At 42.9% G+C, this 144179-nt stretch overlaps 1 protein-coding gene across 2 annotated transcripts; it reads left to right on the top strand.

Moving 5' to 3' along the window:
• The first annotated feature begins 67139 nt into the window (after positions 1 to 67139).
• SPPL3 (signal peptide peptidase like 3) lies at positions 67140 to 131207 on the top strand. Of its 2 annotated transcripts, XM_077461484.1 has the most exons (12): positions 67140 to 67432; positions 114410 to 114487; positions 115352 to 115440; positions 116410 to 116484; positions 119211 to 119330; positions 119425 to 119503; positions 121961 to 122073; positions 122344 to 122450; positions 127829 to 127992; positions 128164 to 128360; positions 128599 to 128708; positions 130148 to 131207. In XM_077461484.1, exons 1-12 carry the CDS (start codon positions 67410 to 67412, stop codon positions 130217 to 130219), a joined length of 1227 nt encoding a protein of 408 aa, XP_077317610.1. In that variant the 5' UTR covers positions 67140 to 67409; the 3' UTR covers positions 130220 to 131207. The 2 variants fall into 2 exon arrangements, with proteins under 2 accessions (XP_077317610.1, XP_077317611.1); XM_077461485.1 differs by lacking the exon at positions 116410 to 116484 and having other exon boundaries at positions 67141 to 67432.
• The last annotated feature ends 12972 nt before the right edge of the window (positions 131208 to 144179 follow it).

The following is a 144179-nucleotide window of genomic DNA, read 5'->3' as shown; positions in this document are numbered from 1 at the left end:
AAGTTGACATTTTTTAGCACGCTCAGTTTCTTTGAAAACTATTTTCGGCACACTGTGCTCAAAAGGTTGCCTACCCCTGGTCTACCTGATCGTGGTTTGGTATCAACAGAACCCCTCATTTTCCACTTCTTGATTAGAGTTTAAACACTGCTGATTGGCATTCTCAATTCCTTGATATCTTTCTATATCCCTTTCCTGTTTTATACAGTTCAACTACCTTTTCCCACAGATCCTTTGACAATTCTTTTACTTTCCCCATGACTCAGAATCCAGAAACGTCAGTGCAGCACTGGATGAAAGATGCAAGGGTCTGTTAGGAGTCCAGCAACTCATTGACCCTTTTATACACACACTAATTACATGCAAACAGATCACAGGTGAGGAAGGTTACCTTTAATGGCCATCCAAACCCTTTTGAGTCAACTTTTGTGCATATTATCAGGCCAAAATCACCAGGGTATGTAAACTTTTGATCAGGGTAATTTGGGTAGTTTCTTTTGTCATTATGATTTAAGAAGAGTAAACACAGTTGATTGGTAATAAATGGCTGCAGCCAAACACTAACCATGAGTGAAAGAAATGTTTTTGCGTTGTCATTCAGACATCCCAACCTGCAAAAACTCATGTCAGGGAAATGGCAAAATAATTTCAGGGAGGTGCGCCCGCAATTGATTTTTTTACAGTTTCATTTGTTTTTTAAAAAAATTCGCAATGCTTTTTGGGGGGAGGGGTTAAACAGAATCCTATCTTGAGGTAAAGGGTGTACATTTTTGATTTCACTCCTCTCTGCCTATGACAGTTTCGGAGGCCATGAAATGCACACATAGCCCAAATCCCCCCCCCCCATGACCCCATTTTGGAAAGTAGACACCCCAGGCTATTTGCTTAGAGGCATGTTGAATATTTTGCAGATCTCGCTTTTTGTCACAAAGTTTTGAAAATTTAAAAAAGAAAAAAAAAATACATTTTTCTTTTCTTTCTTCATATTCAAAAACAAATGAGAGCTGCAAAATACTCACCATGCCTCTTAGCAAATACTTTGGGGTATCTGCTTTCCAAAATGGGGTCATGGGGGGGGGGGGTGCTATCTGGACATTTCAGGGCCTCCGTAACTGTGATAGGTAGTGAGGAGTAAAATCACAATTTTACACCTTTTAGAAAGCCTGAATGCGGTACTTGGTTTTTCGGGGTCCTGTACGTGGCTAGGCTCTCAAAAAGTCTCACACATGTGGTATCACCATACTGAGGAGAAGCAGCAGAATGTATTTTGGGGTGTAATTTTACATATAACCATGCCATGTTTGAACAAAATATCATTTAGTGACAACTTTGTATAAAAAAAATAAAAACAAAATTGTAATTTTCCCGAAACTTGTGGCAAAATATAAAATATTCCATGGACACAACATACCTCTAAGCAAATAGCTTGGGGTGTCTACTTTCCAAAAGGGGGTCATTTGGTTGGGTTTTGAACTGTCCTGGCACAACATTAGGTGCTTATGTCACACATCACCCACTCTTCTAACCTGTGCTATCTTGACATTTCATGGCCTCCTAAACTGTGATAGGTAGTGAGGAAGTGAAATCACCATTTTACGCCCTAGAAAGCCTGAAGGTGATGATTGGTTTTCATGGGTCCTGTACACGGCTAGGCTCCCAAAAAATCTCACACATGTGGTATCCTCGTACCTAGGAGAAGCAGCAGAATGTATTTTGGGGTGAAATTCTACATGTGCCCATGGCATGTTTGAGGAATATATCATTATTGACAACTTTGTGTAAAAAAAAAAAAAAAAAAAGTTAGTCATTTTCCCAAAACTTGTAGCAAAATATAAAATATTCCATGGACTCAATATGCCTATTAGTAAATAGCTTGGGGTGTCTACTTTCTAAAAAGGTCATTTGGGTGGGTTTTGAACTGTCCTGGCATTTTTTGCACAACATTAGATGCTTATGTCACACATCACCCACTCTTCTAACCACTTGAAGACAAAGCCCTTTCTGACACTTTTTTTGTTTACATGAAAAACATTTTTTTTGCTAGAAAATTATTTTTGAACCCCCAAACATAAAGAAATAAAAAAGATGATCTTATGCCGAGTACATGGATACCAAAGACGACATGCGACGACACAACATTAAAATTGTGCACAAACCTGCAGTGGCAACAAACTACATACATTTTTAAAAGCCTTTCAAATTCTTTACAGGTTATCACTTTTACAGAGGAGGTCTACTGCTAAAATCATTGCCCTCGATCTGACGTTCGTGGTGATACCTCACATATATGGTGAAATTGCTGTCTACATACTACAAGAGACCGATGCTTGCGTTCGCCTTTGCGTGTGAGCACAGAGGGACAGAGGTGCTGCTTGTTATTATTATTTATTTTTGCTATTTTAATTTATTTTTAAACTGTTCCTTTCATTTTTTTTAATAGTTTTTATTGTTATCTCAGGGGATGTAAATATCCCCTATGATAGCAATAGGTAGTGACAGGTACTCTTTTTTTAAAAAAAAATTGGGGTCTATTAGACCCTAGATCTCTCCTTTGCCCTCAAAGCATCTGACCACACCAAGATCAGTGTGATAAAATGTTTTCATAATTTCCCAATGGAGCTGTTTATATCTGTCATGAAATGCTCGTAGCTTCCAGTTTCTTAGGCTATAGAGATAATTGGAGCCATTCTTGTCTATGATCAGCTCTGTGGTCAGCTGGAGGAACCACGGCTGCATTCTTGGGTTCCCTGGTGGGACAGGAGAGCCAAAGAAAACTATGGAAGAAGGTGGGAGGGGGGAACGTTCCCCCCCCACTTCTTGTAAAAGCAGTCAAGAGGCTAATTAGCTGCTAGGATTGCTTTTACATGAAAGCCGACCACTGGCTGAAGGAATGATACCAAGATGATACCTAAACCCGCAGGCATCATTCTGGTATAACCATTTAAAGTCCAGCAACATACAAGTACATTGCTTTTCCTTGTTGGGCATATATTGTAATGTTCTTTTTTTCATGCAGCCTGTGGGCTGAAGGATAAAAAGAGATTGATCATGGGTATGCCCACCATTAGAATACAGCCCTTCATCCACATACTTCTAATGATGGGCATACATGCACTATTTTTTTTTAACTTTGGTGGTGAAATCACCTCTTACAGTGCTGGAGTTGCTGATTTACATATAGTGAGAGCAAATGCTATTGCTGTCAAGATAAATAAATCAGTGCTGCAGCTGAATGGCTAAACAAATGGCGAATGAAACAATGGTAACAATAAAACATGAACTCAATAAAACAACTTATTTTTTATTGCAATCTGTGCCTAAAAAAATATATGCCAAAGCATGTGGGCAATCCGCCCCCAATTTTAGGAGCAAATCGCTCCTCCACCCCTGCCCCTATGCTTTGGCATATATATAGGCATATATTTTTAACTGTGGTGGTGAAGTCACCTCCTACAGCGCTGGAGTCATGGCTTTACGTATCGTGGGAGCAAACGATATTGCTGTCAGAATAAATAAACCTTGTGCTACAGAATGGTGTACCTGCTAAGCAAATGATGGTTAACAATAAACAATAACATTACAGTACAACAGTAAGACATACCATACCTGCAAAGCAAATACAATAAAACACAGTAAAAATAAAACATTACAGTTCCAAAATACAGTAACAATAGAGAGAGAACAATAGATATAGAACAACAGAGAGTGAACAATAGAGCAGACAATAGAGAGCAAACATAGGAAAAAGAACAATAGAGAGAGAAGAAAAATAAAATGACAACTCTTTGGCTTTTTTGTGTGTGTTTTTTTTTATTTTTTTTGCATTTTTTTGCATTTTTTAAACTGTAACTGTAAACATTCCAGATTAGGGTCTCTCAAAATGTGATGGACATCTCATCTTTTGAGACCCTGTGTAAGTGTGCCCTAGGACTGTGCAATGCTGTACCCTACAGTAATACTCCACTAGTGTGTGGTAGCTTTTGAAATAGTCACCAATGCAGAGACCAGGTTGGTCAGGACAGGAGGGACAATAAAAGCGGGTGTCATGCCTATATCCACCTTTTCTGCAGACACAACACCTTCTTTGGGGTTTTTTTTGGGGGTAGGGGTACCAGGGACGACATATGGAAAATGCCTCTCATGCAGCCGGCTCACTGCATTTTTGTTGGGAAGGTGGGCCACAGCACCGTCTGGAAACAAAAGGGCTGTGATGATCTCTTCCTGGAATTTCAGGCAGGATCCAGTTCATCCTTAACCTTTGTATAGCACAAAAGCATTCAGCAGAGCCAATTGGAATAAATATACAGACACTTTTTTTATACCAACATCTGGCCTTACGGGCAATTAGGTACGGCGCCAACAACTGGTCGTTGAGGTCCACCCCTCCCATGTTAAGGTTGTATTCGTGGACAGAGAGGGGTTTCTCCACAACACCAGTCACCATAGGAATTTGGACTGTTGTATCTGCGTGAAGGGAGGACAGAATGAAAACATTCCGTGTATTCCTCTCCTTCACTGCTAACAAATTATTACATTTCAAGCAGGCTCTCTCCTCCCGTCTAAGTTGAGATTCTACAAGCCGTTGGGAGAAGCTCTGGCTATTAGATCAATTCCACAATCAAAAAGGTGACTAGAAAGTGGCACTCTTATGTAATAATTGTCCACTTACAAGTGGTACCCCTTTTTGAATAAGGGTAACACCAAGTCCCACACAATCTTACCAGCTCTCCCTATGTAGTCTGGGCAGTTCTCCAGCTCCAGGTGACTATCTTTTCTCTTGTAAACCATAAAACTATGCATAGTCTTGTTGCCCTGTCATAGAGATTATACATCTTAAACCCATATCTGGCACACTTGCTGGGAAGATACTGTTTAATAGACAAGCGGCCAGAAAACTTAATCAGGGACTCATCAATGCAGACAACTTGATCGGGAGTAAACAAGGCTGCAAACTGCTGCTTGAAGTGGTTTATGAGGGAGCGAATTTTGTGGAGCCAATCGTATCCAGGGTCACCCCGAGGATGACAGAATTCATTGTCATTGAAATGCATAAACCAAAAGATCTGCTGGTATCATGCCCTGGTCATGGAGGCAGAGAACATGGGCATATGGTGAATTGAGTCAGGGAAGCAATATGACCACAACTCACTTTTTTTTAACTACGACCCTTAGGAGGGATAGGCCCAGGAAGGTCTTAAATTCGGAGACTGTAATAGGTCTCCAATCTCTGGCAAGGGGCAACTGGGGATTAGCAGCGATGAATTGACCAGCATACAAATTGCTTTGGTCCATAACAGATCTATAGAGTTCTTCCGTGAAAAACAGCGGCAAGGGGCGTAAAATCAACTGTTTCCACCTGAATTCCGGGTTGGCCAGTGAATGAGGGAAGTACCGGTGCTGCAGAAGTGGTGGGCTCCTAATTCAGATTCGCAAATGCAGCAGGAAGGGCACTATGGGCTTGACGAGCCTGTCTTTGTCTTCTTGGTGGCTGCAGCACACTAGTTGTGCTAGCCACCTCACCAGCTTGCACTGCACTTATGGGATTCGCCACGTCACCAAGTGTTATTACAGTGCTGGATGTATGACCAGGATGTACTAGGCCGCTGATGCTTGCCAGTTCACCAGAAGGATGAGTGGCACTAGTACTGGCTCTCTGCTCCATACGAGAGCCCTGCAGTTCTTGAAACTCAACAACAGCAGAACAGGGTTGGGTACGCCTGACGCTGGCAACGGCCACTACTCCGTCGTCAGAGCTATCTGTCAGGGTGCCGCTGCTGTCTACTGGTTTGTATTGTGAGCCAGAATAGGACAGATGGTTGACTTCCTCTTCACTCTCATATGTCAGGCTCAGAAACGTGTAGGCCTCTTCACTAGTGTACCTTTGTTCGGGCATTTTGGCCTCTAAATTTACTGGTACTCTATTGAGACCCACAGGAAAAAAGAGCACCTGACTGTCAGCGACTGCTTCAAACGCTACCAAAAAAACTGTTAGCGTTTGCAGGGATCAGGCCTGACTCTGCGAATGCTGCAGTTATGTGTTTAGCATTTTGTAAGTGACAGTGATTGATTGATACTGCATTTGGGTGGGCAGGGCTGGGTGGAGGGGCTAAACGCACGTGCTAGCAGGTATCTGGGTGGATCCTGCTAACACTGTTTTTGGGAACCCTAAACTACTGGGGATGCTAGTATAGATCTGATCAGAATAGATATTGATCCGTTCAGACACTATACTACTAAGGGAGGTGTATGATGCATGTGTGGGTGTTAGCGCTACTGGCACTAATCTAACACTACCTGGGGCGACGCAGACCCTGATTGACCCTAATTGACACTAAAACCGTAAACTGATATCACCCGCTGGGTGATCAGGCAGTTAAACCTTTTATTAGGTAATATACGGTGGTTGCCCTGACACTATAAAAAATAACTAGCTAACAAGCGTCACCCGTGATACTAATATGGTGATCACTGGTGACAGGAGGAGATCAAGGGATTAAACCTTTATTAGGGGGGTTAGGAGGGTCCCTAAACCTATCTGGGGCTACTACTAAGTATCCTAACACTAATTATTGTCACAAATGACACCAGTAAAGTGATCAAAGCAAAAATATGAACACTGCACTGGGTGACACAGTGACTGGGAGTAAAGGGGTTAACGGGGGGGGGGCGATCGGGGGGTTAAATATGTGCCTATGTGTACTGTGTCAGTGTAGAGTTGGTGCAACTCACGTTTGGATAGCCTCTTCTCTGTAATGGAAAATAATTCCAGAGAGGGAGATGACATCACTTACCCTGCCTGTGTAAGTGACAGTACATTAGACATATGCAGCTGAGTACATAAACAATAGAAACTTCAACATATGGACAGCTGACAAAAAACACTAAGACAACAATCCCAGAGGAAGTATTCAATAGGATAATCTAATACCACAACTGTAACATATATAATACTGCTCATAAGTCAGGCGTCAGGAAAGCAAACATCAAAACATTGGCAATGAAACAGGAAATGGCACACATGGCGAGGTCATGCATGCCAACAGGTGGAAGACCTTGAGTGATCAAGATGGTTCCACTTATCGAGTATCTTGAAATTGGGAAGAACAGGGAGGAAAGAGAAAGAAAGCGGAGCTAAGGGAGAGAGAACAAGATCAGGGAAGGGACACAAAGGAAAAAGAAATGGGAAAGAGCCCCGACAAGGAGAAAAAAAGGGGGGTAGGGGGGATGGGAAAGGTCACCCGGTCATCCCTCTCCCTGGCTCATTGGGCGGTGGAGAGCTTGAGGTAAGCATCGGTATACACAAAATAATTCCACAGCCTCTATGTTTCTGTACACAACTCTTCACTGTTACGCAGTGTGGCTGTGAGTTCTTCCATGTCTCGTATGTTGTTGACTTTAGGGAACCCCAGAGCTTTCATAGGGGGGTCAGAATCTCTCCAGTGAAGTAGAATTCAGGCCTTTGCAGCATTTAAGAGTTGCATTGTGAGAGAATATTTGTATTTTTTAATAGGTCATTCCATCAAATGCAATAGGCAGGTCACAGGGTAGGCATGCAGATTGACAGCAGTAAGTTATTTAATGATAGCGCTTACATCTTGCCAAAACTGTTGAATTTTAGGACATTCCCAAATAATGTGTATCATAGTCCCACTCACCACGCAACAGCGCCAACAGGAGTCTGGGACCTAGGGGAACATACAATAAAGTTGGATGGGGACCCTGTACCATCGTGTAATATACGATCTTATAACTAGTCTCCTGTAGCCCTGTGACAATGGATGACTTTTGAGTAAAATGGAGAATCTTAAGTCTTTGGGCAGGAGTAAAGCTCAGAGCCAGATCAGTTTCTCATTTAGTGAGTAATTTAGGGACATGTTCTAATCCAGGGTGAATCAGGGAGGAACATAGCAAGGAGAGGGAATGACGTATCGGTTCCCCTCTGAGGCATAGGGATTCAAAACAAGTGAGCGGGCGAGAGATACCTGGGGTACAGGAACAACATCAGAGAAAAAAGCGCAGTTAAAGGCCACCCCAAAAATCCAGAGGAGGGTCAATAAGATGGGCTAGGTCGGAGGAAATTAAAGTCCCTGTTGAGGAAGTCCGTTGAGTGATTATAGCCCTGAGCTTTAAGACAATTAAACTGCCCACCCTGAAGACTAGGAATGAATTTGGGATTACCTGGGATGGGGATCACGGCAAGGGAAGTGGAGAAATTGAAGAGTTTTGAAACATTTCCTGAGCGACCTGTAAAGTACTGCCAAAGGTAGAATGCACACACAGCTCTCTGGGTATGGGGGAAGATATCCAAGGCCAACTCAAAGCAGTACCCTGAGAGTGTTCCAATTCCATGGAGACCCAAAGCTTGGCCTCCCCATGGCAATGTCAATCAACAATCCTGTTGAGATGTGCAGTCTTATAATATGTCCAAATATCCGGAAGAGCAAGGCCCCCAGATCCCTTCAGTAGCGATAGTGTCTGCAGTGTCTGACGTGACAAGACAAATTTCCGGAACTGTGAGCCAATAGTGCGGCTTGCAGTAGAAAGATGATCCGAGGTGGCACTGTCATTTTGAGGGCTATAGCTGAACCATGTTAGGGTTAAAGAATGCCAGTGCAACAGGTCCTCCTTCACTTTGAGAAGAAGTGGCTCAAAATTGGATTCATATAGTATGGACGGGTCAGAAGTCATATTGGTGCCTAAGTATTTATTCGCCGTAGATACCCACTGGAAGGGAAAAAAGGCTGGAGACTCCGGATCATGCCAGGGTCCGCAGAGATGTAAGGGTAGAAAATTTCCCAAAGTTGATTTTGAATTGGGATAAAGTCCCATACACCTGTAGAGCCTTTAGGAGGTTTGGTAGAGAGGTGAGTGGGTTCATAAGAAAAAAGATCAGGTCATCAGAGAACGCTGCCACCTTATGGTCCCCTGAGGATTTACGATAACGGATGATATTGGGATCATCACAGACCGTGCAGAGGAAGAGTTCAAATGTCAGTATAAATATCGGGGGAGAGAGGGAGCAGCCCTGCCGTGTCCTGTTCGCTACGTCAAAGAAATCACACCTGGTCTCATTGACTTTTACAGCTGCAGATTGTCGTGAGTAGAGAGCAGGAATCCAGCTAAGCATGGAGGTCCCAATGCCAATATATTCCATAGTCGCTCGTATGAAGGACCAGTGGACCCTGTCGAATGCTTTGCCTGAATCTGTTGAGAGCAGAATAAGTGGTTTCTTGGAAGTCCTGGCCGCATGAATCAGATTAACGACACAAATGGTATTGTCACGAGGCTCTCGGAGTGGGACAAACCCCGCCTGGTCTTTGTGTATCAGCTCTGGAGATGGTGCAGTAATCTATTGGCCGGAATCTTTGCAAAGAGTTTCAGATTGCTATTTAAAAGTGCAATGGGACGGTAACTGCCACACTGGGCTGGATCTTTGACTTCCTTGGGGATTCCTTGGGGATCAGGGAAATAAATGCTCTAAGAGCGTCTACCGGCATAGACTTCCTCTCCACCAGGGAGTTGAGGGCTGTTAACAAGCGTGGCGTGAGTAAAGTACAGAACGTACATCTTGTAGTAGATGGCAGTCAGACTGTCAGGCTCTGGTGCTTTTTTTGGTTTGGACTGAGGGAGAGCGTTACATAGCTCTTCCTCTGTGATAGGAGACTATATATATATTTTTTTTTGACAATAATTTTATATCGTTTATCGTAAAGCCATTACAAAGACAATCTTAAGTCTATTCACATAGAATTAGAGACTTGAAATGCGGGCACAGCCGCAAATGCATCTAAAGTAACATAACAGTCAAATGGTGCATTAAACATAATAAAATTAACCCGTACTTTGAATCCTTCTTATCTTTCAACAAATGATCGCTCATAAATGTGTAGAAAGTCAATGGGAATCTTTAGCTCTCTAATGGGTGGGAGTATATCTAGTATTCAAACCCATTTTTGCCTAAGAAATTTTGAGTTTTAATTAAATTGGCGCCAAATAAATCAAACTGTGGAATTGTGGGGAGAGGGGGAGTATCCGTTTAAAGGGGAGGACAAATTTTCATTTCCTCTGCTAACTAAGGGGAGACCTTTAATGTGTATGTCATAATCCCCGGAGACAAAGTAACAACTGAAAAGCTTGAGTACAAGAAAAGACGATTGGAGTAGCATGCCCTTGTCTAGGCCTCAGGCGTTGACAGGAGACTATAATTGTTCATGTACGGAGGAGGAAAGAAAAGGCATGCCAGAAGATGCAATGTAAGTCCGAATGTTTGCGGAAAGGCCTAAAGAGGTTTCTGGAGAAGGCATTGGGTCTAGGTTATATAAACCATGGTAGAAGGAGTGAAATTCAGAAGCCATAGCATCCGATGTAGATGAGGGATATAAGTCTGGGTACGAGGTCCACGAAGCGCCCTGGCAAGGAGGGTGCCGGTTTGTTTGGAAATTCGTACATGGTACGATGGGACCATGCCAATTTCTGTTTTGTTTTATGAAAAAGGAGGGATATGAGTTCTTCACGGGTCTTAAGTAGCTCACACTGTACAGAAACGGGCAATACTGGCTTTGTGAGCACTTTCAAGGCGACAAAGATAGGCAAGCAGGATGTCAAACTGCATAGTCCTTTCCCGCTTCAAACGTGCTCCTATATTGATCAAAATGCCCCTAATAACTGGCTTGTGGGCTTTCCAGACCACAAATGGGTTATCCACTGAATCCTTGCTTAGGGAAAAATATTCAGAGAGGGCAGCTTCCAATGTTTGATGGACTTCGGGGGATTGGAGAAGAGCCTATGAAAATCCATTTAAATATAGTGTGGGGGGGGGGGTCCCCTTAGTCTGCCTTTAAAGTGGCACATTTGTATCGTGTATAGAACTTGCTGCAGCAAAACTGTCATTTATAAAGACAAAAAATTACATTTAAAGGGTAAGTTCACCTTTGTAGCCTTTTTTTTTCTAAATTCCAGCTCCCCTATGCACCAATATAGCATTCGTGTACTTTTTTCCATTAAATCTACAGTCACTCACTTTTCTTTCCCTAATCCACGTTTCCAGAAGTAATGTCTTTCTTCCTTACAGACTGTAGGCCCTGACACAGGAAGAAGTTGACCAGCTGACCTCATTCACACACACCCTGCATCATCCATCCATCCATTCCCAGGTGCAAGTTTTTTTAAATGAAATGCAATCAATCAGTGATCGCCCTTCTCACTAATTATACAACCAGGTTGCATGGTGTATGGCCATCTTTATACAAGTAAATAGAAGGGAGTGGACAGAAACACTTTAGCGAAGGGGGAGGCATTTTAGAGCATTTTCACTCATCACACATAGGGCTGAATGGGCTGCCCTACACACTGCAATCGCCCCAAAGAAGATTCAGAACTTATTTTTTTGAGTGGAGCTTGGTGCGTTTTTTAGTGCAATTTTTGGTGCAGCGCATTTCTGAAATGCAAGGAAACGCACAGATGTGAATGGAGCCTCATTGTTCTTGTGATAATGCACCAATTTTACTCTCAGGCCCCATTCACATCTAGCATAGTGGAAGCGCACAGTTTTGTGCCTTATTTTTCCTGTGACACGCATAGGGCAGCCCGTTGATTTCTATTGGCTACACTACATGTGGTTAATGGGACATTTTGGCATTTTGTGTGTTGTGTGTTTTTTACTGTGCGTTTTGCAGCATTTGCCCCTCGTTTTTTCACATGGCAAAATGTGTGTTTGCTTCTGTGTTTGGTGTGCCATTAGCAATGAATGCCTCTGAAAGTGCAACTAGTAATTTTAGGTGTATAAACATGGCCATACACTATGCAATCTGATTGTATATTGTGTATTTAGTGAGAAGGGTGATCACTGATTGATTAGGATATGAAAAGTAAGTGATTGTAGATTAAATGTAAAGCTTTGATATTTTTGCAAAAAAGGTACATGAATGCTATATTGGTGCATAGGGGAGCTTGAATATATAAAAAAAGTGTACAAAGGTGCACTTACCTTTAAATTGATTTTTCCTGCAAGCTTTCTTTATTTTGTAAAAAACAAAGGCTTAGGGAGCCAGTCTGTATGATGAGGTCACAATTTAGTGCACTTGGAACAAGATTAGAGATTTTGTGGATATATTCTGGTGTCTGTGGTGGATTTTGGATGGAAATAACACATTTTTGTACCACAGTGAGCAAGCCTTATGTGAAGAAGCCAAATTTTAGATAAAGCCTGGTGTCTCTTTTGCAGACTTTGGATAGAAGTAACAGTTGCAGAAAAATTGGCTTGATAGCTGCTAATCCAGGACTGATTCATTTTGGCAAGTGTCAGCCCGTCAACGGAGTCTGTGAACAGACGTGCTTTTATATCTGTCACAAAAACTGGATTCTGGAAAACTCCTCTATAAGGTGTCCTCAAGTTTTTTTCATCCTGTGCTTCGTCTGTGAGGGCAAGATGAGTTCCGAGACTTTTCCCCTTGTAACGGTGGTCAAGGAGGGTTGTCAGCCAAAAATGATCCTTCTCACTAATGCCACAAAGGGGTGGAGCTGACAGATCTTGCATCATTACCACCAGCTGTATGGAGACATAGTGGCAAAACAAGCTCCAGCACTGAGCCCTGTCCTGCATCCTTCCTAATTGCAAGCAGAGTTAGCCAGTGTGCTGTGAACTAAATATATCATCCCTGACCATGCTTGCTGGAACACATGTCTGCAGTAATGTGGACCTTGCGGCTGATTGCCTTGCCCAATGATGCAAAACATTGCCTTCCATGTGATATTACAGAGCTGGAACGGCCTTACGTGAAAAGAAATAGCGACTGGGAACCTGCCATTGTGGTGCAGCACATTCTGCAAATTCATGGAAGGGGGCAGAATCCACCAGATGGAAAGGCAGGAGTTGTAAAGCCAGCAATTTGGAATTTAGCAAGCTGGAATTTAGACGCTAAGCATGTGGGTGGAAGGAAGTGTATTTTTTTTTTCTTGCTGCAACAGCTGGGGCAGAGAAATGTACCTGCTATACTCTACAGCTGCTGGTGTGCTGCTGGCAGACGTGTGGCAAAGACCTGTGCCACCCTTTGTTATACCATCATCCCTGTCAGTGGAGGCTGCTGAGAGGTGATGAAATATAGCAGGGGTAGACATGAAAGGTAAAAAGTGATGAGCACAAGAATTGTCTCTTGTGTGTGGCTTTCAGGTGCTCTTGCCAATGGGCTGAGTGGTGAGAGGTTAAACTGGAATCAGACTTTATTGAAAAGAATACAAGTCTTATATATAGTAAAAGAGAAGGTGCATACCTACGGCTCATATTACTCTGAAAATACACCTGTGACCAGAAACCTAATTAACATGAGCTAATTAACTAATCCCTTTAGACAGCCTAGATGACTCAGAGACATGACCTTTAGGCCAGACTTGCCATCTTGTAGCTCAGAAAACACAATCAACATTATCACAAATCAACACAGAACTCTTTCACACAATAGCAATAGAGTTAATTAACCACTACAATACAGGGCACTTTCGCCCCCTTCCTTCCCAGACCAATTTTCAGCTTTCATCTGTCAGGGAACTCACCATACGTATGCCCGTCCCCGTATAGCGACAGTTTCCCTTCGTTCCAGGCGGCATGCGCGGTGTCCCCGTCAGAGGCGTACGAATTCCAGGACGAACGGACGTATGCTAATCCGAACACGTGGACGTACGCCAATCCAAACACGTGGACGTACGCCAATCCGAACACGCGAAGACACCCGCGCAAACTGAACGGATGTACGTATTCACGCACGGACGGCCACTTCCACCAATCCTGGCTCACTCCCCTCTATATAAACAGGATCCTGGCCTGACATCAGTGCTGGATCGTCTTCAGCTACTCCTGTAGACCTGATCGTTGCTCCTGTGACCTTGCTCCTGTGACCTTGCTCCTGTGACCTTGCTCCTGTGACCTTGCTCCTGTGACCTTGCTCCCGTGATCCTTGTTCCTGTGACCCGTTCCTGACACCCGCTCTTTGGATACCCTGTGCTACTATCTCCTGGACTACCTTTGACCCCGGCTTGGACTTCGACTTTGGCTTGTCTCCTGAATCTGTACCTCGTTTGCTTGCACGTTGCCAGACCCTTGCTTGTTCCTGATTACGCACCTGCCTCCTGTTATTGTACCGCATTGCCTGCCAGTTGCCGACCTTGCCTGTTACAGACACGCAGTGCTTCCTGCACACCTGCTGATCTTCCGGTGCCTACCTACAACATCTCTTCTACCGTGAGGACCCAGCATCTCCAAGGTCTGCTACCTCCACCTTCAGGCACCTGCACCCTTTCGTGTCCTCACGCGCCCTGTCCCCATCCTCAGGGGCGTGGAGACCGGAACCGTGCGAGAGGCCACCCTCAGCAGTCTGACTCCACTGTAAGGTACGTGACAGTACGATCCAGCCAGAAACATGGAGTCAGACAGGGGGGCCTCACCTTTGGAAGCTCTGTGCCAACAAATCTCTGCCCTTACCCAAGCAGTTCAAGGCCTGCAGGATGGTTACCATCAACTCGAGCAGAGGGTGGAGACATTAACTCCAAACACTACTGCCTCTCAAGGGGCTACAGCATCTCGGTCCGCCAGTCCGGCAACCCCAGCATCCATGCCTGCAATAGTGGTGCCATCCCCGGAGCCTCGAGTTCCTACTCCAGAGCGATTTTCCGGAGATCGCAGCAAATTCCGTGCTTTTCGTAATGCATGCCAACTATACTTCCTGCTACAGCCTCGCACCTTCTCCTTGGAAAGCACAAAAGTAGGGTTCATCGTCTCCTTGCTTCTGGGGGAACCTCAGACCTGGGCCCATCGCCTCTTGGAACAGGCCAGCCCTTTACTTGATACCATGGACTCTTTTCTGGATGAGATGGCTAAATTATACGACGATCCTCAGCGTGCCACAACTGCTGAGGCCAGTCTCCATGCCCTGCGTCAGGGTCGCAGACCTGTAGAGGATTATGTGACGGACTTTAGGCGGTGGAGTTCTGACACTCAATGGAACGACGCCGCCCTACGTTACCAATTCCGCATCGGATTGTCTGAATCATTAAAAGACGAGTTGGCCCGTATCGAAGTTCCCAGTTCCTTGGAAGACCTCATACAGGTATCGATCCAAATTGACCGCCGTCTTAGGGAACGGAGGTCTGAAAGAGTTGGCCAGTTTCGCCCCACTTGGATGTTACCCAAGGCTCCGAATTATCCTCCTGCTTCCACACCTGCTCCCATTTCCGAAGCTCCAGAGCCAATGCAATTAGGGCTACTTCGCTCACCATTGTCTCCTGAAGAGAAGCTACGCCGGCGCCAGAATAACCTTTGCCTTTACTGCGGGGAAACTGGTCACTATGCGAATACATGTCCAAATAAGATTCGTAAGTTCAAAGACTCACCTCTTGTATCCAATGCATTACCTCTGACAAAATCAATTCATATAGCTGCTCCCTTTTCCTTACAGCTTCCAGGAGGAACACTCCAGGTCCAGGCTATAATTGATTCGGGCGCCTGTAGTTGCTTTATTGACCATACTCTCATTCTACAACACAACATTCCATTGGTACCCAAGCAACGCCAACTTTCTATAAGGTTAGCAGATGGATCCAACATCAGATCAGGTCCTATTACCCATGAGACTCAGCCACTACTTGCCAACATTCTATCCGATCACCAAGAATTAATCTGCCTGGATGTCATTTCTTCACCACTCTTCCCAATTATTTTAGGAATGCCATGGCTACAAGCCCATAATCCCCAAATAAACTGGATAACCGGTGAGGTCGTGTTTCGATCCACTTACTGCCTCCAAAATTGTGTCAGGACCTCAAACCACCTGGTTCCGGTCATTGCCTGTTCGGGTTCTACATCTGAGCTCCAGAGGTTGGTCCCAGTCACATACCACAGATTCCTGGACGTGTTTGACAAAAGAAAGGCAGACACACTCCCTCCTCATCGGGTCTACGATTGCCCAATCGAGTTACTACCTGGAGCCGAAATTCCATTCGGGAGGATATTCCCTCTATCGGAACCTGAACTCATGGTCCTCAAAGAATACATCAATGAGAACCTCAAGAAAGGATTTATTCGACATTCCTCTTCCCCAGCCGGTGCTGGAATATTTTTCGTTGAAAAGAAAGATCATTCGCTCCGCCCATGTGTGGATTACAGGGATTTAAATAAAGTGACGATTAAAAATCGCTACCCCCTTCCATTGATTCCAGAATTATTCCAGAGACTTCGATCAGCCAAAGTATTTACGAAACTGGATTTACGAGGGGCCTATAATCTAATCCGAATCCGTAAGGGGGACGAATGGAAAACGGCCTTTCGGACACGTTTTGGCCACTTTGAGTACCTGGTCATGCCATTCGGACTCTGCAACGCACCAGCTACTTTTCAACATTTTGTAAATGACATTTTCAGGGACTTTTTGGATTTGTTTGTAATTGTTTATTTAGATGACATTTTGGTATTCTCAGACTCTCTAGAAACCCATCGTGACCATGTGAAACAAGTTCTCCTGAGGTTAAGACAACATGGGCTCTACGCCAAGGCCGAGAAGTGCGAATTCGAGCGACGGACCATTCACTTTCTGGGTCTGGTAATATCAACGGAGGGAATAGAGATGGATCCTCAAAAGGTTTCAGCCATTTTATCCTGGCCACCTCCAACTGATAAGAAAGGGGTACAGCGCTTCATTGGATTCTCTAATTTTTATAGAAAGTTCATTAAAAACTTTTCCAGCGTTATATCTCCCATCACGCAACTCACCAGCAAACAAAACCGCTTCCGATGGTCCATCGAGGCCCAAGCTGCGTTCGACAAACTAAAAGGGCTATTCACGTCGGCCCCAATACTCAAACACCCTGATCCTGCTCTACCTTACACTCTGGAAGTGGACGCTTCAGAGAACGCTGTAGGCGCCATTCTGTCCCAACGCCAAGGACCTAAATCATTAATGCATCCTGTAGCATTCTTTTCCAAAAAACTAAATACGTCAGAAAAGAATTACAATGTGGGAGATCGGGAGCTCCTGGCAATCAAACTGGCTTTAGAAGAATGGCGGTACCTACTTGAGGGGGCAACACATCCAGTATTAATTTTTACAGATCATAAAAATTTGGAATATCTCAGAACAGCTAAGCGTCTCAGGCCCCGGCAGGCAAGATGGGCTCTCTTCTTCTCCCGTTTTAATTTTCACATAACCTACAGACCAGGATCCAAGAACAGTAAACCCGACGCATTATCCCGTATGTTTTCTGAAACCGAAGCCTCATCCCCTCCAGACACCATTTTGCAAGCCGGGAACTTTCTATTAACACAAACCAGTTTTCTGTCACAGGTTCGGCAGTCGTCTCAAGGTGCATCAGTCCCTCCAGATATTAACCTCCAAGAAAAAGATGGTCTTCTCTGGCGAGGAAGTAAACTATTCATTCCTCAAAATCTTCGCACTTCCGTTCTACAGGCTTGTCATGACTATCCCCTGGCGGGTCACTTTGGGGGTCACAAGACGATAAGTTTAGTTCAAAGGCATTTCTGGTGGCCAAACCTTGCGAAAGATTGTAGGAACTATGTTAGCTCTTGTTCAACCTGCCTCCGGAATAAAAACAGCAAGAATAAAGCTTGGGGATTGTTGAGGCCATTACCTATCCCTGAAAAACCATGGGATAAGATCGCAATGGACTTTATTGTTGAGCTTCCCCCCTCTGAAGGATTCTCCTCTATCTTCGTGGTGGTGGATCGCTTTTCCAAAATGGCACATTTCATCCCCATGAAGGGAACTCCATCTGCAACCGAGATAGCCAGAGTATTCATTAAAGAAATTGTCAGACTCCATGGAATTCCCGGTGATATTGTCTCTGATCGTGGAGTCCAATTCACGTCAAAATTTTGGAAATCATTATGTGAAGCTCTGGGTATCAAGTTAAATTTCTCTTCAGCCTACCATCCCCAAACAAACGGGCAGACTGTACGCACTAATCAAACGTTAGAACAATATTTACGTTGTTTCACTTCTTTTTCTCAGGAGGATTGGGCTTCGTTACTACCCTTGGCAGAATTTGCATTTAACAACTCTACTCATTCCGCCACAAACCAGTCACCATTTTACTCCAACTATGGGTTCCATCCCTCCTTCCTGCCAACATCCTTACCGGATTCTCCTGTACCAGCCGTCCAGGATAGGCTGAATTTCTTTGTTATCAACAATCAGGCACTTAAAGAAACCCTCTCTAAGGCTCAGGAGGACGATAAAAAAAATTTTGACAGGAAGAGAAGGGGGGAATTGGATTTAAAAATCGGTGATCGTGTGTGGCTGTCAACTGCAAACCTAAAACTGGCGTGTCCCTCTAAAAAATTGGGACCCAGATATTTGGGACCTTTTCCAATTAAGAAGAAAATTAATTCAGTAGCCTATGAACTTGAACTCCCCGGCTCATTTAAAATCCATCCTGTATTTCACACTTCTCTACTTAAGCCTGATGTACCTAATTCCTTTCCAGGTCGGGAGTTAAGCCCTCCAGAAGCTATATTGGTAGACGGGGAGGAGGAGTTTGAAATCGAAGCCATTCTGGATTACAGGAAGCGTCAAGGACAAAACCAATACTTGATTAAGTGGAAAGGCTTTGGCCCTGAAGAAAATTCCTGGGAACCCGAAGCAAATCTTCATGCCCAGAGGCTTATACGGGCTTTTCATCACTCTCAAAGGTCGGTTCTAAGGGGCACCCGGAGGCTGCCCTTAAGGGGGGGGCACTGTCAGGGAACTCACCATACGTATGCCCGTCCCCGTATAGCGACAGTTTCCCTTCGTTCCAGGCGGCATGCGCGGTGTCCCCGTCAGAGGCGTACGAATTCCAGGACGAACGGACGTATGCTAATCCGAACACGTGGACGTACGCCAATCCGAACACGTGGACGTACGCCAATCCGAACACGCGAAGACACCCGCGCAAACTGAACGGATGTACGTATTCACGCACGGACGGCCACTTCCACCAATCCTGGCTCACTCCCCTCTATATAAACAGGATCCTGGCCTGACATCAGTGCTGGATCGTCTTCAGCTACTCCTGTAGACCTGATCGTTGCTCCTGTGACCTTGCTCCTGTGACCTTGCTCCTGTGACCTTGCTCCTGTGACCTTGCTCCCGTGATCCTTGTTCCTGTGACCCATTCCTGACACCCGCTCTTTGGATACCCTGTGCTACTATCTCCTGGACTACCTTTGACCCCGGCTTGGACTTCGACTTTGGCTTGTCTCCTGAATCTGTACCTCGTTTGCTTGCACGTTGCCAGACCCTTGCTTGTTCCTGATTACGCACCTGCCTCCTGTTATTGTACCGCATTGCCTGCCAGTTGCCGACCTTGCCTGTTACAGACACGCAGTGCTTCCTGCACACCTGCTGATCTTCCGGTGCCTACCTACAACATCTCTTCTACCGTGAGGACCCAGCATCTCCAAGGTCTGCTACCTCCACCTTCAGGCACCTGCACCCTTTCGTGTCCTCACGCGCCCTGTCCCCATCCTCAGGGGCGTGGAGACCGGAACCGTGCGAGAGGCCACCCTCAGCAGTCTGACTCCACTGTAAGGTACGTGACATCATCGCTCTCGCACTTTCAATGACAATTGCGCGGCCATGCTACACTGTACCCAAAATAATTTTTTATCATTTTGTTTGCACAAATAGAGCTTTATTTTGGTGGTATTTATTCACGACTCCATTTTTTATTTTTGCTATATAAGCGCAAAAAAAGCGGAAATTTGGAAAAAAAAACAATATTTTCTTTTTTCTATTTTAAAAGAAATCCAATAAAATCCAATTTTGTCATAAATTTAAGCCAAAATGTATTCTGCTACATGTTTTTGGTAAAAAAATTTTTCGTTAAGTGTATAATAATTGGTTTGTGTGATCACGGACATATGTACACAAATGATCATGTACAGATGTGTGCAGGTGATCACGTACATATGTGTGCAGATAATCATTGGAACATGTGATTTTAGTGGGACATTGTGGGGGACATGTGTTTTTATTATTTGGGGACATGTGTTTTTATTATTTGGGGACGTGTGTTTTGGGGACATGTGTGGTGACGTGTATTGTGGTGACATGTGTGTTTACACTGTGTGTTTACACTAGACTAGTGATCAGTGAGTAAAAAGCTGTAAAAACAGCTCATACTCACTGTTCACCAGCCAGCTGCAGCGTTCTGCTCACCTCTCCTCAGCGACAATTTCCGTGTGAGGAGAGGAGAGCCGATTGCCTAGCAACCGGCTGTTTGTTTACATCACATGACGGCCGTGATTGGACACAGCCGTCATGTGATCAGGAGATGCGCCGATCCGAGATGCGCCGTGTCTGGGTGACATGAGCGCATCGTGATCGCGCCACTGAGCGGGCACGCGCGCGCGCGATCCCCCTCCTTCTGAAGGACGTTCCTGAAGTCCAGTCAGAATGAGGCGGCTCCCACCCGGCCATTTATATACATTGGTCGGGTGGGAAGTGGTTAAGACAAACAACAATGGGGATCTAATGACTCTTAGATCCCATACTAGACTTATTTACAATAAACCCATTCTAGCAGACAACAGACAGACAGGTGGCTGGAGTTGATGACATCAGCACCTTCTATGAGCCTCAACATTATGAAGCTATATGGCATATACAGGGTTCCCAGAGTCTGTGTGTTTTGGGGGGACATGGACTTGAATCCAAAGTAACATTACTTAAAGGTCCCCAGGCATACACCTCACAAAGAGTATGTCAGGAGTAGCTGTAGACAAGGAGGCAGAATAAGTCACTCTGGCGGCTGCAGTGGACTGCGCACTAGTGTCAGCTTGGGTCATAGAGGATGAAGAGGATGGGGATGGTTTAATAAGCCAGTCCACCACCACCTCTGTATGCTGTGGCTGGATAGCATGGGCCGCATTACTAAACAGAGTCAAACGTGCCCTGCCAAGGGACGGACCACGTCCACCTTTGCCTGTGGTCTCAGATGCTGCTGCCCCCCCCCCCCCCCATAGTGCCATGGGAACGTCTGCCTCTCCTTGTTGACCTCCCAGACATGATGGGGGTGGGTCGGGAGGCTTATTACCAAAATTTAATAGAAACTGGGAAATGTGTGATTGGATGCACTTTTCTGAATGAAAAGTGGTGTTTGGTGTGTTTTAAATTAAGGGCTAAATCTGACAGACATGTAAAAACGATATAAAAATAAATAAAGGGGGAACACCAGCATCTTATTCAGAAAAACTGCAGCTGACAATTTAGAAAAAAGTGGGCAGGCACAGGACAAAAAAGTAAAAGAAAGAACCACGTAGCAACCAAAAAAAAAAGGGCTATAAATCACTGTATACAGAACTAAATGTTATGTAATGCTATTTTAATTACTGCACTACACTAATACACTACACTGACACTACACTATACCGACACACTATACCAACACTACACTAACACTCTACACTCTGAGTCAATTTTTACGTTAAACTGTGCTCTTGCTGGGTGTCGAGTGTGCTCCTGTTCCTAAGGTAGGGTGACCACATTTCCAAATTACTATTCAGGGACGCACCCGCGCCCACCCAAAAAAATATGTTTTTTGATACTTTTTTTGCCAATTTTTTTTAAAATGTGTCAAAATTGTCTGACGTGTCCGCCATAATGTCGCAGTCCTGATAAAAATTGCAGATCACCGCCATTACTAGTAAAAAAAAAAAAAAGATCATAAAAAAGCCATAAAACAATCCTGTACTTTGTAAATGCTATAACTTTTGTGCAAACCAATCAATAAACGCTTATTGCGATTCTTTTTTACCAAAAATATGTAGAAGAATACGTATCGGCCTAAACTGAGGAAAAAAATATTTTTGGGGGATATTTATTATAGCAAAAAGTAAACAGTAATGCGTTTTTTTTCCAAATTGTCGCTCTATTTTTGTTTATAGCGCAAAAAATAAAAAATGCAGAGGTGATCAAATACCACCAAAAGAAAGCTCTATTTGTGGAAAAACAAAGATGTCAATTTTATCTGGGAGCCACATCGCACAACTGCGCAATTGTCAGTTAAAGCAATGGTGAATCGCAAAATGTGCTCTGGTCTTTGTCCAGCAAAATGGTTCGGGGCTTAAGTGGTTAATAATTGAATAGTGACTAAACAAGAATTTCCCAGCAAGTTGCTGTATCACTGTCATGAATGATATTTGCTGCCACATGAACAAACACTAACCTAGTCCTGGAAGTTTGTCTGGCGCAGTGACAGCTCAAAATTCGCAGCCCTCGTGGGCGGGAGGAGGCTCAGGAGGAGAACTGGACTGGAGAAATTGGCCAGGCAATGTGCTCCGCTCCCTTGTAGCGGCTGTGGGCAGCGGGACTAGTCGGGGGCAGTGGTGGTGGGTGCCCCTGGGAGTCGGGACTCACTGGCACTGACTGGGCAGCAGTGGACACAGGCTGGATCCTGGTGATTCGGCGCTCTGGTGTGCCTGGCTGGTCTCTCTCTCTGCTGCTGCTAGCTGGAGGAGGAGAAGGAAAGAGGAGGTGGGTGGATCTCAGTGTCAGCCGAGCCAACGTCACTGGTTGCTAGACGTGGGGCGGCCCTAGCCTAGCAACCAGTTCTGCAGATGAGTGTGACAGTGACTGTGTAACTATATCAGAGTGGCAGAGGCGGACCGTTTTTTTTTTTGTTTTTTTTCATTCCGGGACACGGTATTGTCCCGGAATGAAGGTGCCCGGGACACGGGACAAAGATCATAATTAAGGGACAATCCCGGGCAATCCGGGACACGTGGTCACACTATCCTAAGGGGGCTTGGGCAGCCTCCAGGCTCACCTGTCCCACATGTATTCCATGCAGGTGCTTCCACTGTGGAGACGCTTATAAATTTGTAGTTGAGACTGCAAGCAACACAGGGTGCCGTGATGAGCCCTTGCAGCTTTCACATGCCTTTGCAAATGTGTGCTAACTAAACCCCTGCTTTTAACGGACGGTTAGACAGGTTAATTTGGTCAGTCAGCAGACTTGTTGGTGAGTTGAGCTATGGAATTGTTTTTGTCTTACATAAGCTGTGTTAACCACTTGAGATCCACGCTATAGCCAAATGACGGCTACAGCGCGGATCTTCTTTTCCGGGACTACGTCTATTGACGTCGTCCCGTGCACGAGCGGCCTGCGCGCCCCCTGAGGGGCGCGTGCGGCGCGCTCTGTGATCGGCGAGTCCATGAGACTCGCCTGATCACCGATCCGTGCAAGGGGTCGATCCCGACCCCTTATCACGTGATCAGCTGTCAGCCAATGACAGCTGATTATGTGATATAACGGAGCCGGTAATCGGCTATTATTCCTCCTCGCGCTGTGTGCGCGAGGAGAAAAAAAAAAGCCGATCACCGGCGGCCGTGATCGGGACATCAGTCCCGATCACGGCCAGCCCTGCTAGTGCCCACCTGCCCCCTGCCAGTGCCCACCTGCCCCCTGCAGTGCCACATGTATTAAAAGTAAGTGCCCCCCATCAGTGCCACCCAGCAGTGCCCATAGTGCCACCCAGCAGTGCCCACAGTGCCACCCAGCAGTGCCCACAGTGCCACCCAGCAGTGCCACCCACAGTGCCACCCAGCAGTGCCACCCAGCAGTGCCCACAATCTGCCTCAAAGGTGCTGCACCCCAGTGCCACATATCCGTGCCCATCAGTGTCATCTACCAGTGCCCAGCAGTGCCGCCCATCAGTGCCCAGCAGTGCCACCTATCAGAGCCACCTATCAGTGCCACCTATCAGTGCCCATCAATCCCATCTATCAGTGGTGCCTATCAGTGCCCATCTGTGCCACCCATCCGTGCCACCCATCTGTGCCACCCATCCGTGCCACCCATCCGTGCCACCCATTTGTGCCATCTTATCTGTGCCCATCTTTGCCCATCAGTGCCGCCTTATCTGTGCCCATCGGTGCCGCCTTATCTGTGCCCAGCGGTGCCGCCTTATCTGTGCCTATTAGTGCCGCCTTAACTATGCCTATCAGTGCCCACCAGTGCAGCCTATCAGTGCCCACCAATGCAGCCTATCAGTGCCCACCAATGCAGCCCATCAGTGCCCACCAGTGCAGCCTATCAGTGCCGCCTAATCAGTGCACTTCAATGAAGGAGAAAAATGACCTGTTTGCAAAATTTTATAACAAACTATTAAACATGATTTTTTATTTTTTTTTGCATCTTTTTTTGTTTGTTTAGCAAAAAATAAAACTCCCAGCTGTAACTAAATACCACCAAAAGAAAGCTCTATTTGTGGGAAAAAAATTATAAAAATGTCATTTGGGTACAGTGTTGTATGCCCGCGCAATTGTCATTCAAAGTGCATCAGCGCTGAAAGCTGAAAATTGGTCTGGGACTGAGGGGGGTTTAAGTGCCCAGTAAGCAAGTGGTTAAACACTACACTACACTACCACACTACACTGACACACTATACTCACACACTATACTAAAGCCCCATACACACTATCAGATTTTCTGCTGATTTTTTCCTTCAGCTTTACCAAAACCATATAACCTGAGGTCAAACCTTAGGAGTTTGACCACTACATGGTTTTGGTAAAGCTGAAGGAAAAAATCAGCAGAAAATCTGATAGTGTGTATGGGGCTTTACACTACATTAACGTGCTACACTTTGGAAAAATGTTTAACTTGTGCTTCCTAGGATCCCAGGTTCCGTGGTTGCACATACACACACTAAAATTAAACTGTCAGACCTTTTATTAACCACTTAACAACCGGCCCATAGCCGAATGATGGCTAAAGGGCGGTTGTTTTACTCTGGGAGGCCATCATATGACGTCCTCCCAGAATTCCGCTCTCGTGCGCTCCCTGGGGCGCGCACTCGAGAGCATCCGTGACCGCCGGGTCCTGTGCATCATGGATCATGGTAAACGACCGCTCATCCTCCCTCCCCCTCTCTGTACCGATCGGTACAGCGGAGGGGGAAGAGATCGGTGTCAGCAGCGCTGTGGGCTGCATCTGCAATGCCCACATCGCTGCTCACCGAAAATTAACCCCTCAATTCCCTGCCAATACTCTGCAATACCAGCCAATACTCTGCAATGCCAGCTAATACTCTGCAATACTCACCAATACTCTGCAATGCCCGCCAATACTCTGCAGTACCCGCCAATACTCTGCAGTACAATTCCAGCCAATACTCTGCAATACCCTGCCATAAATTGCTATACTCTGAGATACCCAGCCATACTCGGAGATACCCAGCCATACTCGGTGATACCCTTCAATACCCAGCCATAGATATTCCCCCCCCTCCCGCCGCCCTCCGGTGCTTCTACCGACTCGCCAATACAATCAAAGCCAGAATATTTTTTTTATTATTTCAGGTTTCCCAGCCTAGAGGTGAGATGTGGGGTCTTATTGACCCCATATCTCACTGTAAAGAGGACCTGTCATGCCATATTCCTATTACAAGGGATGTTTACATTCCTTGTAATAGGAATAAAAGTGATCAAAAAATGTATTTTTGGGGAAAAAATGTCAAACTAAAATAAATAAAGTAAAATGAACAATAAGAAATTTTTTTTTTTTAAAGCGCCCCTGTCCCCATGTGCTCGCATGCAGAAGCGAACGCATACATAAGTCCCGCCCACATATGAAAACAGTGTTCAAACCACACATGTGCGGTATCGCTGGGAATGTTAGAGCGAGAGCAATAATTCTAGCCCTAGACCTCCTCTGTAACTCAAAACATGTAACCAGTAAAAAAAATTTAAAGCGTCGCCTATGGGGATTTTTAAGTAGCGACGTTTGGCGCCATTCCACGAGCGTATGCAATTTTGAAGAGTGACATGTTAGGTATCTATTTACTCGGCGTAACTTCATCTTTCACATTATGCAAAAATTGGGCTAACTTTTTTTTTTAAGCACAGAATTTTTTTTTTCCCAAAAAAAGCATTCGAAAAATTGCTGTGCAAATACCGTGTGAGATAAAAAGTTGCAACAACCACCATTGTATTCTCCAGGGTGTTTGCTAAAAAAACATATATAATGTTTTGGGATTCTATGTAATTTTCTAGCAAATAAATGATGATTTTTACATGTAGGAGAGAAATGTCAGAATTGTCCTGGGTGCTCCAGAACGCCTGATGGTGCTCCATGCATGTTGGGCCTCTGTATGTGGCCACGCTGTGTAAAAGTCTCACACATGTGGTATCACCGTACTCGGGAGTAATAGCAGAATGTGTTTTGGGGTGTAATTTGTGGTATGCATGTGCTGTGTGTGAGAAATAAACTGATAATATGACAATTTTGTGAAAAAAAAAAAAAAGTAAAAAAAAATCTTGATTTTGCAAAGAATTGTGGGAAAAAATGACAACTTCAAAAAACTCATCATGCCTCTTACTAAATACATTGGAATGTCTTCTTTCCAAAAAGGGGTCATTTGGGGGGTATTTGTACTTTTCTGGCATGTTAGGGTCTCAAGAATTGAAATAGGCCGTCAGTACTTCAGGTGTGAACAATTTTCAGATATTGGCACCACAGCTTGTGGACTCTATAACTTTCACAAAGACCAAATAATATTCACCAATTTGTACTTATTTTTACCAAAGATATGTAGTAGTATAAATTTTGGCCAAAATTTATGAAGATAAATTACTAATCTGCTAAATTTTATATCAGAAACAAAGAAAAATTCATATTTTTTTTACTGAATTTTTGGTCTTTTTTCTTTTATAGCACAAAAAAAAAAAACTGAGCGGTGATTAAATACCACCAAAAGAAAGCTCTATTTGTGTGAAAAAAAGGACAAAAATTTCATATAGGTCCAGTGTTGCATGACTGAGTAATTGTCATTCAATGTGAGAGAACCGAAAGCTGAAAATTGGTCTGGTTATTAAGGGTGTTAAAGTGCCCAGTGGTCAAGTGGTTAAAGTGGAACTAAACCCATTGATTTTAGGGCCAGTTCACACCATAGAAACGCAGTCCAGATCTGTTCCAAATGCTTTCCTGCATGCGCGTTTTTGATGCGTTCCATTGCGTTTTTGGTGCATTTTTATGCAGTCCAGTGCAATTTCCCCCCTCTTTTTTCTTAAACTTAAATAAGGACATGTATGTTCCAGTGTGTTTTTTGTTGTGTTTAGGTGCGTTCCGGTGCAATCCAGTGCATTTTTTAACTGTTTTACAGCGTTCCAGTACAATGCAGCATGTTCTACGTTTTTTACTGGAACGCACTGATGTGAACTATGCCATTGAAAACCATATAACCTACTTTCCATGTGTTTTTGATGTAGAAAAAACTTACTGGACTGCATGTGATGTGGACTGGCCCTTACAGTTTAACCACTTAACAACCGCCCTATAGCCGAATGACGGCTACAGGGTGGTTTCTTAACTCTGGGAGGCCATCATATGACGTCCTCCCAGAATTCCGCTCTCGCGCGCCCCCTGGGGCGCGCACTCAAGAGCATCCGTGACCGCCGGGTCCACAGGACCCGGCACATCACGGATCACGGTAAACGGCCACTCATAGCGGCCGTTTACCACGTGATCGCTCCGTCAAATGATCCCTCCCCCTCTCTGTACCGATCGGAACAGCGGAGGGGGAAGAGATCGGTGTCAGCAGCGATGTGGGCTGCATCTGCAGTGCCCACATCACTGCTCACCGAAAATTAACCCCTCAATTCCCTGCCAATACTCTGCAATACCCTGCCATTACTCTGCATTACTCTACAATACTCTGCATTACTCTGCAATACTCTGCATTACCCTGCAAAACTCTGCAATACTCTGCATTACCCTGCATTACCCTGCATTACCCTGCATTGCTCTGCAATACCCTGCAACGCTCTGCAATGCTCTGCAACACCCGCCAATACCCTGCAACACTCTGCAATGCTCTGCAACACCCGCCAATACCCTGCAACACTCTGCAATGCTCTGCAACACGCACCAATACCCTGCAACACTCTGCAATGCTCTGCAACACCCGCCAATACCCTGCAACACTCTACAATGCTCTGCAACACCCGCCAATATCCTGCAATGCTCTGCAACGCAATACTCTGCAACGCCATACTCTGAGATACTCAGCCATACTCTGAGATACCCAGCCATACCCAGCCATAGTCGGTGATACCCTGCAATACCCAGCCATAGACACCCCCCCCCCCTCCCGCCACCCTCCGGTGCTTCTACCAACTCGCCAATACGATCAAATCCAGAATCTTTTTTATTTATTTTTTTTTCAGGCTTCCCAGCTTAGAGGTGAGATGCGGGGTCTTATTGACCCCATATCTCACTGTAAAGAGGACCTGTCATGCCATATTCCTATTACAAGGGATGTTTACATTCCTTGTAATAGGAAGAAAAGTGATCAAAAAATTAATTTTTGGGGAAAAAAATGTCAAATTAAAATAAATAAAGTAAAATGAACAATAATTTTTTTTTTTTTTTTAAAGCGCCCCTGTCCCCATGTGCTCGCATGCAGAAGCGAACGCATACGTAAGTCCCGCCCACATATGAAAACGGTGTTCAAACCACACATGTGAGGTATCGCTGCGAACGTTAGAGCGAGAGCAATAATTCTAGCCCTAGACCTCCTCTGTAACTCAAAACATATAACCAATAAAAAAAATTAAATCGTTGCCTATGGGGATTTTTAAGTAGCGACGTTTGGCGCCATTCCACGAGCCTGTGCAATTTTTAAGAGTGACATGTTAGGTATCTATTTACTCGGTGTAACTTCATCTTTCACATTATGCAAAAATTGGGCTAACTTTACTGTGTTTTTTTTTTTTTTTTTAGCACAAAACTGTTTTTTTTCCAAAAAAAAGCATTCGAAAAATTGCTGCGCAAATACCGTGTGAGATAAAAAGTTGCAACGATCACTATTGTATTCTCCAGGGTCTTTGCTAAAAAAACATATATAATGTTTTGGGATTCTATGTAATTTTCTAGCAAATAAATGATGATTTTTACATGTAGGAGAGAAATGTCAGAATTGTCCTGGGTGCTCCAGAACGCCTGATGGCGCTCCCTGCATGTTGGGCCTCTGTATGTGGCCACACTGTGTAAAAGTCTCACACATGTGGTATCACCGTACTCGGGAGTAATAGCAGAATGTGTTTTGGGGTGTAATTTGTGGTTTGCATATGCTGTGTGAGAAATAAACTGATAATATGACAATTAAAAAAAAGTAAAAAAAATCTTGATTTTGCAAAGAATTGTGGGAAAAAATGACAACTTCAAAAAACTCATCATGCCTCTTACTAAATACCTTGGAATGTCTTCTTTCCAAAAAGGGGTCATTTGGGGGGTATTTGTACTTTTCTGGCATGTTAGGGTCTCAAGAATTGAAATAGGCCGTCAGTACTTCAGGTGTGATCAATTTTCAGATATTAGCACCATAGCTTGTGGACTCTATAACTTTCACAAAGACCAAATAATATCCACCAATTTGTACTTATTTTTACCAAAGATATTTAGTAGTATAAATTTTGGCCAAAATTTATGAAGAAAAAATTACTAATCTGCTAAATTTTATAACAGAAACAAAGAAAAATTCATTTTTTTACAGAATTTTCTGTATTTTTTCTTTTATAGCACAAAAAATAAAAAACCGAGCGGTGATTAAATACCACCAAAAGAAAGCTCCATTTGTGTGAAAAAAAAGGACATAAATTTCATATAGGTCCAGTATTGCATGACTGAGTAATTGTCATTCAAAATGTGAGAGCACCGAAAGCTGAAAATTGGTCTGGTTATTAAGGGTGTTTAACCACTTGCTTACTGGGCACTTAAACCCCCCTCAGTCCCAGACCAATTTTCAGCTTTCAGCGCTGATGCACTTTGAATGACAATTGCGCGGGCATACAACACTGTACCCAAATGAAATTTTTATCATTTTTTTCCCACAAATAGAGCTTTCTTTTGGTGGTATTTAGTTACAGCTCGGAGTTTTATTTTTTGCTAAACAAACAAAAAAAGATGCAAAAAAAAAAAAAAAAAAAATCATGTTTTAATAGTTTGTTATAAAATTTTGCAAACGGGTCATTTTTCTCCTTCATTGAAGTGCGCTGATTAGGCGGCACTGATAGGCTGCATTGGTGGGCACTGATGGGCTGCATTGGTGGGCACTGATGGGCTGCATTGGTGGGCACTGATAGGCTGCACTGGTGGGCACTGATAGGCATAGTTAAGGCGGCACTAATAGGCACAGATAAGGCGGCACCGATGGGCACAGATAAGGCGGCACTGATGGGCAAAGATGGGCACAGATAAGATGGCACGGATGGGTGGCACGGATAAGTGGCACGGATGGGTGGCACGGATGGGCACTGATAGGTACCACAGATAGATGGGACTGATGGGCACTGATAGGTGGCACTGATAGGTGGCTCTGATAGGTGGCACTGCTGGGCACTGATGGGCGGCACTGCTGGGCACTGATGGGCGGCACTGCTGGGCACTGATGGGCGGCACTGGGGTGCAGCACCTTTGAGGCAGATTTTGGGTGGCACTGTGGGTGGCACTGCTGGGTGGCACTGTGGGTGGCACTGTGGGTACTGCTGGGTGGCACTGTGGGCACTGCTGGGTGGCACTGTGGGCACTATGGGCACTGCTGGGTGGCACTGACAGGGGGGCACTTACTTTATTTCAGGATGGCACTGCGGGTGGCAGGTGGGCACTGGCAGGGGGCAGGTGTCCGTTTAAATTGCTGGCCGTGATCGGGACTGATGTCCCGAACACGGCCGCCGGCGATCGGCTTTTTTTTTTTCTCCTCGCGCTGTCAGCGCGAGGAGGAATACTAGCCGATTACCGGCTCCGTTTTATCACATGATCAGCTGTCATTGGCTGACAGCTGATCACGTGATAAGGGGTCGGGATCGACCCCTTACACGGATCGGTGATCAGGCGAGTCTCACGGACTCGCCGATCACAGAGCGCGCCGCGCGCGCCCCTCAGGGGGCGCGCAGGCTGCTCGTAACCGGGACTACGTCAATAGACGTAGTCCCGGAAATGTGGGTCCGCGCTATTGCCGTCATTTTGCAATAGCGCGGTACCCAAGTGGTTAACCACTTCAGCTCCGGACCAATAAATACCTTAAGGACCAGAGGTCTTTTTGCAATTTCGCACTGCGCTGCTTTAACTGGTAATTGCGCGGTCATGCAATATTGCACCCAAACGAAATTTGCGTCCTTTTCTTCCCACAAATAGAGCTTTCTTTTGATGGTATTTGATTGCCTCTGCGATTTTTTTTTTTTGCGATATAAATGGAAAAAGAGCGAAAATTTTGAAAAAAAAAGATATTTTCTTCTTTTTGTTATAAGAAAAATCGAATAAACTAAATTTTAGTCATACATTGAGGGCAAAATTTATTCAGCCACATGTCTTTAGTAAAAAAAATGTCAATAAGCGTATATTTTTTGGTTTGCGCAAAAGTTATAGCGTCTACAAACTAGAGTACATTTTCTGGAATTTACACAGCTTTTAATTTATGACTGCCGATCTCATTTCTTGAGGTGCTAAAATGGCAGGGCAGTACAAATCCCCCCCAAATGACCCCATTTTGGAAAGTAGACACCCCAAGGAAATTGCTGATGGGTATGTTGAGCCCATTGAATATTTATTTTTTTTGTCCTAAGGGATTGAATAATGACAAAAAAAAAAAATATATATTTTTTTTTACAAAAAGTTGTCACTAAATGATATATTGCTCACACATGCCATGGTTATATGTGGAATTGCACCCCAAAATATATTCCGCTACTTCTCCCGAGTATGGGGATACCACATGTGTGGGACTTTTTGGGAGTCTAGTCGCGCACGGCACCCCGAAAACCAATCACCACCTTCAGGATTTCTAAGGGTGCAAATTTTTGATTTAACTCCTCACTACCTATCACAGTTTCGAAGGCCATAAAATGCCAAAATAGCACAAAACCCCCCAAAATGACCCCATTTTGGAAAGTAGACACCCCAAGCTATTTACTGAGAGGCATGTTGAGTCCATGGAATATTTTATATTTTGCCACAAGTTGCGGGAATATTACAAACTTTTTTTTTTTTGCACCAAGTTGTCACTAAATGATATATTGCTCACACATGCTATGGGCATATGTGAAATGACACCCCAAAATACATTCTGCTGCTTCTCCTGAGTACGGGGATACCACATATGTGGGACTTTTTGGGAGTCTAGTCGCGCACGGCACCCCGAAAACCAATCACCACCTTCAGGATTTCTAAGGGTGCAAATTTTTGATTTAACTCCTCACTACCTATCACAGTTTCGAAGTCCATAAAATGCCAAAATAGCACAAAACCCCCCCAAATGACCCCATTTTGGAAAGTAGACACCCCAAGCTATTTACTGAGAGGCATGTTGAGTCCATGGAATATTTTATATTTTGCCAAAAGTTGCGGGAATATTACAAACTTTTTTTTTTTTTGCACAAAGTTGTCACTAAATGATATATTGCTCACACATGCTATGGGCAGAAGTCAAATTACACCCCAAAATAAATTCTGCTGCTTCTCCCGAGTACGGGGATACCACATGTGGGGGACTTTTTGGGAGCCTAGCCACGTACGGGACCCCGAAAACCAAGCACTGCCTTCCGGATTTGAATATAAAATGCTACCAAAAAACCTGTTAGCGATGGCAGGGATCAGGCCTGACTCTGCGATCGCTGCAGTTATGTGTTTAGTGTTTTGTAAGTGACAGTGATCGATCGATACTGCACTTGGGTGGGCTGGGCAGAGGGGCAAAACGCAGGTGCCAGCAGGTATTTGGGCTGATCCCGCTAACAATGCGTTTTTTTGGAACCCTAAACTGCTGGGGACGCTAGTATAGATCTGATCAGATCAGATATTGATCTGTTCAGATTCTATACCACTACGGGAGGTGTATGCTTTGTGTGTGGGTGTTAGCGGTACTGGCACTAACCTAGCGCTGCCTGGGGCGACGCAGACCCTGACCCTAAAACCTAATTGATATCACCCGCCGGGTGATCAGGGGGTTAAACCTTTATTGGGTAATAAATGGTGGGTGCCCTGATGCTATAAAAAACAAACTAACCAGAGTCACCCGTAACACTTATACGGTGATCAGTGGTGAAAGGGTTAACTAGGAGCAATCAGGGGGTTCAAATTTTTATTAGGTAGTATATGGGGGTCCCTGGCGCTATATAAAAACCTGACGGGGAACCTAAATAACTAACTGGCTAACCAGCGTCACCAGTGACACTTATACTGTGATCGCTGGTGAAAGGGGGTGAAAGGGTTAACTAGCAGAAATCAGGGGGTTAAAACCATTATTGGGTAGTATATCGGGGTACCTAGCGCTATAAAAACCTGGCGGTGAACCTAAAAAAATAACTAGCTACCTAGCGACTGTAGCGACACTAATGCAGCGATCAGAAAAACGATCGCTTAGTGACACTGGCAAAAGGGGGTGAAAGGGTTAACTAGCAGAAATCAGGGGGTTAAAACCATTATTGGGTAGTATATCGGGGTACCTAGCGCTATAAAAACCTGGCGGTGAACCTAAAAAAATAACTAGCTACCTAGTGACTGTAGCGACACTGATGCAGCGATCAGAAAAACGATCGCTTAGTGACACTGGCAAAAGGGGGTGAAAGGGTTAACTAGCGGCAATCAAGGGGTTAAAACCATTATTGGGTAGTATATCGGGGTACCTAGCGATATAAAAACCTGGCGGTGAACCTAAAAAAATAACTAGCTACCTAGCGACACATGCAGCGATCAGAAAAATGATCGCTTAGTGACACTGGCAAAAGGGGGTGAAAGGGTTAACTCTAGGGGCAATCAGGGGGTTAAATCTTTATTTGGGGGTGATAGGGGGCTACCCTGGACCTAACACTAACTGTCCTGACAGTTTTTACTGTCACAACTGACACTGAATGCATTGATCAGTAAAGAAATGATCAATGCAATCAGTGACACTGTGACTGGGGGGGAGGGGGGGCGGGGGGGGGATCGGGGGGCGATCGGGGGGGGGATCGGGGGGGGGTTTGTGTGCCTGTGTGTACCTACATGTCAGTGTAGTGTTGGTGCACACTTACTTTTACTTTTCTCCTCGTAGTCCGGTCAAAAAGACCGCCCCGAGGAGAATGACATCACTTCCTCCTTCCTGTGTAAACAATACACAGGGGAGGAAGCTTCTCATTGGCCAGGAGCGATCCAGAGGGGGTGGCCGAAAACCAACGGCCATCCCCTCATCACGGAGCGCTCCTGGACCGAATCGGACCGCCGTAACCAGCGGGAGGGGGTCCGATCGGACCCCCCACCCGCTGGAAGGCAATCACGTAGATGTACGTGATTGTGCCTGCCTGTGCCATTGTGCTGACGTACATTGGCAATACGGCGGTCCTCAAGTGGTTAAGTGCCCAGTGGTCAAGTGGTTAAAAAAACAGTTACATTCCTGGCACATGCTGGGAATGTAACTGTGATGCTGGTTGTGCTCTCAACCAAACTGTCAAACCATCAAATGGCTGGTGCTATGACTGATCACATGTGCAGCACGATGGCAATTGACGATCAAACAGAGGCCAAGATGGCAATTTCCTTGGCTGAAAATGATAGGAGGGTTTAGTTCCTCTTTAAATGAGAAGCAGACTGATTTGCTATAGATTAATGCCTAATTCTGTCAATAAGGCCGCGTACACACGCGCGGACTGTTCGCCCAACCTTGTTCGTCAAACAGTTTGTCAAACAGTCCGCTCAAAATTAGCATGAGCGGACTTGACCACACACGATGAACGAACAGTCCGCTGAAACCGTGCGCGATGACGTGAACGGCACGTACGGCGGGACTAGAAAAACGACGTCCTATACACTGCAATGCAACCTTCGGCGTGTAAATCCTTTCTGAGCATGCGCGGAACTTAGTTTGACGAACAAGCCTACACACGAGCGGACTGTCCGCTCAAACCAAGTTTCAGCGGACAGTTTTACGGAAATTCCGAAAAACTTTGTTCGTCAGACTGTCCGCTGAAACTGTCCGCTGAAGCCCACACACGAGCGGACTGTCCGCTGAAACACTGTTCAGCGGACAAAGTTGGGTGAACAGTCCGCCCGTGTGTACGTGGCCTAACACATTTGCTAAATCTCCCTTGTTATTTCCCAGCTTTGGGGTATGTGGTCAGGCAGTTCAAAATACATGACTTAGACCCCTTTCACACTGGGGCGCTTTTCAGGCGTTTTAACGTGCTTTCACATTAACTTCTATGCAGTGGGGAAATTAACAGGGTCGTAACAGTCACACTTGTGATGGGGCCCTGGCATTCCGCCACTGTCCGGGGCCCCAATGGGGTTGCTAGTTGCACAGCTCTGAGCTGACAGTGTCTATTTCAAGGAACAGCACAGAGCTGGCATTGACAATTCTATCTTGCCCTCCGATCTACTCCCCCTCCCCCCCCTCCTGTGTGTGCCCCACGGGCAGTCAAATGCAAAGCTGACAAACTCACATTTCCCACAGAGAACACACAGCAGAAGGGAGGGGGAGAAGGGGGAGCAGATCGGCTATTTCCTGTGTCATCCCCTGCGAGAGAGAACAGACGGAGGGGGAGATAGGACTGTCAATGCCGACTTTGTGCTGTTCCATGAGATAGACACTGTCAGCTCAGAGCCGTGCTGAGAAAGCAGACAGCATTGATGAGCTCTGATAGGAGGCACTGATGGGCACTGATAGGAGGCACTAATGGGTACAGATAGGCTGCATTAATGAGCACTGATAGGCAGCACTGATAGGGTGCACTAATGAGCACTTATAGGTGGCACTGTGGGGCATTGATTATAGGCTGCACTAATGGGCACTGATGAACACTGATAGGTAGAACCCCGGCAGCATTGATGAGCTCTGATAGGTGCCATTGATGAGCACTGATAGGCAGAACTCATAGGCAGCATTGGTGAGCACTGACAGGTGGCACTGATAGGCAGCACTGATGGCCATTGACTGATAAGTGGCACTGAGAGATACTGATAGGTGGCATTGATGAGCACTGATAGATGCTGATAGTCAGCATTAATGACCACTGATACACACTGATAGGCAGCATTGATATCACTGATAGATGGCACCAGGGCCGCTGATAGGCCAGTACGACTGGCCCTGTTGTACTGGGCCCGGCCAACAGGGGGGCCCGGGCAAGCTGAGCAGATAAATAATATATATAAAAAAAAAAAATCCTCCATCCATCGCCGATCCAGCTCAACTACCAACCAAATAGCCCCCACCACCCCCCGGTTATTTTTACATTTTTTTTTCTGCAGATAGCTATCTGCAGACTAGGTGGCGGCAGGGGAGGGACTATTTTCTCTATTTCGGGTGCGGAAGAATACCTCTTCTGCGCCCGCTCTTCATGCTGGCTGTGGCTCAAGTCCCAGCCAGTGCGTGCGTCCTCCATCGTGCCGTCCCCCTTGGCGCTGTGGAGTGATTCCTCCGCCTCCTCTTGCGAGAAGTACCAGTGAAGCGAGCGGCGGTGGCAGACTGGCAGAACACAAAAAATAAGTAGCTGACATGATCGCATCTGAATGGAATCATTTGTGGACAGTTGGACACTCCAGTCTAGGCAGCAGCGCAGCAGGATCAGGGAAGAAGTGCCTCATGGAGCCCAGCTAAAAATGACACAGGTGTGTGCTTGCTTGGGGGGGAATTCAAGATCTACTACTGATGCAGCAGCGTATATACATTATGGTATTAGCAGCATGGGTGGCACTGTCTGCAGCAGAATATGGCATTGGTGGCATGGGTGGCACTGTCTGCAGGTAGCACATGCGTTATGGCCCATAAGACATGTGCTGCCTGCCGCCAATGCCGTAATGTGCTACAGACAGTGCCGCCAATGCCGTAATGTGCTGCAGACAGTGACAGTCATGCCTATCACTTGTAGACAAACCTACACTTTGTTTCAAGGTGGGGTCTGGGGAGGGGCTGGGACAGGGCGGGGCTGAAGGAGGGACCATGGGCGGGGTCAGGGGTAGAGCTGAAGGGGGCCCCGTCAGGTAGGCTGTACGGGGCCCCATGATTTCTATCAGCGGCCCTGGATGGCACTGATGGGCAGCATTGAAGAGCACTGATAGGTGGCACTGATGGATGCTGTTAGGCGGCTTTGATGAGCACTGATAGGTGGTGCTGATAGGCAGAATTGATGGGCACTAATAGGCAACATTGATGAGCACTGATAGTGACACTTGTAGGCAGAATTGATGGGCATTAATAGTAGGCACTGATGAGTACTGATAGGTTGCACTGATGATTGGAGCATTGATTATCAATGTATACAATTTACTGACATTCTTGACAGTTAACGGCAGTCCTTTCCTCACACAGACACAGTGTGGGAGGAAAGGGCTAGGGATAACTGGCAAGTTGGTTTACATGTGATCAGTTGATCACATGGTAAAGGGCTATTGTGATTGTGCTGGATGCATGTCCCCGGGGACACGCGGGAGGTAGGGTTTTAGAAGGATGTCCATAGACCCTCTGAAAATTGGAAGCCCGGGGCTCGGATGGAAAGTGGGGGGGGGGGGGCATGGGGGCCCATCATAGTTTCTTGGACCTTGGCCCTGAAGGTTCTAGTTATGCCTCTGCTTCTATGATGTCTCACAGCTTTGGTACGGTTTCAGAAAACGCACCAAAGATGCAGCATTCAGGCGTTTTTGTGGCTTTCCAGCAAAAGTGCAGCGGGCAGCATGAAGCCTCCCTTAGGGTACATTCACACCACAATGTTCGCATTTACAGTGGTGTGAAAAAGTGTTTGCCCCCTTCCTCATTTCCTGTTCCTTTGCATGTTTGTCACACTTAAGTGTTTCGGAACATCAAACCAATTTAAACAATAGTCAAGGACAACACAAGTAAACACAAAATGCAATTTGTAAATGAAGGTGTTTATTATTAAAGGTGAAAAAAAATCCAAACCATCATGACCCTGTGTGAAAAAGTGATTGCCCCCCTTGTTAAAACATACTATAACTGTGGTTGTCCACACCTGAGTTCAATTTCTCTAGCCACACCCAGGCCTGATTATTGCCACACCTGTTCACAATCAAGGCATCACTTAAATAGGAGCTGCTTGACACAGTAAGGTCCACCAGAAGATCCTTAAAAGCTACACATCATGCCGAGACCCAAAGAAATTCAGGAACAATTGAGAAAGAAAGTAATTGAGATCTATCAGTCTGGAAAGGGTTATAAAGCCATTTCCAAAGCTTTGGGAATCCAGCGAACCACAGTGAGAGCCATTATCCACAAATGGCGAAGACATGGAACAGTGGTGAACCTTCCCAGGAGTGGCCGGCCGCCCAAAATTACCCCAAGAGCGCAGCGACGACTCATCCAAGAGGTCACAAAAGACCTCACAACAACGTCCAAGGAACTGCAGGCCTCACTTGCCTCAGTTAAGGTCAGCGTTCATGCCTCCACCATCAGGAAAAGACTGGGCAAAAATGGCCTGCATGGCAGAGTTCCAAGGAGAAAACCACTGCTGAGCAAAAAGAACATCAAAGCTCGTCTCAATTTCTCCACAACACATCTTGATGATCCCCAAGACTTTTGGGACAACATTCTGTGGACCGATGAGACAAAAGTGGAACTCTTTGGAAGGTGTGTGTCCAAGTATATCTGGCGTAGAAGGAACACTGCATTTCATAAAAAGAACATTATACCAACAGTAAAATATGGTGGTGGTAGTGTGATGGTCTGGGGTTGTTTTGTTGCTTCAGGACCTGGAAGACTTGCCGTGATAAAAGGAACTATGAATTCTGCTGTCTACCAAGAGATCCTGAAGGAGAATGTCCGACCATCTGTTCGTGTACTCAAGCTGAAACGAACTTGGGTTCTGCAGCAGGACAATGATCCTAAACACACCAGCGAGTCCACCACCGAATGGCTGAAGAAAAACAAAATGAAGACTTTGGAGTGGCCTAGCCAAAGTCCTGACCTGAATCCTATTGAGATGTTGTGGTATGACCTTAAAAAGGCCGTTCATGCTCGAAAACCCTCTAATGTAACTGAATTAGGACAATTCTGCAAAGATGAGTGGGCCAAAATTCCTCCAGGACGCTGTAAAAGCCTCATTGCACGTTATTGCAAACGCTTGGTTGCAGTTGTTGCTGCTAAGGGTGGCCCAACCAGTTATTAGGTTTAGGGGGCAATCACTTTTTCACACAGGGCCATGATGGTTTGGATTTTTTTCACCTTTAATAATAAACACCTTCATTTACAAATTGCATTTTGTGTTTACTTGTGTTGTCCTTGACTATTGTTTAAATTGGTTTGATGTTCCGAAACACTTAAGTGTGACAAACATGCAAAGGAACAGGAAATGAGGAAGGGGGCAAACACTTTTTCACACCACTGTAGATGTACATAACTTTCTAAAACAACCGTTAAACCAGGAAAACCTCAAGCTTGTCATATGATCCAATCTGGCACTGCGTTAGATTAAACTTAAATAGGCCTCCAGCTGACATGCTAGCTCAGAGACAACCAAACACTGACCGCAGTGCACCCATTAACTATATACCAGCTAAACTACCGTCAGCTGGAATACCACCAATGGGACCCATACCACCAATGGGTCCCGAACTCTTCCGTATCCAAGGTTACTTCATTCACCCGCAAAGACCAACAACCCACCACAGCACAAAAGGGGAAAATCGATATATAGACAATTGATCATCACCACAGATGACCTTGGTCGACCCCAAACCCCTTTTTGACTTCTTGGAAGGGCTGACCAACTCACTAATCCGAAAAGCCCCAAAAAACGCCAGAGAAAATGCCGCTTTAAACAATACCACCTCATATTGGGAAGAACACATATAAACCAGCTGCCCCAATATCCTACCCAATAGCTCAAAAGAAACGGGTCGCCGGGAATCCCTACTTGGCATGGATAGTCTGTATCCCTTCATTGCCTGCCTTACCCAAAAATCTTTAGTAAAGTCTGGGGAAGCCTGAAATTTAAACCAAAAGGCCAGCCCGGCCAACTTCTTTTACAACCCTGATACCGAAACCCCATCTTCCAAATTGTGCAAATCAAAGTACAGTACCATCAATCTCGTCTTGTGCTTCCCAGTCACTCATGACCTCCTGCAACAGTGACAACCATTCTCACCATACTATATTATTCTCAACATACATATTATAATCCACCTATGTCACTGAGTTATGCTTGTGACGAGCAAACCTCTAGATGGATTATATGCAGAGAGCTGACAACACCCATTGCAAGCCAAGTGTATAACCCAGGATCATCTGATGGAGTGTATGCATTGAGCAGGCATCATCCATTGACAGATAAGCGTATAACCCAGTATCATCTGGTAAGTACATTTCCTGGGGGGATTGTGACACATGTAGTGTGGAGGAATTGTTTTGAATTACTATCTACAATGTTTTTTCTGTGATGGACAATCCTACATTTACATCTGCCTCATTTTATATATAAAGTGGACTTCAACCTTATTTAACTATTTTAGTGAACTTTTAACAAATCCTAAAACGTTTGGATTATTTTAGCGCTGTTAATGTTATGGTATTTGTTTCTGTGACATATTTCTGCTAAATACACTGGCTTCCACTCATAGTGTCAGGAGTATTCACCTCAGCATCACAGGACAGAGTATACAGCCCCAACATCACAGATCAGGTATTCACCTCAGCATCACAGGACAGAGTATACAGCCCCAACATCACAGATCAGGTTATATAGCTCAGCCTCACAGATCAGGAAATACAGGTCAGCCCCACAGATCAGGGTATACAGCTCAGCTTCGCAGATCAGGGTATACAGCTCCACATTACAGATCAGGGTATACAGCTCCACATCATAGATCAGGGTATACAGCTCCGCATCATAGATCAGGGTATACAGCTCCACATCATAGATCAGGGTATACAGCTCCACATCATAGATCAGGGTATACAGCTCCACATCATAGATCAGGGTATACAGTTCCACATCACAGATCAGGGTATACAGTTCTACATTACAGATTAGGGTATACGGTTCAGCCTCAGGGTATACAGCTCAGCCTCGGGGTATATAGTTTAACCTTAGGGTATATAGCTCAGGCTCAGGGTATATATCTCACACCACCCCTGCCACCCATGGGATTGACAAACACCAACCACCCCCCCGGCCAGTGGCACGGGACTAACAACTCCCACCCCCCTCATGCTGCCAGCATGTTGGAGCCTACCGGATCCAGGCCTGGGACTGTGGTGTCCTCTCCTTCTCTCCTTCGCTTGTGCAGGCAGTGGCTCCAGTGTCCGCTCCTCCCGCGTCTCCTCTCTGTTGCTCCAAAGCACTTAGCATCCAATAGGATTGCCTGATGCTTTGGCCAATCTGCAAACAGGTCTCACCATCTGCCTCCTGATTGGCAGGGAGGAACGTTAGTGTGAAAATAGTGAAAATTCATTCACTATATGTCACACAATTGAAGCCTATTAGAGCATCTGGCTCTAATCAGGTTCTTCAAAACTAAATACCCCTGCCCACCCCTGTCATAGGAATCCATGCACCTGGTGTCCTGAAAAGGGTTGGGCACATGGATGGTTTCAACAGCAGTGAATGGGGGGGGCAGCCACTGCTTACGTGACTTGGGCCACAATGAGTAGAGCAGGCGGATGATAGGTCCATGTCCACTCTGCATATGCAGACACAACCCCCTCTACTCTATGGGCCCTTCAGTCCTATCCTCCCAGACAGAAGGGGGTGGATCCCCTTCTGTTTTTTTTTTCTTTTAAGTGGAACCGATTGGAGGTAGGCTGGAGTAAAAGAACACATCTGCTCAGGGGCAACTCATGCATTGTGGGCGCAGGGGCACTGCCCCCCCAACACCTCCGCTGTCCTCCCTATCCATGTGCCCGGTCCCTTTCAGGACGCCGGACACATGAATTCCTATGGCAGGGGTGGGTGGGGGTGTGTTTTTTGAAGCACCCGATTGGAGCCAGAGGCTCTAATGGGCTTCAAAATAGGGTGGGCTCGGGGCACAGAGAATGCACCCCGATCCCACCCAGTTGTGTGACTATAGCGAATACATTTTCGCTATTTTCACACTACAGTTACTCCCTGCCAATCAGGAGTCAGGTCACGGAGTCCTATTTCTGGATTGGTTAAAGCACCAGGCGATCATTGGATGCCTAGCGCTGTGGAAGAGGAGACATGCTGAAGCTGGACCCACTGCTGCCGCTGCCTGGAGGATACAGGAGGAGAGGAAGGCACAGCAGGAGAGGACCTTCTGGGGGGGTGCATCAATGCCGCACCGCTCAAAGGTAGAAGGTAGTGCTGGTTGTTTGCCGCTCCCCCCAAAAGAAAAGCCCACCAGCCGCCACTGCATCTCCTGCTCCATAGAGGTGAATAGAGGGTCCAATTGGGTCCACCTTAAAAATAGACAGGCAAACCCGATGGCACTGATCTTTTGAAACGGGCCTAAGGCTACTTTTACACTGATGTGCTGCAGTTTACCCGCACCAAGGGCACAGTACACCTGTGGCTTTCCTGTGGGTTAGCTGCACTTTGCCATATAATTCTATTATAGCTTGCAGGTGTGGTGTACTTTCTGAAAGCGCACCAAACCCTCAGGTAATAAGAGAAGTCTACGACTCAGTGCAGATAACCTGCAGGTGTACTGCAATGCACCTTCAGATCACTTTGAAAGCAGCCCAGTGTAGCTAGTGTACCAGTGTAGAGAACAGATATGCCCATTGCTGTTTGACTTTAATTAAAAACAAACTTCAATCTTCCCTTCTTCCTCGGAATCCCTGCAGGTACAGTGCATCCAGAAAGTATTCACAGCGCTTCACTTTTTCCACATTTTGTTATGTCACAGCCTTATTCCAAAATGTATTATTTTCTTCAAGATTCTACAAACAATACTCCATAATGACAATGTGAAAGAAGTTTGTTTGAAATCTTTGCAAATTTATTAAAAATAAAAAAATGAAAAAAATGCCATGTACATTAGTATTCACAGCCTTTGCTCAATACTTTGTTGGAGCACCTTTGGCACCAAGTACAGCCTGAAGTCTTTTTGAGTATGATGCTACAAGCTTGGCACTCCTATTTTTGAGCAGTTTCTCCCATTCTCCTTTGCAGGATCTCTCAAGCTCCATCAGGTTGGATGGGGAGCGTTGGTGCACAGACATTTTCAGATTTCTCCAAAGACGTTCCATCGGGTTCAAGTCTGGGCTCTAGCTGGGCCACTCAAGGACATTCACAGAGTTGTCCCATTGCCACTCCTTTATGATCTTGGCTGTGTGCTTAGAGTTGTTGTCCTGTTGGAAGATGAAGCTTCGCCCCAGTCTGAGGTCCAGAGCGCTCTGGAGCAGGTTTTTCATCAAGGTTGTCTCTGTACATTGCTGCATTCATCTTCCTCTCGATCCTGACTAGTCTCCCAGTTTCTGCCATTGAAAAACATCCCCAAAGCATTATGCTGCCACAACCATGCTTCACTGTAGCAATGGTATTGGCCAAGTGATCAGCGGTGTCTAGTTTCCTCCAGACATAAGGAAGAAGAAGAAAAGATTACAGTGCACAAGCGATCTGATCCGGACCCTTACAATAGACAAAGATCGACTTGGGGGGGGGGGGGCACACACTAAAATGCATAGCATTAAAGCTGGTGCAGCTATAAGACCGGCAAACAGAAGAGAAGATTAAAAGATTACAGCACACACATGCTAAAATGATGTTTGAATTCTGCAAGGCTATTTAAAACACCTGAACATATTAAGCAAATAAGCAAAAAATATGGGGATTTGGTCACACTATATGGCCACATAGTGCTTAAGCCCACTACTGCAAAGTACCCCATTATCAGTGGGTCCTACACTATTCATAGAATGAAAGATCGTGCTTCTCAACCATGGGGGAAATACACTCCTCTATGTGGGAGAACTAAAGGACTTCTCCTCCAGACATGATGCTTGCCATTCAGGCCAAAGAGTTCAATCTTTGTTTCATCAGACCAGAGAATTTTGTTTCTCATGGTCTGAGAGTCCTTCAGGTGACTTTTGACAAACTCCAGGCGGGATGTCATGTGCAGTTTTCTGAGGAATAGCTTCCGTCTGGCCACTCTACCATACAGGCCTGATTGGTGGAGTGCTGCAGAGATGGTTGTTCTTTTGAAAGGTTCTTCTCTCTCTACAGAGAAACCCTGGAGCTCTGTCAGAGTTACCATTGGGTTCTTGGTCACATTCCTAACTAAGGACCTTCTTCCCCGATCACTCAATTTGGCCAGGAGGCCCGCTCCTGGTGGGTCCAAACTTCTTCCATTTACAGATGATGGAGGCCACTGTGCTCATTGGGACCTTCAATGCCGCCAAAAATGTTTCTGTATCCTTTCCCAGACCTGTACCTTCATACAATCCTGTCTCAGAGGTCTACAGACCATTCCTTGGACTTTATGACTTGGTTTGTGCTCTGACATGCACTTTTAACTGTGGGATCTTATATAGATAGGTGTGTGTCTTTCCAAATCATGTCTAATCAACTGAATTTACCACAGGTGGACTCCAATCAAGTTGTAGAAACATCTCAAGGATGATCAGTGGAAACAGGATGCAATTGAGCTTCATTTTGAGTGTCGTGGCAAAGGCTGTGAATACTTATGTACGTGTGATTTTTTTTTTTGTTTTTTTTTTAAATAAATTTGCAAAGATTTCAAACAAACTTCTTTCATGTTGTCATTATGGGGTATTGTTTGTAGAGTTTTTCCAAATAACCATTCTGCTTTATTATGATGCAATTGAAGGTTTTTATACACATGATTACGGAGGTATCACATTAATATTACAATTGTACTTTTATGGTAACAAGGGGAGTAACATAGCAGGCTAATTCTAATCAGGGCTTGGAAGACTGCAAACATGTACTGAAAACATTATTAGTGCCGTGTGAACAGTGAGGGCAGTGTGCAATACATATAAAATAGAATACAATTATATACAGAACTTACAAATTTCCTTTACAGTCTCCTCTCTTTTTATCACTAACTATACCTGCTATCACCTTTAACCTGGAACCTCCACACATTTAGCTGGAGGTAGTCCTGGCCAAAGAAGCAAAAACTCCATTGTGGAGAATATAATAGCTGAGCAGCTTTTTCATTTACAGAATTACTTTTCATTGTGAAAAACAAATGACTGATAAGACATTTACAGAGTACTGGCTGTACACTCATGTGGCCAGAATGGAATTCTAGCTTAATTGTTGGCATGCTGACTTATCAGCATATGTAAACACAGACAATTCTATATAAAATGGAAGACATACAAAAGACAAATATGACTTCAACATGGCTAAACCACTTTTTAAATCACTATATATATATATATATATATATATATATATATATATATATATATATATATATATATATATATATCCCTTACAATTAGCGTATATGAATAAATAATACCCTAGACTGTGATTCCAAGAGGGAAACCAATCAAACACAGATATTTCTTTAATTTAGTCATTTTTGCAGTGTCTGCACAACTGTACATGAAATAGATGCTGTATTGAGCCTCCTAATTTCCTTATATATAAATGTCTCTTAACAATCCACAAGCCACCTGGTTTAGTGTTAGATCCTTCCAAACTTTTAGGATCTGGAATTTCAGAGAAAACACATAAATGAGTTTTGTCAAAAACCTTAAAAGATCAGCAACATTTTCTGTGAGAGCCAAATAAAGTTCTTCAGCTGCTGAGACAAAATATAAGCAAGTGGGCAACACACTCCCAAACAAAATCCCATAGGGAGGGAGTCCATCATCCCCTTAGGGGCTTGATAAAATATAAGATATGTTTCTTATTCTACTTTTTCCACTACATTGTAGACAGTAAGGGGTGTAAAAATAAAACGTCAAAACTTCTAGTAAGGACTCTCCTATAAAAAAATATTTCCTCTGTTACTTTCTGTAGATTCTGGCACTCTGTACTTTGTAGTATTTGCCACTGGACATCCAGAAAACATTTCCATACGGACAAAATGCATACTCGTAAGATCCTGACTTGGGCATCTGGATATATCTTTTTGTAATTTCTGGGAAGGATGTTCAGCTTTTTGTAACATCTTTGGTAACAGGTAAAACAAGAAGTGGTATGTTATATAAAAAAAAAAAAACAACTGTGGAGAAACCTGGCTATAGCCTATGCTCATTTACTAAGGCAGCCATAACTGCTTGTGACTGATGACAATGGTCTATCTGTCAAGCTGGAACGAAAAGAGGGACTGGCAGACATAAAAGATCAAATTTTTCCAAAGTCCTGTTTCATAAGAAATTGCCCCCTGTGGACCACTTGTTCTTCTCGCTCTGGGGTCCTTAAATTTGAATTATTAATCCAAGCTATACTGGGCCAGAACTAGGGTGTAATCTGTGAGTTCCACAGACCCAGCAAGTGTCCAGGGCTGTAATGCAGCATCCTTAGTCACCTGGCCTGCTTCCATGCGTGGCTACCTCAACAAGAAGCTGGAAAGCTGAAAACCGCCAATCAATTAACTTGGCATGCTTTATTGGTTTACCTGTCGAAGTACCTATATAAATATATATTCTTTTCATAGCTCACAGGCTTTGCTAAAACATGGAGCTCTGCTTCTTGAGCCGGGGAAAGGAATCCAATGACTCCAAATACAGAGTATCCTTCTGGGTGATAAACTGCATACTCAGTATAAAACTGGGATCAAATCTACAAAAAAATTAATATTTGGGTATTCAGGGAGTGTGTCCTGCACTGGACTCACAGCAGCTGATTCCTATGTCATCAATTTAACATTTGTGGTTCTCCTTTGTCTCCAGCCTCCTCCACTAGAGGCAATAAGGTGGTTGTATCCAAATGCACACATTTTTCTTTGTTAGATTTGTACATAAATAAACGAAACAAATTCATATTTTTAACCTTTCATTAGACAAACATTTAGTTAGCTGTATATTTGCTTTGCAGAATGTGGGATCATTTTAATATTAAATATTTGACCAAAATAATGTCTGTAACTTTGTCTAATAGCACCTTTGCATAAAGCTACAGCTCTTATATTGAGGCACTAGTGGATAGGGACTTTAAAGGTGCAATATTATAAGTCAAATATATTATATAAAAAATATTATTTTATTTTTGAACAACAAAAACAGAGATTTAACATTTAAAATATAAAGGAAAAAGGAAGTGCATAATAGTTAGTACACTACATTGTGCATTATAAACGATGCAGCATGATGATATTTCCCAATGTTTCGCCCCTATATCGGGCTTCCTCAGGGGATGCTGTCCGTTTGTACACTATAATGCTTTCTAATAGAAAACAATAATATATTTTAGATTAATTCAAGAAAAACATATATAAAAATGTTTACATAATTATACATTTATCGTTTATAATTATGCAAGTGCATCTCCCCTATCGGGCCATCATTGCTTACCACTAGAACTAGTTCCCCCACAAACGGGGTTTTTAGGCAGCAAGAGACAGTAATAGAAGCCAATAGAAGTAGTATAAAAGGTATATAATATAATATATAATACCTTTTATACTACTTCTATTGGCTTCTATTACTGTCTCTTGCTGCCTAAAAACCCCGTTTGTGGGGGAACTAGTTCTATTTGTATCTACTTGGGGTGAGCAGCACCCTCCTAGCTTTTTATAGCACTGTGTTCTTATTTGATTGTTAATCATTGCTTACCACTTTTTCCTGAAACAAGACCAGAACTGCCAGAATGGTGAAATAATCAGCCGCACCAAAAAACCACCAAAAAAATCAGCGCCACAGGTGGCCACAGATGGTAAATAATGGCCAGCTAAAAAATTTGAAAAGAGGGGGGGGGGGGGAATGATAATAGTAATCCCATGGATGCTGGGTGGGATAATGAGTTATAAAAAAATAAAATAAAATAAAAAATAACAGGCTAAATAGTTAAATTAACTCAACTTGTTTCGGTTTTGCAGCTGACTTAATACCAAGGACCACATACCTCCTTCTGCTGAGGTTTCCTCTGAGACTATCTAGTGAATAATTGGTCATAGTTATAACTTGCCCAACTATTACAGAAAGAAGGCTATATATATATATATATATATATATAGAAATTAATCCTCCAATGAGCGGCTTTGCAATTGCAATTGTCGCTGGTGGGGTATACAAAAAAGGGACATTTATCAGAGTTCAAGAAAATTCGGCAGTTACCTGGAGGAGATGTAGCAATGTGCTTGTGTCCATTGGTTCCTGCAGCGTTGTTTAGCTGATTACAGTGGCTTTATATTACATCCATCTGGTCAAATGACCAGATGCGGACGTACTGACTGTGCCGTGCATGCGCGTGTGCCTGCCATTCCAAAAGTGCACTTGCTGTCATTGGGTCCTATGGCTGTGGCGCACATGCGTGTGTGCCTGCCGTTCTGAAGGCGCACTCACTGTCGTCAGGTCCTAAGGTCCGTATGAGAGTGGTGAGCTCCGGGCTCCCTTCGGTGGACAAACGAGGGTTTAGGAACTGACCAAAAAAATATTCACAAGCCGCACAGTAGATCGGGTGTTCAGGAACACCCTGGGCGTCTGTATGGCCAAAAAAGGCATTTGGGGGGCATTAGCGTACCAAAAATGCCTCATAATGGCAAAGCGATCTAGCTGATGTAAAACATAGGAAAAAAAAATTTGGCTAACAATAAATCGCCTAAAACCAGAGAGACGCAGATGCATCTACAGATCACAAAATACGTTTAAATTATTCATTTTTAATTTTTAATACAGATAATAGTAAAAATACATTTACAAAAAACAAGATTTAATAATGTGGACAGTATATACTAATAACAGTTCATAAAGATATATTAAATTATCTGAATGCAGACAGAATCATCAAGGCCAACAACAAAAATATTTTACATATAGATCATTGGTGCATTTACATATAATATATATTTAAGTAATTATTACGAACAATAGGGGAGAAGGAGATATTATAAAGGGATGAAAGAATAAGAGAGAGGGAAGAAAAAAAGGGGAGAGTGTGGGGAAAAAAAGGAAAGGGAGGGGGAGGAAGGGATGGGGTTGGGAGGAGGAGAGGAGTGGAAGAAAGGAGGGGAAAGGGTAAAGAAGGAATATTGTTCACGGGACTCATGACCAAAATAAAATACAATAGAGTAGAATGGAACTAAATATAAATAAATAAAGAGACAAACAATAACAACAACAAACAAAATACAATAAAGGAGCAATATAGAACCAATAGTGAAAAAATGATCACGTAATTTCACCAAGATATTATAAAAACTGTTTGTAACTAAGCATTTCATTTAGCCCAGGATAGATTGTAACTTTTAACAAATATATCCAGCGTGATTCTAATTGTAAAAGCCTGTGCTCATTACTACCTCTTCTGATGTCAGGAGGAATATGTTCAAGGGCCATAAACTTTATGGTATTCAAGCTAAAAGCATGAAAGACCCCCACATGGCAGCTTATTGGCGTCTCCATTTTCCGTTTTTTTTATAAGAGATACATGATCATTCACCCTCAGGTGGAAAGGGCATTTGGTTTTACCAATATAGAAACATTTACATGTACATTGCATAATATATACAATTCCAGAAGTCTGGCATGTCACTCTGTGTTTAATCTTATAAACACATCCATTTGGTACTGTAAGTTCATCATTGTTGGGCATATATCGACATTTATCACACTTTCCAAATGAAAATTTGCCAGGGGATTGGCTGGATGTTGAGAAAGTACTAAAATGGCTTTTGGTTAGTTGATCTTTTAAAGATTTAGCTCTTCTATATGTAATTTGTGGTTGTTTCTCTACATACTTGTGGGCAATAGGATCTGCTAATAGCAATGGGCAGTATTTTTCAATAATTTGTCGTACTTGTTCATGCTGCTTGGTATAGGTGGTAATTATTCTGACTGTCTGAGAGGTATCTTTTGTTTTTTTCTTATGAATCAATTTGTCACTAACATGAGTTTTCGCTCTATTAAAGGCTTTTTTAAGAATGTTATGCGAATAGCCTCTCTCACGCAAATGAGCATGTAACAAGTTTACCTCATGTTGGAAGTCATCATCTCTACTGCAATTGTGTCGCAGTCTCAGATACTGACTATACGAGATACTATTGATCAGAGATTTGGGGTGAGAACTAGATGCATGTAGAACTGCATTGCTGGTTGATGGCTTTCTGAATAACGTAGTGCCCAGGGAGCCATCAGATTCAACAAAAATGTTTATGTCAAGGAAGCTAAGTATTCCTTGTCGCAAGACATGGTAAATTTAAGATTGTAGGTGTTATCACCAATAATGGACATGAATTCCATCAATACTTTATGGGTGCCCGACCATATTAGCAATATATCATCTTTATATCGATGGAAGGTTATCACATGATCCAGATATTTTTTTATGTCTTCTCTTGCAAAAAAGGTTCCTCTCCCACCCCCCCAGGTACAGGTTTGTGTATGATGGGGCACAACATGCCCCCATTGCAATGCCCTGCACCTGGAGGTAGTGGGAGGGGCCAAACATAAGGACATTTCTCGAGAGAATAAATTTAAGCAGATCCAAAATGAACTCATTATAATGATCAGCTGTTTGCCCATGTTCATGTAGATGTTCAGCTACTATCTTTAATCCTAAATCATGTGGAATTGTATTATAAAGACTTTCTACAGACCTTCTACATTGATGGTGACAAGCCATGTATCTTTTGGAACCTGAATACCATCAATTATTTTAATAAGGTCAATCATATCCTGGACAAATGAAAATAAATATTTGACATGAGGACCTAAATAGGTGTCTATTAGACTGCTAGCAATTTCCGTTGACATCCACATCCCGAAATGATGGGACGACCAGGAGGGTTTCTTGTATGAACCTTTGGTAAGGCTTAAAATGTTGAAACCTTTGGTTCCTGTGTATTGAGGAAAGTCCAAGTCTGTTTGTCAATTAGATTTCTGGATAATGCCCTAGCAATAATATTTCTATATTCTCTACAATATGACTCAACAACTGTTTGTGAAATGGGTTTATACCAATCACGATTGCAAAGAATATTTAAACATATTTGTTTGTAGTTTTTGCAGTCCATGACTAAAAGATTACTGCCTTTATCGGCTGATTTGATTATTAATTCCTTGTTGTTTTGCAGAGCTGTTAGGGCTTTTCTCAGTTGTGGAGGTTGTCAAGAGACGATCTCGGGCAACTAATCTCCTCAACTTCTTTCGTCATCTGTTGGACAAAGGCCCAAATGTTTGGATTGTTTCCCAAAGTAGGAAAATTCCTAGATGTTGGTTTGAAGAGCTGTGGAGGGGGAACAATTCTTGGTCTAGAGCAGGGCCGTCTTTAATATTGATTGGACCCTGGGCAAAACTTTTCTTGGGCCCCCCCCCATGCAGTTTTGCTCTCCACCTGCTCTGAGACATACAATAAATAGCAGCTAGACTCAAAATAAGTTTACTGAATCAGATCAGGCAGCTATTGCGATTGGTTGCCAGAGGTTTCAGTGTATCATTACCGCTCACTGACTGGTTGCTAGAGGTTACAGAACACATTACAGCTCACTGGTTAGTTGCTAGAGGTTACAGCACATGAATTCTGCTTGTTGATTGGTTGCTAGAGATTACTATGGATATGACCTCACATATACATACTGTCGGCCGCCTCTATTTACATATGAATGCCGGTAATTTACATGTAAACACAGGGTCTGCACGTGAGTCATCTGGGACACAGCACAGGACTAAAACCTAAAGGGGCGAGGGAATTTAAACTAGGATAGTTGGCAAGTATGAAGCAGCTGCTTTGGGCCCCACAACAATGACAGGGCCCAGGGCAGCTGTCCCTTTTGCCCTGCCTTAAAAATGGCCCTGGTCTAGAGGTCTCCTTGGACATTTCCGGGGGGCTAAATGGTGAAACAAAGGCATCGCCATTTTCCTCCCACAGCTACATGAGATCCTGTATAGCTTGGATTTCTCTAATTGTTAAGTTTTTTATCACCCATAGAGGAAGTGAGGTGAGTAATTTGTGCTGGTTTATGATAAATTGTTTTAAACATTAAACAAAAAGGTGAATATCTTTGATAAGATTAAAGCGATCAACATTGGAATTTGATCAAAAAGTAAGGCCCAGCTGAAGGACACTGGTTTCGTCCTCAGGCAATGAGAAGAAAGGTTCAAAATGGTGAGTTGTTTTCCTTATTCACAAAAATTTACAGATTTACCGGGATTTAAAATTCCGGTGTTTCTAGGGGTAAAAAAATAGAAGCCACCTTGGGATCAACTTTCATATTCATAGACGAAGAAGACTCGCTTACCTTTGTGGGCACTGCGATTGGTGCTAACGTCGAAGATGAAGAGATAGGTATAAAAAGTGCACCTGTTGTACCACTGGTTTTACACCCTTTGGTACTTCGTGATATGGGCAAGTGAGTAGTGTTAAGATGCTGCTGTGAGTTTTTTGGACGAATTATCAGTGGTTCACGCTCGTGCGCAGGTGCCTGTGCAGATTTTGAAGTTTCCGAAAATGAGACATTAGATTAGGGATGAGCTTTGGATTCGAGTTGAAGTCATGTTCAACTTGAACATTGCCTGTTCGCCTGTTCACCGAACAGCGAACAATTTGAGGTGTTCGCGGCAAATTCGAAAGGCTGCGGAACACCCTGTACAAGTCTATGGGAGAAATCTAAAGTGCTAATTTTAAAGGCTTATATGCAAGTTATTGTCTTAAAAAGTGTTTGGGGACCTGGGTCCTGCCCCAGGGGACATGTATCAATGTCTGAAGGGTCTGGTATGCATATTTGGGGGGAACCCCACGTAATTCTTTTTTATTTGATGCGGGGTTCCCCTTAATATCCATACCAGACCTGAAGGGCCTGGTAATTGAATTTGGCTGAACCCTTTCAATGACTGTTATCTGTATTATGGGGAGCCAACAATTCATTATGGCCGCAAGTGACTTTAAATTACTTTTTTTCCTGCAGAAATTACACTTTGTGCAGGGACAGTTCTAAGCACGGGAAACATGCACCCCTTTACAGGCATGCTATAGACACCCCCCAGGTACAAAATTTAAAGGAATATTGCACTTTTATTGTTTCACTTTAAGCATTATTAAAATCACTGCTCCTGAAAAAACTGACATTTTTAAAACTTTTTTTTGCATTGATCCATGTCCCCTGGGGCAGGACCCAGCTCCCCAAACACTTTTTATGACAATAACTTGCATATTAGCCTTTAAAATTAGCACTTTTGATTTTGAATGTTCGAGTCCCATAGACTTTAATAGGGTTCTAAAGTTCACACAAAGTTTAGGTCTGTTCGCAGGTTCTGGTGCGAACTGAACCGGGGGGGGGGGGGGGGGTGTTTGGCTCATCCTTACATTAGAGTCTGCCTTACGCTTCTTTAAAGATTTTTCATGAGCAATGTCCTGGTATACGGTAGATTGACTAGATGAACATGGACAAATAGGACAAACATCAGATGTATGATTAGCAGAGTTTGATTGCATATGGTTGCTATATTTAGTCGGATTTATTTGTTGAGTCTGAGATGATTGGTTCCACTTATAAGCGAAACCCATATCATGAGCTGACTGGTCTCGTGAAAATGTAGTTTCTTTGTTATTTATTATTTCAATGGCATACTGTTCAATATGTTCCCTTAGCTCAGGTTCCTTTTCACAAAAGGAAGTTGAGCTTTTTCCTATGTTTTACATCAGCTTTGCCATTATGGGGCGTTTTTGGTGTGCGCTAATGCCCCCCAAATGCCTTCTTTGGGTGACCATACGGACACCCAGGGTGTTCCTGTACCCACAGAACATCGGATCCACTATGTGGCTTGAGCGTGTTTTTTTGTCAGTTCCTAAACCCTCGTTTGTCATTGATATGAGATCGGTTCCCCTCCAGTCCACTGGAGGAAGCCCAGAGCTCACCGACCGTAGGACCTGATGACAGTGAGTGCGCCTTCGAAACGGCAGGCACACGCCACATCCGGTCCGCATCTGGTCATTTGACCGGGTGGATGGTATATAAAGCTGCTGTAAGCAGCTAAACAACACTGCGGGAACCAATGGACACAAGCATGTTGCTACATCTCCTCCAGATAACTGACGAATTTTATTGAACTCTGATAAATGTCCCTTTTTTCTATACCCCACCAGCGACAAGTGCAATTGCAAAGCCGCTGATTGGAGGATTAATATATATATATATATATATATATATATATATATATATATATATATATATAGAGAGCCTTTTTTCTGTAATAGTTGGGCAAGTTATAACTATGACCAATTATTCAATAGATAGTCTCAGAGCAAACCTCAGCAGAAGGAGGTGTGTGGTCCTTGGTATTAAGTCTGCTGCAAAACCGAAACAAGTAAGTTGAGTTCATTTAACTCTTTAGCCTGTTTTTTTTTTTTTATAACTCATTATTCCACCCAGCATCCATAGGACAACTATTATCATCCCCCCCTTTTCTCATTTTTTTAGCTGGCCATTATTTACCATCTGTGGCCACCTGTGGTGCTGAGGTGTTTTTTTTGGCGTGGCTGATTATTTCACCATTCTGACAGTTCTGGTCTTGTTTCAAGAAACAGTGGTAAGCATTGATGGCCCGATAGGGGAGACGTACTTGCATAATTATAAACGATAAATGTATAATTACGTATCATTTTTTATATATATATTTTTTTCAATTAATCTAAAATATTTTATGGTTTTCTATTAGAAAGCATTATAGTATACAAACGGACAGCATCCCCTGAGGAAGCCCAATATAGGGGCGAAAAGTTGAGAAATATCATGCTGCATCGTTTATAACACACAATGTAGTGTACTAACTATTATGCTCTTCCTTTTTCCTGTATATTTTAAATGTTAAATCTCTGTTTTTGTTGTTCAAAAATAAAAGAATATTTTTTATATAATATATTTGACTTATAATATTGCACCTTTAAAGTCCCTATCCACTAGTGCCTCAATTTATATAAATCTGGGGTGTGGTGCTTAAAATAAATGGATGAGCCTGTGTTCATATAAATATCATGTAAAGTTCTGATATATTGGGGTGAACCCTTCATTACTGGATCCAGCTAATAAATATATTACAATGGCTTGTTTTCTGTCATGCTGTGTCAGAACTTCAGTTTCATGTTTCAAAAAGACAACTTTTTCCTGGCAATATTATAATTTCTCATTGCTTGCTCTGTTGTTAGTTTTAGCTAGATAACACAACACAAGTTCTTAGTTTCCATGTGACATTATTTTACTGATGTCATAACATAATAAATGATAACAATACCCTGCGGTCATGCAGAGATGTCCATAAATCCAAAATATTCTCCTGCTTATACCAAGGTACTTACCTCATCCCGTGATCTGCTGCATTTGGGAGGCCAGAAAATATAATTTGGGATGTGGTACCGCCAGACCCCCTCTGTCTTTACTAGATTGTAGGGTATGTAAATTGATTCTAGCTCCTTTCCGTTTCCCAATGAGATCCCACATCTGGGTATCTACTCCTTTAAACCATTTATTAGAGATCCGCATAGGGGAATTCTTAGAGAATTGCAACAATTGTGGGGCCCAGATCATTTTTATTAAGTTTACTCTCCCTACCACTGACAGGGGGAGCTTGCACCAGCTAAGGGATTTTTCTCTCTGTTTATCTAACAAGGGGCTCAAATTTAATTCTAGGTAACTGGAAGTGTCCAGAGTCACCACCACCCTAAGATATCTAAAATAATTATCTATAGTAATTTGTCTTGCCTCCTGGGTCAAGGAATTTGTCATGGGATCTAGGAGCATCAGGATGGATTTAGACCAATTTATTGAAAAGCCGAGAATTTGCCAAACTTGGCTATAAGCACCTGCAAAGAGGTAGACGTGTCTCCTAGATAAAGCAGGGCGTCATCGGCGTAAAGAGAAACCTTTTCCTCTGAGGGGCCTCTACGAAATCCCACTATATCAGAGGATCTGCGGATTAGTATAGCTAGTGATTCCACCGCAAGGGCAAACAACAGGGGCAACAACGGGCACCCCTGTCGAGTGCCCCTATGTAACGAAAATTGTTGGGAGAGAGTATTGTTAATGCGGAGTCTTGCCCCAGGGGCCAAATAGAGGATCTTCACCCAGTTAACAAACTGGTCACCCATGCCAAAACTAGCTAAGATCTTCCAGAGGTAGGGCCACTCCACTCTATTGAATGCCTTAGTGGCGTCTAGAGATAGTATGGCCCTTCCTGCAGGATTGACCACTGGGGTTTGTAAGTTTAGGAATAGGTGCCTAATATTATTGGCCGTAGACCTAGTGGGTATGAACCCAGATTGATCCCTATGCACGAGCCCCCCAATCACTTTAGACAGTCTATTTGCCAATACCCAAGCTAGGAGTTCGACATCTAAGCTCAAGAGAGAGATGGGGCCGGTATGAATCCAGTAGGAGCTTGTCTCTCCCTGGTTTGAGTATCACCACTACGATGGACTCCTGCATGCTATCTGGTAGAAACCTCTCCTCCACCGCTGCAGAAAAAGCCTGCAGCAGCGGCTGAAGAAGGATATCACCATAGCATGAATAAACCTCAGCAGGGAGCATACGTCCCTCGGACCCAGTTCAGATAGCAAGGATGCAAACATGGTTTTACTAGTGAAGTGGTTGACTGGTCTGGGAAGTAGGGACAGTCTGTCCAGTCGTGGGTCTAAAACATTATTGAAGTCCCCCAGAGCGAGAGCTGGTACATTGGAGTACAGGGCCATGAACTGGGCAAGTTTCATAAGGGGGTCCGAGGAGTAGGGGGGAGGGACATACATGGCAGCAATAATAAACAAAAATTCGTTGAACTTACATAATAAAAACATATATCTGCCTTCCCCATTGTTTCTCTGTTGAAAGCACTCAAAAGAGATCCTCACAGAGACCAGCACACTAACTCCCCTGGAGTAGGAATGAACGGAATGGAACTGCAAGGGATATTTGCGCGACCGCAACAGACGGATCGAATCGCGACTCCTCTTGGTTTTGTCCACCAGTCCCCTTTTAAAAGTACTTTGGTTTGAGATTTTTGTCTTGCCATAGTTGATGTCTGCCTTGGAGTACACTGGTTTCACCAACTCGAGCAGTTTCTCCAACGCTGCCTTCCTCATAATTTTATTCAAGTAGTCTTGACTCTTGGCCTTCCAGAGACAGGGCAGCTCCCGATACAGGACAATGACTTGTGGAAAAAAATCAGGTGTAGTAAATTTATCTGTCGTGATAAATCATATGATGCCTGCAAGAAAGAACAAAAGACAAAACATAATGTCTGGCTTAACTCATAAGCTGCTCCCAATCTAGGCCTCAATCTAAGCAGTATAGGCCACTAACTACCTATGCCACAATTTCTAATTGTCCTTTTGTTTTCTGGCTCCTTTCATGTGTTGACCATGGCAAACGTTCATCCTCCACTCCAAGATCGTTCCTACGGCCGTTCCATCGACCGTGCATTATGGCTTTATATACGCTGCACATGCGTGAAACTCTGCTCTCAGTGCGTTATGACCATCTCTCTTCTGCATGCAACACACATGGGAGGGACAACATGGCGGATTCGGCAGATTCCAGGCAGCCCCGCAGTGGTGTAACTCACTGGAGGCACAAAGCAACCCCTGTGAGCAAGGATGAGATGGTGGAGATAGTGCGCATACTAGCAAAGCATGACTACGATTGCAAGCTGCGCAATTACGAAAGGCCGAACAGCCGAAAGGACAGCGTTTTGGAGAAGGTCATCGCCGTTTTGCAGGGTGATTTTTCAGTGCAACGAACAAAGGACCAAATCAAAATAGGATGGTCTGATCTCAAACACTGTGAGCAAGACCAGATGGAGTCCATACATAAGATCATCAAAAAAAGTAAGCAATATTTGTATCTAACCTATATGGATATGTGTAAATTACTGTATTTTTCGGACTATAAGACGCACTTTTTTCCCCCAGAAATATGGGGGAAAATGTGCCTGCGTCTTATGGTGCGAATATACAATTGGCACCGCCCCCCCCTGCCGTGCTCCGGAGCGCTTCGTAGCCTTGGCCTTGGCCTTAGGAAAGGCCGCGGCTTCGGCCTAGCTCCGGATCGGCGGCCATCTTGGTACACCCGCCGTTTGCAATGCGATCTCTCCGTAATATGCGATCACTTGTAAACAAACCGGCGTCATGATGATGCCGGTTCCCCTCTCCCCTCTGTGTACAGATCTGTACAGTGGAGGGGAGAGATCGGATGGCAGCAGCACTATGGGCTGCATCTGTAGTTCTCACAGCACTGCTCTGTGACAAGTGCAGTCACAGCCATCCCTCCATATCCTGCTAATACTCTGCAATACTCTGCCATACCCTGCCAATACTCTGCCATACCCTGCCAATAATCTGCAATACCATGCAATACTCTGCAATACCCTGCCAATACCTTGCCATACCCTGCCAATACTCTGCCATACCCTGCCAACACTCTGCCATACCCTACCAATACTCTGCCATACCCAGCCAATACTCTGAAATACCCTGCTAATACTTTCTATGGTAATGGTCACTCTGCATTTCATGGGCACTGGAAAATATTTTAGTACACCATTTGGTTCAGAATATTTTTTTTTCTTGTTTTCAACCTCTAAAACCTAGGTGCGTCTTATGGAGCGAAAAATACGTTAGCTATCTGTATATGTGCTTTCTCCAAGTAGCTTGAGAGAATTAAATATATTTTTTTCTATAATCTTTGTCTGAATTGTTATTTTAACCACTTCCAGACCGCCCACTGTATATATACGTCGGCACTTTAAAGATGGATATCTGCTGCCATAACCGAGATATCCATCTCTTCAGTGGGCAGTCCGTTAATGATAATGGTGGTCTCTGCGGCAGAATCACTGTGAGATCATCGTTATTGGCGGCAGGAGGGGCCCTCCGTTCTCCCATGCCCTCCGCCGCTTACTGGAGCCATCGGTAGCGGCGGAGGCGATTGGGTCCTCTTCCTAGCTGGGTATGGATAAGAGTGAGAGCAAGATAGCCCCCACCCGTCTCCATACCACAGCAGGGCAGAAGTGACGTCAAAACGTCACTTCCACCCATACCTTATAAAGGGACTTTTTTTGGTAATTTTTTTTCAAATGACAACATTTTTGTTTTTTTGTTTTTTTTATTGCATTTAAGTCCAAATATGAGATCTGAGGTCTTTTTGACACCAGATCTCATATTTAAGAGGACCTGTCATGCTTTCTTCTATTACAAGGGATGTTTACATTCCTTGTAATAGGAAAAAAAGTGACTTAATTTTTTTTTTAAATAAAAAACTGTTTTCAAATCAATAAAATAAAGTAAAATAAATAATAATAATAAAAAAAGTTTTAAAGTGCCCTGTCCCAACGAGCTCACGTGTAGAAGCGAACGCATATGAAAACGGTGTTTAAACCACACATGTGAGGTATTGCCGCGATCGTTATGCCCCATAATGAGTTTTTCTGCTGAGTTTTTCCTTCAGATTTGCCAAAACCATATAATATGAGGTCAAACATTAGGAGTTTCAATTTGTATGCAATCAGGCAGGCCCTTGCGCTACATGGTTTTGGTAAACCTGAAGGAAAATATCAACAGAAAAACTGATAGTGTGTATGGGTCTTTATAATGAGATCACTGGAGATTTTTAAGGGTAAATTTTTGACGCCATTCCACGAGTGGGTGCAATTTTGAAGCATGACATGTTGGGTATCAATTTATTCAGTGCAGCATTATCTTTCACAATATAAAAAAAAATAGGCTAACTTTACTGGTGTCTTATTATTTAATTAAAAAAAGTGATTTTTTTCCAAAAAAAGTGTGGTTGTAAGACCGCTGCTCAAATACGGTGTGAGAAAAAGTATTGCAATGACCGCCATTTTATTCTCTAGGGTGTTAGAAAAAAAATGTTTGGGGGCTCTACATAGTTTTCTAGCAAAAAAATATTTTTTAACTTGTAAACACAGAGTCTGAAAAACAGGCTTGGTCTTTAAGTGGTTAAAGATGAAGTAAAATATAAAGCAGATATGAACATTCTTATTTGGTTCTGTTTTTGGACATTTCTTTATTTTTGGACCTATTTTTTTTTCTCTTCTTTTAACCAGGAGGCACCAAAAAATTAGGTACAGCCAAGCCATCAGAAGGGGCGAAAGAAGGCTACCCTCGCTCGGGTCCCAACAGGGGAGGCAACAAGGCCATCTTCCCACGAAAAACATAAGTGACAAATTCAAACACACTCATTTAGCCACCAACAGAGGTGATTCTAGGTGGGCCAAAGGCCATGGGCTTAGGGCAGAACTTAAGGGGTAAAGAACACTTTCTGGTTGCTGCCTGGCTGATCAGTGCCCATTAATGCAGCCTTGCCAGTGTAGACATGGCTAGAGGAAAGGCCCCCCGGGATCATAGTCACACAGAGTCATGCATACTAGAATGATCATCATATATCCCCTATCCCATAGGAGACAAGACGGGTGGGAGGCAAATGCAGGACTTTTTCAATGTTCTAACTTGACCAGTGTTTGCCATCTATAAAATTATATCACCTTCCCTTTTCTATGCATTTTTCATTGTAAAAAAAACACAGTACAGCATGGTGGAGTCCACTAGTGCAAGGTTGGTCAACTAACGTAGCAAAATGGATGCTAGAAACAGATGGGACTAGGGGTGGCTTCATGAATGGTGTATTGTTTATTTTTAGAGGAAAGTGAGTGTGGTCATCTCATCCAGGATGTTGGTTTGGAGGCATGGGATCTGACTCCTGGACCCAGAACAGACCTGTCCATTGGTTCTATTGTGTGCTTTGGCCCCTGATGCAAGTTACACTGAGGGCCAAACTGAGTTACACTGAGGGCCAAAGCAACCCCGAAGAGGAAAAAAGTATTCACAAGCTTCTTGTTTGTGCAAGTAAGTATTCTTGGAATCTGGATTCAAATGTGTCTACATATTGAGTGTTTAGCTGAACAAACAAAACACCCACTCCACACATTAGCAAAGTATGTAGTGCCTTAACATTAGCATGGAGAAGGAAGAGGTGGAAGGAGATGTAATTTTTGCTAGGTACCCGAGTTTTGGAGACCCAGGCACCAGGGTCAAGATTACTGAGTAGTTTCAGTGTGTGCATTCCTAGTAGTGTAGGTGTCTGAAGAGCAAGCAGGTTGCAAGCAACAATAGACTGGGTAGATATTTCCTGAATTTGACTAGTAAATTTACCATAACTCACTATGTAAGGCCTCAGTCACTTGACCATCGTTCCCTTAATCCTTTTTTCTCTTCTTACTAGGTCATGATCTTTCAAGATGCACAATTGGGCGAATGAGTGTAGATATGTTGCATTGTTTGAAGGATCTGTAGCAAATAAAGGAGGCTGCCACTGCTTTACAGGGAAGAATCTGAGATTTTGTAGATATGCTTACCAAATTGTAATTTCCTCTTGCCTGTTCGAAAGTTTCTTGTTCCACTTGTTGGCTCCTGTTTGCACTTTGAATATTTACCATGTTTTTCAGACTTTTAAATGAGAAAGTTTGGTGTTTCTCCACTCCACTCCTCTAGGTGCACCAACAGGTCCTGTTTTCTGTATTTTCAGTTTCACTGTCTAAAAATGACTGTGTGAATTACTAACATTGAAAATGACAATATCACTTGTGCCAAATTCAACAAATATAGAAAACATGACCTGGGTTTGCATCTTGAGAAGGAGAGTTGGGAAACACTGCCCTAAGTAATGTGACTTGTAATATTTCTGTTTTCTGAAGAATAGCAAAGCCAAAATTTCAAGATGCACACAAATTGTGCCTTAACATTCTAGAGCCGATTGTAACTACACACATTTGGGTCATGGGATCATGAGGGTAATTTAATTGTTATGCCTCTACGTGTACGTGGCTTCAAATTTTGGCTTTTAAAGGGGTGAGATCACCCCATATGAGGAAGGCAACATCAACATGAGATACTAATGTCTCATTTGACCTTCATTTTACCAAAATGGAACTTTGTAAGTTCCTGAGTTTTGGGATGTGTATCTAATGTTTTTGAACATGCCTGTTTAGCCCCAAAAAAGGGGAAATAATGCAAAACATACATGTTATACACCAAGATGTTGGTTTGTTTTAAAACCTTAAAATGCACATGTGAATTTGCTTTGAGTATATAGTTTTTTACTAAACAATGTGTGGCTTATTATTTAAAAGCTCAATACCAGTGTATTTGTTATGTGGTTGTTGTTACAGTGACAATGTGCTCTTAAATGTGGCCAACTTAGCCTCCAAAAAATTAAAGGAGTTGAAAAGCCATAATGTTTTTAGTACATGTGTACACATTTTAGGGATTGTTTACAGTAAGCGCCAAAATTTAGATGACAAAAAACACTGTGAAGTTACTAGGCTAGGTGTGTATGGGCCCAGGATAGCATGCTGGGGAGGTTAGCTATGGAAAATATGAATGGAGGCCAACAAAGGAGCAGGAAAAACTTACAGCATGCATGAGGACAAAGAGGACATTTACAGCATGTTACAATATTGAAAATTATGTAATCAACAAATTAAGACAAGACATTAGTCAACATTAATACATAGAATCTGATCTCAAAGGGAAAAAATTACCCAAATATAGTCCTTCTGCTGTACTTGAATAATGGCTGAGCAGGTGTCTGGAATAATGAGTCCCAGAGCCTGGGGGGAGATCCCAGTGGTAAACTTGAGGTCCTGGAGACTTCTCCCGTAATGCAAGGTGGCTATCAGCCTTTGCTCTGGAGTGATGGCAAGCATCATGCATGTGTCCTTCTTAATATAGAGGGTCACCAATGCCAAGAGTTGGTGAAAGCAGGGGTCTGTCATCCGGAGATAATTCCGAATATCATCCGGACTATTCTCCTGAAGCTCCCGCAGCAAAGGCATATTTCATAATTGGTCACGATTAAGCAACCAATTTTTGGTCCAAGAGCTCCTCCTCTTCCTGTTCCTGGACTGGACTTGGGTCAAAGCAATAACTCCAAGGCCAATAATAGCACGTTCTCTCCTCTGATTCTGTAACATGGCTGGTTGAGAAATGGCCGTTCAGAAAAGAACTGAAAAAGCACAAACTAAAAAGCGAGAATCAAGATTCACCAAACTTCTACTAACACAAAATTAGCAGAAGGAAGCCCAAAGGGTGGCGCATGACAATTGAACTTCCTCTTTATCGGCTCATAATACGTCTAGTAAGTCACTACATTCGTGTGTGTCGGCTGACAATTGAGTACCGTTTCTATGCAAGACAAGTTCATGGCACCAGCCCTTTAGGCAAAAGTCTGGCACTTTGTCTGCCAACAATCCGATTGTGTGTACGAGGCTTAAGGCCCCATACAGACTATTCGATTTTCTGCAGATTTTTGTCTTCAGATTTACCAAAACCATGTAGTGCAAGGGCCTGCCTGATTGCATACAAACTGAAACTCTTAAGGTTGACCTCATATTATATGGTTTTGGTAAATCTGAAGACAAAAATCTGAAGAAAATCGAATAGTGTGTATAGGGTCTAATGCAATAGTCTGCACACACCTATGTATTTGGGTTACAGAATAACTAGGATGCTAGTGGATTGGTAAGCATGATACTGACTCGGTTGCCCTGAAGTTGTCTCTGGCATTTTCTGTGAATGTTTGCCTTTAACCACTAGCCGACCAGCCTCCGCAGTTATACTGCAGCAGGTTGGCTCGGCTGCGCAAATTGCCTTAGCTGTACGTTCCTCCTTTAAGACGTGACAGCAGACACGCACATGTGCCAGGCACGTGTCCCCAGAGCCGATGCGCCTGTCCGGAGGGCACAATGACCGCCGGACACCCACGATTGCTTGTGACAGAGAGAGCTGAGATCTGTGTGTGTAAACACACAAATCCCAGTTCTCTCAAGGGAGAGGAGACAGATCATGTGTTCATACTAAGTATGAACACTGATCTCTCTCCTCTCCTAGTCAGTCCCATCCCCCCACAGTTAGATCACACCTAGGGAACACAGTTAACCCCTTGGTTGCCCCCTAGTGTTAACCCCTTCCCTGTCAATTACATTTATACAGTAATCAATGGCTATTTTTAGCTCTGATTGCTGTATATATGTCAATGGTCCCAAAATAGGGTCAAAAGTGTCCAATCTGACCGCCGCAATATCGCAGTCCTGATAAAAATCTCTGATCGCCACCATTACTAGTAAAAAATAATAATAATAATAAAAATTAGGGCTTTTACTGATTAAAGTTTTCGTGTTCAATTGATCAATTTTTTTTAAATCAATTAATCGACTAATTTCAATGAATTATAATGCACATACAGATCCAACTACTTTTAGCTGATCTCCTTGCATTGCAACTCTGCATTAGTCAGTGGTAAATGTGGTATAAGCTATATACAATTACCCTACACTAGTTTCCACAATCCATGACATAACTTCACAGTTCACACAAATACGTTATAAATGTAAACTGTAGCACTGACGTAAGTAATTTTTTTCCCACAGTAGCGTGACAATCCCTCCACCACCGGTCTAATCACTCTCACCTTATGGCATGGACCCCTGTGCAAACAGGTGGTCATGCAAGCAGGTATCAAAAGGGTTAACACGGACCATAAACTTCTCTCATGTCTCCTTAGATCTCAGCAAGGACACCAAGTCATGGGTAGAAAGAAAAGATCTAAGTGCTCACCTTAAGTATAATCTTAAGTATCTTAAGTATAAGATTTAATTTTTGCGTTCAAACACAAACTACTCACATAAAGATGTTAAAAACGCAGCATGTAAAGTCGACAATCGTGTTAGTTCCGTAGGGCAGCAGCGGGTGACGTCATGCGTAGCTCCTTCTCCGTTGCATTCAATCAGAACTTCAACGTCACCGGATTCCTCCCCCTTACTTCGTTAGCAGACTGAGGCACTTGGGGAAGGGGGGAGGAGTCCGCTGATGTCACCGGAACTCCCTGAAGACCTGGAAGCCGGTGGAGAGGTGAATACCGATCAAAAGAATTTTGATTGACCAAAAAAATGTATAGATTAATTAATCTTTAATTTCCACAGCCCTAAAAAAATGACATAAATCTATCCCCTATGTTATAGACGCTATAACTTTTGCGCAAACCAATTAATATACGCTTATTGTGATTTTAACAAAAATATGTAGAAGAATGCATATCGGCCTAAACTGAGGAAAACATTTTTTTTTTTACATTTGGGATATTTACTATAGCAAAAACTACAAAATATTGTGTTTTTTTCAAAATTATTTATAGCACAAAAAATAAAGGTGATCAAATACCACCAAAAGAAAGCTCTATTTAAGGGGAAAAAAGGACATAAATTTTGTTTGGGTACAACCGTGCAATTGTCAGTTAAAGCGACGCAGTGCCAAATCAAAAAAAAGGGGCCTGGTCAGGAAGGGGGCAAATCCTTCTGAGGCTAAAGTGGTTAAAATTACAAACTGTTGTTTAACTCTCATTAATGGAGTCCTCATAAGCTTTGCTCTAATACAGTTATACTGTGTTATATGCTTGTTTCCATCAAAGCCCTAAATTTAGGGAGGATTATCTGTTCAATGTGGATTGATGCCTTTTATCACTATTTTGACAATGTAATGTTTCTACCTTACTGTTGTAAAATTCATTACAGTTTAGTAAAAGAAAAAATGGGTAAGGAGGTTGTATGTAGAGTTGCCACTTCATTCCTTTAAAATCAAATCCATATTAATTACACAGGTTTTGAAGGGAATTGAATTCAGACTAAGACGGCTTTTACACCAAGCCGCCCATAGCGTTGGTGGTAAAACAGTGCTATTTTTAGCGACATTTTACCGTCGGATTTGCAGCGCATTTCGGCCGCTAGCGGGCCGCTTTTACCCCCGCTAGCGGCCGAGAAATGGTTAAAACTGCCCACAATAGCGGCGTTTTGCCGGCGGTAATGTAGCCCTGCCCCATTGATTTTAATGGGGAGCAGCGGCGGAGGAGTGGTAAACACACCACTCCAAAGAAGCTGCTGGCAGGACTTTTCCTGACGTCCTGCCAGCGCACCGCTCCAGTGTGAAAGCCCTCGGGCTTTCACACTGGAGTGAATGGAGCAGCAGTTTGAGGGCGGATTGCAGGTGCTATTTCTAACGCTATAGCGCCTGCAAAATGCCCTCGGTGTGAAAGGGGTCTTAGTGTGTTTATTTACCATTAATATGTGTTCAGTTTTAAAGGGATGAGGTGGCAACCCTAGTTGTTTGGAGTTGGCCTGGACTTTGGTCCGCCACACCCATGCCAGATAACGGCTCACCAGGTAGAAGGTTCAGAGATAGGGAGCACCACCCATGACCAGGCAGTGCGGGTGCAGAAGAAGGCAGGGAAGGGGGTGACCCTTCCTACCTACCTAGGAAAACGGGTGTATAGGCACTGCAACCCTCCCACATAATAGGACTATCCCTTTCCTTCCTCTGTCTCTGAAAGGGTGGGGCCTAAACAGGAAGGGGTGGGGTTTACAGATAAAGGGTGGATCTTAAACAGGAAGGGGTTGGATAAATTTAGATGAGGAGGGAGCAAAAAAACAAAATAGACGGCTGGCTCCCGCGCCGTGCCAAGCCTCTCCAGGGATTGGCTGAAGTGCCACAGACTGTTTATTTGACTTTCCAGGCCACAATAATTCTAGAATCCTCCAGGATACAGAAGGAAGCAATCAAACCCGCAGCCTGTGAAACACAGAACAGCCTGAAGCAATCAACAACCGCTCCACTGATTACAGAAGGACCAAAAGGAACAAGGACCAAACCTACCCAACATCCTAGCAACCTAACTACAGAAAGTATGTTGCCTCCACCTGATTCAGACTGGATGGCTGTGAACCAGCCCTGTCTGTAGAGTGACAACACTGCTGCACAATTTAATTGTAGAACAAAGTGATCAATAAAGCTTGTACAGGTCAGTGATAGAGAATGACAGACTGCAGGTCATGTTTATTTAGTCCTGAGTCCCACTCTATCAGTCTGCTTCACACGGTGAACATTGGATGGGAAGTGTTGTGCTGCGTGTGTTTATTTGTCCGCCGTGTGTGCGCACTTCTCCCAGTGACATCATGTGGGAGAGCGAGAACGCTCGCTACGCTCCGCCCACCTTGATCACCTGATGCACTTCTCTCTCTGCACGGCGCTTGCGCGTCTTCTCCGAAGCCGTCGGGAACGCGCGTGGTGTTCGCCAGTCACGAGCGCGCAGCCGCGGCCTCTTCGCCAGTGCAAGTTCGGTACCCGCTGGCCGTGTGTCATCTATGTGCCATGGGCTTACCTCTCCAGGACTCCAGCCACTCCGCACCGTGAGGCCCGGACGCCATGTTGTGTGAGAAGCTGCAGAGTCGCCGCTAGATAGAGCCAGGGCCTGAGCCCCGACCCCCCGGAGGAGCAGCAGCTGAAGCGGCCGCCGCCATGGCTGAGCAGACCTATTCGTGGTAAGGGAGGCCGGTGCTGGAGGAGGGGGGGATGGGGGAATATGTATGTGTGATGGAGGCTGGGCGGAGGGGACGGCCGTGCTTTGTTTGGGCCCCGGAGGTGGGATGGGAGGGGGATGTGTACAGAAGGTCGTTGTGGTCTCGGAGTCCCGGACAGGCTCGGCGGTGGTTTGTGAGGTGACCCCGGGCGGATGTGGTGGTGGAGAGTTGTGTGGGGAGGATGGGGTATACATCGTACTCATCGGCGGCCTGTGGATTGGATGGGGCTTCGGGGGGGATTCCTCGCCGATATCGCACGATAGATTTGTAAACAAAGGATGAATATGAATGGATCAACCGTCCCTTCTCCCAGGGGGTCTGCACTCGCACTGCTATGGAGGTGGATGGGCACAGGACACCCTGATCGGAGGGGGGCTGTGTTTTAGGGTGACCCTGGATGGCTGTAGATTTACTTCTAGAACCTGGAAACAATGTCTGCCTCCGGTGATGGTAAGCAGGTAATCCATATGGTGAGTGCAGATTTACCCCCCCCCCCCCATGTCCCATCACACAGGCCGACCCAAGAGCAGGTGCTGCTCATTGACATCATGGTTCTGTATTCTGCTTCTTGATATGTCCATCAGATCACATGGCTACCTACCCATCACAGGCAGTACCTGGACTTATCCAGGTTTCATTATTTTACTCTAACCACTTAAGGGCCAGAAGGATGACCAGGCCATTTTTTGCGATACGGCACTGCATCGCTTTAACTGACAATTGCGCAGTCATACGATTTTGTACCCAAACAAAATTGATGTCCCCCCCCCCCCCCACAAATAGAGCTTTCTTTTAGTGGTATTTGATCACCTCTGCGGTTATAAACAAAAACAGGCCATTTTGAAGAGAATTGTATTTTTGACTGTTTGCGATGTCCAAAAAAATAAAGTAAAACTAATTTCTTCATCAGTTTAGGCCAATATGTAGTCGTCTACATATTTGTGGTAAAAAATCCCAATAAGCGTATATTGATTGGTTTGCGCAAAAGTTATAGCGTCTCCAAAATAGTAGTTCGATTTATGGCATTTTATTTTTACTAGTAATGGTGGTGATCAGTGGGTTTTTACCAGGATTGAGGCAGACAGATCGGACACCAGACATTTTTGACACTTTTTTTTTTGGAGAACAGTGACATTACAGTAATCGGTGCTAAAAAATATGCATGGACGTTGTACTAATGATACTGGCAGGGAAGGTGTTAATACTAGGGGCGATCAAGGGGTTAAATGTGTTCCTCAGTGTGTTTACTAACTGTATGGGGGACTGTGTGACTGGGGAAACACAGATCCGTCTTCCTGCTTAGCAAAAAAACAGGATCTGTGTGATCTCCCCTGTGAGAACAGAGATTTGCCTTGTTTACATAGACTCTGCGGGTGGCCAGCAGACCTAAAGTCCGCTGACTGGCTCCCTCGCTGGCCTGTGGGAGCGCACGTGCATAAAAGCAAGATCCCGCACAGACGTACACCTATGCCGATTCGTGGTATTGTGCCACCTTGCCGCAGTATAATGGCAGCTGGTCGGCAAGTGGATTTGGTGTATATAAGTGTTGGTTGTTATATACACGCTGATGTATTTACCTTACCAGTATTGTTATATTTGGGTAGAGCGAGCAAGGGAGGTTCCTGACATCGTTCACTGGGTTGAACACAGAATTAGGGCCAGTTTACACCATATGCAGTCCCATGCATTTTCTGCATCAAAAACTCATGGAAAGTAGCTATGGTTTTCAGTGTCATGGTTCCCACAAGTGCTGGCAGTTCCAGAAAAAAAATAAAACGCCGCCTATGGATAGTAAAATTTATGTCATTTGTTGCCGTTGCACGGACTCGCACAATTTAAGCGTGACGTGTTTGGTATCTATTTACTCCACATGCCATCATCTTTTAAATATTACTAAACAATTGGGAATTATATTGTGTTTTCGTGCATTAAAATTCAAATAGGTGTATTTTTTCCAAAAATATTGCATTTGAACAACTGCGCACATACCGGGTGTTATAAAAATTGCAATGCCCACCACTTTATTCTCTAGGGCCTCTGCTTTTAAACATGTTTGGGAGTTTTATTTTTATTTTTTTTACATGTTATGGCTGCAGTTATTGGTCATAACCCCAGGATTGTTTGTTTTTTTTTTTTTTTTTTTTTCCAGCCGGCAGCTGACTTTCCCATGAAACCGGTCCTTCAGCCGCTGGAACCCTTTCAGGTCCCCCTTTCCACCGCTCGCCTGTGTTTCTTGGGCTTACCGTTTTTGCGCTAGAGAAACGATCTGTAGGTACGGCTGCTGGTCACAGAGGTGATAAGACTAGATTGTCTGTCTCTATGGCCTTGGAGGACCGGAGCGATGTCATGACATTGCTTCCGCCCCTTTTTTTTTTTTTTTTTTTTGACCCCCCCAGATCTCTCCATAAAGAGCACCTGTCATCTATTTCTTTTACAATGGATGTTTACATTCCTTGTTATAGGAATAAAAATGATCATATAAATAAGAAAATTGATGTTTGTGTGTAGAGGTTGCGCACACATATCTAAACGGTGTTTGCACTGCACATGTGAGGTGTGTCGCGAACGTTCGAGTGAAAGTAAAAATTCTAGTGCTAGATAAAGCGGGGTGATTTAAAAAACAAAACAAAACAAAAAAACTCAATTCACGATTCTAATCAAGGTGTTTTTTTTTTTTTTTTTTTTTTTATGGACACCGTGCCGGTCCTGAGGAACTGCAGGCAGGAGTTTTTAGGCGAGGCTGCGGCTTCGGTCCAGTCCGCGACGTCTGGCCTCGCGGACTAGGCCGAAGCCGCGGCCTCGCCTAAAAACTCCTGCCCGCAGGACCAACGTGGGGGTGAAAAAAATAAAAAAAAATCTATTTTCTTAAATTTTGAATCGATTTGACCTCTCAACTCGTTTCAAGATTTAAATCGATATTTTTTTCCCCAGCCCTAGTGCTAGACCTTTTTGTAATTCCTAAACCGATAACATGTAAAGATTTTTAAAGCGTCGCCTATGGGGGTGGTGGCACATTGCAGAAACTGATTATAGACCCCATTCTAATTCAGTGGGGAGTCAAAAGTGCAGTTCCTGCTGTACATATCAGGAGTTTACAGAGCTCTCGAAGTAATAAATTAAGGATTGAATCTCATGTTTGTTTTTATCTCATCTCATCTTTCCTTTCAGTTTTCTGGTTTATTCACAATAAATATACTTGCACACCCAGCAAATCCAGCGTTCTGTAGTGATCTGCCATTCCTCTGCTGCTCACCAGTTCCAGCTCTGCCTTTTCTTCTGACATCATCAGGAGGGGGACTGGCTCTAACTGTTTTTTGCCACTCACCCCCAGATGTTGCGCATGTGGAGCAGCATCCAGCCCTACAATAGCACATGTGTATTTTCAAATAAATGACACCTGGGATGCTTAATGTGGGTATCTTGAGGGGCTGCAGTTTTAACTCTCAAAAACCTGCAGCTCGCATGTTTTAATTTTAATGGGTCATGTTTGTCAGGGAGTGTTGCTCACTGAGCATGACAGTGGGGATAAATGTTGCTGTGGTACAAAGCTCTGCTGCTGTGGCATATGTCCACCCCTATCTGCTGCCTTTGTAGCATAAAGTGGTTATTTAGCCAATATAATAAAATTCTCCCACCCCCTCTGTAATATAACGATATGTGTCCCTATATGGGGCCGAGCACTGCCGCTGTCAGCCGGGGAGGAGAGAGAGCCGAAGAGTCACGTGAGCGCCGGGAGATGCACTAATATAGGTACTTATCGGCAGCTTTTTTTAAAGAGCACAGGGACACACATCATTATGTTGGAGGGGATGGGAGTTTTTTAATTTAGTTATAATAGCAGCAGAAGGTGCAGACGTGGGGAGGCAAAGCAGAGCTGTAAATGATGGAGGCACATACTGACTATGGTGCCAGGGCTCAGCTGCCGTGATAAACCGTGGTCAGTTTACAGAGGGGAGAGCATAGCCAGGCAGGATCAGCCAGGTTTTTTAGGTGATACGGGGGCCAAATTACACAGCACAAGCACTGTGCTGTATAACATGCTTTAAGTAGGTTTTTCCTGATACTAGTATCGGTATTGGGAGCGATACCGAGCATTTGTGCAAGTACTTGCACAAATGCTCCCGATGCCTTAGCAAATACCTGGGATTTGAGAGACAGGAAGTTGGCGGGGCGGAGAGCAAGTGGGCACAGCTGCATCATACATTGGGAACAGCGACCGGAGCTGTCACATTCGGTAATGGAAGGGACGGCTCCGTGTTGCTGTTACACCGTCAGTGCTTGAAAGTCCAGACGCCCATCTTGGTACACCCTGCACTCGGCCACAATATGCCAGCAGCGGACATTTTGTTGTGCTAAGCCCATATAGTTTGGGCTGGGTGTAACAAGATGTCCGCTGCTGCTTTATTGAGGCTGAGTGCAAGGTGTACCAAGATGGGCGTCGCAGAGGCAGCATAGAAAAATAAATCCTCTCGTGCCAGCCATCAATCAGTGCTCAGGGTGACATCTGTGCCCATCCAGCCAGTGTCACTGCCACCTATCAGTGCTGCATAATCGGTGCCCACCTATTGGTGCTCATCAGTCAGCACCATCTATCAGTTCCAGCCATTAGTGTATGCCACCTATCGGTGCCCATTAGTGCTACATGACATAAAAAAAAAAAAAAGAGGAGCCTATTCCCTTAAAGCTAGGGTTGTCCCAATACCACTTTTTTAAGACCAAGTACAAGTACCGGTATCTTTCCCCCCCAAGTACTTGCCGATACATTACTTATTTTTTTTTTAAATGTCATGTATTGGTATCGGCAAGTACTTGGGGGGGAAAAAAATACCGGTACTTGTACTTGGTCTTAAAAAAGTGTTATTGGGACAACCCTAGCTTTAAGGGAACAGGCTCTTCTTTTTTTTTTTTTTTTTCTTTTTTTTTTTTCCTTTGCACCTGCAAGGTAAAGGCATAGTGTCCTAGTATGCCTGAAAACTAAGCCCTCCAGCAATGTAATCGCTGGAGGCATTGTCCACCTTCACCTTTCTTCTTCCAGAGTCCGCAGACTCTGGCTGTGTGACTGGCTGGAGCAGCTATGATGGCACAGGTATTTGAAGGAACGCACAGGTGGCCGTTCTTTCAGAGGTCACGCTCCAGTGTCATTGGCTGCATGTAATTTTAATATCTCCTAAACCAGGGATCTTTAAACTATGGTCTTCCAGCTGTTGTGGATCTAAACATCCCATGAGGCATTGTAAGGCTCTGACATTCGCAGACATGACTAGTCATGATGGGAATTGTAGTTCCTGAACAACTGGAGGGCCATAGTTTGAAGAACCCTATCTTAAACTGCGCACGTTTAGGAGATATTTACAGTACCTATAGGTAAGCCTATAATAAGGCTTACCTATATGTACAAAGTATGCCTTTGAATTTACTTCCACTTTAAGGGTGTGGTGTTGGTGGAGGCTGTGAAAAGCAGTCGAGTTGCTATTTTTACTGCCCCCAAAAAGCAAGTGTAAACAAGGCCCGGAGGATAAAACGCCTTAACCAATTGTGCACGTAAAGAGCACGTTTTCAGTGATTGATGTGTTTCTTTTTTTATGCTCTTTAAGTTTATATATATATATATATATATATATATATATATATATATATATATATATTATATTTTAAATGTTGTACTGACTATTTAACTGTTTCTGAGATTCGTCTGTGTATTTTGAGTACATGGTGTAACAATATTTATAAACCTTTTTATATTGCTCGATATAGGCTGCCAACATAGTTCAACATATATTACTTTTGCAGATTGTTCTCAATACACTGGAAAATTTTGTATAGTAGAACATTTTTAGTATGTTTGTAGCAAAGTCTGTCTTCATCCCTTTTTATAATGTTTTTGTTTCATTTGTCATTCTTCTGTTTGTTTTTTAACCTTCATCTCAAGTATATCTTTTTCTAATAGTAGTTGTGTTTTTTATTTAATTGGGGAATGCTTGTATCTTCCTCAGTGGCAGAACCAATTACACAGTCCTAGGCAAACGTTTCACATTTTTAAATTTTTTTTCTGCACTAAAATATAACTAAAGGCTAAGCTTTTCTTTGAGGTTAGAGTGGAAAGGGGCTGGGATCACTCTCAGGATTTTGTTGTCTGTGTCGCCGGGGAGATTTGTTTATGATATCAATGGTAATGAAAGTGGGACGTAAATGTAACATTTCGAGTTTTCACCAGAACAGAAATGGAGGAAAAATCTTTCAGTGTGGACAATTTGTTCCTATGAATCGGACAAAATTGGGTGGGTGGCCCTGTTGGCAACATCCGGATCAACAAGTTGTTTACGCCCTCCCCATTCTACTTTTGTTGAAGCAGCTGGGTGGGGAAGTGTCGGCTGAGCAGAATCTGCATCTCTACAGGTGAAGGCACTGCTTGGGTGTTCTGGCAGAATAAAATAGAGAAGTCTGTGTGTTTCAACCTAAATCTGAACTTTGGCTAGGTGAAAATTCCTCCCTTGCAATGTTCCTGTGCCTGCACTGTACAGGTTAACTGCTTGTTTAGTGTAAGGGATAGTAACAGTACTTTTTGCTACCCGATCTTCCACTTCTCCCTGTAATGGACTGTTCTCGGCATCCAGTGCATGGCTATGATGATGTTGGAGGATGTTAGTTATGTTAGAGGACCTTAGCCCCCTGACATGAAGGGGACAAGAGGCTACAGCGATAGGAACAGCAGAGGAGCCCGTGAGATTGGAGGATCAGGTAAGTAAAACTGCTTTTCCTTTACCAAAGGGACATATTTAAAAAAAATTCTCATTGGTCATAACGGCTGATTTTTTTTTTTTTTTTTGTTTACTCAAATGAGCAATTCTCTGGATGATCGTAAACAAAGTGCAACTAGACATAGACTCTACATATGTGGAAAGTTGTCATCTGTCATTCAAGAATTTTCATTCCATTTTAGGCATTCTTGTTTTCAGTATGGGACATGGACACAGAAAAATATGAACCATCGTTTGTCTGATTTTCTGATAAGTGTACTCTGCTTAAAGCGGGAGTCCGCCTTTTTTTTTTTTTTTTTTTTTTTTTTAAAGCCAGCATCTACAAATACTGCAGCTGCCGACTTTTAAAATGGTGACACTTAACCGCCCAGCGTGGCCGCGATGTCGGCACCCGAAGCCGATCTCTCGATCGTCTCTCGGGTGCTGCCGCCGCCATCTTGGGTATGGGAATCAGGAAGTGGTGCCTTGCGGCTTAATTTCCCGGTTCCCTACTGTGCATGCGCGAGTCGCACTGCGCAATAAGGATGGTCCCCGCTGTCTCTGGGATCCGTGTTTCCCAGCAGGCAGTGGGGGACTTTCGGAAAGGGGTGTAGATTCTGCGGAAAGGGGTGTACCTTCTGCAGATAGCTATGCCGGAAGTGGGTGCAGATACCTGTACTGTACAGGTACCTGCACCCCCCTCCCCCCTGAAAGGTGCCAATTGTGGCGCCGGAGGGGGAGAGTATTCCAATGAGCGGAAGGTCCACTTTAGGGTGGAGCTCTGCTTTAAGATGTGGTTGTTGCATAAATTTTTTTTTTTTTTTTACTTCCTGCAGCCAGTAAGTCTGTTCATTTTTCAACTTCCAGCTTTTATGCAAAAGTGGCAGTTATCATTTCAGGTACTTGTATAGCGCCATAAATTTTATGCTGCACTTTACATATACATTGTGCATTCACACCAGTCCCTGCCCTCAAGGAGTTAACAAACTAAGGTCCCTAACTCGCATTCATACATATACTAGGGCCAATTTAGACAGGATTCAATTAACCTACCAGCATGTCTTTAGAGTGTGGGAGGAAACTAAAGTACCTGGAGTAAACCCATGTAGGCACAGGGAGAACATGCAAACTCCAGGCAGATGGTCAGGATGCGGTGGTCAGGATTCGAACCAGCAACCCTTTTTGCTGCTTGATGAAAGTGCTAACCACTGTGCTGGCCGGTTTGTGACAAACCATATACACACTGACAGAAGACGACTTGCTGAAGTTCACTTTGCATCGGAATGTGAAAGAAAGGGTGTTTAACCACTTCTATACTGGGCCTATTCTGGCACTCCTACATGTAAAATCCAATTTTTTTTTTACTTGAAAATTACTCAGAACCCCCAAATATATATAATTTTTTTTTTTTTTCAGCAGACACCCTAGGGACTAAAATGGCGGTCGTGGCAACTTTTTACCTTGCACAGTATTTGCACAACAATTTTTCAAACACTTTTTTTGGGGGGGAGGGGGGGGAGAGAGAAAGTTTCATTGATTTAAAAAAAAAAAAAAAAAAAAACTGTAAAGTTAGCCCAATTTATTTGTATATTGTGAAAGATGTTACGTCGCGTAAATAGATACCCAAATGTCACACTTTAAAATTGCGCACACTCAAGGAATGATGCCAAACTTCGGTACTTAAAATCTCCATAGATGACACTTTCAATTTTTTTTACAGGTTACATGTTTAGAGTTAGAGGAGGCCTAGTGCTAGAATTGCTGCTCGCACACGGTGATACCTCACGTGTGGTTTGAACAGCGTTTACGTATGTGTACGTTCGCTTCTGAGTGCGAGATACCGGGTACAGGGACGCTTTAAAAAAAAAAATTATTTTGCTATTTGTCATTTTTTTTTTTTTTATAACTTTTATTCCTATTACAAGGAATGTAAACATCCTTTGTAATAGGAATCGTTCTTGACAGGTCCTCTTTATGGAGAGATGCAGGGTCAATCAAAAAATTTAAGTTGCGCTGTTTAATTGATCCTTTTTAAGTGATAATAATACTAGTTATGTGACACAAACAAATTAATAAATGATCCTGTGAGAAGAGATTTGATGATACAAAATAATGCATTTAGTATAAAAAAAAATTCAAAATCACTATTGAGTCCTTGATGGAAAAGAGAGCCAAGAAAGTTCATATACTGAAACTGGTACAGCAATATATTCTTCCGCAGTGGCACACAAGCATAACTCCACTAGAAAAGTGCAAAAAGGAAACAGGATAGTGCCTCCACCTCTCTACGCTCTGCCGTTTACCAGCTGTAAACAATCTCCTATTACGGGAGATCAGATGCGCTTGTGGCTTATTCCCCCGCCTCGGGTCTCTATATAGTGCGCCAATGCTCCCAGCGTCCTCGCCAAATAAAAAGCCCCATACACAGATTCATTCAGGTCATTAAGATCCTGCCAGTATGGACCTCCACGTGTGTAGAGGAAATTATATAAATTGTCCCACTGAAGTGAAAAATAGGTTTCAGACTGTATATACACCGTCCAAGGTTGTCCATTTTCTCGAATTCTCAGGTGCAGTGTATTAAAATTGGACCAGTCATAGTTCCATTTACACCCAAAAGCGCCTCCTGTTCTCCCGTTGACTTGCTTCAAACCTGTGTATACCCCTGAAGGACCAAACAGCACTTCGGTCACCGATCCGTGATCCGAACGGGTCACCCTTTTCGGATCGCACACGCAGTGATCTGTGGAGCGCTCCTCAGCCTAGCTCCGGAGCGGTGGGCATCTTGGTGCACCGTCGGCCGTTTACAATGTGATCGCTCCGTCAAATGACGGATCAATCACTTGTAAACAAACTGGAGTCATGATGATACCGGTTCCTCTCTCCCCTCTGTGCACAGATCTGTACCTTGGAGGGGAGAGATCAGAAGGAAGCAGCTCTGCCGTACCCTGCCTTGCTCAGCCAATATTACAGTGGGGAGATTGTGGATATTACAGTGGGGGTGGTGGAATTTTCACAGGTTTTTGCAAATTCAATTATTTGCTGATCCTAAAAAGGATTTGTGCCTCTGATCTGAGAAATGATCCGATCCGTGAGTTTTTTTGATCTGTTGCACCCCTAACTTCCGTTACAAATTTTTTACGGAAATTTGGGAAGCATGAGATCGAAAAAAATCCACGATTTCATGCTTACCAGCTGCGATAGGGGCTTTGTTTACATCTGCAGCCTGGATGTGACGTCCTAACATTGTTCCCGGGCCTCCAACGGTCATAGAGAGGACTGGTCACCGGAAATCTCTATGGTCGTCATCCAGCAGCGGCACAGGAGAGCTCGGGCAAGCACTGGATGGCGGTGGGGGGTGTAAGGACGATCAAACGGCGGAAATGCCGATATGATCATTCTTATGGTGCATAGAATCGCTGGCTGAAAACAAGGATATCTGAATGATGCTAGTAGCTGCAGGCATCATTCAGATATTCCCATTGAAAGTCAAAGATGTCATATGACCTCCTTAGACAGGAAGTGGTAAAGTGACTGAACGTGGCATGGTTTTTGGTGCCAGTCGGACTGGTCTGAGTGTTTCAAAAACTGCTGATCTACTGGGATTTTCATGCATAGCCATCTCTAGGGTTTACAGAGAATGCTCCAAAAAATAGAAAATATCCAGTGAGGGGCAGTTGTGTGTATGGAAATGCCTTGTTGAGGTCAGAGGAGAATAGGCAGACTTGTTTGAGATGATAGGCAACAGTGACTCAACCAGTCATTACCACCAAGGTATGTTTAATACTGTCTCTGAATGCACAACATAAATCAAACCTTGAAGCAGATGGCCTACAGCAGCAGAAGACCACACCAGGTGCCACTCCTGTTGGCTATAAGCTACAATTCACACAGGCTCACCAAAATTGGACTATGTAAGATTGGAAAGAAATTGCCTGGTCTGATGAATCGTGATTTCAGCTGCAACATTCAGATGGTAGGGTCAGAATTTGGTGTAAACAACATGAAAGCATGGATCCATCCTGCCTCGTATCAACGGTTCAGGTTGGTGGTGGTTATGATGTAATTGTGTGGGGGGAAATTTTCTTGGCACACTTTATGCCCCTTAGTACCAATTGAGCATCATTTAAATTCCATGGCCTACCTGAGTATTGTTGCTGACCCTGTCCATCCCTTTATGACTACAGCATACTTATCATCTGATGGATACTTCCAGCAGGTTTATGCACAATGTTACAAAGCTCAAATCCTCTCGCCACTGGTTTCTTGAACATAACAATGAGTTCCCTGTACTCCAATGGCCTCCAGTCACCAGATCTCAATTCAATAGAGCACCTTTGGGATGTGGTGGAATGGGAGATTAGCATCATGGATGTGCAGCTGACAAATCTATAGCAACTGTGTGATGCTATCATGTCAACATGGACCGTAACTGAGGAATGTTTCCAACACCTTGTTGAATCTATGCCCTGAAGAATTCAGACCATTCTGAAAGCAAAAGGGGGACCAACCTGGTACTAGCAATGTGTACCTAAATAATTGGCAAGTGAGTGTGTGTGTATGTATATATGTAGTTTGTATTTAATTTGCAAGTTTATAGGTTATATGAACCCGCAGCTTGTAAAATAACCCATTCAGTTTAATATAGAAATGACAGGCCACATATTTGTGTGTATATGTATGTATATATATGCAGAAAGAGCAATACGCTGACCCTCCCAATGATTAGCTGTGCAGGATGGTGATTTCAGCACGTCTTGGCCATGCTACCCAAGGGTGTTTCCATTGTGCCTCAAGTAGAGTAGGTGCACCCTAAGACAGAAGTTTTCTACTGGCTAGATCACCAGGTGGAAAAAAAAAATGCAGGCATCACATTTAAAGAGGAGCTCCTTTAGTTTCATATTTAAAGTCAGCAGCTACAAAAGGGGAATCTGCTGCCTGTAGCTGCTGCCTTTTAATTAATGCACTCGCCTCTCCAGCGATGTGGTCACCTCTCCTTCCCATAACTGGCATTTAAACTGGGCACCTGGCTGCAACAGCTTCACAGCTGGGTGCGCACTGCACATGCGTGAGTCATGCTGCGCCTCTTGAATGGTTCAGCAGTATCATGGCACCTGTCGTCTCCCAGAAGACTGCAGGGAGGGAAGAGGAGAGGAGAACTTGGATCGCCTAGAGCAGGGCTCAAAATTCCTGAGATACTTGCCAGGCCCTAAGGGTTCCTCGGCCCCCTGCGTGGCAGATAAAACACAGCTTTTGAAATGAAAGCCATTATGTTCCCAGTGCTCTGATCATCCGAGCGGTGGCTCTTTCTTCCCCTCTGATCGCTGGGAGAAGGGCTCCCATACAGCCTGCCTGCCGGCAGTGCCCCCCCCCCCCCCTTCTCCCAGACAGCCCTTCCTTGCCAGCCCTCAAGATCCACTTGCAAAATGAGAGCAGGCGAGTGTAATTTTTGAGGGCTGGCCTAGGGTACCTGTCAAAACATAGTATCTGCTCCCAAAAAAGATTACTTTTGCGGGGGGGGGGAGTGCTTAAAGAGGAAGTAAACTCTCCCACTCTGATGCTTCTCTTCATTTAGTCCATTATAATAAGTCATTATCAGACTATAGCTGCTGTAATCCAGCCCAAATTGCATATTACTTTCTGTTTATAGAAACTTTAAAAAAACTTGTTTCCAGGGGTTAGGCAGCACCATCTTAAGTACTGTTTTCTGAGTCCACAGTGGAGTGTATTTCTGCCCTTACATTGAGCACTTCCTGTACTGTTAACCAAGCCTCCTTCTCAATCCAATGTTTCTATGGCAGCCCTGCTTCCCTGTTCATAGCTGACTTGTTTTATTTCATTTACTTGTGCCGATGTCTAATGTTTCTCTTTGTCAGTCTTAGCTTCAGCTGATAAGACTGCAGTAATGGCCAAGTTTACACTGCATGTGATGTCACATGGTGTGCAGGAGGAGGCTCTGAGTGATTATACAGCCTCCGTGGATTTCAGTGTTGTGCCGTAGGAAGTCCTGATGATAGATAAGCACATAGAGAATGTGCCGTAAATCAGGGGAGATCTGGGCATGCTCAGTGACTTCATTCTAAAGAACAAAAGGGATTACAACAATACTAAGCAAGTAAGGAGATATCTACAAGCAGTGTTCATTAGGGTTTTATTATGCTGATTTACATGGGACAAAGTTGTGGGGGAGGGTTTACAACCACTTTAAAGACGAACTTCCCCTTTTTGGGTGGACCTTCCGTTTTTAAGGATTAATAATCTGCAATATATTGCATTGTTTTGGGGTTTAACACTTTAAGCATTGATTGAACTGTAAAGGTTTATAAGACTTCTTTATATTGGGCATCTTTCTACAGTACTTGCTCATAAACTGTGTCTGTTGGGTGTGCAAGAAGACCTTCTCACATTGCGTTAAACAGGACATTCCTATAGCTACTTGTTTTCTGAGGCTAGGGAAGTGAAAGTGAAAGTGTGAATGGGAAGCCTTACCACAGCATGAGTCAACATACATGCAGTAGTAAAACAGCGCATGATGTGCTACCTACAGATGAAATGCAGGCTGCTTGCTGCTGGCACTGATTGTGTATTCAATACAAACCATTAAAGTGGTTGTAAACCCTTACAAACCACTTTTACCAACAGGTAAGCCTAGATTAAGGCTTACCTGTAGGTCCAAGAAATATCTCCTAAACCTATATGGTTTAGGAGATATTTGCCCGAAAACAGGCACCGCTGTCTACGGCGCATGCGCCGTAGACAGCGGCGCGCAGGCGCACTGAGCGCGGCATTCTCAATGACAGAGCTGCGGCACGTGTCGGCTCCCGTGCGCATGCGCGGGAGTGACGTCATCGCTTCTTCGCCGAATGACAGCGGCGGAGCTGCGAGACGCCACCAGCAAGATGGATGCGGCGGACTACAGGGGACAGCGGCTACTTCGCTGGCTCCTGTGTCAGGTAAGTGACACATAATGGACTACTATGCGATGCATAGTAGTCCATTATGCTTTGCCTTTGCAGGGAATGAAAGAGGAAGTAAACTCATCAGGGTTTACTTCCTCTTTAACATAAGTTTTGCTCTGCGCTTTTTATGTTAATGGTATGCATGCAGTAATCTAGCCTAAAAGAATTTAAGAACACATGTGCTTTGCTTCAAAATAGATGCTTACACTGGATTGTGAGAATTCACAAAAAATATATAGTTTTAAATACTGGTACCAGCAAATATACCCATTAGCAAGTGATGATTTGAAGTGGAACTAAAAGTGGTTGTAAAGCTTAGTGTTTTTCTTAGTTTTATAAAAAAAAGTCACAAAAAAAAAACGCATGACTGTACTTGCCTGCTCTGTGTAATGGTTTTGCGCAGGGCAGCCCCCATCCTCTTCTTCTTCTGGGTTCCCCAACGGCCTTTCCTCTTTATCGGGTGCCCCCAAGGAAAGCCGTACAAGCTGACACAAGGGAATCAAGATGACAGCAGGAGAGGACTGAGGATGACCTCACAAGGGAAGATGAGGGGGTGTATCTATGTATTTTGAAGACATTTATTTTCACCTGGTGATCCAGACAGTAAAGTCTGTTATCTTTCAACGTCCTTTATCAGACCAAGCTGTCTAGCAAGTGTGTCAGGGTCGAGACAAAGCTTTTAAAGCAGACCTTTACCCCTTGCACTAAAAATCGGCTTGCATTTCCTCATGACGTGAAATCATCTAACAGTGATTTAAAAAAAAAAAAGGACTTTGCTTACCTCTTTGTGTCCACTTCCTGATTTGTATGACGGCATTTGTTGCGTAGCCCCAGCCACACAGAGGCCCCCGCAGAAGGCTGCGTAACAAATGCCTTTGGGGAGATCCCGTACCTAAGCTGCAGGATCTCGCGAGAAAAAAAGTCTTGCGTGCTTCACTTTGCGCATGGGTAGTACAGCATTAAAGCGGTTTTGTACAGAAAATTGCAAGTTCATCTTATTCAAATGGCTTTGGAACATAGATGCAGTTATGACCATTGAGATAAAATAATATGCAGTATTTACCTTTTATTTTTAATGTTTATGCCGACTTCCAGGCTCTCCTCCCGTGGGAGTAGGCGTGTTTATCGGCTTCGCAATGGTCCCTGGGAACTTTTTTAGCTATTTCCCAGGAATCCGTGGGGGACACCGTCAAGCCGAAATTGCCATTTTGAAAGTGGGCAGGCAGCTCTATCAGCCATTACCACTATAGCACACGAGACAAAAGGAAGGAAAACAAAGAGGACACTCAATGAGCATGTGCGAGATGGAGCAGTGGATTCTGGGAGCTCAGCGTCATCGCATCCAGGAAGTAAATGCCTGTGGGCTTCAAACGCCCACAGTGAAAATGGAAACCGCTGGACTGCTTTTTTTAAAGTTTTCCTTAGCAATGAAATCGTCACGCCGGGGGTTAAAAAGACGCTGATCGTGGCTGCAAAGACACCATAGGAATCGCCCACCAGTGACACAGGTAAAAAAAAAAAAAAACTGCAGTGGAATCCCGCTTTAAACACGTTTGCTTTTGTAAAAAGATCCCCAAGTTTAAATAATAAAACCATTTATTTTTAAAAATAATCAGTGTAATGCTGTATGGCACATGCATGAGATGGGACACAGGACTTAATTCGCTCCATTGCACCCTTGCGCAGGGTAACATGCATACTAAAATGGTGGTTAGGGAGCAAGGATTGTTTTGGACTTTGAGGAGGTCTTCTTTAACATGTACACGGGTGATTACAGTGGTCAGCTTTTATTTATGTGAAACTTGTTGCTGTAACTGCCTAACTGGCCTGGGGCCTTAAGTAGTTAAGTCTATTTAAGCCCTCGTTCACACTGATCACTGCTTTGAAATTGTGCAAGTTCATCTGAACTCGCCGAATTTCAGTTGGGGGTGACTTGAAAGACATCTGTGCAGGTTCATGCACAGATGTCTATTGAAATTGCACAGAATCGCCAAAAGTAGTGCAGGAACTACCGTACTTTTGGAAATCTGTGCGGTGCAACAGTGTCGGCGTTGCTCCTATTGCTGGTAAATAGGCTCTGATTGTCATATCTCTTGTCAAATTGCGCCGATGTGAATGGGGGCTTAAAGAGGAAGTAAACCCTGATGGGTATTACTTCCTCTCTTGCTCGCTACAAAGCCTGCAAATGAAAAGCATAATGGGCTAGTATGCATTGCATACTAGCCCATTATGTGCCACTTACCTACAAAAGAATCCAGCGATGTCCCCCTGTGTAGGCAGCATCCAACTTCTGGCCCCTCTTCCTTCCGGGCCTCAGACTCCGGCTATGTGATTAGCCGGAGCAGAGTGACATCACTCCCGCGCATGCGCCGTTGGGATTTTTGGCGGACTACAAGTGAAATATCTCCTAAGCTGCACACGTTTAGGAGGTATTTCCACTGCCTATAGGTAAGTCTTATTTTAGGTAGAAGTCCAAAAAGTGGGTTTACAACCACTTTACTCTGCCAGCACACCTAAAGCTGGTCGTACACTAATTGAAATTTGGATGGTTCAGCAGGGACTGGCTTCATTTCAATGTGTGTATCAGTCCCCGCTCAACAAAATTTGATTTTAATGCAGCCACTGATCAGTGTATTCTGCAAGCTGCAGGAGCCACTTGTTTGGATCATCTGGCTGGAAAAAAGTGTGTGGCCAGCTTAACATTACCCTCTCCACAGGTTGACAGTGTTACTGTCCTAATGTGCCTACGTTGCTCCTTCACCCAGAGTGGAGACCTCCTAACACGAGAACTGTTGCTGGCTGGATCATCAAACAAAAATAAAGCTAAAACAGCAGCCACCACATTTAAGGATTGGTAAACTGCAGTACATTACATTTTTGTTTTGGAGTTTACAACCACTTTAAGGTTAACCCTAATTTCTTAGGCTCTTTGAATAGAAAGCTTTGTTTTATCACTTGGCAACAGCAGATTTTATAAAGTAGTCCCAGCCCATGTGTGTCACAGGGTGTTAGATTTGTTGCACAAACTATGAAAATGTTGTTTGATGTGTAAATCGAGCTAAGCTGTAGGTGGGACGTCTTATTAACATAAATGCAGGTAAATGGGGAGTAGCTGTTCTGTCATCTCTTTAAAAGGAAAAAAAAAAAAAGAAAAGCAGTTCAGTAGAAAGGTGGGTACGATTGTAAGGGTGAGGCAGACGTCATCAGTGGGTTATAGAAGTGTGATGTGTACTGTTTTGAAAGGCTTAGAGCTTTGAAATGTCATGTGTCTGTTAATTTTAACTTGTCAAAACTTTTGTTTATGTATCTGTTTCATAAAGTGTAATATTAAAGTAGGTCTAAACCCTTAGGGCCGGTTCACACAGCGAGGCGCGGCGAGGCGTCTCCGACTTACCTCGCCGCGACCTGCGGGGAGCTCAGCGGCGACTTGCAGAGGACTTCTGTATAGAAGTCAATGCAAGTCGCCCCGAAGTAGTACAGGAACCTTTTTTCTGAGTCGGAGCGACTCGAGTCGCTCCTCTCAGAACGGTTCCATTGTACAGAACGGGGGCGACTTGCGGAGGCGAGGCGAGCCGTGTCGCCTCGCCTCGCTGTGTGAACCGGCCCTAAAAGCGTTTATTACCACAACACTTCATATTCCTGATATGTGCCTGATGTACTTGTATGAGAAAGGTATCCTGTTCTTTGTATTGCTTCCTTTGTGTGAAATCCCTGGTGATCCTGCCAGTCCCTCTGCTTTCCTATTACACTGACCACTCTAAGCAGGAGAACACATTGTGGTCAGTTCTCCAGCCATGCTGAGAACTGTTTTTCCTCCTTCAATGATCAGACTAAATGACACGCTCACCCTGCACAGCCATTCACTGGGTAGCTCAGTGTTCTGTTTCTTCTCCTCCAGCTCTTATGTAGCTGAGAACAGAAGGAATGTGATGGCTTATATAAAAAAAAAACACAACACACACACACACATTATAAATACCCTCCTTTTTTTTTTTTTTTTTTTTTTACAATTCCTAAATTGGTATGTATCATAAACAATTGCTTTGCTTTCAGATTTTAATTTTAATTTTAATTTTCATCTGTGCTGCTGATCTTCCTTCTTTCTGCTCTCTCAGGGTGGGCTGTTATATATGTTATATTTGGTATAGTCTCTACATTAAACTGATGTGACATAAGAGAGCAATTGGGAAGCAGGGACAGAGCATTGTCCTCTGAAAAAAAAAGGTGCCTAAACAAGGACCTCTATGGCAGGATTACCAAGTATTATGTAAATTACAAAACCGTAAAAATATTGACAATAACGTGATGTTAGCATCTTTTTTTGCTGCTGGGTCAATTTTTATATTTAAATTCACCATTTTATTTTTATTTTTTTAATTTTGCATTTTTGTTATAAATTTACTTTGGCCAAATCTACATCAGTAAATTAAAGTGATTGTAAAAAACCTGCAAGATAGAGGCATAATTAGCTGGTATGCATCGCATACTAGCTCATTATAACCGTACATAAGATTAAAACTATTTCAGCAGTCCCCGTACACTGCTGTGACCAGTGACATGTCTCCCGGACTTATTTCCAGGTCCACAGGCTTCGGCGCTGTGATTCCTCAGAGCCGCGATGAATTCCCTTCTGCGCATGCTCGCAGCAGCCGCCGGTCACAGCACAAGCAAGCTATTTCTTCACTGCGCATGTGCCGATGAAGTCGGAACATGCGGATACAGTGGATATCTCCTAACCGCTGTACATTTAGGAGATATTCACGGTACCTACATGTAAGCCCTATTATAGGCTTACCTGTAGTGAAAACTGGTGCAACAAGGTTTACAACCACTTTAATGCTCTTTAATTTTAGTGTGCACAAACACCATATTGTTTTTCCAGTTAGTAAAATAAAACCGTCTTTATTAGGGTTGTCCCGATACTAGTATCGGTGCTGATAGCGAGCATTTGTATGAGTAATTGTACTCGGGCAAATGCTCTGATGCCTAAATCCGATACTTGGGCAGTCAGGGGTGCTCCTGTCCCCCACCGTGCTCGATCTGACAGGATGGAGAGCGGAGGAAGGATCCCTTTTCCGAATGAACAGTCAGTGATCACGGACTGTCCATTCATAACTGAGCAAGTAACTGTGTTAAAATGTCTACGTTTTATGAATGGAGAGTAGCCTCTGTCTCCTTGCTATTCATCTTCAGCGCAGCTGAGGCTGCACACAAAGGGAGTGGTAAATATGTGCCCTTAGTCCCTTTCACTGTCTCAAAGGGGAGATGTTGGGTTAAAAAAAACACACACCGTCCACTTCCGCCCCCCAAAAATAAAGCATTGCAAAAAAAAACTAATAAAAAAAAAATTGTCCCTCCGAAGAATATAAACTGTTCAGGACAAAAATGTTAAATGTTAAATGTGACTATTTGCTCTGTGGGAACCAAAGAGACAATTTAATTCTCTGTTTATATGAACTTTCTTTAGCAACGTGTAGATCATTTTTATTTGTGTACCATGTGCAAGACTAATTACATCAAGAGTTCATCACCGGCGGGCTGCTGTTCCTCTTTCAGAGGGGGAACTTCCTCCTGTCTGGTGGCAGCGCCCTCTAGTGGACAGCGCCACGCAGGCGCACTATCGCCGTTGGCTGCATGCCGCTGCTAACAGCGATATGCTGTTAGTGGCGGCTCCTGTGCACATGTGCAGGAGTGACATCATCGCTGCTCTGGCGCTGAGTGGCAGGAGCAGCGATACCCGGAAGAAGATGGACGCTCTGGACTACAGGGGACAGTGGGGACATCGCTGGCTCCTATGTCAGGTAAGTGACACATAATGGGCTACTATGTGATGCATAGTAGCCCATTATGCTTTACCTTTACAGGGAGACGAAGAGGAAGTAAACCCATCAGGGTTTACTTCCTCTTTAATACAAGCATGCTATTGGGTGTCAATATAGCAAGCAGAAAGTGGCCTGGCAGAAATGGAATGCATATATAACGGGACCCACAGAGTAGAAGTGAGACTAGTGTTCACAATGCAGGAGGAGCACAGTAGTGATAGAGAGGAGACGAATATTGATTACATCTCTACTAATTTATCTTTATTTCTTTACAGCTGCCCCTAGCAGCCAATCAGATTGTATTTGTTGTTGGCCTTTTGCAAATCGGGAGATTAATTTAAATGTCCTTTTTGAATTATGGCAGGATAAATGTTTGGATGAAAATTCTATCTGGACTTTTTTTGTTATCAGTAGATGTAATGTTTGTTTGGTGGTTCTCGGCTCCTGAAAGAAAAACTCCACTTTACCAAACACAAAATGTGATCTAAACTGGCAGATCAGTAGGCTGTTTATTACAAAGCTTGGTCAGCCAACCCACCTTTCTGAGGTTGCTGTATGTGTAAAGCCCCATACACACTATCAGATTTTCTGCTGATTTTTTTTTTCCTTCAAATTTACCAAAACCATATAATATGAGGTCAAACCTTAAGATTTTCAATTTGTATGCAATCAGGCAGGCCCTTCCACTACATGGTTTTGGTAAATCTGAAGGAAAAAATCAGCAGAAAATCTGATAGTGTGTATGGGGCTTTAGCCTACCTGGTGGCTGAAGAAAAAGCCTGTTTGCATGCCTTCAGTTTCTCTTGCTCTTTAACCCTGCAGCAGGTATGTAGAACCCCTATAGCAGTAAACTTTGAGTGCAAGTTTAGAAGACAAGCTACACAACTATGGCAGGCCATTGTTACCAACACGCACATTGTTCAGGGCCTGTAAACATGACAGCTAGAGGTCTATTTTTAAAGCAGGGAGAGTGACTGACAATCACTGGTGAAGAATCAATCATTCCCCTTCAAAACACCTTCACTGGGATGGTTCTCTTGCATTATAACTAGACCCCTGAATCATGTAAAGTAAAGTATTTATACTGCATTTCCCTGTTTGCAGCATCAGTTTTGTGTAATTTCAGATTTTTTTTTTTTTTTTGTGTGTAAACTCCATCTTTATGCATGTACATGTTATAGGAGATTTGAGGAACACAGTAGATAATAGCCAAAAATATTAGTAGGTAGCCATTTCCATTTGGACAATGTTACCATGGAGCATCATAGACATACTCTTGAAAGAATAGGCCTTGGTGAAACACAAACTACCGTATATACTCGAGTATAAGCCGAGATTTTCAGCCTCTTTTTTGAGGCTGAAAGTGCCCCCTCGGCTTATACTCGAGTCGCCGCTGTCTGACTGCTCGATCAGCGTATCGAGCAGACAGACGGCGGACATTAATTTTCAAAAGCCGCGCCTCCTTCTCCGCCTCCGCCTGTGATAGGCGGAACACTGAATTTCCCAGCAGTCAGTGTTCCGCCTATCACAGACATCCGCTCATTCTCATACTACGGACGAGTATGAGAGGATGTCTGTGATAGGCGGAACACAGGCTGCTGGGAAATTGAGTGTTCCGCCTATCACAGGCGGAGGCGGAATTTTGAATTGTAGAATGGCCGCCGAGAAGAGCGGCGATCCATCGGCACGGGACGGAGGAGGCACGGCACGGCACGGGACGGAGGAGACACGGGACGGAGGAGGCACGGCACGGGGGAGGCACGGGACGGAGGAGGCACGGCTCGGGACGGAGGAGGCTCGGGACGACGGCGGCTCGGGACGGAGGCTTGGGACACAGGTAGGCTGGACACACACACAAGGCTGCACGGACACACACACACACACACACACACACACACACACACACACACACACACACACACACACACACACACACACACACACACACACATGGATGGATGGACACACACACACACACAGGGATGGATGGATGGATACACACACACACACACACACACACACAGGGATGGATGGATGGATGGATACACACACACACACACACACACACACACAGGGATGGATGGATGGATGGATACACACACACACACACACACACACACAGGGATGGATGGATGGATGGATGGAGACACACACACACACAGGGATGGATGGATGGATACACACACAGGGATGGATGGATGGATGGACACACACACAGGGATGGATGGACGGACACACACACAGGGATGGACGGACACACAGGGATGGACAGCCATGTCTCACCCTCGGCTTATACACGAGTCAATAAGTTTTCCAGTTTTTTGGGGGTAAATTGGGGGCCTCGGCTTATACTCGGGTCGGCCTATACTCGAGTATATACGGTAATCAAAAATAAAAACAAATCAAGGCACTCAATTGAAACACATTTGGCATTTACCTTGGTGTTTTTTGTTGCTCCCAGAGGCCTCTAAGGCTGCATTCACACCTGAGCGTAGCGTTTTCGGGCATAAAATCATGCAAATTTACTGCGATTTTGCTGCGTTTTTTTGCAGCAAATTTTTTTTACCACGATTTCACAGCATTTTTACGACATTTTGCCACGGTTTTGTGCAGGGCAAAGGGTCACCAATGTAAAAAGACGAAAAACGCCCAAATCTGCCCGATTCGAGCAACAAAAAAGGGTCCGGAACTTGTTTGAGCTTCAGGCGTTCAACTTCAGGCGACATGGAGTGGAGATGTGAACCATCTCCATTGAGAATAATGGCTTTTTTTCCCCTCTAGGTTTTTGTAGTTTCAGGCTTCAAGCTACAAAATGCTTGGGGGTGAATGCAGCCGTAATGCCCCTGCATGTTAGCATGTGTCAATACACACATAGTAGAGCTGCATGATTTTGGCTAAAATCAGAATAGAGATTTTTTTTGCTTAGAATAAAGATCACGATTCTCGCTGTGCAACATCTTTCACATTATAAAAATTGGGCTAGCTTTATTGTTTTTGTTTTTTTTCCATTAAAATGTATTTGAGAAAAAAAAGTGTTTGAAAGACCTCTGCGTTTTTAGTTTCTAGGGTCTCTGCTAAAAAAACATATCGTGTTTGGGTGTTCCAAGTAATTTTTCTAGCAAAAAGTAATGATTTTTACTTGTAAGCAACAAATGCCAGAAAAGGTTTGGTCTTTAAATGGTTTATCCTTCCTCATTTACACGCCAGAGTACTTATTCGCAAAATTGGCAGGCTGGCTTGATTTTTTTATTTTTATTTATTTATTTATTTTTTTTCCTAGCTGTGAGAACTCTCTGCACTTGTTAGAATTGTGACATGCTGTTTTGAAGATCAGGAAGGGCAAAAGATTGTGATTTTGAGTCTTAACAATTAATTGTGCATCTCTAACACACAGGCCTTTAGAGGCAGAAAAAAAGTCTTCAAACACTCGTAAAATAGGTGTATTTAGCGCGTAAGCGTCAATTCATTTCAATGGCCAGAATAAATTAATATTCTGAAAATGTATTTTTTTTTTCTTTCTTTTCGTACTGGTTGTTAGAATACATTGCTTGTCCTGAATAGCGTCTATCAGATGTTTTTTTTATTTTTTTATTTATTTTTTTTTTTTTAACTTGGCTCCAACCCGGAACACCGTGCGGTATGCTGTATCTGACCTCCGCTACATACAGTTTATATAGCACATGTTAGTGAGGGACCAGCTTGGCCCAAACATACTATGTAAAGTGTATCAATAGCTGGAGTTCAGCTTTGAATCCACATATGAGCAAATAGATTTTTTTTTTTTTTTTTTAATTGGTACATCTCAGACAACTTGCAACATATGGTTTTTAGAAGCTTGTGTGCAGTCTGAAATTACCATCCTACAGGCCAGACATCTAAAGCTTGCCATACACTGAACAATTTGAGGCAGGTTCCTATTGAACCTTCCAAAATGTAGCTTTGTAGTTGGCCCTTTCAGGCCTCCACCCACCAGACAGCCTTACTGTGGGTTGCAATATTCAGGCAGTTGAACTGTTGAATGTAAGCAAACAGTGGAAACTCAGTCGTATCGCGGGAAGTATGCCACTGTGGAGGGGCCCTTCAGGTATACAGAGCTATCCTTGTATTGTAAAACAACAAAATGCTGGAGGTTTTATAAACTCATTCAGCTTTACACCCTAAGTGGATATACTTCCATCTCTACCTGTCTGCTGTTGAGTTATTTTCCTCCTACCAGCTCTTGTTTGCAGGTAAACACCACCTGTTAGCAGTACTGGAAGCTTCCTGCATACCATCAACTTTACATTTATGGCTTATTCAGCCTCTCTCCTGCTTGCCTCCCCAGTTTTGCACTTTCCTCCATGCCATAGACCTCTGATGTCTGTGTAAAGAAAATACCTCTCCCCCACACAACCCCCAATGTCTCATATGTCTGTATAATGTGTGTCCGCCTTCTATCACCACCCTCTTCCCCAAATATTTAGTGCGCTACACTCCTCTCCTTCACATGCTATCTGCTGTCATTCACCCTGCACTTCTCCCCTCCGCATGCTGCCAACAACCCTCTGCACTGCAGGGGTTGGGGGGGGGGGGGGGTGTTAGGCCCCATCCCCTTATGTCCAGCAATGGGTCCAGGACCAGCCGGTTCCGAGACTCGGGAACAGACGGATCCTTACCCCAGACCAGGCGAGTCTATTGGGGTTAGTCACCTGAAGCATGTTGCGGAGCGACACATGCTCCCGTGACCGGGACCCCTCGCGGGGCTACCCCGGTCCAGAATCCGGGAACGGGCAGCTATGGCCTCATGAACGAGCCCCGAACACTTGACTTTAACATCTTAATTACCCTTTCCAAGACTCCTCAGCGGGGCCAGACGCACCCACTGATTGGCTCAGGAGAATGCTTATACCCAAAGCGTTCAACCAGGCCTGGTTCTGAGCATGTCATGTACACTTAACTGTACACATGACCAGGCAGAACTCTAACACAACCCAGCCAAACTAATGTCATAGTTAAACCTACATAATTAACCCTTTACTGTTCTGAGGCAAAAAACTAAATTTGTACATGAGACGCCTTGTCCAAAGTGTCATCACTACACAAGGAATGTAAACATCCCTTGTAACAGAAAAAAAGCATGACAGGACCTCTTAAATATACGCTCTGGGGTCGAAAAGACCTCAGATCTCATATTTACACTAAAATGCAATAAAAAGTCATTTGAAATATTTTTTTTTAACCACTTCCCGACCGCCTCACGTCAATATACGTCGGCAGAAGTACAGGCAGAATCGCATACTTGTATGTTGCCCTTTAAGAGGCGGCGGGGCGTGCACCCGCAGGAAGCTCTGCGATTCCGGACACAATCGCCGCGGGGATACCTGCGATCGCCTCATGGAGAGGAAGAACGACTAACATTAACAAGCACCTCCCTGTTCTGCCTAGCAACAGTGACACTGATCTTTGCTCCCTGTGATTGGAGTAGAGATCAGTGATCTGTAAAACACAGCCACGCCCCTAGCACACACTTAACCCCTACACTGCCACCTAGTGGTTAACCCCTTCATTGCCAGTGTCATTTACACAGGAATCGGCGCATTTGTATAGCACCGATTGCTGTATAAATGACAATGGTCCCAAAAATGTGTCAGATATCCGATGTGTCCACCATAAAAAAAATGAATAAAAATGCCATAAAACTATCCCCTGTTTTGCAAACGCTATAACTTTTGCGCAAACCAATCTCTTTATTGTGTGTGTGTGTGTATGTTTTTTTTTTTTTTTTTTGCCAAAAATATGTAGAATACGTATCGTCCTAAACTGAGGGGAAAAAATATTTTTTTAAATATATTTTTGGGGGGATATTATAGCAAAAAGTAAAAAATAATGCGCTTTTTTTTCAAAATTGTCGCGCTTTAAAAAAAAAAATGCAGGGGTGATCAAATACCACCAAAAGAAAGCTCTATTTGTGGGGAAAAAAGGACGTCAATTTTGTTTGGGAGCTATGTCGCATGACCACGCAATTGTCAGTTAAAGTGACGCAGTGTCAAATCGCAAAAAGTGCTCTGGTCAGGAAGGGGGTAGATTCTTCCTGGGCTGAAGTGGTTAAACATGTCCCATTAAGAGCTATGGGTGGAAATGACGTTTTGACATTACTTCCGCCCTGCAATAGTATGGAGCTGGGTGGGGTTCATCTTTCCCTCACTCAGCTCCATATCAAGCAGGAAGATGGACCCGATCAGCGGCGGAGGGCCCATCTCACACCGCTGATTAAAAGTGATCTTGCGGTGACTCCACCGCAGAGACCACTTTTATCTGAAACCGGACCGCTCACTGAAGAAGAGGATACCGGGTTTATGGTAGCAAGCTACTGCCATAACGATATCCCTCTTCAAAGTGCTGACGTATATCGGCGTGAGCCGGTCCATAAGTGGTATTGGTCACTGGTCCATCCCAGCGGGTGGGTGGCTGCATTTCTACATACAGTGGAACCATGGAGAACGAATGTAGCCACCTTCCTATCGGGAAGTCAGATCACATCAGCAAAAAAAAAGCAGGACTTTAAGGCCCCTTTCACACGGACGGATAGAATGGTGCTTTTAGCTGCGGATTTTCTAGTTTTCTACCGCAGCTAAAAGCACACAATGCTTTCCTATGGCCCCATTCACACACAGCGTTTAGCCGAGATTTTATTACATGCGGTTCGGTGCGAATAGAAAAAATAGCATTGAATGCATCCAGGTGCGATGTAGCGCAGCTATATGCACATAACCGCAGGTAATCGCAGTCTTTTGTGTCAACTGCGGATAGCAGCGTGAGAAGGGATTCAAGGGACCAAAAAAAGAAATAAAAAAAAGGGTTGCTATGGGAACGACTATATTAGATAATTGCAGCTGAACGCAACTGCACAGAAACGCACGTAAGCACATGTAATTGTACTGTACAAATGCAGCTGATCACTGTGCCTGGAGTCTTGAATTTCACAGAAAAAAATACACGCTAAACTGCGGCAGAACAGCCGTCCGTGTGGAAGGGGCCTAAGGAGTACATGATGATTAATGAGAAACTATCCAGTATTCTCAATGACTCGCAAGCCAAATTGCTTAAAATATGGGTCCCATGGCTTACAGATGCCTTTGGAACTTTGAACTTTTATCTTGAGTTTCCTTTAGCCCATTATTTGGCCCCCGTGACCTGCTCCATGGGGAAGGTATTTTGTGTTCCTCTTGTTTGCACCACCTCTTGGCCCATATCTTTGTCCCCCTTTATTGCTTACATCTGTATCCTCCTCCCTTCCCACAATCTTTTCACAGCCCCTCACTCTGTTGTTCCTCCTCCTTTTCTACCCTCATCTATCATTTGCCTTGTTTCAGCAAGAATTCCTGCAATTTGCCCTTATAGGGCCCAGTAGCATTACTTCTCCATAGTTCCTGAATCCTTACTTATGTGCCTGTTTATGAATACTCTGACTTTGTTAACCCTCTGGCAGAGTTCACCCTGACATGGATGTACGTTTCCATCCATTTTAATGCGCATTTTAGCGCACATTTAAATGCTATGCATTTTGCATGTTTTCTGTGACATCACATCCTGTACATGTTTGTGGGTTAGGGACAAAATTTAATTACAAACTAAAGTGTGTGTTTTTTTTTTTTCTTTACTCATTGCTCTGCGTTAACGTGCATTATCAAGTTTACATGCGTTGGGTTAAAAAGCATGGTACCGTGGTAACCTAATCGTAAGAACCAGACTGAGTTTTCATTACCCCTGGTTTATAGGTTGGTACCTTCAGGTGATTGGACACACACTAGCAAGCTTTTGAGGACATTTTCCGGTTGAAAATTCACTTGAACATGAGAATCTGGCACACAGACAAATGACGGATGTGCTACAGATATTTGGTATCGCTGTGCACACGTGACTGAGCAATAATTCCAGGACCAGAATTCATGGTTGATTTTAAATTGATGACCTATAAAAGCTTTCAAAGCATCACCTATGGACATTTTTGGTACAGAAGTTTGTGTTTTTTTACTGGCTCGCACAGTTTTAATTTATGACTTGTTTGGTATCTACTCTTTGAAACCTCGCCATTTATATTTTAGCAAAATATTGTGAAATTGCATTTCTATGCACTAAACTTAAGTGTACACTTTTTTTTTTTTTTTTTTTTTTTTTCTGAAAATATAACTTTGATAGACCTGTGTGTGAATATCGCGATATTAAAAAATACAGCTACTACCATGTTTTTTCTCCAGGGCCTCTGTTTGCAGAGCTTAATGGTTCACTCATTCACACACTTAAATGACTCATTACATAACCCCCTTAAACCTATGTGATGCTTATGGTGGTTTGTTGGTACAGGCTCATTTCACACTAATGTGGTGTGGTTTAATCTCACTGCAGGTGTAGCACAGTCTACCTGTGGGTTTGGAGCCACTTAGCTGCGCTTTCTCATAGAGTTCTATTATGAAAGTTCACCAAATCCCCTATATGCAGGACTTTAGGTCTGCTTTCTGAAAGTGTACCAGAATCATGGGAAATAGAAACCTATGGGAAAGCGCAGCTAACCCACACCAAGGCCGTAGGTATAATGCACTACTACACGCACCGTGTAGTCAAACCGCACTGCATAATTGTGAAAGGAGTCTTAAATTGAACCTGAATCCTGTTTTGTCCACACTTCACGTTTACTGAAGCTGTTGATCAAAAAAAAAAAAGGCGCATGGTTGTCTGACCAAAATAGGAAGCCTGTATTCTTGAGATTTGCCAAATTGTTCTGCTGAGAAGGTATTGTTTTCTGCAGTGAAATTCACCTGACTTGGAAGATATGTTTGAATTGCTGGCTCCGACATTACCTCAAAAAGAAGGAAAAAGAAAAAAATCACAGGGTTAATGGGATGAGTGGTTTGAAGTAAGAGAGATGTTGCTGTTCTACATTTAAATGTATTAAAGCGAGTGGGCACACATGGACTGGTTACAATAGTAGTATAATAAGTGGGTATAATAATCGCCTATTAAATATGGTGAGACAATGTAATCGGTGTAAGCAGTTGGGGGAAGGAAGAGAGAGAAGTGATAACCTTATATTAAATGATTGCGCCTTTTTTATTTGTGGTCTTAGTCAATGCAAACAGGCACGTGGTGGCAAAGTAGCCCTTAGAGGCCTTTTTGCATCGTTTATTTTTATAACGCTATCAAGTGCACAATGAATTAATGGATCGATTCATAATTTAGTTTGCACGTGGTGGTAATTGGGCCCATAGAGGCCTTTTTCAGAGGGGAGGGGAAAGAAATAGAAATGCATAATAACATTTTGGTTCTTTTCAAAACTGGTGGAACTTGTGGCAGTAGTATTCCTGCTTGGTAATGTAGCTGATGCCCTGTAGCATTATCTGTTGTTATTGTAGTGGACAGGTGGAGTCATCTTTTTATTGCTATAGTACTATGGTTGTCTTGTAAAAATGAAAGCCTAACTGCTATTTATTTTTTTGTTTTTTTCGTGCTGCAGCCATGATCCTGGTATCAAAATTTGCATTGGGCACTGGGCTTTCCTGTATAAATTATCTTGGTGGCTTTACAGCCACCTGATCACTTTAACAGGGTGCAGTGGAGCAGTTTGAGATTCTTTTGAGGGCAATGGAGAGCTCTAATCGACCCCAGATCTCACAGTGTAGAGTACCCGTCGGTGCCTATGCAATCACAGAGGATGAGCATCTCTTTTGATGGCAATGAAGTTGATTTAAAAATAAGTAAACGGTGGAAAAAAAAAAAAGATAAAAAAAAAGACAATAAAAAATGTTTTAACCACTTCAGTGCCACAGCCAAATCACTGCTACTGGGCTCTTTTTTGAGACGGCGTCCATGGACGTTCTCCCAAAAGACACATTCTGCACACCCCCTCTTTATGGAGAGGGATCTGGGGTCTGTTTGATCTCTTCACCACTCTAGAAAGCATCTGATCAAACCGAGATCAGTTTGATCAGATGCTTTACAGGCTGGTAATAACTTGTAAACAAACAAACCTGGAACAACTTAAATCCTTGTCACTTTTATTGTTCCTCCCATACTGTGACATTAGAAGCCAGAAACTTATTTTCCACTCTTGAGCATCGGCTTTTACTGGTTTTTATCATTACCGAGGAGCCTATTGGGAGGGGGGACCCCATTCTACCACCTGTAGATGTGTGATTGAGCAGCTCCCATTGATTTTGCTTTCTAGAGAATCGCCTGCAAAAAAAAAAAAATCTTGGTCATTGCTGTGTAGGTAGGTGTGTGTGTGTGTGTGTGTGTGTGTGTGTATATAAAGTGCCTTGCGAAAGTATTCGGCCCCCTTGAACTTTTCAACCTTTTGCCACATTTCAGGCTTCAAACATAAAGATATAAAATTTAAATTGTTTGTGAAGAATCACCAACAAGTGGGACACAATTGTGAAGTGGAACGAAATCTATTACAACTGCAAGTCGCTTGGGGTATGTCTCTCTGTTTTGCACATCGAGAGATTGAAATTCGTGCCCATTCTTCCTTGCAAAACAGCTCGAGCTCAGTGAGGTTGGATGGAGAGCATTTGTGAACAGCAGTTTTCAGCTCTTTCCACAGATTCTCGATTGGATTCAGGTCTGGACTTTGACTTGGCCATTCTAACACCTGGATATGTTTATTTGTGAACCATTCCTTTGTAGATTTTGCTGTATGTTTGGGATCATTGTCTTGTTGGAAGATAAATCTCCTTCCCAGTTTCAGGCCTTTTGCAGACTCCAACAGGTTTTCATCCAGAATGGTCCTGTATTTAGCTGCATCCATCTTCCCCTCAATTTTAACCATCTTCCCTGTCCCTGCTGAAGAAAAGCAGGCCCAAACCATGATGCTGCCACCACCATGTTTGACAGTGGGGATGGTGTGTTGAGGGTGATGAGCTGTGTTTCTTTTACGCCAAACATATCGTTTTGCATTGTGGGCAAAAAGTTTGATTTTGGTTTCATCTGACCAGAGCACCTTCTTCCACATGTTTGGTGTGTCTCCCAGGTGGCTTGTGGCAAACGTTAGACGAGACTTTTTATGGATATCTTTGAGAAATGGCTTTCTTCTTGCCACTCTTCCATAAAGGCCAGATTTGTGCAGTGTACGACTGATTGTTGTCCTATGGACAGACTCTCCCACCTCAGCTGTAGTTCTCTGCAGTTCATCCAGAGTGATCATGTGCCTCTTGGCTGCATCTCTGATCAGTCTTCTCCTTGTCTGAGCTGAAAGTTTAGAGGGACGGTCAGGTCTTGGTAGATTTGCAGTGGTCTGATACTCCTTCCATTTCAAAATGATCGCTTGCACAGTGCTCCTTGGGATGTTTAAAGCTTGGGAAATCTTTTTGTATCCAAATCCGGCTTTAAACGTCTCCACAACAGTATTACGGACCTGCCTGGTGTGTTCCTTGGTCTTCATGATGCTCTCTGCGCTTTCAACAGAACCCTGAGACTATCGCAGAGCAGGTGCATTTATACAGAGACTTGATTACACACAGGTGGATTCTATTTATCACCATCAGTCATTTAGGACAACATTGGATCATTCAGAGATCCTCGCTGAACTTCTGGAGTGAGTTTGCTGCACTGAAAGTAAAGGGGCCGAATAATTTTGCACGCACCACTTTTCAGTTTTTTATTTGCTAAAAAAGTTTAAATTATCCAATAGATTTCATTCCACTTCACAATTGTGTCCCACTTGTTGGTGATTCTTCACAAAAAATTTAAATTTTATATCTTTATGTTTGAAGCCTGAAATGTGGCAAAAGGTTGAAAAGTTCAAGGGGGCCGAATACTTTCGCAAGGCACTGTATATGTATATATGTATGTGTGTGTGTGTGTATAAAAAAATTTCTAGGAGCCACCGTTAAGTCGCTACTGTGAATGTGTCCTAAAGCCCCAGTCCAGGATCGAACTAGATTTTTACCACCCATACTATACCCCCCACAACCTATGCCGACAGTGTTTTTTGCCCCTTATTTTGTGAAGCCAGCTATACACTCTTAAGTGCCCCATCCATGTTCATTACTGCCACTGGTTCTGGTGCGAGAGACTGCTAATCTGGGGTTGCAATGGTGCCCCAAGACCATCTGTCCCCTGGCATTCCCCTGTAATGCATGTATCCCCTAACTCTCTTCCACATGAACACACAGATTTTATTTTTTTTTCCAGCACAATGTTGCTGCTTTGAAGAGTAGTGTAGTTCTAGGGGGAGTGTACTGAGTTCAGAACAAATGCCCCTGCAAGAATTTTAAAAGTCTGGTGGTGCTACACGAAGCAATAAAAAACTGTTTTGTGCTACAGTTACAAGTTGTAGGAAAATAAGCCATCTGCCAGCATTGTATAGAGAAGCACATGGACCCAGTGATGGCGTTACTGATTCTAAAACAAAATGTATATAATGCCAGTTAAGTCTTATTAAAAAAAAATAAAAAAATAATCACTGGCATGTTGGTGAGGGGGAAAAGAAGGAACCAGTGAAGGCAAAATATAAATGAATTGAACTTCAGGGCCCAGTGCACAAAGGGCAGTTTAGGTCATATATTGCAAGACGTTTGACATTTATACTTCTTCTGATTGAGCTTTGTCCCCTTCTAGGATAGATGTTGACATGCTGGAGATTGCAAATTGCACTGTTGCCTTATTCTCAGTATTAACCCCTTTTACAAGAAATGTAAAAAGTCATTTGCAAATGTACTTGCTGAAGTTTTGCTTCTGTTCCTTTTTTTTTTTTTTTTTCTTTACAATCCCTGTTGGTTAGAAACTCTTAATTCGGTATATATGAGGAAGAAGTGGATATTTTTTCGTATTTGGTGTAAGCATGCAGAGTAAAGTTTATTTTTATTTATTTTTTTTTTATTATTTTTTTTTTGTGGAGTTTCACTCTGGAACTCCAGCTTCTGTCATATTGCCTGTTTTCAAATCTAAGTACTATGTCTCACCTTTAGAGGGAGACCTGGAGATTGTGAAATATAAAAAACAATTTTGACCATAAGGCTGGCCATAGATGATTCATGTATGGGTGAGCTAAATGTACCAAGTCGATGGATCAACTTGTGTACAACCAGCCTGACAGATTTTGCATGTGTTTATTGCTAGTGGCTAGTATAGCGGCTAGCAGTAATCACTGTTTTCCTGGCGGGGACACTATAGTAGTTCTTGGACTATAGACAGAGGTCAGGGTTTACCCATGCAGGCCCTACCTCCTTGGTTGAACAGAAATGAATCACTTCAGCCCCGGAAGATTTAGCTGCTCAATGACCAGAGCACTTTTTACAATTTGGCACTGGGCTGTTTTAACTGGTAATTGCGCGGTCATGCAATATTGTACCCAAACAAAGTATGCGTCCTTTTTTTCCCACAAATAGAGCTTTCTTTTGATGGTATTTGATTGCCTCTGTGATTTTTTATTTTTTTGCGATTTAAATGAAAAAAGACCAAAAAAAATCTACTTTTTTGTTATGAAAAAAAAAAAAATTACTCAATTTCAGTCATACATTTAGGCCAAAGGGTATTCCTGCCACATGTCCTTGGTAAAAAAAAAAAAAAAAGTAAATAACGTATATTGGTTTGTGCAAAAGTTAAAGCGTCTACAAGATTACATTTTCTGGAATTTACGCAGCTTTTAGTTTAACTGCCTATCTCAGTTCTTGGGCAGGGCAGTACAAAGCGCCGCTAGCCCCCCCTAACCCCCCCCCCCCCCCCATGACCCCATTTTGGAAAGTAGACACCCCAAGCTATTTGCTGAGAGGCTTGTTGAGTATTTTGCAGATCTTTCTACTTTCCAAAATTGGGGTCATTTGTGGGGGTTTTGCGCCCTTTGAAAGCTTGAAGCCGGTGATTGGTTTTCAGGGTCCTGTACACAGCTAGGCTCCCAAAAAAGTCTCATACATGAGGTTTTCCGATACTCAGGAGAAGCAGTAGAATGTATTTTGGGGTGTAATTCCACATATGCCCATCCATGGCATGTTTGAGCAATATATGCTTTAGTGATAAGTGGAAAAAAAAAAAAAATGTAATTTTCCTGACATTTGGGAGGTTGGGATATTTTATGCACAACATTTAGAAGCTTATGTCACACATCACCCACTCTTCTAACCACTTGAAGGCAAAGCCCTTTCTGACCTTTTTTCTACCCAACAAAAAAACAAACCTTTTTTTTTTTTTTTTATTTTACTGCACTAAAACACACCATATATTGCCCAAATGTTTGACATAAAAAAGATCTTCTCATGCCGAGTACGTTGATACCATACACGACATGCTTTAAAATTGCACACAAACGTGCAGCAGCGACAAACTGCATATATTTTTAAAATCCATTACTGGTTACAGAGGCGGTCTACTGCCAAAATGACTGCCCTTGATCTGACCTTCGCAGTGATACCTTGCGTGCATGGTGCAATTGCTGTTTACATGTGGCACCACGCCGACGCTTGAGTTCGCCTTTGCGTGTGAGCACGGGAGACTTTTCTTCTTTTTTTTTTTTTTTTTTTTTTTTTCCTATTTTTAAACCATTCCTTGTTTTAAAAAATAAAAAAAAATACTGTTCCTAAAATACAGGAACCATGGACAGAAAACCCATAATAAAACCACAAATATTTTTGTTTTTATTTTTTGCACTTTTATATAAACTGTAAATGTTCCAGATTAGTGTCTCTCAAATATGTGATAGCCCTCTCATCTTTTGAGACCCTGTGTAGGTGTGCCCTAGGACTGTGTAGTGCTGTACCCTACGCTAACACTCCACTAGTGTGTGGTAGCCTTTGAAAGTCACCAATGCAGAGACCAGGTTGGTCAGGACAAGAGGCACAATGAAAGCGAGTGTCATGCCTAAATCTGTGTTTTCTGCAGACCCGACATCTTTAGGGTGTTCTGTGGGCAGGGGTACCAGAGAGGATGTACGGAAAATGCCTCTCATGAAGCCCACTCACTGCATTTGCGTTAGGGAAGGCGGAATATAGCACCGCCTGGAAAAAGAAGGGCTGTGACGATCTCTTCCTGAAATTTTAGGATGGATCCAGTTTGTCCTGAAGCTTTGTATAGCATAAAAGCATTCTGCAGAGCCAATTGGAATAAATATATATAGACACTTTTTTTATACCAGCATCTGGCCTTAGGGGCAATTGGGTACAGCACCAACAACTGGTCTTTCAGGTCCACCCCTCCTATGTTAAGGTTATATTCATGGACAGAGATTAGTTTCTCCACAATACCAGTCACCGTAGGAATTTGAACTGTCGTATCTGCGTGAAGGGAGGACAGAATGAAAACATTTTTGAATCCCTCCACTTCACTGCTAACAAATTACATTTCAAGCAGGCTCTCTTCCCCCATCTCCCCCCGTCTAAGTTGGGAGTCTACAAGCCGTTGGGGGGGGGGACCCTAGCGATTAATCGCATGGTGCCACATGTGCCAATTCCATAATCAAAAAGGTGACTAAAAAGTGGTACGCTTGTGTAATAATTGTCCATGTACAAGTGGTACCCTTTTCCGAATAAGGGTGACACCATGTGCCACGCAATCTTACCAGCACTCCCTATGTAGTCTGGGCAGTTCTTTGGCTCCACGTGACTAGCTCTTCCCTCGTAAACCATAAAACTATATATATATAGCCTGTTGCCCTGTCACAGAGCTTATACATCTTGACCCCCATATCTGGTACGCTTGCTGGGAAGATACTGTTTGATAGACAAGAAGCCAGAAAACGTAATCAGGGACTCATCCATGCAGACAACTTGATTGGGAGTAAACAAGGCTGTAAACTGCTGGTTGAAGTGGTTTACCAGGGGACGAATGTTGTGGAGCTCGTATCGTGTCCTGTCATGGAGGCAGAGAACACGGGCATATGGTAAATTGGGTCAGTGGACCAATATGACCGCAACTCACTTTTTATTTTTTTTAACTACGCCCATTAGGAGGGATAGGCCCAGGAAGGTCTTAAATTCAGAAACCGTAATAGGTTTCCAATCTCTGGCAAGGGTCAACTGGAGGATGGCGACGATGAATTAACCAGCATACAAATTGCTTTGGTCCACAATAGATCTGTAGAGATCTTCTGTGAGAAACAGCGACTAAAAATCAAGTGATATAAAATCAACTGTTTCCACCTGAATTCCGGGTTGGCCAGTGAATGGGGGGAGTATGAGTGCTGCAGAAGTGGTGGGCTCCCAATTTGGATTGGCAAATGCAGCAGGAAGGGCACTATGTGCTTGTCGTGCCTGTTTGTCGTCTTGGTGGCTGCGGGACACTAGTTGTACTAGCCACCTCACCAGCTTGAACTGCACTTAGGGGGCTCGCCACTTCACCAAGTGTTACTGCAGTGCTGGTTGTACGATCAGGATGTACTAGGCCGCTGTTGCTTGCCAGTTCACCAGAAGGATGAGTGGCACTAGTACTGGCTCTCTGCTCCACACGAGAGCCCTGCGGTTCTTGCACCGCAACAGCAGAAGAATGGAGTCGGGTACGCCTGACCTTAGCTCTGACGATGGAGTAGTGGTCCCTGCCATCTGTCAGGGTAGCGTTGCTGTCTACTGGTTCGTGTTCTGAGCCAGAATCGGACAGATGGGTGACTTCCTCTTCCCTGTCATTTGTTGGGCTCAAACATGTAGGCCTCTTCACTAGTGTACCTTGGATTTGACATTTTAACCTCTAAATTTACTGGTACACTAGTGGGACTCAAAAGAAAAACTAGCACCTAACTGTCGGCGACTGCTTCAAATGCTACCAAAAAAGCTGTTGGCGTTCGCAGGGATCAGGCCTGACTGCGAATGCTGCAGTTGTGTTTTGTAAGTGACAGTGATTGATACTGCATTGGGTGGGTTGGGCTGGGCAGAGGGGCTAAACGCAGGGGCTAGCAGGTATCTGGGCTGATCCTGCTGACGCTGCATTTTTGGGGATGCTAGTATAGATCTGATCAGATATTGATCCATTCAGACTCTATACTACTAAGGGTGGTGTATGTTACATGGGTGTTAGCGCTACTGGCACTAATCTGACACTGCCTGGGGCAACGCAGACCCTGACTGATGCTAAAACCTAACTGATAATACCTGCCTGGTGATCAGGGGGTTAAACCTTTAGGTAATATAGGGCGGGTACCCTGACTGTATAAAAAAACTAACTAACCAGTGATCACCGTATGACACCAATACGGTGATTCAAGGGGCTAAACCTTAGGGGGTGTTTAGGGGGAGTCTCTGGGCCTACCACTAAGTACCCTAACACTGATTGTCACAAATTATACCAGTACAGTGATCAAAAAAATGAACACTGCACTGGGTAATGGGGAGTGAAAGGGGTTAACTGGGGGGCGCGATCGGGGGGTGACAAGTGTGCCTGTGTGTAATATGTCAGTGTAGTGTTGGTGCAACTTACTCTGAGATGTCTTCTCTTCTCTCCGGAACAGAAAAGAGTTCCCCGAGAGGAGATGACATTACTTCCCCTGCCAGTGTTTACACTTACACAAGCAGCGGAGGATTTCATTCGCCAGAACTGATCACCAGGTCCAGGCCAGAAAGCATTGGCCTGGGGACTGATTAGTTCTGAAGCGAATCCGATCCTCGTGGGCACCTAGGGGGTGCACACGCCCGACGTACAGATACATTTCGCCCAGCTGTGCCAACCTGCCGCAGTATAACTACAGCGGCTGGTCCCAAACTGGTTAACAAAGAAATATGACCATTTACTATAGACTTTGCGCACTGAGCAGCAAATAACACCATGATACTATATAATGCACATCTTATACAGGTGAAAAACACAAAGTACAGGTAGGACGGTTTATAATTGCCTTTTAAGTGTTACTTAATAATTTTTTTTTAAATAGACTTTAGTAACAAACAGGTTATACTCGCCTGTTGTGTGTAATAGTATTAGAGAGCAGCCCGGATCCTCCCCCTTGCGATCTTTGCTCTCCTCTTCTGCTTCTGTCCCCATAGCAAGCCACTTGCTATGGGGTTACACGGTGCCTGCTCGCTCCTGAGCGGTGTGTCTGACGCACTCAGCGGGGCTCAACCCCACACCCCACTTTTTCCTCACTGTTATTTGACCAACCGCAGCAGGAGCCAATGGCTGCCGTTGCCTCTCGAGTCCCTGTGTTGAGAGGAAGAGGGGAGAAGAGATGCGGCCCCTCTTCCTCTTCATGCAGGAAAGGGGGAGGACAAATTGTTTTGCCTTTTTAATGCAAGGAATGCATGAAGGTAAAAAAATAAAAAGTATTTGGTTTTATTTTAATGTAAGCCAGGCCACAAATTATGCAATTTGCTTTCCTTCAACCATGGGCGCTGTTGTGTTCTGCCGGCCGGGTGCAGAGGGAACCTTCCCCACAGGCAGAATACAGTGGTCACTGCTGATGGCTATTGCCACTGGCAGTGATCAGACAAAAATAGACGGGCAGGTTGTACTAAAGTTGATGGATTGACTTCTGTACAACCAGCCTGGCCATAGTATCGAAATTTGGACAGTTCCTGCTGAACCGGTTCACTTTTGATCCATCTGTGGCCAGCTTAACAGAACAGCCGTCTTCTGTCAAAGGGGCATGACCATAAAAGATCTGGAAACCGCTCAGTGCTCTCAACCAATGGCTGAAAACGCTGACCAGTGTGTTCTGGCAGGGAGTGGTTCCCGTCAGAACACAATAGCTCAGCGGGGGAATATGGGTGTACTAAAATTGAATTGTTTAGTACAGCGGCTCTGCCTGGAAAAAAAATTAAATATAAAAATTAATATATATAATTTATTATGGGTTTACGCAGCGCTTTACAACATTAGGGTAGACATTACAATACAAGACTGGGAATCAGAGTGCCCTGCTCGTTAGAGCTTACAATCTAGGAGGAAAAAAAAAAAAAAGTATGTATGTATGTATGTATGTATGTATGTATGTATGTATGTATGTATGTATGTATGTATGTATGTATGTATGTATGTATGTATGTATGTATGTATGTATGTATGTATGTATGTATGTATGTATGTATGTATGTATGTATGTATGTATGTGTAATACCTTGTTTGTTAAAAAAAATAAATAGTGTGTATCAGGCTCTGATCTCTTATCACAGTGACCTCTATGTGACACAATCCACTAATTCACTGAAGGCAAATGAACTGTGCAAACATGTTCGTCTACAAAGTAAATGGTGTTAAAAGTCAATATCCCAACAAATACCTTTTTTCATAATGTTTAGATATAGCAAGGAAAGGTTAGGACTCTTTCCGGGTCAGTGTTGCCAGCCATATTTATTTTTGTAAGCTTTTGTAATGTCTGTGGGTTACCAGTATACACCACTGACCCAGATGTGTTAAAAAAAAAAAAAATTTTTTTTTCCTCCGATAAGCCTGCACTCTCGGTGTCAGCAAAGTGCTTCCTCTCTTTAGAGGCTAAACATTGGTGTTTCAGATGCACGTGACTGACCTCAATGGTGGTTGTGCATAGCTATATATTCAGCTGCCCCGTGTATATCTGTGTAGCCTTTTGGAAGAAATACTGATCCATAGTGTGACCCATGTAAAAGAGAAGAGAAGCTAGACTTGAGCCATTTCTTTCTTGAACAAGCTTTATTTCTTTGGGTTTTAGCCTGTTTTATTGCTTTGGACACAGGAGTGCTGTTACAGTTGTAAATGTGTGTTGATGCTCATTGTGTGCCTCGGGGTGACATGCTCGAACTGGTCTTGGTTTGTCTGTAGAAGGTGACTGCAGTGGGAGCCTTGACTGTTGTGGGAAACAGAGGGGAATGTGTTCATTGTCCTAGCTCACAGAGCTCCCTGTGTTTTGGCCTGGCATTTCTGAAGCTGCTCAGTGGTGGAAACTCCTGCCTGTAAAATCGACACAAATAACTCGGCGTTGGCAAACTAGTTATTAACATTGATTTGGCCTCAGAGCTGCAAGTTCAGAGACAGGATTGGGTGGTGCTTTTGTCTATGAATGGCAGATTCAGTCTGACTGTGTGGGTAGAAGCTGAAGTAATCGTGGTACATAACTATTGCAGACTTACTTTGTTTCTCCTGGATGGCTGCAATTATACACATTTGTAACATTTAAAGGCCTGTATTCGTAGCCTTTACAGTTTGAAAGGATAAGTTCACTTAAAAATATATAAAATGCACATTCATCAATGAACTACCGCAGAGCTCAACAGCGGCCTGGCGGTTCATTGAGAACTACATGCCAACAGCCACAAAGGCTATTGATACTTGTAGTTTTCCCATTCACGAAACTCTGAACAACGTTGTCGTCCGAGCACAGTTGCATTTTTATAAAATTGTGACAGCAAGCCTGGGGAGAAGATCTGCCGCCCGCTGTCACATCGGAGAAAGATAAGGTTGCATCAAGTAAATATTTAACATTCCATGTTTTAAAATTGTGTGCACAAACTATGGTGCCCAAAAATCACCATAGGTGACTCTTTAACCACTTGAGACCCGCGCTATAGCCGAATGACGGCTACAGCGTGGATCTCCTTTTCCGTGACTACGTCTATTGACGTAGTCCTGTGCACGAGCGGCCTGCGCGCCCCCTGAGGGGCGCGCGCGGCGCGCTCTGCGCGCTCTGTGATGGGCGAGTCTACGAGACTCGCCTGATCACCGATCCGTGCAAGGGGTGGATCCCGACCCCTTATCACGTGATCGGCTGTCAGCCAATGACAGCTGATCATGTGATGTAACGGAGCCGGTAATCGGCTATTATTCCTCCTCGCGCTGACAGCGCGAGGAGAAAAAAAAAGCAGATCACCGGCGGCCGTGATCGGGACATCAGTCCCGATCACGGCCAGCCCTGCCAGTGCCCACCTGCCCCCTGCCAGTGCCCACCTGCCCCCTGCTTTGCCTGCCTAAATAAAAAATGTGTCCCCCCTGTCAGTGCCACCCAGCAGTGCCCATAGTGCCACCCAGCAGTGCCCACAGTCTGCCTAAACAAAGGTGCTGCACCCCAGTGCCACATATCAGTGCACAGCAGTCCCATCTATCAGTGGTACCTATCAGTGCCCCTTAGTGCCACCCATCTGTGCCCGTCTTTGCCCATCAGTGCCGCCTTATCTGTGCCCATCGGTGCCACCTTAACTATGCCTATCAGTGCCCACCAGTGCAGCCTATCAGTGCCGCCTCATCAGTGCACTTCAATGAAGGAGAAAAATGACCTGTTTGCAAAATTTAATAGCAAACTATTAAACATGATTTTTAATTTTTTTTTTTGCATCTTTTTTTTGTTTAGCAAAAAATAAAACTCCCAGCTGTGATTAAATACCACCAAAAGAAAGCTCTATTTGTGGGAAAAAAAGATAAAAATTTAATTTGGGTACAGTGTTGTATGCCCGCGCAATTGTCATTCAAAGTGCATCAGCGCTGAAAGCTGGAAATTGGTCTGGGACTGAGGGGGGTTTAAGTGCCCAGTAAGCAAGTGGTTAACCACTCGTCGACCGTGCCATAGCCGAATGACCGCTACAGCGCAGCTCGATAACTCTGGTAGGGCATACATTGACATCCTCTCAGAATTGTGCTCCCATGGGCGCATACCTGAAAATATTTGTGACTAACAGTGGCTCTTTACCAGGTGATCACGCCGTCATTTGACGGCATGATCACCTGGTAAAGAGCCACTTGTAAACAAACTGGCGTCATGTTCGGTTCCTCTCTCCCCTCTCTGTACTGATCTGTACAGTGTGAGCGGAGAGATCCGGTGCAGCAGTGCTGTGGGCTGGATCTGTAGTGCCATTGCAGCCTCATCCATCCATCCATCCCTAATCAGCAATTCTCATCCATGCTCGTAAATCCATCCCTAATCGGCAATACTCATCCATCCATACATGGCAATACTCATCCATCCCTAATCTGCAATGCTCATCCATCCATCCCTAATCAGCAATAATCATCCATGCTCAGCCACTCATCCCTAATCGGCAATAGTGATCAATCCATCAATGCTCAGCCATCCCATCCACCCCCATCCATACTCGGCCGTACTCATTCATGCTCGGTCTGCCCATCCATATCCATCTAGGACTCATCCATCCCCATTCATGCTCATCTATGCCACTAGAGTGCCTCACAAATGTGTAAAATGTAGTCAAATTAGATTTGAAATGTATGCCCCTAGAACACCTAATGGTGCTCCCTGCATTTTGGGCCTCTGTATGTGGCCAGGCTGTGGAAAAGTCTCCCACATGTGGTATCACCGTACTCAGGAGTAGGTGAATCTATTTTGGGGTGCAATTTTTTTTTTTTTTACAGTGTTTCAATTTTCTTTACACATTTTCCAAAAACCTATAGAAAAATTCCATGTTCAAAAGACTCATGCCTCTATACATTGGGTTGTTTTCTTTCCAAAATGGGGTCATTTTTGGGGCGTTTCCATTGTCCTGGTGCTCCAGGGCCTTCAAGTGTAAGAAGTAGTCAAGAAATTCTATGTATAATTTATGCTCCCAGAACACCTGGTGGTGCTCCCTGCATGTTGGGCCTCTGTGGCAAGGCTGTTGAAAAGTCTCACACATGTGGTATCGCCATACTCGGGAGGAGTAGTGGAATGTGTTTTGGGGTGTAATTTGTGCTATGCATACGCTGTGTGTGAGAAATATTCTGCTAATATAAAAATTTTGTGGAAAAAAAAAAAAAAATAGTGGGGAAAAAATTACAACTTCAAAAAACTCACTGTGCCTCTTATGAAATACTGTGGAATATCACATTTTTGATCCATTGAAGTCTGTGGAACCAAAAACAGAAGAAAATCCCTGGCCCTTTCCATAAAATTCACAGATGCGAACTACATCCATAGGAAACCATGTTAAATGGACTGTAGTGTGTTTCTGCAAAACTGAAAATGTACTAAAAAAAGCAGTGTCACCCAGCCCTGAAAGACCACTATGCAAATGCGTGCAGTGTGACATAAAATATTGCAACAAATGGCATTTTGTTCTCGGGGTCTCTGCTTAAAAAAACTGTATGTGTGTGTGTATATGTGTGTGTGTATGTGTGTGTGTGTGTGTGTGTGTGTGTATATATATATATATATATATATATCAGCTTGTGTGATGGTAGATTGAATCAGTGTTCCGCCTATGAAATAAGCCAGTCTAGGGGTGTGGGACCTTGTTGCACCTCACCGCTAAATGCAGACCCAGCTCCGTGACACTCGGCGGGACATTCCCTCTGTGTTCCATCATCCAGGTGAGGCTGCATTTGAATGGGGCACAATGAGGCTGCATTTGATAGGTACTGATATGCTTTATGGTAATATTAAAGTTATTCATTTGTTTTTGGAACTTAATTCTGCTTAAAACATTTAGCACTGTAATTTCATGAGATTATTTCCGAGGGCGGGTTAATGGTTGGGGCAGGGGATGAGTTTGGGTGGGGTAACTGGTGGCGGGTAACTCTTAAGGCCTGGCTAGTGGCTCGAGACTTGAAATTTTGAGCCCTGTTCTACAGTATACAGACCTTCATACCAGAATGTTTTTTGCATCACCTATGACATAACTCCAAAACCATTTCAAACAAAATTCTCAACTTCTGCATTAAAATAAAGATGGTGTTATGACTTTAACAGTCAGGTTCTATAAAACATGTCGTTGTACAGACTGGAATGTAAAATGTAAGGACTTGAAATGCATATAACTGCTTTCCCATTGTATGTAAAATATAGTTAGTAAAATCTCTATCCGGTTACTTTGCCTTCTGTTCTCAATACTTTGAGTCACTATTCTGGAACAAGCGTGTGCCATGTTGAAGTCCAATCATTTTATCTTCATTCTTTTGCCATGTCAGTGATTCAGAAACCACTATAACCACTGTACTTGCATAAAAGCCAACTATAATATAGGCGGGCAGCTATGTTATGTTGCTTTTGTAAGTCTGATCTTGTTTTACAGGTTTCGGCAATTAAGTCTTGTGTATACTTGTATACTTAAAAATAAAAAAATAAAGTTTTGGCTAGTAAGAGTTTCATGTATGTTACACTCTGATGCTCCGTCCATGTTATTTGAACCTTCTACATTTTCTTTCTGTAGTAAATAAATATATTGATAAGCTGCACCTTTTGTGTGAAATCCTGACTCTAGCACAGTCTTCCATATAAAGCCTGATCTGAGAGAACCTACATTCCTGATGAGCTTTAGAAGAACTCAGGCTGTAGAGCACAGGCTTCAGATGACCCTTTTTATACAGTACTGTAGCTCTGTGCTTGCTAATATGAATACATAAAACTTCCACATGTATGAGCCGTACAAGTGCATACTGGTTTTGTACAAGATACCTGGCTTTTCCCTTTACAAAGAAACCGGACGCTGCTGAGTTTTTTATTTTTTATTTATACAAATTCAAATTTAAGAGGGCTCATTTTTATTTGCAAAATATGCTATATATATATATATATATATATATATATATATATATATATATAATGTATCTACAGACCGCTGTGATGCTTTGCAGCTGAACTTTCTTTGATTAAAAATAAAACCTATTTGCTTTGGATTGTTTTTCTGAATTCACTGCATAGGCAATGTTAAAGTACACCCACCTTGTACCTTAATAACTTGCTGCAATAATAAAACACAGCAGCCCTGAAGGTGTCTGGCCATAACCTTAGATGTCTTCTTGAGCACCCCAACTATATGAATAACAAATATTGTACTTGATAGGAAAAGTCTGCGTTTCACCTGCTTTGCCTGCTGTTCAGATGTGCCTCAATTAAGAGATTCTGCATGCAAAGAAACACCTTTCAAATCTGGTCAAATGAAGAACTACCATGTATACGACTCAATTAAATTCAAAACGATTTTGCAGACCTACGTTTGACCTGTGTTCCAAATGCATGTCATATTCAACAAAACACCCATTGACATGAGCTCTTATTCATTGTTTGAAGTGAGGAAGTCTGAGATGATCGGAGAATAGCTACTATGCCTAGACACATCCATGGTCCCAGGACTTTTTCATGGCTTTTGACTAGGGCTGCACCAATACCAGTTTAAGACTGAGTACGAGTACCGATTACTTTTTCTCAAGTATTTGCGGATACCCATTACTGATGCATATTCTTAGGCTAGGCTCAAATATATGCGATTTAAAATCGCACCATTTTGTGCGGTTCAACCACGCAATTCACATGTGGCTTTATATAAATACCAGTCCATTCTTTTGTGATTTTTACAGCAGCATTTTTGGCTCGCTCTGTGTGCTGAGGGTATCAGGAGAGAGGAGTCTTCAGTAACTGCCAGAAAGATGTGTGAAGCCACCAATCGGCACACATTAGAAGGGAGCTTTGTTGTGGGATATATAGTGGGACACACCACCAAAGGCCACTGAAAGACACACACTGCCATCCAGCAACAGCTCTGCTGAAAATACCAGAGGAAGCACCACCAGAAGGAGGCTGAAGTAGCTTCTGGAACGCAAACACTGCTGGCAGGCTCTCTTCTCTGCCACATAGCACCTTCTGCCTTTCCCCAGGGAAGTTGTGCAAAAGCCAAATTTAAAGCAAAAAGGCCTTGCTTTCTCAAAAGTCCCATTCTAGAGTGCAATTTCAAATTGCATCGGACCAGACTCGCAGATATTGATTTTGGATATGAGCAAATGCTTAGTATCCGTGCAGCACTACTTTTTGACCCTTTTTATTTATTTTTATTTTTTTACTTTCACTTTTAAGTCATTAGTTATTGATGAGTGTAGTAACAGGGCTTAGTCATATACCATATCTGTTGACTTGTAGTAATCTGTATTGGGTGTTATGCTGTCCCTAGTTACTTGAGTGCTTTGTGTTGCTGACCTAGAACAAGAGTGCATATTGAAACCTCAGATTACCTAGATAACTAGAAACAATTGAAATCGGTGGGGCAGAACAACAGTCAGAAACTAGCATTCTTAGGTCAACAATATCAGCCGTATCTTATGGTTGTTTAAAGCAGAACTATAGGTGAAACTTTTTTTCTTCTATTTTGGATAGAATAAGCAAGGGTCATGACACCTGTCAGGTTTTTTATTTCTTTTTTGCAAACTGTGTCCCATAGGGACACATATGGCAAAAAAATTTCACCTATAGTTCTGCTTTAACCTTCTTTCCAGTCGCATAGGCAAAACAGGAAATGAGAGAATACCACAATGTCACCAGAACTCGTGTTCCCTTTGGAAGATTTCCCCTCTTACTTTTCTGGGGACAACCCAAAATGTGGGACTTTTCTTTTTACTTTCAATGATGATGATAAACAGAGATTGCAAATTTTACCTTCCCAGCCATTTCACAGCTGTTTTTGGTCCTCTCCTGCACACAGCTTCTGCCGCTGGAAACCAGACCGGATTGGCTGCAGAGTACAGCGATTTTTGCTTTACATGGTTAAATAGATTTTAGAATGTGGCCAAGAGCAGGTTTAAAGTTAGTTTTTCCCTGGACTTAGACTTTAAAGGAAACAACATTTATTTTTGTTAGTTTTGCATAACACTAAGCCTATTATACATCCTAGATAATCTAGGCAAGAGGGAAAAATCTTAGCCGAAATGTGGTTCATGTTAACCAAATCTAAATATAGGCCGTCGGGCTCTCAGCTGCTCCCTAAGAGTCTGAGCTGGGTGTCAGTCCAGGCACCTGGCAAATCCAGACTCCGTGGTTGGGATAATGTGATGCCTGGACTGACGTTGGTGACATCAGCAGAGAGTGGACTGCTGAAAACGGGTCACAGGACCGTCGCACAACGAATTGCACTCCTGTCATCCATAGAAGTACAGGCAAACGAGCTTTGGCTGTACTACTTTTACATTTTGCTTGTTGGTTATTTTGATGTCCTGGTCCAGAATATTGTTGTAACTTTAAAAAAATGTATTTACTGTTTTTTTATTTGGCATGTTTCTTTGTACTACTGCTGAACTCTGGCAATGAATGTACTGTTCATAAAAAGTTTTATAAACATAACCCTTTAAAAAAAAATGTATTGAACATTTCTAGCTTGAGCTTCCTTTTGGGAAACCATTAAATCCGTGTGTTTTTAGCTTTAAAATCTTTATTTTAATGGTTAAAGTATAACTAAAGGCAAAAAGTGTTTGTAGAGATTGGAAAGGGTCTAGAACCCCTGTCATAGTTTTATTGCTGTCTGACTCCCCTTTAGGGAGATTCATCCTCTATATTTGTCCTGTTTACTGTTTTATCAGAGTGAAAGTAAACAAAAATCCAAAATGTTGCAGGCAACAGGAACAGAGGGGAAATGTTTCTAGCAGGACACTAGTTTTTGGTGTCACACTGGGATACCCACATTTTGGATTTCCTCTCACTTCCTGTTTTAGCTACGGGACAGTCTCCCCAAGGTGATACAGATGGCAAAAATAAACCTTACAGGTGTTCTGATCCTCTTATGCTATCAAATATATTTGTTGTGTACTTTTTATATTAAGCTGTCTTTTTTATTTTATTTTTTTATTTTATTTTATTTTTTTTGTCAAAAGGGCGTATTCCCTGGTGGACTCTAGTCAAGTCTCTACGTTTCTGATATCAATCCTTCTTATAGTCTATGGCAGTTTCAGGTGAGTACCATCATACATATTCGGATCCAGAAATATAAGGCTAATTCCTTTTTAATTCCTGGGAGCATATGAAGATAGTGTATGGACAGCTCGGTTTTTATACCCATTACACATAGAATTAGGAAAGCAGCCTGCAGTTCCTAGGCACCCCAGGAAAAGGTGATTTATGTGCGCCCAGCCTAGGTGAATAAAGTATGCTGACCCCGACCTTTGTCCCTTTATTCTAACCCTGACACTGATCAAACTCCAGTTTAGCTATTTCCCGTCTGTCAGGCTGTAGAGTGACTGATCACTGATAGCCAATCAAAGACTTACAGCAATCAGGTACTTCTAGTTCCTGAGCATTAGTATAAACCCTTGGGCTCTTGGTGAATTCCCGCTCTCTGTGTTGGGAATGGAGAGCTCTGTGAAAGGTACTACCAGCTTAAACACAGATATGCATATATATGCGGTCCCACAAAAGATCCACTTCAGTGAGGTCACTGGCAGCAAGGAGTTGAAAAGAAATATTATTTTTTGTAAAAAAAAAAAAAGTTTCATTTGATTATTCTATGCATAATACACTCTACCCCCCCCCCCCCAAAAAAAAAACAACCCCTTTAAATGGATGTTTCACTGGCTTCATGCTGCAGCAAATGTGAAACCAATATCAGATTTTGGTAATTAAAAAAAAAAAAAAAAAAAACTTCAGGAATTCAACTGCTTCAAAGTATAATGTAATCTGTAATAAGATTGAAATGTAACGCTAGAATGTCTAAAGTGTATATTACTGTAACTATATTTTGTAAGGCAAATGTTATTTTCCTCTTTAGTACATCTCCTCCTTTATGTATGTTTATCCTTTCTCTCTCTTTATTCCTTAAGGTCTCTTAATATGGACTTTGAAAATCAAGACAAGGAGAAGGACAGTGGTGGCTCTCCAGGAACGTTTAGTGGGAACAGCGCCAATAATAGTAAGAAATAACTAGAGCATTTTGCACAGTTTCCTTTAGGATAATTGCACATGGTCACCTGGGGCCGCATAATGTAAAATTTGAGGTGTATTTTCCTGTCCCAGAGACACAGGTTTGAGTCCTGGGATTTAAGTCTATGCATCAGTGGGTTCACGCAAGTAACTTTAGCATATACCAGCATACCAGTGGCTCCCAGGTGAGGAAATACACCCACACATTCATAGGATGCTATGTGCATAAGTTTAAAAAAAAATAAAGATATCCCACCACTGTTCAGTAAGTACAGGATTTGATTACATTCTAGCAGCACTTTAGTGCTTTATCTCCCATTAGACTCCCAGTATATTCTGAAATGTCATACAAGTGCTGTGCTTGCCCATGCAGCATTCAATGGACAGCGGACAGACAAGGCCATTATTCTCTATGTACAGCTGTGGACAAATTTGTTGGTACCCTGCCACGAAAAGGAACAACTCACAATTTTCTCTGAAACAGCTTGAAACTGACAATATAATTGCCATTCATCATTGTATCCTCTAGGTATGATGAAAATCAGACTTTCATTTTGATTCAACAGATCATTTTAAATAAGTAAAAATGGCATGGACATAAAAGGATGGGACCATTAATCTAATTTTATTTTGTTTGAAAGCCTTTAGAGGCAATCATTGCAAACAAATTCTGTAGCTCTCGATGAAACCTCTGCACGTGCAAACAAGCAGTTTGGCCCACTCTTGAAGAAAATGCTCCAACTGTCTCAGGTTTGAAGGGTGTTCAATAGGTTTCAGATCAGGGCTTAGACGCCAACTTCAGAATAGTTGTGTTTTGGTTCTTAGCTTGGTTCTTGGGTGCTTTTTGCTATGTGTTTTTGGGTCGTTATCCTGTTTTAGTACCCATGACCTGTGATAGCTTTCTGTCCCTGCTTCAGAATTCCTTGATAGTCCTAAGATTTTGTTGTGCCCTGCACAGATTCAAGACTTCCAGTGGCAGACGCAGCAAAGCAGTCCCAAAACATACCTGAGCCACCTTTATGTTTTGCAATAGGTACAGTGTTCTTTTCTTTGAAAGCTTCAAACATAGAGCTGATGACACTGGTTGTTTTGTGTTCTGTCTTTTTTATTGTTTCTTGGTTACACAGATAATGTTTATGTATGTGCTGAGATCTATCCTGTACACGTAAGTGTTACTTTTCACTAAAGCATGTTTAGGACCTCATGCACGCTGGACGTTTTTAACCCTGCTGCTAGGCATGTCTGGCATTCTTTGTTTTCTGGCTCTAAACGCTCCTGCATAATAGCATGTTTTCATGCACACATACGCTTTTAGAGGAGTTTAGAGGCAGAGAAAAAAAACCCAGTGCCAGCCCATCCAGAAGCTGCAGTTATTTTGGCAGAAAAAAAACGCTCGACTCGTGTAAACACGTGTTAACATTAGGCTTTTTTTTAGCATTTCACTGTTAATTTATTTCAATGGGCAGAATAAATTATTATTCTGGTCAAAGAAATTGAAGCCCAATCGTGCGGCATTCCTTAACCAGGGTGGATAAAAATAGATTATTTCTTTTAAGAAATCAAAAAAAAATTTGATTTTATTTTAAAATTCAAATCGTATTTTTTCTTAAATCTGTTTTTTGTGTTAATATCAAAATTTGTTTTAATAAAATGCTTTTGAAGTAAAGATCTATTTTAAGATATATTAATATAGTTTATTCAGTATGAAATGGAGGTTAGTTATGTAGCATGAGAATGTATATTCTACAATTATTTTTTAAATACATTTTTGTTAAATTCATTCAATGAATCCAAGCTGAGATATCATGCGCTGCATTGATGCATTCACACAATTTCACAGTAACCATGAGATAAAACAAAATTCAGGCATATTTCTTTATCCCATTGTTTTGCAAATCTATGTACACTACAAACTGTATGATTGAATTGGTTCTGATATTGCTGTTTTACTTACCCGACAGCTTATTGTTCGAAATAGGATACCTTTTGTTTTGTTTGCAAATACTAGATTCTAACCACCAGTAAGAATAAGTCCATACATTTAAAGAGCACCTGTCATTTCAGATCCACCATGGTATAGCCTGTTAGCGGGCATCCACTCACCTGCTGCCGTCACATCCCTCACCTTGTTGTGTCACTGCCACATCAGCCATCCCATTAAAGTGAACGAGACTGTCAGTGAGTCAACAGCGGGTCAGCGGAGGACGCTGCGGGACAGATGACAGTTGCTCTTTAAAAATTATGATTTAAATCAAGCTTTTTTTCTAGTGATTTAAATCAATAGTTAAATTGACTTGATTTAAATCAAATCCACCCTGGCCTAAATGCTTTACAAGCATCAAACATGTTTCTGCCAAAGCGCTGCTAGCAGGAGGAAAGGCGCCTAGGAGAGATGGCCAAAGCATCCAGTGTGCACAAGGCCTAAAAACCCCCCGGAGCTGATGTGATTTGCCAATAAGCTCCAGTTTGTTACATCCCAAATGACATTCTCAAAAGAATTGTGGCTTCTCAATATGCATTTTATCCAATTCCAGTTTGGCTCCTTTGTATTCCTGTCAACAGTGGAGTCCACCTGGGTATTCTTCCTGTGAGCTAACTGCCACTCAAAAAGGGACGGATGGTGCGAACAGACACCAATGTACCTTGGAGTTCAACGTGTATCTCTTTGGAAGTTTTCCTTGGCTCTTTGTCATTCTTACATTCTTATTTTCAATGTGGGGTCAATTTTCCTCTTTCAGCCACGTCCAGGGAGGTTGGCTACACTCCCATGGACTTGTTATGGTCATATAGCTTTTACCATTGACATGTTTGTCTATAGTTTACATGCGATCTACACAAACAAGGCTCTCCTTTCTCTGGTCCATGTTCAATGTGGTGCACACGATAATGCCAAATAGGTTGACCACCTTTTCCGACTGATTACAAGGCCGAAGACATGTGACAAAAACAGGAAACTGTTTGAAATATCACAATGATCCAGTTATTTATATTAGTTTTTTTAGGGGTACCAACAAATCTGTCTTGGCAATTTTAGAATATTTCCTTGCTTAATTCTTACATAAAGCATGCAGGTATACATAAGACAGTTGCTTTTAATTTAATTTCCTTTCAGAAAGATTCAAGTATCGTTTAAATATGCTGTAAAAGTACCAACAAAATTTTCAATGGCTGTAGGTGCTCTGCATTTGTGACCTTTTACTGGACTGCGGAACGCGTTTCAGGGAGATTTGTTGGGCATATTGGATTACTTTGTTTCTGAAGACTTACTTGCCTAGCTAGCTATTCAAACAGAGTGAGCCACAGACCTGGACCAAGTGTGCTGTAAACAAATGTAAAAAAAAATAAAAAAAAATTGATTTACAATATTTGTTCTGTGTCAGAGACCCAAAGTTTTGAAACGAAAGCATTAGTGTGATGGTCAGGAACTAACATTCTCAAAGGAAAAGCTGCTATACTTATGAGTTGCTTTAGAAAAAATGAACAACTTTGGGGGGGGGGGGGGGTGTTGAATGGTTTGCAATAATTATTACAGCAAACAGTCTTATTCCCTATGATTCTATACGATACTTGTATACTATTGTAATTGGAGACGTATCCATAGCAGTTTTTCAGTCCGTTTTCAAATGGGCTACATAGTTCTTGTGGTGTTGGAGATTGTGTCATGGAAGAACTGAGCTGCATTGTGATTTGGGAAGAAGCATCATTAAAATGTGTTTTTCTTTGTAGCAGTATTTTTGACATGGAATTATGCCTTTGCAGGTATCCAGACTATTGACTCCACTCAGGCATTGTTCCTTCCTATTGGAGCCTCAGTGTCTCTTCTGGTTATGTTTTTCTTCTTTGACTCAGTTCAGGTGGTTTTCACTATTTGCACTGCAGGTGAGTGTGGTTTTATTTCCATCATGGTGGTCATTAAAGTTGGCCTTTGTATCAAAGTAATGGTCCGTTTTCTAATCCTTAATTTTTCTTTCAGTTCTTGCAACAATAGCGTTTGCTTTTCTGTTGCTCCCTATGTGCCAGTATTTAACCAGACCCTGCTCTCCTCAGAACAAGTGAGTATACACAGCGAGATGTTTCAAAATTAAAAATGTAATTGAAGATGCCAGTTTCCTCAGTCTCACAGTGTTATTGTGGAGGAAAAACCCTAAGCTGTAAATACCAGTTACAGCAAAAACTTTGGCAACTAAGGAACATTATAGGTCTTGGCTATGAAAACTGAAGGAAAGAAGATTAGTGCTGAAATGCAACAGTTGTCCTTAGCAATCAATAAGTTATTCATTCATTGGGAAAATAAAAAAGATTGCTATGAGCAATAGTTTAGTTCTTTCCTGTGGATGTAGTTTTAAGTTTCATAGATCTACCCCTATTTACCACATTTCTCAGGAACTATTGCATTATTTATTTAAAGTTAAACTCTGGGAGAGGGCACCGTTTTTCGGAGTCTTTTGTTAGAAATGGAGACCACAGATGGTTTGCTTACCAATACTTCTGACCTAGCAAGACTTTACAAGTTACCGTATATACTCGAGTATAGGCCGACCCGAATATAAGCCGAGGCCCCCAATTTACCCCCAAAAAAACTGGAAAACTTATTGACTCGTGTATAAGCCGAGGGTGAGACATGGCTGTCCATCCCTGTGTGTCCGTCCATCCCTGTGTGTGTGTCCGTCCATCCATCCCTGTGTGTGTGTCCATCCATCCATCCATCCCTGTGTGTGTGTCCGTCCATCCATCCCTGTGTGTGTATCCATCCATCCATCCCTGTGTGTGTGTGTGTGTGTCCATCCATCCATCCCTGTGTGTGTGTCCGTGCAGCCTTGTGTGTGTGTCCATCCATCCCTGTGTGTGTGTGTGTGTGTGTGTGTGTCCATCCATCCATCCATCCCTGTGTGTGTGTGTGTGTGTGTGTCCATCCATCCATCCCTGTGTGTGTCCAGCCTACCTCCGTCCCGAGCCTCCGTCCCGAGCCTCCTCCGTCCCGAGCCGTCGTCCCGAGCCTCCGTCGTCCTGTGCCTCCTCCGTCCCGTCCCGTGCCGTGCTGATGGATCGCCGCTCCAGGATCGCCGCTCTTCTCGGCGGCCATTCTACAATTCAAAAGCCGCGCCTCCGCCTCCGCCTGTGATAGGTGGAACACTCAATTTCCCAGCAGCCTGTGTTCCGCCTATCACGGACATCCTCTCATCCTCGTCCGTAGTACGAGGATGAAAGGATGTCCGTGATAGGCGGAACACTGACTGCTGGGAAATTGAGTGTTCCGCCTATCACAGGCGGAGGCGGAGGCGCGGCTTTCGAATTGTAGTATGTCCGCCGTCTGTCTGCTCGATACGCTGATCGAGTAGTCAGACGGCGATGACTCGAGTATAAGCCGAGGGGGGCACTTTCAGCCTCAAAAAAGAGGCTGAAAATCTCGGCTTATACTCGAGTATATACGGTAAATATATTGTATGCCAATTTGCTAAGCAGTTATTTAGTGTTCTTGTTCGCTTTCTATGTTACACTTTTATCAATTTAAAGACAAAATTTGTATCTGTAGTCAAAACTTGTTTCATGGAAAGGATTATAATCTCTGGTTATTTTTTGCTTTTCTTTTATACTGTTGTGAAAATTTCCCTGCACTTCCTGACCCAAGAATGCAACAGGAAGTTAAGAGTAAGTCTCCCAAAATGAGGAGACGGTTGTACTCAGTACAAGGGTCCCCCATTGGAAGACTTCCCCTAATCTCTTGTTCTAGGGACAACTCAAAAATGTTTGCTTCCCCCCCCCCCCTTTCTCGTTCAAAATTGTCACCAGTACAAATAGAGTGCAGAATCTCGCATATGGGGACATAGGCTGGATTAGCCTCCATGTTTTATTGCTTTCTCAACCTTTGTACCCCAGAGGAGCCCTTGAAAAAAATGTTATGGCTTAAGGAACCTTGCTAAAGAGTTTAGCTACAGCTCAGAGTACAATTACATGATCTGTAAGTTGTACAAAGTCTAAGGAATTAGACATACTTGACTCCCAGCGCAGATCATTTTAGCAACCATGTGCTGCATACAAATTTTTCCATAGTGATCTTGACATAGAAAAAGAATGGATATAGTGAAAATTGGGGTGACCTCTAACATTAGTGGGCAGTGTAGATGTGACCTCTTTAGTGGCCAGTAGAAAATGCCCCCCCGGTATGGTGTAGGTGGCAGGTCTATTCATCACTGCTAACTGCTCAAAGAACCCCCCCCCCCTTTTTTTATAATTATTTTTTTTTTTGTGGGCACACCTTGTGATCAAACCAATACTTGTGCTAACTGTAGTACAGGATAGTTTTAATAAAGCTAAATAAAGAGCTACACATAGGCAGTTAAATTGTTGATGGACATCACCAATGACAGCTTTAACTACTTGTTGACAACGATCTCAGTGTGACTCTACTGATCTCAGTATGCTTGGTGTCTGCCAAAAGAAAAGCTATATTTCTCATTAAGTGACCTTATTTACTGTAGTTCTAAGTGTGTTGCTGTTTTTTCTTGTAGGATATCATTTGGGTGCTGCGGTCGGTTTACAGTTGCAGAACTGCTCTCCTTTTCACTCTCTGTAATGCTAGTTCTTATTTGGGTGCTGACAGGCCATTGGCTGCTCATGGATGGTAAGTAATAAACTTGGGCTACCAGACAGCCGATACCACACTGTACTTTTAGTTTTTTTGCAAATGTCTCAGAATTCTTCTTTACTGCCTAATGCAGTTCGAGGTAGGTTCTACATTTAGAAAGCATTACAGACCTGTTTTAAATCTACCTAATGTGTATAGTTTATATGTTTGTTGTGAAATGTTCGGTGACTACTAGCCTGCTCTGAAGTCGCTTTTTGGTTTTCTGGACATTGTATTTGTTGAACTGAAAATTGTCTGTTCTTTCAGCCCTTGCCATGGGACTCTGTGTGGCAATGATTGCCTTTGTTCGCCTGCCTAGCCTGAAAGTGTCCTGTCTGCTCCTTTCAGGGTTGCTTATATATGATGTATTTTGGGTGAGTAGAGATGATGCTATTTCTTGTACATCTAAAAGATTTTTTTTATAAAAGTACAGTGAGGGGGAAAAAGTATATTTGCTCCCCTGCTGATTTTGTACTTTTGTGTTTGCCTACTGACAATAAAATGATCAGTCTATAATTTTAATGGTAAGCTTATTTTAACAGCGAGAGACAGAATAACAAATATCCATAAAAATGCATTTCAAAAAAGTCATAAATTGAATTGCATTTTAATTTGTGAAATAAGTATTTGACCCCTTTGCAAAACATGACTTGGTACTTGGTGGAGAAACCTTTGTTGGCAATCACAAGGGTTCAGACGTTTCTTGTAGTTGGCCTCACCAAATTTGCACACATCTCAGGAAGGATTGTGTGCCACTTCTCTTTAATGACTTGGATAGGATCTGCAAAGTTCCAAGGCTTACATTTGGTAACTCAAACCTTTAGCTCCCGCCATATATTTTTGATGGGATTAAGGTCACTCCAGGACCTTAATGTGCTTCTTGTGCCATTCCTTTGTTGCCTTGGCTGTGTTTCGGGTCATTGTCATGCTGGAATAACAATCCACGATCCATTTTCAATGCCCTGGTTGAGGGAAGGAGGTTCTCGCCTAAGATTTTGACAGTACATTGCCCCGTCCATCATCCCTTTGATGCGGTGAAGTTGTCCTGTCCCCTTAGCAGTAAAGCACCCCCAAAGCATGATGTTTTTACCTCTGTTTGATGGTGGGGATAGTGTTCTTGGGGGTCATGGGCAGTATTCCTCCTCCCCCAAACACGTTGAGTTGATGCCAAAGAGCTTAAATTTTGGTTTCATCTGACCACAACACTTTCATCCAGTTCTTCTCTGAATCATTCAGATGTTCATTAGCAAACTTCAGACAGGCCTGTACATGTGCTTTCTTGAGCACAGGGACCTCGAAGGGCGCTGCTGGATTTCAGTCCTTCACGGCATAGTGTGTTGCCAATTGTTTTCTTGGTGACTATGATCCCAGCTGCCTTGAGATCATTGACTAGATTTTCCCGTGTAGTTCTGGGCTGATTCCTCACTGTTCTGGTGATCATTGAAACTGAGGTGAGATCTTGCATGGAGCCCCAGACCGAGGGAGATTAACCATTATTTTGTGTTTCTTCCATTTGTGAATAATCGCACCAACTGTTACCCTCTCACCAAGCTGCTTGGCGATTGTCTTGTAGCCCATTCCAGCCTTGTGCAGGTCTACAATCTTGTTTCGGACATCTTTGGACAGCTCTTTGGTCTTGGCCATGGTGGAGAGATTGAAATCTGTTTGCTTCTGTGGACAGGTGTCTTTTAAACGGGTAACAAGCTGAGATTAGGAACACTCCCTTTAAGAGTGCTCCTAATCTCAGCTTGTTGCCATTATAGAAGCTGAGATTAGGAGCTCAGCTTCTATAATGGCAACAAGCTGAGATTAGGAGCACTCAGCTTGTTGTCATTATAGAAGACACCTGGGAGTCAGAAATCTTGGTGATTGGGGGATCAAATACTTATTTCATTCATTAAAATGCAAATCAAATTAACTTTTTTTGAAATGTGGTTTTCTGGATATTTTTCTGTCTCGGTTAAAATAAACCTACCATTAAAATTATAGACCGATCGTTTTTGTCAGTGGGCGAACGTACAAAATCAGCAGGGGATCAAATACTTTTCCACCTCACTGTAATTATAGATCCATATTTACTATCTAATAATGCTTGTATTGTAGAGAGATTGTTTTTTAAAAATCTTAAAGTAGTGTATTTCAATATTCTTGTTTGGCCTGCTTAAAATATCTGCATTGTTGATAAATTAGTTTCAAACATAGAACTGCAACCCTGAGACCCCTTTCACACTGAGGCGGTTTTCAGGCATGTTTAGCTCTAGAAATAGCGCCTGAAAACCGCCTCCTATTCATTAATTTCAGTGTAACTTTTCACACTGGGGCGGTGCACATGTGGGACGTTAGGAAAAGTCCTGCAAGCGGCATTTTTGGGGCTGCTTGGGAACGCTGTATTTAGCACTTCCACAGTGCCCTGCCCATTGAAATGAATGGGCAGTGCTTCCAAAGCGTCGCACCACGGGCGCTTTTAACCCCTCCTTTGGGGTTAAAAGCTCCGATGGCGTCCGAAAAGTGCCGCTAAAACTAGTGGCGCTTTAGCACTGCTGCGGTCCCGGTTTGAAAGGAGTCTGAAAGTAGACTGTTTACACCCTCTTGTCCAGCTGCTGTCAGTTACCACTAGACTGAGCTGAAGGGTAGAGAATAGAACTGATCCTCCATCCCAATTCAAAAGGTCTTAAAGTGTGTGTTACCCCAGCATTTCAAATTCCTGATATGTGCCTGCTGTCCCATGTACTTGTACGAGAAAGCATCCTGTTCTCCCTCTACTGCTTCCTTTTTGGGAAATCCCTGGTGTTCTTGCTATTCCTTCTGCGTTCCTGTTAAAAACTGACCACACTAGGCAGGAGTGCTCACTGTGGTCAGTTCCCTAGCTGTGCTGAATGGACACGTGGTGCTGCAGCTCGGCTTGGGTGCCCCCATAGCAAGCTGCTTGCTGTGGGGGCACTCAACAGGAGGGAGGGCCAGAAGCCCAGAAAAGGCATCCAAGAAGAGGAGAATCCAGGATGCTTTGTGCAAATCCACTGCAACAGAAAAGGCAAGTATAAACCTATATTTGTTATCTTTAGACTTTACAATCCCTTTAAGCCTTCTCTATTGATGGGTGAGAGCAGCAGCTGCTGCAGAAGAAAACGGGAACAGGTTCGGAGAAATGCACATTTTTCAGTAAAATGGGAATTCCTTGCAATTTCCTTTTTCTGACAAGATGTGAGGACAAGAATTAGCATTGACCACACACTTATTTCTTTGTCACTGTAACTATAAAAATAACTTATATTGATCTTTAAGGGAAACAATAAAGGTTTTTGTCCCAACATTTTTTGTTTTTGTTTTTTTACATTTCAAGTCGAGTTTTTTATTTTTATCTCTGTGAAATCCTTTTTAATAAAATTAGCTTTGCTTGCTGGGCTGTCCGTTACAAGTTGCTCCACGTACAGTGCCTTGCAAAAGTATTCACACCCCCCCCTGGAATTTTTTCGTTTGTTTTGTTGCCTCACAACCTGGAATTAACATGGATTGTTTGAGGATTTGCATCATTTAATTTACAGAACATGCCCAAAATTTTGAAGCTTTTTATTTTTTTGTGAAGCAAACAACAAATATGACAAAACGGAAAAAGTCAATGTGCGCAACTATTCACCCGCTAAAGTCAATACTTTGTAGATCCACCTTTTGCGGCTATCACAGCTCCAAGTCGCTTTGGATAAGTCTCTATGAGCTTGCCACATCTTACCACTGGGATTTTTGCCAATTCCTCCTTGCAAAACTACTCCTTAAAGTTGGATGGTTTGCGCTTGTGAACAGTAATCTTTCAGTCTGACCACAGATTTTCTATTTGATTTAGGTCTGGGCTTTGACTAGGCCATTCCAGCACATTTACATGTTTCCCTTTAAATCACTCAAGCAGTGTGTTTTGAGGTCATTATCCTGCTGGAAGGTGAACCTCCATCCTAGCCTCAAATCACACACAGAGTGGTACAGGTTTTACTCAAGAATATCCCTGTATTTAGCACCATCCATCTTTTCCTCAACTCTGACCAGTTTCTCAGTCCTGACTACTGAAAAACATCCCCCACAGCAGAATGGCCTTCTTTGGGTGATGTGTTGGGTTTGCGCCAGACATAGTCCTTTTGTTTGATGGCCAAAAAAAAAGTTTACATTTTAGTCTCGTCAGACCAGAGCACCTTCCTCCATACATTGAGAGTTTCCCACATGCCTTTTCACAAACTCAAAACATGCCATTTTGTTTGCTGTACATAATGGCTTTCTTCTGGCCACTCTGCCATAAAGCCCAACTCTATGGACCTTACGACTTAGTGTTGTCCTATGTTAGCTATTCACTCCAGTCTCTGCTGTGGAACTCTGCAGCTCCTCCAGGGTTAACTTAGGTCTCTGTGCTGCCTCTCTGATTAATGCCCTCCTTGCCCAGTCCATGAGTTTTGGTGTGAGGCCGTCTCTTGGCAGGTTTGCTGTTGTGCCATGTTCTTTCCATTTGGTTATGATATATTTGATGGTACTCCTAGGGATCATCAAAGATTTGGATATTTTTTATAACCTAACCCTGACTTGTACTTCTCAACATTGTCCCTTACTTGTTTGGAGAGTACCTTGGTCTTCATGGCAGTGTTTGGTTAGTGGTGCCTCTTGCTTAGGTGTTGCAGCCTCTGGGGTCTTTCAAAAAGGTGTGTCTATGTAATAACAGATCACGTGACACTTGGATTGCACACAGGTGGACATCGTTGCACTAATTATGTGACTTCTGAAGGTAATTGGTTGCACCAGAGTATATTATGGGCTTCATAACAAAGGGGGTGAATACATACGCACATTCCAATTTTTTCTTTTATTTCTGGAAAATAGTTTTATGTATATTTTTCTAATTTTACTTCACCAACTTGTTAGTGGCGGCACAGTGGTGTAGTGGTTAGCACTCTCACATAGCAGTAAAAAGGGTCGCTGGTTTGAATCCCAACCACGGCACTACCTGCCTGGAGTTTGCATGTTCTCCCTGTGCCTGTGTGGGTTTCCTCCGGGTACTCCAGTTTCCTCCCACACTCCAAAGATATGCAGGTAGGTTAATTGGCTTCTGTCCAAAATTGGCCCTAGTATATGAACAGGGACCTTGGATTGTGGGCTCCTTGAGAGTAGGGACTGATGTGAGTGTGCGATGTACAGGGATAGGGACAATTGTAGACACTCAGGTTGAACTGGATGGACTGGGGTCTTTATTCAACCTTTGTAACTTAGACTGTTGTGTTCTGATCCATCACATATAATTCAGATTTTAAAAAAACTGAAAGGCTGTAATGTAACAAAATGGGTAAAAAGCCAAAGGAGGTGAATACTTTTGCAAGGCACTGTATGTATCTTTTGTTTGCTCCCTGCCACTCCAACTTGGCTTGGAGCTTACACAGAGCTGAGGAGACTTGCCTTCCCTGTCTGATAGCGCTGGGACTTTAAATGGTTTAATTCTGCACAGCAGAATTTTTTTTTGCCAGTGAGGTCTTACCTGTTCTCAGAGCAGAACTGGTAGACAAAGAATCCACACATGCATAGCTGTTTTTTTTTTTTTTTTTTGCTATTCTAACACAAAATGTTGAGTGTAACAGAATATAACACTTCAATCCTTATATAATACGTAGATGAAAGCTATCTGTTAGGGACCACATAAACGAGTGAAGAGAATATTTATGATCTAATGAATGTTAAGCGAATAGTTTTCTTGTCATGTTCTTATCGCTATGTATCTCCCATGCAGGTGTTCTTCTCTGCCTATATATTTAATAGCAACGTGATGGTCAAAGTGGCAACCCAGCCTGCTGACAATCCTCTGGATGTATTATCAAGGAAGCTTCATCTTGGTCCCAATGTTGGAAGAGATGTACCTCGGTTATCACTGCCAGGGAAATTAGTATTCCCTAGGTAAGTGTAAAATGACTGAACTTTGTATTGCTTCTAAGCTGTATATCTGGGCTTTTTGTAAACCAAGGCATGATGTGCTATCTCTTTAGCAAGTAAGTTTGGCTATAATGCTGTAAGCTTTTAATACTATCATTATTGTAAATTATATATATATATTCATGTTTTATGCAGCTCCACAGGAAGTCACTTCTCTATGCTTGGGATTGGAGACATTGTGATGCCAGGCCTACTTCTGTGCTTCGTTCTGCGTTATGATAATTACAAAAAACAGGCAACCGCTGACGCTTGTGGTGCACCAGGGGCCAATATTTCTGGGCGAATGCAGAGGGTCTCCTACTTCCATTGCACACTTATTGGGTACTTTGTGGGTAAGTAGGCAAATTCAGAGCAGAATGTATTGTGAACATGCAAAACCTACTGTTGTATTTTTGAAAGGTTTTTAACCAAACAAAATAATTATAGATGGTTTTCATAGGTACATATAATGTATGTAACACATATTGTATATCTATATACTATTCACATATTTTACAGATTCCTTCATTTATAGTGTTATTTCGGTAGCTGTAGTGGCTGCTCTAATGTAGATCTTATTTTTCTTAATAGGACTGTTAACGGCAACAGTGGCTTCACGCATTCACAGGGCAGCCCAGCCGGCTTTGCTGTATTTGGTTCCATTTACTTTATTACCGCTTCTCACTATGGCTTATTTAAAGGTAGGCATTCCATTTAATACCAATTTTTTTGTGTATTGTGATGGTCAGTTTAATATTTTACAAGCTAAATGCAATGAAAATATCTCTCCATGTTTTTATTTTTTATTTTTTTTATTTTTCCCTTGTGGTCTATTTACTTGTTTCAGAAATAATTTTGTATATAATCTATACTAAAAAAAAAAATAATGCTGTGAATTTTCTCCTAGAAAGACTTTTGGATTGTCCGATTTTTAATCCATAGTACATCTGACAGAAAAATGGCACGCACACCTGTTTATCGATTTTCCTTCTTAACCGCTTGTCTATTAAGGGGAGATTTTAAAATGTATCACACACAATAATTTTACATGTTTTTGAAAACTGAGGCCCTGTAGAATACATTGGTGGCCAGTAGTAGCTGGTAAACACATATTTTAAGTAAAAAATACACATAAATGAAATTTACTGCAAACGAACAAAATATACCAAACTTAAATACAAAGGATGGAATTGCGTAAACGCATATTAAAATTGTATTCACTGCTAAAATTACAAACTATGGCACCCAAAAATCTTCATAGATGACACTTTAAAAGTCTTCACAGGTTATCAGTTTAGAGTTTAGTGAATTCTGGCCCTAGAATTACACGCACTTGTGTGGTGCAATTTGTTTGCTTCCTGTGTATGCATTTGGGTATGTAAGGGGAGGCACTGAAATGGCCCCCTTTTTTATTTATTTTTTACATGTGCTTTTATATATTTTTTTTTTAATACTTTTTCTGCCATTTACCTTTAGTGCTATAACAGGGAAGCTAGCAAGACTCCTATGTGATAGTATGGGCAAGTGATTGGCCCTCTATATAGAGACTTCAGAAGTGTAATAGACCTCCCAATATCATCTCTGCTACACTTATAGTACAGACCAAAAGTTTGGACACACCTTCTCATTCAAAGAGTTTTCTTTATTTTCATGACTATGAAAATTGTAGACTGATCAACGGAATGCCAAGAGTGTGCGGAGCAGTAATCAAAGCAAAAGGTGGCTACTTTGAAGACCCTAGAATATAAGACCTATTTTCAGTTTCACACTTTTTTGTTCAGTATATAATTCCACATGTGTTAATTCATAGTTTTGATGCCTTCAGTGTGAATCTACAATTTTCATAGTCATGAAAATTAAAGAAAACTCTTTGAATGAGAAGGTGTCCAAACTTTTGGTCTGTACTGTTGATCAGCACCGTCTGGTGTTTCTTTTATGTATTTGTCTAGAGATTGTCTTCAGTCGGAGAAGCTGCAGCAAGTGTATAGGATGGAACAGAGTTAACCCCTATATGGACTTTTATAGGCTCTGATTCTTACATCTATGTATAAGCTATGCATTGCCTAGCCTGCATCCTACTTCTTGCGCCATTTTATTATTTCTCTGTTCTGTCCAGCTGACGTTATTTCTTGTTTTGTAGGGTGACTTGCGGCGAATGTGGTCAGAACCTTTCCATGCCAAGGCCAGCAGCTCACGCTTCCTCGAGGTATGATGGGAGCAGAGGACAAGAGGCCAAACTTGGCAGGATTTCTTCACTTTGGCTTTCTGTTCCCTGGATAAACTTAGTGTTTAACAGACACAGCTACAACTGAAAGACCTCAAATGAATGGAATTTGTGTAAAATAACAAATGAATAAACTTTTTTTGGCGAGTCAACCATGTGAGCTCCTAATCCCTCGAACAGGCCCTCAACATCGGACTCATTTCCTATAGGAAGAGCGGACTAGAATCGGGGTGGCAGTGGGATCATAAGGAAACCTGGAATCGTTCAGACTGGCCTGCTGGCAGCTCAAAGTAGCATGTGATGGTAAAGGCCTGTGAGCTATGGACTATTACAGCTTGTTGGAACCTGTGGGACCAGACCCCACGGGAGCAGTGCAGCCCTCTTACCAGCTCTCCTTCCTGTTCTTGTTTTTTAGTTTAATATCTTCTGTGGTGTGAAGTGACTTTTTAGATCTAAGCCAGTGTGTTACTCGCTATATATCCCATAGTCTATCGTATTTAATTCCATTTCTCCCGTTTCATGTTGCAGAGGGCAAGTCTAAGATGAGAGTGTATATGTGTGTATATATATGTATATATATATATATATATATATATATATATATATACATACACATTTTTAAATATTCACAGAGCAAGGCCAGATCAGGTCAGGCCGCCTCTGTTCTGTCGCATGTCCTGCACTTCATCTTTGGCTTTATATGACTAATCCATCCCAGCAAAGTGAAGCCTCAGTTCAAATCCACTGTATTGTGTGCTCGTTCTGATGTATTCATGGCCTGTTAAGTGACTGTATTTGGTTCTGATCAATGTAGTGACCTAGGGCAGTTGAAATGTTCCGAAACCCCTTGTCTTCATTTGTGCGCAGCCTTTTTAACGGTTTCCTCGGACTCTTGCATGTCAAAACTTGCTGCGCTCATCGCTCCCTCCATCAAAATAATGTTACCTTCCTGTAAATACATATTTTCTTTTTTCTATTTTTTTGTATTATAGTATTTTCATTTTGTCCTGTATTTCTGAACATCTCTTGTGTCTCCGTCCACTGTCGGAGAAGAAAAAAAAAATAATTTAAATAAGGTTCTGAATGCCTGTATTTCAGTCTCTGTGCATCATAAGAATTCTGCTCTGGTGTCATTTTAGGATCGGTGAGCTGCAAATGTGTAATCTGCGTTGTGTTCTAGAAACTGCAAGTTCATGTCAGGCAGTTTTGCTAGCTCCCTCTTTTGGGTAAATCAACCATTACATATTTCGGACAAAAACAAATTTAGAATTAGGATGACTTGGTCACAAAGTCATTAGTGGCTTAAAGTGGAACTTCACTCTCTCAATCAGCATTGATTATTTTCAATCCTTATTCTGACCAGCATTAGTAAATATGGAAGAAAAAAAAATAATTTCTTAAGTTTCTTGAGTTACTTCCTGGTTTCCAAGGCAAATTATATCCTCCCAGGAGGGGAGGAGAGATTTTCTCAGCTAAGCACACCCTCCTGCTTGCATGTCTGAGCTAAGGACAGATGGATTCCAGTAAGTAAATGCTACATGAATCATCTACCCTTGCTCCAGATGGCCACAACCAGAAATGCTAGTGGGTGTTTTTTTCAAAATGATTTTTCAGCAAATTAAAGCATGTAGACGTGGATGGGTGCGTTTGCTGTGAATATCAATATGTAAATTTTTCATTTTGTAGTGCTCAGATGCCAAATATTAAGCAATGCTCACAATTTATTTTTACTGTCGCATTAAAAAAAATGCAACCAGTAGTCTGCCCAATACTAGCATAGGAATCACTCAGATGTAATCTCTCAGATTAAACACGGTTAGCAACCACAGCCAATATTATGCTGGATACCAAGTCCAAGTCTCCGAAATCACAATGACAAGCTGCTTGAATCAAGGTGGCTATCTTCACCCAAAACCCCCAAAAAAGTCCTACTTTGCCTTTTGCAGCTAATAGACCGGAAAGACAATCTGTCCCTCATTACAGGTCCACAATCTTGGTAGCTTTCCCACCATCTCTCTGGTTCTTGAGACCTCGGTGCGCACTTGACCCTCCCGGATCGTGTCTCCCCCCCCCCCCCCCCCCCCCCAGCAGCAGCTCCTTTATCCAAACCAGTCTGCACTCCTAATGACTCTGTAATGCAGGGATATTGCAGTGTGTGTGGTCTGCATTTCTGTATGATTTTAAAGGAATAGCTTGTACCTCTCATACTGCATTCCTTTCCAATTCCGTTTTACGGGTGGATCACTTTTATATGTTCCTGTTTGTATCCAGAAAGCAGACTAGTACGTTGAAACTGCATTAAATATTAACACTAATATGATATCCCTGGAGGTGTCTGTAACATGATTTGGCATTGTTGAAAGATTGGTCAAAGCTGTAGAGAGACTGCAGTTCAATGTTTTTAAATGTAAAATAATGCATCTAGGGAAAAACTTCCGAGAGAGAGTACAACATTAGGGGTACAGTGTTGGCACTACAGACAAACTGTACTTCTTTCAGATAGCTAAATGAGCAAACAGTGTGAAAAGCAAATAGAATTCTAGGATGTATCACTAGAGGGATCACCAGCAGGAGGTTCTGATCCACCTGTATAGATCTTTAGTGAGACCTCATTTAGAATGTGTTCAGTTCTGGAGCCCTCACAAAAAAGATATATTGATAAGATGGAACGACCAGAGACTGGTAACAAATAATGAAAAGTTGAGGGCGACTTCAATAACTTAATATTTACAGTCTGGAGGAAAGAAGGGAAAGGGCAGACATGATTGAAACCTTTGTAAATACAACAAGGGGGTGAATAAGGTTCAGTAGGGGCTGTATTTTCAATATGTAACCAAAATCAAGAACAAGGGGACATGACCTCAAACTAGAGGAACGTTCAAAATGAATCTTGGAAAGTATTTTTACTAAAAGGGTAGTTGATGCTTGCAATAAACTTCCAGCAGAGGTGGTGAGCCAGTGAGCAGTAAATGGCTTCAAACATGCTTGGAACAAATCTAGCTCTATAGTTGGACAAAAAAAGTTAACAAATACAAACCCTACATATAAAAAAAACTCTCGATGGACTATTCAGGCTTCTTTTTTTTTTTTTTTTTCCTGCTGTCCCTTTTTCTCTGCTTCTATATTACCAATTGAGGCACTCGTGCAAAAGGAGTATGATTCTACTCAGAAGAACCAAATTGGTCCACTGTATCTACTTCATTTGTTGTGGAACCAGCTAATAACTTGTTAAATCATTCTACCAGCAGTACCATTACAAAACATTGTAATTGTCTGACATACTCCCAAGGTGTGCCCACAATGACACCCCCGCCCTCTTATATTACTCTACCCAAACACCGATTGCACTAGTCAGCAACTATAAGAGTTGTGTTACTAAATGACTCGGTCATGTGTGGATTACCAGAACTTCGATAAAGTAAATGGTAGAGGGTCATTTTAATAATACTCTGAGCTTAATCTTGAATATTCCACTTCATTAAGCAGCTGAACCTCCTTTTTAATGTGTTTTGCATGGTCAGGCTCAAAGTACCTGAACTAATGTACTGCCACAATACACAAATCTATCAATCCAAGCTGTTTCTTCATGGTATGATTCACAGTGGTGGGTGGTTAAAAAAAAAAAAAAAATGGTGCTTAAAATGGTGGTTTTGCTGCCCACCTAAAATATGCATGCAGCTGTTTGAGCTTGTACATGTGTGGTGGTTAATGTTCGACCCCCTTTGTAGCATTTGATGGGCAATACTGCCGCGACAATTCATCCCCTTTTGGCTGTCAAAAAAAAAATGGCCATTCAGGAGGCAGCAGTATCTGCAGCACTATGAAAAGTGATTGCTTTTCATAGGGGCAGCATTGGATGTCACCTGTTTAAACGTTACTGGCATGTGTCAATGTGAGTCACATTGTGTGCTCCTAGAACACTATCCATATCTACAAAGTCCCTTCAGTCTGTTGTTTTACAAAGCCTTGGGTAAGTGGAACTGCCACCTGCACACCATAGAGAATCTATGGAGGGCTTGGCAGGCTTAATTACTACTCATTTTGAGATAATTTGAGCAATGACCCTCCAGCCTGGCCCTCAAAGTCACTAACTGTATTATCAGCTTGGGACACAAGTGTATTAACCACTTTCAGACCGGACCATTTTGCTGGTAAATGACCAGAGGTCTTTTTACACTTTGGCACTGCGCTGCTTTAACTGGTAATTGCGCGGTCATGCAATGTTGTACCCAAACAAAATTTGCGTCCTTTTCTTCCCACAAATAGAGCTTTCTTTTGATGGTATTTGATTGCCTCTGCGATTTTTATTTTTTGCGATATAAACGTAAAAAGACCGCAAATTTTGAAAAAAAATGATATTTTCTACTTTTTGTTATTAGAAAAATCCAATAAACTCAATTTTAGTCATACATTTAGGCCAAAATGTATTCAGCCACATGTCTTTGGTAAAAAAAAAAGTCAATAATTGTATATTTATTGGTTTGCGCAAAAGTTGTCACATCTACAAACTAAGGTACGTTTTCTGGAATTTACGCAGCTTTTAGTTTACGACTGCCTATCTCATTTCTTGAGGTGCTAAAATGGCAGGGCAGTACAAAACCCCCCCAAATGACCCCATTTTGGAAAGTAGACCCCCTAAGGAAATTGATAAGAGGCATGTTGAGCCCATTGAATATTTTATTTTTTTGCCTCAAGCGATTGAATAATGACAAAAAAAAAAATTTTTTTTTTTTTTTTAACAAAGTTGTCACTAAATGATATATTGCTCATGCATGCCATGGGCATATGTGAAATGACACCCCAAAATAAATTCTGCTGCTTCTCCTGAGTACGGGGATACCACATATGTGGGACTTTTTGGGAGCCTAGCCGCGTATGGGGCCCCGAAAACCAAGCACCGCCTTCAGGCTTTCTAAGGGCGTAATTTTTTGATTTCACTCCTCACTACCTATTACAGTTTTGAAGGCCATAAAATGCCAAGATGGCACAAAACCCCCACAAATGACCCCATTTTAGAAAGTAGACACCCCAAGCTATTTGCTGAGAGGCATGTTGAGTCCATGGAATATTTTATATTTTGCCACAAGTTGCGGGAAAATTACAAACTTTTTTTTTTTTTTTTTTTTTTTCACAAAGTTGTCACTAAATGATATATTGCTCACGCATGCCATGGGCATATGTGAAATGACACCCCAAAATAAATTCTGCTGCTTCTCCTGAGTATGGGGATACCACATATGTGGGACTTTTTGGGAGCCTAGCCGCGTACGGGGCCCCGAAAACCAAGCACCGCCTTCAGGCTTTCTAAGGGCGTTACAGTTTTGAAGGCCATAAAATGCCAAGATGGCACAAACCCCCCCCAAATGACCCCATTTTGGAAAGTAGACACCCCTAAATTTAGGGGTACACTAGTGAGACTAGGTAATAAATGGCGGGTGCCCTGAAACTATAAAAAAATAACTAACCAACCAGCGTCACCTGTAACAGTTATATGGTGATCACTGGTGAAAGGGTTAACTAGGGGGCAATCAGGGGGCTTTATGCGGTAGTATATGGGGGTCCCTGGCGCTATAAAAAGCTGCGGCGAACCTAAATACCTACCTGCCTAACTAGCGTCACCTGTGACACTAATACGGCGATCAGAAAAATGATCGCTTATTAGGCTGGGTTCACACTGGAGCGATGCGGAAACGCCGCGAATCCGCGGCGGGTTCCCGCATCGCATGCCTCCCGGCGGCAGTTCACACTGCCCTATGCGAACTGCTGGGAGTGTCAGTGAAATGTTACTGACACCCCCAGATCAGTTCGCATATCGCAGTGCGATCTGCAAACTCGGATCGCATGGTGTGAACACCCATGCGATCCGATTCTGCTGCGGGCCAAAAAAAGGGTCCCGTGCGAATTTGCGGCGGGTGCGGCGAATGGCTGAACTCGAATCGCACAGAGATCGGATGTGATTTGCACTGCAGTGCGGTGCGAATCACATTCGTTCTCATAAACCGCTGCAATGTGAACCCAGCCTTAGTGACACTGGCGACGGGGGGTGATCACGGGGTTAAACCTTTATTGGGGGGGTTAGGGGGGTACATTAGAACTAAAGGGGGCTAACTCTAACTGCCCTAACAGTTATTACAGTCACAAATGACACCAATGCAAAAAAAAAAAAAATGACATTGGTGTCACTGTGACTGGGGGGCAGGGGTAATTGGGGGGGTGATCGGGGGGTAAAGGGGGGGTGTGAGTGTGCCTGGCATGTTCTACTGTGTGTGTGAGTGTTTGTGCAACTTACTGATCCGCTCTCCTCCGTGTCGGAACGAAAAATACCGACACGGAGGAGAGAATACATCACTTCCTCTACTGTGTTTACATTACAGGAGAGGAAGTGATGTCACCGGGGATTTCTATTCGTCGGGAGCGATCGCGAGGGGGTGGCCATGAATGAATGGCCGTCCCCTCGTCCGGGATCGCTCCCGAACGAATACCGACCGCCGCAGGCACCGGGCGGGGGCCCGATCGGGCCCCCGACCCGCGGGAGGCAAGGGACGTACATGTATGTCCTTATGCCTGCCCGTGCCATTGTACCGACGTACATCGGCGTGCGGCGGTCGGCAACTGGTTAATTGGCAACTTAAAGCTGGTCATTGTTAGATATTGCTTAGGGTTTTACCTGTCAGATGAAACAAATTTGAAGTATGTTAGCTCACCCTTTAATATTCCTGCTGTACCATGTACTTTGCATAGGCTCTCGATCTCAGGTGCATGACTAGGTGTTATATCACACCACAAGTTCCACACTTTACCACCACTTCCATCTAGAGCCCTTTAATGATACTCTTTCTTTCATCACTAGGCTTTGCTACAGGGCTGTCCATTGCTGCATTCTCCTTCTGCACATGCTTATCTTGTATTCTGCTCCCTACTCTGAGAGCACCCTACGGGGCAAACCCCCACACATAGCCATGGTGGAGACCAGGTGAAAGAAAGCCATTGCAAAACCACAGGCAAACATTTGCTCTGCTGTAGGACTGCACAACACTCATTCGCAAGAGTGACAACATGCCCCTTGCACTGGAGCAGGAGTTAGCTCTAACACTTGGCTCTGCATTCAGTTCTAGCTCAAGCACAGAGACAAAAGCAGAAATCTCTCTCTCCGTCAAATTCTTCAGACAAGTAACAGCCTTAATGCAGCTGATCTTTCTCCAGGGTTTAAAAACACAAACCCCTTTTCTTCTCCTTCTGTTTATGAGTCCAATCTTGATATACCTGACCTAGAGGAGTCACACAGTGAAGCAGCATTGGAGGAAGCTCCATAAGATGTTTATTCCCCAGGTTCTCATTGTATTGGATTAGTTTTTTTTTTTACACATGCTTGCTAGTGTGCAAAAGCCTTAGCACTGCGAAGCTTGATTATATTCTGTCTCACCATGCTGCTTTGGGTATAAGGAGATCTGACCTTCCCTGTTCATGGAAAGATACAATTTGCAATTTATGAATGGGTCACTCTAGTAAGGATTTTTGCACCCAAATTTTTTTTCCCCAAACTCTAGCCAGTGGAAAAAGAGTTCACAAGGAAGGTGTATCCCAGTAGTTGATTGTTTTTGTCTCAGGACAAAGGAGGTTGTACAATAAGATTGTATAGTGTATTGCAAGCTTTAACTACTTACCTACTGGGGCAATTTTTTACACGCATCTATTTTATTGTTATTTAACCACGTAACGCCATGTATGTCATTTGGAATTAAGTGGTTGTACTGGGCTGATGCCTATAACTACATATTGTTGTGTTTTTTTTGTTTTGTTTTTTTAGGGCTTTTATGTAAAAGCCATCTGAGCGGCTAATTGGCCACTGGATTGCTTTTACAGATGGCAGGAGGGGTTGCCCACCAGTACCTCTACAGGAGCTCCCATCACGGCGGTGAGCCTGGAATGAAAGCCAGCACCTTTTGCCAGCTTACCACAGAGCTCATGGAGGACCCAAAGGTCACCGATCTCTATGGTACAGGAAGCAACGTCACTTCCGGTTTCCCAGATGTAAACGGCTCCTTTTTTTAAAGGTCAAAGCATCTGAACACATGATCTTGGTCTGATCAAATGCTTTTAGGGCAGAGGAGAAGTCTCCCCATTAAGAGTACCAGTCACATGCCTATTGCTGTTATGGGAGAGGTTTACACTTCTTGTAACGGCAATAAAAGTGATTCAAAAAATATTTTTTTGAAGAAACCCTGTAAAAAAAAAAAAAACCTTCACAAAAGGTGAATGCTTGGGTTGGTCCCACATGCATATACGTAAACCGCAAACGCACCACGCATGAGCTAATAACACAAAAATCGGCAAGAGCAGTAATTCTAGCACCAGCCCTCCTGTGTACCTCTAAACTGGTAACCTTTAAAGGCTTTTAAAGTGTTGCCATTCCACGAGTGTGCGCAATATTAATGAGTGACATATTTGGTATCTATTTGCTTGGCATAACACCATCTTTTACCAAAAAAAATGGTATTCTATTGTGTTTTGTGTGCATTAAAATTCATCAGTGTATTTTTTATTTTTTTTCAAAAAAACTGAGCATATACCATGTGAGACAAAAAAAAAAAAAAAATTTACAAAACCCACCATTTTATTCTCTATGGCCTTTGATAAAAATATATATGTTTGGGTGTTTGAAGTAATTTTCTAGCAAAAATACAGATGTTTACATGTAAACAGGAAACTGCCTGGTCTTCACATGGTTCTATAGTGCAGACAATTTACACAGAGCGTTACATCTATTTTATACATTCACATCCGTCCATACCCTCGTGGAGTTTACAGATGAAGGTCCCTAACGCACATTCATACATACTGTAGCCTGTTTAGACAAGATCCAGAATCGCCTATCAGCATGTCTTTAAAGTGTGAGAGGAAACCCGCACAAGCACAATGAGAATATGCAAACTGCACACATTTAAAATTTGTATTTTTTTATTTTCAAAATGTACTAGTGATCGTTGCAATTATATTTATATTTGGGGGGGGGGGGGGGGGGAAGAAATACACTAAATGAATTTTAATGCCAACAAATCCCATTCTACACATTTTTTTGTTAAAATGTAAAAGTGTGTGTTGCATTGAGTAAATAGATACCAAACATGAGAATTCTTAAAATTGTTCATACCTGTGGAATCAAAAAAATAAATAAAAATATGGTATCCAAATATCTCAATAGGCAATGCTTTAAAAGCCTTTTACAGGTTATCAGTTTAGCGCTAATCTTGAACTACGGCCTTAAAAGTATTGCTGTTACTCCAACATTACTAATGTGTGGCATAATTAATGCTTACAAATTATTATTATTTTTTAAATAATGAACCTCTTCTACTTACCTGCTCTGTGTAATGGTTTAGCACAGAGCAGATCCAGTCCTCCTCTTCTGGGGTCACCCACCGGTGCTCTGGGCATCTCCCCCTTACCAATGAGGAGGGCGAACCCCTGCTCTCATGCATAACTAAATCAGGATGGGGGTTTTGGGGGGGGCGGGCTACTGCACAATTAAGTCTTTTTACCTTTACCTAGGTAAAAAAGACTTTCAGCCTTTAATGTCTCCTCTGCCTTCCAAAGCAACTATCCATATACAGATCCAATTATAAACAAAGGTTGGTAGGCACAACATTAAACAAATATCTCACTGTACCCATTAACCACTTGCTGACCAGCCGCCATCATTATACGGTGGCAAGTAGACTCCTTCCCGCAAATCACCATAGCTGTACGGTGGTCCCTTTAACAGTTGCGGCGGATATGCGGTTGTTTTTTTACACCACTGATCACTGTATGTCACTTGTCCCCAAAAGGTGTCAAAATGTCTGCCACACTATAAGTCGCTGATCACCGCCATACTAGTGAAAAGAAAAACAAAAGTATCCCACAGTCTGTAGAAGCTATAACTTTTGTGCACACCAATCGCAGTTTTTTTTTTTTTGCCAAAAATTTGTAGCAAAATACTAAATTTATGAAGAAATTAGATTTTTTTTTTATTGGATAGGGTTTTTTTTTTTTTAGCAAATAGTAAAAATAAATATATATATATATATATATATATTTTTTTTTTTTTAAATTGTTGGTCATTTTTTGTTTATAGCGCAAAAAATAAAAAAACGGGTGATCATATACCACAAAAAAAAAAAGCTAATTTGTGAAAATACATTCATTTTATCTTGGCATAGCGTTGCATGACCGCGCAGATGTCTGTTAAAGTACCGCAGTGCCGTATCCAAAAAAAATCACGAGGGTGGTAAATTTTCCAGAGGTCAAGTCGGTTAACATTCCGCCTGGCATTGTTCTGACATCCTTCATATAACGTTCTTCAGAACCAGGCGCGCGGCATGTCCCTCAGACATAACACATCTCTGATCATGGTAAAGAGCCTATGGCGCATCCAATCACAGAGTAAATAAGAAGTGCTGGTTGTTGGCATTCCTCTCCTCACGCTGACAGTGCGTGAGGAGAGCTGATAACAACGAAACATTTTTGGTCTTTTTTTAATTTAATTAATATATTAATAATTATATAAAAAAACCTTAGTGGGGATTAAATACCACCAAAAGAAAGCTCTATCTGTCTCAATAAAATAGTACAAATTTTATTTGGGTACAGCATTGCATGACCGTGCAATTGTCACTGAAAGTGCAACATCACTGAAAATCAGCCTGGGCAGAAAGGGGGTGAAAGTGCCCTGTATCAAAGTGGTTAAAGTTAATCTCCAGATTTTATTAAAATTGACTTACCTACCTGTAAGTGTCAAACTTTGGAGTACAGTGCAAGACACCCTCCTTTCCATTCCTTTGTTACTCTGCATTGTTTGATTCAAAACTGAAGACTCACCGATTGATTATAAGGTTAGGTGTCCTCTAAAGCTTTGCCAGTGTCCAAGTACCTGAAGGTAAGAGCCGATAACCCAGGATCTACGAACACTTTGTCTCAAATACTGGACTTTAAGATGTGAAATTTACAGGGAAATCAAAATTTCTCTTATTCTTTTTTTTTTTTTTTTTTTTGCCCAATGAGGGACACCGAAAGGCTTGACCACTGGAACCCAATGGTCAAACAAACTGTAGCTCAGTCCAGGATAACCATTCCTGCCAACAGCATGCCTTCGTTCTTTGCTGTACTAGAATTAGATGTCTTTCCTTCAGCTCTGCCGTGTTAATGACTAACCTGTTTTGTTAGAATTTTTGTTTCTTACTGTTTGATACAGTAGCAGCTGGGAGCATGTGTAAAACATTGATATAATGCTTGCATCAGTGGCAGTAAAAGGGTTAGAACTCCTAAGGCCTCAAAGCCATATCTCTACACCTGTTCTAAATTTTTATTGAGAGAGATTAGAAACCCCCCAATACGCAGATTTTTTTTTCTCTAAGGACTTATTTGTCTTATAGCCCTTTGGAGAATCTTTTTTGTGTGTGTAGAAGTGGACTATTTCCACTGTAGATCCAGCTGTGTCCCGCTTTAACAAGGCGCTTAGTATTCCAGTAGAGCAGGGATATGCAATTAGTGGACCTCCAGATGTTGCAAAACTACAAGTCCCATCATGCCTCTGCCTCTGGGTGTCATGCTTGTGGCTCTCAGTCTTGCTATGCCTCATGGGAATTGTAGTTCTGCGGTAGAGGCTGTGCCTGTTTTTAAGACTTTTCTATTTACACAAGTTAATAGCTGCATTTTTGCTAAAAAAAAAAAAAAAAAAAATATTGTATGAAAGCAGAGAGTCTGAAAAATAAAATAGTGGCAGTTGGAATTTTTTATGTCATACAATATTTGTGCAGTTAATTTATTCATTACATGTTTTCAGAAAATGATACACTAAAATAAATTTTACTGCAAAACGCAATATTATGCACACTTTTTTTTTTTTTTGTAAAATATAAAAGGTGGGGTTGTGTGAAGTAAATAGTTACCCAGCATGTCCCCATGCCATTATAAAAACGAAGGTACCCAAAATTGTCTGTAGGTAACATTTTTAAAAGCCTCTACAGGTTATAAAAGTTTAGAGTTAGGCTGGATTCACATTTATGCGAATTAGATGCGCATGACAGGAGGATGTACCCGGCTTGCAATAGAGCCGGTTCACACACATCTCCAGGGGGCGACCGCGGTCCACATTTGCAATGGGTCCTGTGCGTCTTTGGTTTCCGATTCAGGTGTAAAAAAAAAATGCCTTAAGCATGAATTATGGCACTAGAAAGATTGCTCTCAGTCTTTAAATTGTGGCAATACCTCACAAGCACACCTGGATGGGAGGGGATGAGGGTACTTTTATTTATTTTATTTTTTAACAATTTTGTCTTTAACTTCATTGCTATCTCAATGGGGCTACCAAGCCCCCTTTGTGATAGCATGGGCAGGTGACATTCTGTTTCCTGGCAACATCAGGGGTCTACTAGATCCTCAGTACTGCTCCTGCCCTATTTTGCAGCTAATCAAGCACAGATAGTTGGAAGCCCTTTTTAGTGCTATGTACAGTATCTCAGAGTACATCCCTCACATTTTTCATTCAAGACCAGAAATTTCACATGCAATCCACCAAATCTGTCATTGCCAGGGAGAGTCTGTGGGCATTAAGGATGCATATCCCCAGCTTTCCATTAGCTACTTTTCTCATCTTAAATTCAAGCTCTCCAGTTCAGGAGTCATATAACTCCTCACTTTTGCATGAGAATCTTAGGTCTGATGCTAGTTTCCTTTGAGGTAGTTCCATTTGCCTAGTTCCACTACAAATCTCTACATTGCAGGATTCTTTTGTGTGACAAATACATTAGGTACCTGAACAGATCAATTAATTTGGCACTGAGGAACAGGTTGTCCCTAGCTTGGTGGCTCGAGAAACTGGCCGTGGAATCAGGGAAGTTTTCCTTCCAAACTTTTTGAGGATCTTCATGACAAATGCCAGTCTATCGGGTTGAAGAGGAGTCCTGAGCACTTTGTTGGTGCAGGGGACTTGGTCTTCATTAGAGTATCATCTCCTAATCAATATCCTGGATCTTCCATTTGGCCTGCTCTGCAGCATTGGACTATCCTGCTGGATCTGGATTAAGTTGGACAATGATGCACCATATATCACCCATCAGTGAGTGCTCAGAAGCCTTGCCACAGAAAAGTGGTAGATCAGATCCTGTCTTGGGCAGAACATCATATACCAGCCTTGTCTGCTGTGTGTATCTTATGTTGTAGACTTCCCCAGGCAGCAGTGCCTGGACCCAGGGGCATGATTTTCGTAAAAAAATATTTTGGAGTCTATTGAGGGACATCTGTAGATGGTCTACAGCTTTTTTGTTTGCTGTCCGATCGTTCTGTTAGTGGCTGTATAACCCAAAAGTTAAACATTTCCTGCATCCCTCAATGGACTCCAAGAAAAAGATTTTACGATGACAAAAAGGATTTGCCCCCTTAATATGCCAAGGCCATTTTTTGCAATGTGGCACTGCATCGCTTTAACTGACAATTGCGTGGTTGTGCGACATTGTACCCAAAGGAAATTGATGTCCTTTTTTTTTCCCAACAAATAGAGCTTCCTTTTGGTGGTGTTTGATCACCTCTGTGGTATTTATTTTTTGCACTATAAACAAAAAAAGAGCACCAATTTTGAAAAAAAAAAAACAAAACTATTTTTTTACACTTTGTTATAATAAATATCTAAAAAATAAAAAAGTCTTCATCAGTTTAGGTCAATATGTATTCCTCTACATATTTTTGGTAAAAAAAAAAATTTTGTTCCAATAAGCACATATTGATTGGTTTGTGCAAAAGTTATAGTTTCTACAAAATAGGGAATATATTTATGGTATTTTTATTTTATATATATATATATATATATATATATTTATATATATATATATATTTTACTAGTAATGGCGGTGATCAGCAATATTTAGCGGGACTGCGACATTGCAGCTCAGACACTTTTTTTGGGACCATTGAC

This window comes from Lithobates pipiens, unplaced genomic scaffold, assembly GCF_037356315.1.
Source record: "Lithobates pipiens isolate NorthernLeopardFrog02 unplaced genomic scaffold, aLitPip1_a1.2 Scaffold_3, whole genome shotgun sequence".
NCBI classification, from domain to species: Eukaryota; Metazoa; Chordata; class Amphibia; order Anura; family Ranidae; genus Lithobates; species Lithobates pipiens.
The sequence above is the reverse complement of the archived record's forward strand: the minus strand, read 5'-3'. Positions and strand labels throughout refer to the sequence as shown.

Excerpts from the sequence above, each read along its gene's own strand:
- SPPL3 (XM_077461484.1), top strand. The coding sequence starts at position 67,410 with ATGGCTGAGCAGACCTATTCGTG. Across the intron at positions 67,433-114,409 it reads GCTGAGCAGACCTATTCGTG|GGCGTATTCCCTGGTGGACT; the intron begins GTAAGGGAGGCC and ends TTTTGTCAAAAG. Across the intron at positions 128,709-130,147 it reads TCACTATGGCTTATTTAAAG|GGTGACTTGCGGCGAATGTG; the intron begins GTAGGCATTCCA and ends CTTGTTTTGTAG.